General features: G+C 37.2%; 11 protein-coding genes and 1 long non-coding RNA gene across 24 annotated transcripts; 7 read left to right on the plus strand and 5 right to left on the minus strand.

Moving 5' to 3' along the window:
- The first annotated feature begins 20,844 nt into the window (after positions 1-20,844).
- On the plus strand, positions 20,845-31,492 carry LOC131935141 (splicing factor 1). Its single transcript, XM_059291490.1, has 13 exons — positions 20,845-20,962; positions 23,095-23,265; positions 23,791-23,866; positions 25,218-25,370; positions 25,669-25,789; positions 26,524-26,676; positions 26,760-26,878; positions 27,175-27,279; positions 27,627-27,693; positions 27,826-27,945; positions 28,125-28,503; positions 28,915-29,016; positions 30,713-31,492. Exons 1-13 carry the CDS (start codon positions 20,920-20,922, stop codon positions 31,054-31,056), a joined length of 1,953 nt encoding a protein of 650 aa, XP_059147473.1. The 5' UTR covers positions 20,845-20,919; the 3' UTR covers positions 31,057-31,492.
- Positions 31,493-31,698: 206 nt separating this feature from the next.
- On the minus strand, positions 31,699-41,126 carry LOC131935142 (autocrine proliferation repressor protein A). 3 transcript variants are annotated; one of them, XM_059291491.1, is made up of 12 exons: positions 41,044-41,126; positions 39,773-39,957; positions 39,015-39,129; positions 37,954-38,065; positions 37,632-37,745; positions 36,630-36,722; positions 34,955-35,044; positions 34,633-34,762; positions 33,730-33,847; positions 32,965-33,180; positions 32,150-32,306; positions 31,699-31,848 (listed from the first exon to the last, which is right to left on the minus strand). In XM_059291491.1, exons 1-12 carry the CDS (start codon positions 41,070-41,072, stop codon positions 31,729-31,731), a joined length of 1,479 nt encoding a protein of 492 aa, XP_059147474.1. In that variant the 5' UTR covers positions 41,073-41,126; the 3' UTR covers positions 31,699-31,728. The 3 variants fall into 3 exon arrangements, with proteins under 3 accessions (XP_059147474.1, XP_059147475.1, XP_059147477.1); XM_059291492.1 differs by lacking the exon at positions 41,044-41,126 and adding an exon at positions 40,531-40,637; XM_059291494.1 differs by lacking the exon at positions 41,044-41,126 and adding an exon at positions 40,511-40,537.
- A 1,335-nt stretch (positions 41,127-42,461) lies between these two features.
- Positions 42,462-51,449, plus strand: LOC131935143 (autocrine proliferation repressor protein A). 2 transcript variants are annotated; one of them, XM_059291495.1, is made up of 12 exons: positions 42,462-42,627; positions 43,076-43,271; positions 43,920-44,034; positions 44,322-44,433; positions 45,236-45,349; positions 46,135-46,227; positions 46,420-46,509; positions 46,869-46,998; positions 47,895-48,012; positions 48,588-48,803; positions 49,996-50,152; positions 51,036-51,449. In XM_059291495.1, the coding sequence occupies exons 2-12, from the start codon at positions 43,088-43,090 to the stop codon at positions 51,153-51,155; spliced, it is 1,449 nt and encodes a 482-aa protein (XP_059147478.1). In that variant the 5' UTR covers positions 42,462-42,627; positions 43,076-43,087; the 3' UTR covers positions 51,156-51,449. The 2 variants fall into 2 exon arrangements, with proteins under 2 accessions (XP_059147478.1, XP_059147479.1); XM_059291496.1 differs by lacking the exon at positions 42,462-42,627 and adding an exon at positions 42,668-42,791.
- A 1,429-nt stretch (positions 51,450-52,878) lies between these two features.
- Positions 52,879-60,030, plus strand: LOC131935149 (autocrine proliferation repressor protein A). Its single transcript, XM_059291501.1, has 13 exons — positions 52,879-52,961; positions 53,059-53,130; positions 53,876-54,073; positions 55,098-55,212; positions 55,573-55,684; positions 55,993-56,106; positions 57,210-57,302; positions 57,482-57,571; positions 57,876-58,005; positions 58,128-58,245; positions 58,321-58,536; positions 58,939-59,095; positions 59,476-60,030. The coding sequence occupies exons 3-13, from the start codon at positions 53,893-53,895 to the stop codon at positions 59,593-59,595; spliced, it is 1,446 nt and encodes a 481-aa protein (XP_059147484.1). The 5' UTR covers positions 52,879-52,961; positions 53,059-53,130; positions 53,876-53,892; the 3' UTR covers positions 59,596-60,030.
- On the minus strand, positions 59,672-71,150 carry LOC131935150 (uncharacterized). The gene is made up of 3 exons (XR_009385905.1): positions 71,071-71,150; positions 59,827-59,899; positions 59,672-59,753 (listed from the first exon to the last, which is right to left on the minus strand). It is a non-coding gene; the product is annotated as an uncharacterized LOC131935150 (long non-coding RNA).
- Positions 64,179-71,503, plus strand: LOC131935148 (autocrine proliferation repressor protein A-like). The gene is made up of 12 exons (XM_059291500.1): positions 64,179-64,350; positions 64,850-65,048; positions 65,199-65,313; positions 65,860-65,971; positions 66,480-66,593; positions 66,845-66,937; positions 67,129-67,218; positions 67,555-67,684; positions 67,968-68,085; positions 69,754-69,969; positions 70,706-70,862; positions 70,961-71,503. Exons 2-12 carry the CDS (start codon positions 64,859-64,861, stop codon positions 71,078-71,080), a joined length of 1,455 nt encoding a protein of 484 aa, XP_059147483.1. The 5' UTR covers positions 64,179-64,350; positions 64,850-64,858; the 3' UTR covers positions 71,081-71,503.
- A 2,227-nt stretch (positions 71,504-73,730) lies between these two features.
- LOC131935166 (autocrine proliferation repressor protein A-like) lies at positions 73,731-75,483 on the plus strand. Its single transcript, XM_059291534.1, has 3 exons — positions 73,731-73,920; positions 74,963-75,077; positions 75,222-75,483. The coding sequence occupies exons 1-3, from the start codon at positions 73,731-73,733 to the stop codon at positions 75,481-75,483; spliced, it is 567 nt and encodes a 188-aa protein (XP_059147517.1).
- Positions 75,484-75,959: 476 nt separating this feature from the next.
- Positions 75,960-82,426, plus strand: LOC131935167 (autocrine proliferation repressor protein A). Its single transcript, XM_059291535.1, has 8 exons — positions 75,960-76,091; positions 76,340-76,432; positions 76,815-76,904; positions 78,678-78,807; positions 79,161-79,278; positions 79,777-79,992; positions 80,554-80,710; positions 82,201-82,426. Exons 1-8 carry the CDS (start codon positions 75,960-75,962, stop codon positions 82,318-82,320), a joined length of 1,056 nt encoding a protein of 351 aa, XP_059147518.1. The 3' UTR covers positions 82,321-82,426.
- A 720-nt stretch (positions 82,427-83,146) lies between these two features.
- Positions 83,147-93,976, minus strand: LOC131935138 (autocrine proliferation repressor protein A). Of its 3 annotated transcripts, none has more exons than XM_059291485.1 (13): positions 93,790-93,976; positions 92,545-92,726; positions 91,928-92,042; positions 90,964-91,075; positions 89,329-89,442; positions 88,444-88,536; positions 87,919-88,008; positions 87,497-87,626; positions 86,780-86,897; positions 86,083-86,298; positions 84,600-84,729; positions 84,098-84,124; positions 83,147-83,357 (listed from the first exon to the last, which is right to left on the minus strand). In XM_059291485.1, exons 2-13 carry the CDS (start codon positions 92,720-92,722, stop codon positions 83,238-83,240), a joined length of 1,443 nt encoding a protein of 480 aa, XP_059147468.1. In that variant the 5' UTR covers positions 92,723-92,726; positions 93,790-93,976; the 3' UTR covers positions 83,147-83,237. The 3 variants fall into 3 exon arrangements, with proteins under 3 accessions (XP_059147468.1, XP_059147466.1, XP_059147465.1); XM_059291483.1 differs by lacking the exon at positions 84,098-84,124 and adding an exon at positions 84,258-84,284; XM_059291482.1 differs by lacking the exon at positions 84,098-84,124 and having other exon boundaries at positions 83,148-83,357; positions 84,573-84,729; positions 93,790-93,975.
- Positions 93,977-95,947: 1,971 nt separating this feature from the next.
- LOC131935188 (casein kinase I) lies at positions 95,948-108,425 on the minus strand. Of its 6 annotated transcripts, none has more exons than XM_059291560.1 (10): positions 108,234-108,425; positions 108,021-108,100; positions 106,661-106,771; positions 106,204-106,352; positions 105,865-106,093; positions 105,576-105,746; positions 105,266-105,414; positions 105,020-105,158; positions 97,658-97,878; positions 95,948-97,395 (listed from the first exon to the last, which is right to left on the minus strand). In XM_059291560.1, exons 2-10 carry the CDS (start codon positions 108,094-108,096, stop codon positions 97,375-97,377), a joined length of 1,266 nt encoding a protein of 421 aa, XP_059147543.1. In that variant the 5' UTR covers positions 108,097-108,100; positions 108,234-108,425; the 3' UTR covers positions 95,948-97,374. The 6 variants fall into 6 exon arrangements, with proteins under 6 accessions (XP_059147543.1, XP_059147541.1, XP_059147542.1 ...); XM_059291558.1 differs by lacking the exons at positions 95,948-97,395; positions 97,658-97,878 and adding exons at positions 101,589-102,141; positions 104,045-104,062; XM_059291563.1 differs by lacking the exons at positions 95,948-97,395; positions 97,658-97,878 and adding exons at positions 102,002-102,141; positions 104,682-104,728.
- A 1,626-nt stretch (positions 108,426-110,051) lies between these two features.
- On the minus strand, positions 110,052-116,294 carry LOC131935140 (DNA-directed RNA polymerase III subunit RPC4). 2 transcript variants are annotated; one of them, XM_059291489.1, is made up of 10 exons: positions 116,268-116,294; positions 114,205-114,331; positions 113,968-114,072; positions 112,510-112,700; positions 111,875-112,038; positions 111,522-111,627; positions 111,184-111,321; positions 110,856-110,971; positions 110,596-110,745; positions 110,052-110,275 (listed from the first exon to the last, which is right to left on the minus strand). In XM_059291489.1, the coding sequence occupies exons 2-10, from the start codon at positions 114,288-114,290 to the stop codon at positions 110,150-110,152; spliced, it is 1,182 nt and encodes a 393-aa protein (XP_059147472.1). In that variant the 5' UTR covers positions 114,291-114,331; positions 116,268-116,294; the 3' UTR covers positions 110,052-110,149. The 2 variants fall into 2 exon arrangements, with proteins under 2 accessions (XP_059147472.1, XP_059147471.1); XM_059291488.1 differs by lacking the exon at positions 116,268-116,294 and adding an exon at positions 114,521-114,618.
- Positions 116,295-117,515: 1,221 nt separating this feature from the next.
- Positions 117,516-121,350, plus strand: LOC131935185 (F-box/LRR-repeat protein 15). 2 transcript variants are annotated; one of them, XM_059291554.1, is made up of 4 exons: positions 117,516-117,567; positions 119,147-120,182; positions 120,437-120,568; positions 120,764-121,350. In XM_059291554.1, exons 2-4 carry the CDS (start codon positions 119,512-119,514, stop codon positions 120,957-120,959), a joined length of 999 nt encoding a protein of 332 aa, XP_059147537.1. In that variant the 5' UTR covers positions 117,516-117,567; positions 119,147-119,511; the 3' UTR covers positions 120,960-121,350. The 2 variants fall into 2 exon arrangements, with proteins under 2 accessions (XP_059147537.1, XP_059147536.1); XM_059291553.1 differs by lacking the exon at positions 117,516-117,567 and adding an exon at positions 117,700-117,727.
- Positions 121,351-129,979: the final 8,629 nt, after the last annotated feature.

Consider the following 129,979-nt stretch of genomic DNA (forward strand, 5'->3'; position numbering starts at 1 on the left):
GCTGTCTTCAGTAAACCACAGCTGGCCTGTTACTGATGTGTATCACGTGACAAGGATTCTACTGGAACTTTATTTCTATTTTACTTTCCCTCCGTTTAATTTATTATTATTTTATTTTATTTTATTTACAGCTGGTCTTTTATAGAGAGACTTTTGGACAAGAATCATTGACACACTTGCAGGTTATCTAGAATTATTATTTTCAAAAGCAATGAATTAGAGAGCAGGAGGACAAACATACATTGTAAAGAGTGAGAGGTCTTAGGAGTAAGTCATCTTAATTATGCTATTTCACAATGAAGACTGTTTTTTTTTTAATAATTGAATAGAACTACTGTAGAATAGTTGAAGTTTTATACATTAATCTTTGGTGAAATTAAAACAATTAATCTAAAATACGTCTGACGGTTTTGTCAGATAAGTTTTAGATCAGATTCAAGTTAAAGACAATATCATCGCAATAAACGTTTGATAATCGCCAACAACTATTATGATCTGGACTGTCTCTGTGTTTTAGGTGGTTGTTCCATTCTATTGTTTCATCGATCATTTGTTTTTTTTAAACAACGCAGAAGTTTAGTAGCAGTGGCGCTGAAGATAACTGTTGCTTGTAGTGTGATGATTTATAATATCTGTGGTGTGGTCAGTTATAATTTGTATAGTGTGGTCATTTGTAATATTTTAATGTGGTCATTTATAATACCTGTGGTGTGGTCAGTAATAACATTCGTGATGTGGTTATTTATAATTTGTATAGTGTGGTCAGTTATAGTTTATACGGTGTGGTGAATTATAATTTTAGTGGTTAGGGCCAATTAATGTAATATGTGGTGGTTTCAACTAATACGTGATGCTAAAGGTCAACTTTTAAAAAGTCCATGAGAGACTGACTATTGGAAATACAGGACAGATCAGTCTCGGCTACCAGTGTCATGTATTAGTCAGGACAGCTTGCGGTGAATGGTGTGGTGTGGTCGTTTGACTCCAGCTGAGGTGCGCACTTGATCGGAAATCCCCCATGCTGAGAAGATGATCAAAATGTCAACATACGGTTGTCGCAGAAACAAGCTCCGATACATAATTAATGATCAATCGGAATGGACAAAAACGAGAAGTCTTAAAAGGTCCATTAAATTTTTTTTTTTAAATCGAATGCGATGTCGTTTAAAACAATGTGGCTATATCATCTTTATTGTGAGGTTTTTGGGGACTTTACTAAAGATTTGATTATTTGATATTTTAGTATTTTAGGTAAATAACCAAAATTATTAAAAAGCATTAAAACGATTTGGTTTAGTATTTAATTTTTATAACTGAAACTATAAATAAGCATGACAACTAGGTCATAAAAGGTATAATTTTATCAAAACATTTTCTGGACAAATTGTTTTAGTACAAATGTCTACAAAATGGGCTTACAGAAGATCGAATACCGAGTTTCTCTACGGCCAATCAATGTTTGTCTAACTAAAGGGAAACTTCAGGTGAAAATTTAGGCTTGATGAAAACAAATACACATGTAGCATTAAATGAAAAACAAGTTAATTAAAAAGTCTAGTGACAATTTTAGCGCAATTTCCTTATATCGAACCTCAGCTTATTAATAGGGTACAAAAATAACGTTTGATTTAATAAGTAAATTAAATCGAGATAAATCATATATTGAGCAAATAAATAATGCAACACAAGTAGTTTTAATAATTCAAAACAAAATAGAAAAAATATTTATTAACGAGATTTTTTAAAAAATCCTTTCGAACCTCCGCTCATTCGCTATGGTAAAATCCTTTCGAACCTCAGCTTATTAATAGGGTACAAAAATAACGTTTGAATTAATAAGTAAATTAAATCGAGATAAATCATATATTCAGCAAATAAATAATGCAACACAAGTAGTTTTAATAATTCAAAACAAAATAGAAACTAGCCTCCCGTATCAGTCGAAAAAAAAGGGGAGAGTAGCCTCCCGTATCAGTCGAAAAAAAAGGGGAAAAATTTAAAAAATCCTTTCGAACCTCCGCTCATTAAAATCCTTTCGATCCTCAGCTTTTGCGCTAAAAACCTACAAGACGCTCAGTTTAAAAATTCTTAATTAATTTTTTGTGACCGAACGAAAGGATATTTTTGAAAACTTTCTTCGGCAATATTGGTTTAAATTATGGCAGGAATCGATTGGTAAATGTTTCAAGTCGCTAAGTGGTCTGGTTGCCTAGATATGTAGCAAAAACTGAATTTGTTCGAGGTTTTTTGGCTTTTACGGGAAATCCATGAAAGAAACCCGGAATTTTTATGACCTATGTTCATCCTCGTAACTGGCTTAACATAATTGCTTTTGGAACTAGTCATCGATATTGCTTCGTTGAGGAGGAAATACGACTTAAAGCTGCGGACACACATTCATCCATCCATCCATCCATCCATCCAGAAATGACGGGTTAATAAACGCAATTCTCCAGAATGGAAATTGCGCTAAAAAAATTAATATTTCAAGTTCTCTGCATTTGCAAGGTTTATAACAGTGATTCTTAAAATATTAGTACTCAATTTTTGTTCAGGCTTAGTTGTTTTTTTTATGTCCTCCTTGAATGCAAAATTGACAAAAACACGACTTTTCTCAATGTAAACAATAAAATGGAAAGTATTTTGTCAAACTCGCTCTTGTCAATTGAACAAACTACCTAATTATTCAACTGTTATATAGGCACTACTGCTTAAAATAGCAAAATCATGTACACATTTTTTTTTTAAAAAAAAAGGCCTACATTTAGAAAAAGAATCCTTTTATGTTTAAATTGTTTTCTTAAAAAAAAAAAAAAGCAGAACTGCGATGCAGGAACAAGCAACGTTTCAGCTAAAAAAAAACTGTCACAAGTTCAAAAGGACTAGATCAAGTAACACGGGCATTGTGAAACATGGCCTAGAGAATGTGTGTGTCCTCCATGTTGTTAGCTACAAAACTTGGACCATGGTAAATTAAACGAAACAAAGAAAACTCAAAATGTAGGCTAAACTCAGGACCAATATGATGCTTATGTGGATATATAACTATTTTTTTTTTTAAATTTAAAAAAAAAAAAATGCACGAGAGCAGGACATTTTATGCATTAAAAAATATTGAGTACCGGATTGCTTTAATTAGGATGTTAACAGTTGTAAAAAATGTTTTTTTTTTTATAACCATAAAAATAAAACCGAAACATTTTCAAACGTTGTGTGTGTGTTGTGTGTGTATATGTATGTGTGTATGTGTATTTGCGTCTAAAAAGGGTCAATATATGACGTTAAAAACAAGAGCTACTTCATAATGACGTGAACGCGTTAATCGTAGTAAATATTCTATAATATCTTCTCAAAACTTTACCAAGTCATATTTTACGTCCGTATATTTTATAGCTTGTTGCTTCACGGCAGTACACCTTTCTACCCACCACCTTACGGTCTGCGATCCTAGCACTACACTGTAAAGTTAAATAGTTTTCACTAGCTCTTTAAGCAAGATCAAGACGGTTTGACCTCGTTGAATCTGCATATGAACTATAAGTTACGGAGATAGACAAGCTCGAATGTAAACAAACCTCAGTCGTCGTATGAGTAAGTTTTTTGCCTGCGGGAATAAAAAAATCTGGGAGGAGTGTTTTAACAATCGGATGTCTGGTGCCCAGATCTGGCGCCTCGTTCCGAGTAGTTGGCCGTCGCTGTGACTTTTTCCGGTCCTCGCGCGATTAGAGCATAAAAAGGGGAATAATCTCTAGGTAGTCCGTTATGGGGGCGATTAAAACCATTTATGTGTCGGGAAGGGGCCATAATTCTGAGTGCCTTGAAGAGTACTCCGTGGTAATGTACTGGCTGGGTTATCTTTAGTTTATTACCTAAATCGTCATACCCGCTGGCTTAAAAAAATATTGAGTAAACAAATCCTCCATTGCAGTTTTATAAGATTATTTATAGTAAGCGTAAATAGATCAGCCATAATGCATGCTGGTGAGTGGTAAGGACACTCTGAAGTTGACGAGTGAGTAATCACAAACATGTTAAAATTAATTAAATATATTTTTTTTATTTCGTCACACAGGTAATTTTTAAGTTTTTGTTAACTAATAGGCGTTGGGCCGCCCTACACATACCATCGAATGTTAAGGCTACAAGTTATTAAAATCAGAAGCATACAAGAGCAATAAAATATATCGTCTCCATAACAACCATATGATACAGTCCAGATAAGTTCAGGTTTTGGTTGTTTATTTTCTTTAATGTGTTGCGAAACTTCGTAGAATTCATTATTTTATCTTGTTTTATTTGAGTTGAAAAAATATGTTAATTTATTACTTCTGCATAATCTTACTAATGAAATTATATTCGCGGTATTTTTCAATTTTACAATTTAGAACGAAAAAGCAGGGATTTGCAATTCAAACATATAGACCTCGGTTATCTACCCTTATCGCTGAAGATCAATCGCCATCTAAATCTCGCGTAAGGGCGACAAATGGAGATCGAGTTGACTCCCCTCGTACTAGCAGCTAGCCCACACTTGTTGACGGGGGATAATCTGCTGTAAGCCGGCAAACAATATATTTAGAGACGTGTGCTCCACAACCCCTAGACCTCTATGTACGACACAATAGCGTGTCACAAGACAATCGCCAGGTGTGTCAATGGTGTGTCACAATCAGGTGTGCTGATACCCAAAAAAATACATTCGAATCAGCAATATTTTTCAGAGGTTATATTCGTACCTTCTATAAAATGACGAATCGACTTAATAACCCAAAGCCTTAGTCCTACAGTCTTACAGTTACGTAAACTTCTTTTAAAAAGAAAAAAAAAACATTTCTTAAGAAAGACAGCATTCATTTATAAGTATCATCCTTATGATTTTATTATATATATATATATATATATATATATATATATATATATATATATATATATATATATATATATATATATATATATATATGCCTATTTTTGTGGACGTAAAGTGTGCGTAGGTCAAGGTGAAGATGAAGCAATAAGCCTGCTCACGTACACGATCTGTTTTCTTGGCCCCATCGACCTCCGTGTCTGCACAAATAAACACCTTGATCGTATACAGCCAGTTGAAGGTGCGCACATCACGTGACTGTTGCACAATCCTGCACCGGTGCGGGTCATCCCATCTATACCGACACGACCGTAGCCTATATACCGACACGACCGTAGCCTATATACCGACACGACCGTAGCCTATATACCGACACGACCATAGCCTATATACCGACACGACCGTAGCCTGTATACCGACACGACCATAGTCTATATACCGACACGACCATAGCCTATATACCGACACGACCGTAGCCTATATACCGACAGGACCGTAACCTATATACCGACACGACCGTAGCCTATATACCGACACGACCATAGCCTATATACCGACACGACAGTAGCCTATATACCGACACGACCATAGCCTATATACCGACACGACCGTAGCCTATATACCGACACGACCGTAGCCTATATACCGACACGACCGTAGCCTATATCATACCCAGCGTGGGAGGAAATGGACGTCATTGGGTTTACAACTTAACCCTCGGGGTACCAGGTATTATATATCTTCGACAAAAATCGATTATAATATTTTATTTCAATGTATTTTTTTTTTTGTAATAAAATCCGCGAATATCCGCGTACACTCCTTGCTAACTATACTAATCTTAAACATGACGACAATTTTAAATCGATAACTTTAATTAATTTACGTTTTTGACTCTATTTTTGGAAGCAAGCTTTGGAAGGCAAAAAAAAACCGTATGGATTTGAAACTAAACCGAGGCTTGACTTGGCGTAGCGAGATCACAGAGGCTTGTGTTAGTGAATGAATTTAGTTTTAGTCCAGAAGGGTACACCTGACTTACTTTACGTTTACACTTACTTTACCTTTGGCGCGGGCGGTGGGGGTCGGGGTCAGAGTTAGGAGGGGGTCATTAACGTTTGTTCCCGTGTTTGTGTTTGAAAGAACGCGGCGGGTTATTGGTGTAAATGTGTGTCTGGTTGTTGTTTTTTTTTACTTAACGTCTGCTGGTTTTACTTTGACTGCTCGACTGATGACAACCTCTTAACCTGGCACTTTGTGATTATTTGTGCTGGGTAAGTTGGGGGGCGTGCCGTCCTGACAGCCCGTACAGCCGTGTCTGCCGGACAGCCGTGTGTGCCGGACAGCCGTGTCTGCCGGACAGCCGTGTGTGATGTATAGTCGTGTGTGCCGGACAGAAGTGTGTGCCGGGCAGCCGTGTGTGATGTATAGTCGTGTGTGCCGGACAGCCGTGTCTGCCGGACAGCCGTGTGTGATGTATAGTCGTGTGTGCCGGACAGCCGTGTCTGCCGGACAGCCGTGTCTTCCGAACAGCCGTGTGTGATGTATAGTCGTGTGAGCCGGACAGAAGTGTCTGCCGTACAGCCGTGTGTGCCGGATGGCCGGGTCTGCCCAAGATCCGGTACATCCTTGACTGCCGGCCAGCCTGTAAATTGTGTACTCACGGAATGATGGTAGATCGGCGACTGAACTCACGGATCGTAGAGTTAGTGTCAAGGTAACTCTAGGTTTGGTAAGTACCACTGCGATAGACCCATTCCACAGTGATGGCCACAGTGATATATATATATATATATATATATATATATATATATATATATATATATATATATATATATATATATATATATATATATATATATATATATATATATATATATATATATATATATATATATATATATATATACATTTCGGTCCGAGTTCTACAACTGTTTTGGGGTAAAATAAATGACCACGAAAGAAACATACAACCAGGAAGCGCTCATGTAAACAATACCACGTGATACTAATTAGTGTGTGTACTCTTACATTCTGCGGGCTAATTGGGAACAGTTTAAAACAGGTCGACTGCCATAGCTTTGATCAATGTGATTTATTGTTGTGTAATTATTCGTACATCAAGTTGTATGGATGGAAGCAGACAAACATTAGTTTAGTGCATGATCAAAAGATCTTAGATTCTTAATTTTAAAATTCACAAGTAAACTTTATTTCCTATGGCTTGCCTAAATCAAAATATTTTGTATTCTTTCTTTAGAAAGTGAGAATTAGACTATCTGTGTTGTTGCTTAGCTTGATTACAATATCTTTGTAATTTTTTATTAAGAAATTCACAACTAAACTATTTGTTTAGCTCGCACTGAGCCAGAGATATTTGACTCCTTGTTAAGAAATTCACAAGTAAACTGTATCTTTTGCTCACCATGATCAAAATATATCTGAACCCTTGTAAAGCCAGTGACAACTAGCCTATTTGTTTGTTTGCTTATCTTGATAAAAAAAACACCTTGGATTATCATGTTTAAAAAGTGACAGATAAATTTTTATACAGCTTACCTTGATGAAAAGGTCTTTGATTTTCTTGTTTATAAATTGCTCCGTGCGGATTTGATATTCCTCGTGTGAGTTCTCTAGCGCGAGGATCCGGAGTTCCAGACTAGAGATGGCACTGTGGTAGGTGACCAGCGTCCACACCAACAACACCACCATCAGCGACACCAACGACAGAGCGAAGCAGGCGAAGACCCACATGACGATCTTTGAGCACGGTCTGGGTTTGAACCCGTTGTCGGAGACACATGACGTCCCCGTGGAACCCATGTTAGTTCTAGATTTGCTCCCGTCTTTCTTGCTAGATTTGGCCTTCCCTAGGGGGATGAGCGGCCGCGTGGGTGTGGTTTTACCCCCATGACCCCCGGGGTAGGTGCCACCAAATGTGGATCGCTTCTCCTCTGACTGCATGTCTGAATCCAGTGATCGATCACTGATCGAGGCCATCACAACTATCCTCACACACACACAGGTATATCCGAGGAAATAAAATTAATCCAACGAATGCCGCATTCACGAAATAATCAGAACTTTCAAATTTTAGAATCCACACAAATTTCGAATAAAAGTGTTCAAATAAATAACCTAAACGGCTTTTGATAAAACAGGTTATTTTCTTCCAGAAACCCACCTAGATCTAGGTCTACCTATTCAATATACACTATGTATTTATTAATTAAGATTCATTCTTGTTAAATAATCTTACTACATCTTATAAAATAGAACAACATGTAAGCAGCTTTGTTAAAACTTTATTTTTACAAGTAAATAACCGAATAAAATTCTAACACAGATTCACAGCCTATAGATCTACACAGGGAACATTTTCCTTTCTACACTAAGCGTCGTCCACACTTCGCTTCACAATTTCTCCTCCCGATACAGTGAAGCCATCGGCACGAAAATATCCCAGAGGTCTAAACCCGTAGTTCAGAGCAGGCGGAGATTTCTCACTGAGCTTGACGTTGCGTTCATCTTTCGGCCCGCTAGACTTATCGGAGCGTTCGCGTCTGCTCCCCACGCCGTCCGTCCCCAGCAGACGACGGAATGTTCTTAGCGCAGACGGAGTTCATTGATAGCAGACGATTGCTCCCAAACTGTATTGTCATCCAGTTTATTTATTTTTCCCGCCCTTTTCATACACGGCCGCTAATAATATTTGTGGTTTCTTTATTTGTCTGCTTTACAGTCTGTTCTTTATTTGCTTGCTTTTCATTAAGTTTTAAAGTCTGCTTTCTGTACTGTATGCTTTACACAAAGAGTACAAGTCTAATAAAATATGATTTTAAAAACGTAAGGAATGTTGTAGTGTCATTGATTAAATACGTCGTGATTTGCAATTTTCAACACTTTAAATTCTACCTGCAATCGATTATTGTATAGTTATGACATTTGCTGTATGCACATTATAAATCAAGACAAAACAAGTGAACACCAAAAAAATCTGTGAATAATAGTGTGGAATTTTATTAGTACTTTATAAATTCACATGCATTTTTGAGAAATCGAAAATAGCGTAAATTACTACTTCCGGTCAACGGAAATTACTCAAAATTTGATACAAGGCAGAGAATTAGATTTTTTTACTTACATGTGAAATTTCATTTATCTATCTGAAACAGTATTCAAGTTATAGGCTTTTGAAAAATTGAAAGTAGAATAAATGCCACTTCCGGTTACCAGAAATCGCTGAAACGTTGATACAGAACTACAAATTTCATATAATACTTATATATGAAATTTCATCACCCTAGCTGTAACGGTACTCAAGTTATCGTGTTCACATACACACACACACACACAGACATACGGACACGATTGTAAAACTATGTTTTTCCGACTCAGGGAGGTGTAAAACGTCGAGATTTGCAAAAATCTCGATTTTTTTTTTTGCACGATTACAATACTCTCTCTATACCCGGTAGGCCCTATACGAGAAAGTAAAAATAACAGACTAACTTCAGGACGCTGCACACTATACAAACAATACACCGGATATTAATACACACAATTCGTTTTACGAAGACTAAATCGAGTATTGTTTTCATTACGATATTAGAAAAAATATTTACTTATAGCAGATTTAAAAAATAAAGTTCCATAAAGCGTTTGTAATAATTAATTAACTAAGCTGAGGAAAAATTGTTCTTATTTTCTTTTTCTAGTGCACGTAAAAGCTTACCACAAAGCATTTGATTTTAATATGACATAGCAACAAGCGTTTTTGATGACATTACGGTATTAAAGGGGAAAATGAAGGAGAAGTGATTTCAGTGTTTGTAGTTCAGTGTGTGGGGTCTATCTTTGTGTTAATGTGTGGGGCCTTGTGCCAGCGTGAGGACCATCCTTATGGCAGGGTGCGGGGCCATCATTGTGTCAGTGGGGACCATCTTTGTGTCAGTGGGGACCATCTTTCTGTCAGTGGGGCCCATCTTTCTGTCAGTGGGGACCATCTTTCTGTCAGTGGGGCCCATCTTTCTGTCAGTGGGGACCATCATTGTGTCAGTGGGGACCATCTTTGTGTCAGTGGGGACCATCTTTCTGTCAGTGGGGCCCATCTTTCTGTCAGTGGGGACCATCATTGTGTCAGTGGGGACCATCTTTGTGTCAGTGGGGACCATCTTTGTGTCAGTGGGGATCATCTTTGTGTCAGTGGGGACCATCTTTCTGTCAGTGGGGCCCATCTTTCTGTCAGTGGGGACCATCATTGTGTCAGTGGGGAGCATCATTGTGTCAGTGGGGACCATCTTTCTGTCAGTGGGGACCATCTTTGTGTCAGTGGGGATCATCTTTGTGTCAGTGGGGACCATCTTTCTGTCAGTGGGGACCATCTTTGTGTCAGTGGGGATCATCTTTGTGTCAGTGGGGACCATCTTTCTGTCAGTGGGGCCCATCTTTCTGTCAGTGGGGACCATCATTGTGTCAGTGGGGACCATCTTTGTGTCAGTGGGGACCATCTTTCTGTCAGTTGGGATCATCTTCTGATCTGGGTGTAGGAACATCCTTGTAACTGGGTGTGGGTCCATGTTAAGGTCAGGGTCTGGGACCATGTTTATGTCTGAGTGCGGGACCTTGTGTCAGTGGGGACCATCTTTGTGTCAGTGGGGACCATCCTTGTGTCAGTGGTGACCAATTTTGTGTCAGTGGGGACCTCTTTGTGTCAGTGGGGACCATCTTTGTGTCAGTGGGGACCATCTTTGTGTCAGTGGGGACCATCTTTGTGTCAGTGGGGACAATCCTTCTGTCAGTGGGGACCATCTTTGTGTCAGTGGGGACCATCTTTGTGTCAGTGGGGACCATCTTTGTGTCAGTGGGGACCATCCTTGTGTCAGTGGGGACCATCTTTGTGTCAGTGGGGACCATCTTTGTGTCAGTGGGGACCATCCTTGTGCCAGTGGGGACCATACGTTTGTCAGTATGTGGGGACCATCTTTGTGCCAGTGGGGACCATCCTTGTGTCAGTGGGGACCATACGTTTGTCAGGATGTGGGGGCCATGCTTATGTCAGAGTGTGGGACCATCCTGTTTGTCAGGGTGTGAGGTCGACTTTTAGGTCAGGGTGTGGGGGACCATCCTTGTGCCAGTGGGGACCACACGTTAGTCAGGGTGTGGGGGACCATCCTTGTGCCAGTGGGGACCATATGTTTGTCAGGGTGTGGGGGACCATCCTTGTGCCAGTGGGGACCATACGTTTGTCAGGGTGTGGGGGACCATCCTTGTGCCAGTGGGGACCATATGTTTGTCAGGGTGTTGGGGACCATCCTGTGCCTGCAAACAGAGCCGGCAGTCACTCAATACATATTTAGAAAATATTTTGCCGGTGTTAGATGAATACATATTTGTGTTGATGGTTTAATAACCTGCATCATGCTGCGTAGTACTGGATTTGAACCATGAAAATATTGACGCGAGACGTAGACACGATTTTGTTATAGATTTAAACTGTCCCTATCTACGTCCATATTGTTTTACGACGTGTGGGCGACACGATCGTGCTGTGGGCGACAAAAGGGGGCTGGGTATTAACAGCCCATAACAACCACCTGGTGTGCGATGTAGGCTGTTACTTCCATCATAACAATTGTACAGGAGAGAGTTACGGCTATAGGAGAGAGTTACGGCTATAGGAGAGTGTTACGGCTATAGGAGAGTGTTACGGCTATAGGAGAGTGTTACGGCTATAGCGGAGAGTTACGGCTATAGGAGAGTGTTACGGCTATAGGAGAGAGTTACTGCTATAGGAGAGAGTTACGGCTATAGGAGAGAGTTACGGCTATAGGAGAGTGTTACTCTATAGGAGAGAGTTACTGCTATAGGAGAGAGTTACGGCTATAGGAGAGAGTTACGGCTATAGGAGAGAGTTACGGCTATAGGAGAGTGTTACTCTATAGGAGAGAGTTACTGCTATAGGAGAGAGTTACGGCTATAGGAGAGAGTTACGGCTATAGGAGAGAGTTACGGCTATAGGAGAGTGTTACTCTATAGGAGAGAGTTACTGCTATAGGAGAGAGTTACGGCTATAGGAGAGAGTTACGGCTATAGGAGAGAGTTACGGCTATAGGAGAGTGTAACGGCTATAGGAGAGAGTTACGGCTATAGGAGAGAGTTACGGCTATAGGAGAGAGTTACGGCTATAGGAGAGAGTTACGGCTATAGGAGAGAGTTACGGCTATAGGAGAGTGTAACGGCTATAGGAGAGTGTAACGGCTATAGGAGAGAGTTACGGCTATAGGAGAGAGTTACGGCTATAGGAGAGAGTTACGGCTATAGGAGAGTGTTACGGCTATAGGAGAGAGTTACGGCTATAGGAGAGAGTTACGGCTATAGGAGAGAGTTACGGCTATAGGAGAGAGTTACGGCTATAGGAGAGAGTTACGGCTATAGGAGAGAGTTACGGCTATAGGAGAGAGTTACGGCTATAGGAGAGTGTTCAGCATTACCTGCTTCCTGTATCACATTACACGTACATCGCTAATTGGTCTGCGTCTTCTATGTAGTAGGTAAAGATTTTGTATGCCGTGTTTTATGTGACATTACCTTTGCCAGAATATTCTTATACTCATATCACGTCTCCTGCCATCTCATTAGCCGCTCAGATCACATCTGATCCGCCTTCTTTGTCATTCTATAAAACACACTCGTACCCTTCACATACGTGCATGATCGTACATGTGTACTCACGTCGATAGTCGTACATGTGTACTCACATCGTAGTAAATGAATACATATATACCCAGAGATTCATAGTTTTACATGCGTATATATGGGGCGCTCGCATCTATAGTAGCGCATGTGTGTGTATTCACAAGCCTACAGTCGTACATGTGTGCTTATAAGTTGATAGTCGTACATGTGTGCTTATAAGTTGATAGTCGTACATGTGTACTTATGTGTTGATAGTTGTGTACTCGTCTTGATAGTCATTACACGTGTACAAAAATGTTGGTAGTCGTAAATGTGTACTCACATCGTAGTAGATGAATACATATCTACTCAGAGGTTCAATAGTTTTACATGTGTATATATGGGGCTCTCGCATCTATAGTAGCACATGTGTAAGTGTGTACTCACAAGCCTACAGTCGTACATGCGTACATGTGTGCGATACAAGAATGTAATTTCACGTAATGAAGCGAATTGTTTACATTTCTCTGCCTATGAAAAAAACAAACCCACACGTGTAAGGCTGAAAGAAATCAATTAAGTCATGCCATTATACAGCTGGTGGGATAATGATGCTAATAGATGTTATGTAACTACATGCTCCACGTTTGTGAGTAGCTTGATCTTGTGGCTAAGTATAGCCGGTTCTCGTAGTTAAGTGAAGCCAGTTCTTATAGTTAAGTGAAGCCAGTTCTCATAGTTAAGCAGAGTTTTTTCCAGGCATCTCTTCGGGGGGGCGAAGCCCCCCCGAAAAATTTTTACCGCCCCCCCGAACGAAATGAAATTTATATAATTTATATAGAAAATATATACTTTTAGCAGTGTCCGCCCCCCCCCCCCCCCGAAGAAAGTCTACCGCCCCCCCGAAAATTTCAAGTGCCCCCCCGGAGAAAAAAGTCTGGAAGAAACACTGTAGTTAAGTGAAGCCGGTACTGGTAGTTAAGTGAAGCCGGTTCTCATAGGTAAGTGAAGCCGGTTCTCATGGTTAAGTGAAGCCGGTTCTCATGGTCTGAAGCCGGTTCTCATAGTTAAGTGAAGCCTGTTCTGGTAGTTAATCAGGCCTTTATTCATAATTAAGTGAAGCCGGTTCACATTGTTAAGTGCAGCCGGTTTTGGTAGTTAAGTGAAGCCGGTTCTCATAATTTCTAACCAAGACCTTGGTCTAAATACCAGCGTACGGACGCTAGGCCTTGTAATTACCCCCCAAGCCCACACAGATCAGGTACTAGCGAAAGACGCGACCTAAGACAGACATCTATAAGGCTTAATACAGACCTGGCATAGACAGACGGAATTCTTATTATAATCCCTGGTGGTTGAATTGATTTATGAATCGACATGTCGGATTGGTGAACTTCCGCTCTGGTTGCGTCGGTGGAGAGGGGGCAGACAAAACAAGAGCACTTAACTCGGGCGTTGAGCACAAGGGGACATCACTCTCGTTATCTTGGGATTTTCTTGTCGTGCTCTAGTTTATCACGGCCGCCATAATCGTTTTCTAACATTGAAAATTAACATTCCGGTGTTAGAATTTTAAAGTTAACATTTTAGGGGGAACACTGTTTAAAGTAAACATCGTAACTTGAATACTATTTGTAAAGTTAACACTAAATTATGAAAACAATCTTAATTTAAGTAAAATTGTGCACATTTAAGGTTATCACTATAAAGATAATGTTTTAAACTTAACATTCAAACGGGAGGGAGGGTGTGGTGGTCGCCCCGGGCGCAGACCCAGGACCGGGGGTGGGGGCGCCAAACAGGGTAGAAAAAAAATGAAAAAATAAAATCCTCATTTTGAGCTGCATTTACTGAATTATACACAGCAAAACGAGTGACACACACAAAAAAAAAAAAACTGTTAAAGGACTTGTAAAAACTACCCGACTTTCAAATAGGGTTGGGGGGGGGGGAAGCAAAACTGACAATTGGCCAGGGCGCCGGAATGGGTCGCTACCCTTCATTTTTATGCTAGTATTTTAAAATCGATTTCTAAAGGGCAGGCTTCCCTGTTAATGTTATATTTTAAAGTTATCATATTAAAAAGTTTTAACGTTTTCTGAGTGGTACATTCATTTGATAATAAATGGTATGACTAGCAAGTATAAATCAAACCCTAATGTGAATATGGCTTAAGAGTTGTTCACACGATCGCAGACATCCTGTGTTGTCATAGTGTGGTCTACATTGATACAAAAGGACGAGACATTTATAGATCGTTGTTAGGTCTTTGGCTCACGGGAGAACATTTGTTAATAATAACTGCAGTTGCATTACCTGATCTCTCACTTGTATTTACGTCTCACCTACAGTTACCTCATGTCTCACCTTAAGTTACCTGATGTCTCACCTTTATTTACCATGTCTCACCTACAGTTACCTCATGTCTCACCTACAGTTACCTCATGTCTCATCTACAGTTACCTGATGTCTCACCTTTATTTACCATATGTCTCACCTAAAGTTACCTGATGTCTCACCTTTATTTACCATATGTCTCACCTACAGTTACGTGATGTGTCACCTACAGTTACCTGATGTCTCACCTTTAGTTACCTGATGTCTCACCTACAGTTACCTGATGTCTCACCTACAGTTACCTGACGTTTCACCTTTAGTTACCTGAAGTCTCACCTACAGTTACCTGATGTCTCACCTACAGTTACCTGACGTTTCACCTTTAGTTACCTGAAGTCTCACCTACAGTTACCTGATGTCTCACCTACAGTTACCTGACGTTTCACCTTTAGTTACCTGATGTCTCACCTACAGTTACCTGATGTCTCACCTACAGTTACCTCATGTCTCACCTACAGTTACCTGATGTCTCACCTACAGTTACCTGTTGTCTCACCTACAGTTACCTCATTTCTCACCTTTAGTAACCTGATGTCTCACCTACAGTTACCTGATGTTTCACCTACAGTTACCTGATGTCTCACCTTTAGTTACCTGATGTCTCACCTACAGTTACCTGATGTCTCACCCACAGTTTCCTGATGTCTCACCTACAGTTACCTCATGTCTCACCTTTTGTTACCTGATGTCTCACCTACAGTTACCTGAAGTCTCGCCTACAGTTACCTGATGTCTCACCCACAGTTACCTGATGTCTCACCTACAGTTACCTCATGTCTCACCTTTTGTTACCTGATGTCTCACCTACAGTTACCTGAAGTCTCGCCTACAGTTACCTGATGTCTCACCTACAGTTACCTGATGTCTCACCTACAGTTACCTGACGTTTCACCTTTAGTTACCTGATGTCTCACCTACAGTTACCTCATGTCTCACCTACAGTTACCTGACGTTTCACCTTTAGTTACCTGATGTCTCACCCACAGTTACCTGAAGTCTCACCTACAGTTACCTGATGTTTCACCTACAGTTACCTGATGTTTCACCTTTAGTTACCTGATGTCTCACCTACAGTTACCTGATGTCTCACCTACAGTTACCTGATGTCTCACCTTTAGTTACCTCATGTCTCACCTACAGTTACCTGATGTCTCACCTACAGTTACCTCATGTCTCACCTACAGTTACCTGATGTCTCACCTACAGTTACCTGATGTCTCACCTACAGTTACCTCATGTCTCACCTACAGTTACTTGGTGTCTCACCTACAGTTACCTGATGTCTCATATACAGTTACCTGATGTCTCACCAACAGTTACCTCATGGCTCACCTACAGTTACCTCATGTCTCATCTACAGTTACCTGATGTTTCTCCTGAAGTTACCTGATGTTTCACCTTTAGTTACCTGATGTCTCACCCACAGTTACCTGATGTCTCACCTACAGTTACCTCATGTCTCACCTTTAGTTACCTGATGTCTCACCTACAGTTACCTGATGTCTCACCTTTAGTTACCTGAAGTCTCCCCTACAGTTACCTGATGTCTCATCTACAGTTACCTCATGTCTCACCTACAGTTACCTGATGTCTCACCTACAGTTACCTGATGTCTCACATACAGTTACCTCATGTCTCACCTACAGTTACCTGAAGTCTCACCTACAGTTACCTGATGTCTCACCTACAGTTACCTGATGTCTCACCTTTAGTTACCTGATGTCTCACCTACAGTTACCTCATGTCTCACCTACAGTTACCTGAAGTCTCACCTACAGTTACCTGATGTCTCACCTACAGTTACCCGATGTCTCACCTTTATTTACCATATGTCTCACCTACAGTTACCTGATGTCTCACCTACAGTTACCTCATGTCTCACCTACAGTTACCTGATGTCTCACCTACAGTTACCTGATGTCTCACCTACAGTTACCTGATGTCTCACCTACAGTTACCTGATGTCTCACTTACAGTTACCTCATATCTCACCTACAGTTACCTCATGTCTCATCTAGAGTTACCTGATTTTTTCACCTTCACTTGATTTACCAGTTGTCCAAAATACAAGTCATGTTCTCTTGATTTCTCCAGTTATTTCTACATTATTTGAAACTGCAATAAAATTGGCAATAAGTAAAATGAACAATAAACATTAATATATTGTATAGATTAATTGCAACATTTCCGTTAGAAGAAAACACTTATTATAATTAACTATAAATCTTGTTTTATTTTTATAACAAAATAATACAAATGCTTAATTAGATTACCGGTATAAAAGTAGTAATAAAACCAACATCATTAATGATTAATTCGGTTCGGTAGTCGGGAAAAAGTGGCAATGAAATCTCATGAGGCATAATCACGAATTATTCTTTCTTGGTTCGTGACGTGAAAATACATATGGCGACCTTCGGGTCGAACACTGTATTTGAATGACGTTAAATCCTGTCGTGTGTTTCTTGTGGGGGTCGCTTTACACTAGACCAGTGGTTCCCAACCTTTTTCGAGTGGCGACCCCCTTTTATAAAAATTAAGTGACCCGCGACCCCCATAGAATTAAAAAGCCGAAATTAGTATGGAAAGTAATAAGCACTAAAATAAGATTTTCTAGTTGACTTTCAATATGAACTACTCTTGGTAACTGTTTTAATAGCATGAGTAAAATTGCATACTATTCACTAAATCTTCGTGGTTAAGTTTTTAATTTTTAAATTTTTTTGTTAACGCCAACCTATGTCATTATAATTATCTTAATTTTGTTTTTAATCGAAGAATAGTGTTGAAAATATATTCTCGAAAAGTCAATCAATTTTACGTTTGGGTATGAATGGTGAATACTACGCCAAAATTGTGTGTGCAGTTTTTCATCTTACTCGGAATCATTCTGCAAATCAAATAATTCATCTTGCAATTCATCGGGAATGCTGGCAACATCAAGGGAAGAAGAGAATGGGTAATGCGTAAATGCTTATTCTTCTTTTTTTCAGCTCAGAGAAATAGCGATGCAGTTCGTTTTCAAGAGATTCAAGATGCCCAGAAATCGCTTCTTTCAAATTTTTAATTATCTCACAATCAGATTCATCTACCACACCGCAGAGTTTCTCAAATTTACAATATTTCCAAGATTTATTTTCTTTACCGATTTTGCAGCTTTGATAAAAATGCCCCAAGATTATCATGAAAAGTTATAATATTCGTTCATTTTCCCTGAATCTTCAGTTTAAGCTTATCTTGATGTTCGAACACATCTGCTAGGTATGATACTCTCTCCAACCACTCTATGTCGTTTTAAGTATACCGAAAAGTCTTGATTCCTTTGCACTTCCAAGAACAATTTGATTTCAGATTTCAATTCAAAAACACAACAACAATTCGTTTGACAGCCAGCGTACTGTAGTGTAGAAGAGCAGAACCTCGTGATCTATATCTAATGTTTTTGCTCAGTTCTTTGAAGGCTCCAGATTTTATATAATTTACGACTTATACTAGCAATGGACTCTTGATGTCGATTGGTTAGGGCAGTGTTTAGGGAGCTAAATCTTTTCTGTTTTCTGAAAGCCCGATTTTGAGCTAAACATAGATGGCGCACCATCCGTACAAACCCCCACAGCCGTTCTAACCCATTTTAATCATCCCGTTTAAAAAAAAAACGTATTTATTTTCTCCATGCTATCTCCACAAAATAGCAACTCTTCTTTGTTATCATCTGCATGAATATAGACACAGACCAGCAACTGCCAACACGAACTCACGTCTGTTGATTTATCAACTTGAAAAGCAAACAATGGTGAAAGCTTAATTTCAAATAAAAATGTATTATTTAACATTTACGTACATGCAGCGTTTGATGAGATTTTCTCCTATTGTTTTTTTTTTTTTTGCTTGGCATTTTCTATCGCGACTTCATTTGATGCTTGCACTAATGCTGGTGAAAACTTACTGTTCGATCAAGTCTCTGGCGTTTGCAATTAGCTTCTTACCGACGAAAGAACTCCATATATTTTTTGTGTGTTCCGAATGACTCGTCTCAAATGATGTTTTAGTTTTGAAGATTTCATAGATGCTTGACTGAGAACAACTTTGTACAGTGCGCTTTGTTTCTTCTCTATTATGTTTCCAGTGATGTTAATGAAGCCGAATTTCAAAAATTCTTTAAAATATTTATGTTTTGTTTCAAATTACTAAGGTTTAGTATACCAGTTGGCGACCCCTCAGAAAGACCTTCGCGACCCCCATGGGGGTCGCGACCCCCAGGTTGGGAACCCGTGCACTAGACCGACCCCCCACATACTGTCCACTGAGTAATTAGTCGAGGGTCATGCTGCACTCAAACCAGGTCACTAAACCACTGTAGTTAGACCAAGAACCGTAATCTAATGTGTATGGGGATTAACTGAGATTGAGAGTTAATTCCCTTCTTATTTGCCGCGACTCTCTACTTAGACCAACCGGAACTGTTTGTTTCTGTACGTTAGACTACCAGTGCTTAACGCGTCTATTCCGTTGGTTTTTTTTTTTTTTACTTTAAAGAATTTAAAACCATTCAAAGCGATTCAAAAAAATAAAGTAGGCTACTAGATCTGGTTTATTAATATTTATTATATTAATTCTACTCACCAAACCCTTTTAACTTTTTTTATTCCTCGTTTTAGTAATCTCCCCAGTTTGTACTTTGGTTACCTCCCTTTAATTGTTTGTTAACTTTTCCAATATGAATGATTCTTAATTAGTCACATCAATAGTACAGCAATTAGGTACAGTAACCCATCATAACTAACGGCCCAAAATACTCACATTATTTTACATTACATCTCCAGGGGTCACTGACCCACCTCCATCCCCTAAAAAAAATTAATTAAAATATGTTTTAAAAATATGGAAATCACATCATTTAAGAAAAATAATACCGAACACATTTTTATAGCCTTAGTACAATAAAACGGAACACTGAATAAACAGAAACATTCACACACACACACACACACACACACACACACACACACACACACACACACACAAACTATACATTTTAATTTTGTCATATTTTGTGGAGAAATGTTTTATTATGCAACAATGTAGTAGGCCTACCTGTATTCATTCTTTGTAAATGTCTATAAACTTTCGATTTAGTGGTAAAAATTCACTAGCGCACATTTTTGTTTTCAATGGTGCATTTTCCTTTTGTGCATCTTTCTGGTCACCGTTTTGATTTTATACACACACACACACACACACACACACTCGCGCGCACGCATGCACGCACACACGTACGCACGCACGCACACACGTACGCACGAACGAGCACACACACACAGAGTGAGAAAGGGAGAGAGAGAAAGAAAGCAACAGAGACACACAGACATACCAAACAGTGCAGACATGTCACACAAAGACATAGGTAGACAATGGTGACATTAAGTAAAAGTTTATAATTTATTTTAGTAAACCCATCCAAATGACAAGAAACTGCATAAATATGTTTAAAGGGAAATAACAATTTAAATTTTACACTTCAAAACAAGTTTTACATTTTGACTTCCCCTGTCTGAATGCAGATAACTGTAGGCTAATTAGTAGGCCTACTAGTTAGAGAAAAAAATAGTCCTGCGTAATTCACTTAGATCAATATAGTTCCAGGATCCATTAACGATTTATTTTAAATTCCATACAGACTTATGTTCGTGCCTTGCACTTCAGTGTCTAGGCTACTTAATTAATTTAATTTGTTGAAGATCTGTTTCTTATACATTGTCTTTTCACTTTAAATTAATATTGCCTCATAAATGTTCAATAGTTGAAAATAATATTTTAGCATTGACTAATTTTATACGCTCGCAAATGCGTCTCTAATTATGTATTTTTATAACTAATCATTTGTTTTGTAAAATACTTTGCAGTTGTTAGGAAGATGTATTTTTAAAAACTGCATCCGGGTTCTTTGAAGCTTCTCCGGAATCATTTTGATTACTGACACGATGTTTCAAAGTGGAACGAAAAGAGGATTAGGCCTCAGTGATGGTACAGTAGAATAACAGTGTTTATGTTTTTGTTGCCTATACCTGTGTATTTTTATTTGGGATCATTAAGTGGCCGAAGTATAGATTTAAGACGGTAGCTTAAGACCTCCCAGGGGCTAGCGGCTAGTCGTCGTATGTTTGTGGTCAGGTTTTCAAGATGGCGGATGATTCATATTCGTGTCGTTGATTGTAAACCAGGAGTAAACCTGGAACTGAACCGAACTTCTCTCTTGAATAAACACATTTAACAGAGTCTAGATCTAGATCTAGGACTGCAATAAATCTCCATTTAAGTAGGATTGTCGTAAATAATAGTAAATATCTAGAGTCTAAACATATCTAGAGTGAAGTTCCACAACCGATCACACAGGGAACCCCCCCCCCCCCCCCCCCCGACTTTCATCAGGCGCTAGAGTCTAGATCTAGTCTATATTTTGTAACCGCTTAGCCGCTTAACACAGAACAAACCCAAAGTACTAGATCTATATTATTCCTCTGCCATTCTACTCTTAATATGTATCAATCATTTTATATTCCTATGCATAGAATTTGAGATATTCATGTTTTAATGACGTGCTACTTTCGATATTTTTTTCCCCTCTTTTTTTTTTCCTGCGGCCGCCTGAACCAGTTAGCGTAACGATCGTATTTTATACGTTTTAATCCAATTTTAATAACGAAGATAAATATTTTACACTTTTAATAAATTGCAAAACCAAATAGCCTAAAAAAAATGTTAGGGTTGTTTTTTTCCACAACCCTAATCAGTCTTAAAGTCTTAACTTAGACCTACTGATGTCAACTTTTAAAAAAAAAAAAAAAAAAAGCAAAATTAGAACTCTGAGCCAAAGGCAGAAAAAGTAATACCACTCACATCACAAAAACATGTTGCCTGATGCACAACCTTTTTAACCTCCAGATCAATTGAATCTACATTGAAAAGTTGAATGTAAAATGCAAGATGATAAAAAGAAATGTGCACACATGCACAGGATAAGGCCTATAAAGTTTTAAAAAATTCGAGTGTTCAGCGGAAAAAATAGCAAACTACGGAGTTTGAATAGTGAACTACAAATAAATTCTTTTGGAAAAGACATGCTTATTTAAAACTATCTCAATAACAAGATGGGAGATTCTAGCCGGAAGAAGATGTGTATAGCGCTACAATGACCTGGTTTTTCTTGTCATCTGAATGTTTGTTGTTTAGGCCTATGTGTTGTCTTGATGGGACAGTGATTATCGCAATAAATATTTAAAGAGTAGATTAAAATAGGCTATTAAATTAGCTTTAAAAAAAATTATAGGCCCCTACTCCTAGATAATAAGATATACTATAGGCCTAACAACTATACTAATACTATGAACCCTCATCCCCTGATAACCCGCCTTCAGCAAAACTGCTCTAACACACAGTACAGATAGTTTTTTCAGAAGAATAAGGCTAAAAGGATCATTTGAGCCCATTGCACATCTATTAATAGTATTTAATTTGAGTTTATTGCACATCTATTAAGCCAAGGTCATTGCGTTTTGCATCTTCTGCTGGCCAGACTAGCTCTAGGGGAAGAAGCCTCTCCTGAGTAGTCCCTTCTAAACAAGAATTCTGCCCCTCTACCCTTTCTGTCAATGTAAGAGCATCACTTTCCCACTCACTTCTTGCTTTACAATAGGAAAAGCAGTTTAGGGTTAGATCTATATATGTTAGTTTTACCAGTGTCTTATGTGACAAATCTTCTCAAAAGTTGTGTTAGATTTGATTACTGTGTAACACATTGCGTTAGTTATTCTCTAAATTTAAGTGGCTATTCACCATTTGGACCTAGGTCTGTTCTATTTAGAATTATCACAGTTTTGATTTAGGTTGTTTAGGGACTTCACTCCGATCAATGAAAAATCTGCTTGTCTTGTCAAATATCATTATAGTTTGACATTAAGACTATTAAAAGCTAAATGAACTATCTGCCTCTCATTGCTAGAAAAATTAGCACAGTTTTATTGTAGGCTAATTAATTAAATAAAATTTTAATTATTAAATATTAGTGTCACCTGAAGAGCATTTCAGTTAAATATTCAAACCATATAGTTTTTACTGTTAAAAGTAAAATTGTATAACTATTTCTTCAATATTATTAGGCCCAGATGCTTGGAATAGTGGTGAGGAGCAGAGTAATAGTGGAGATGCAAGTGATCGCAAAAAGAAGAGGAGAAGTCGTTGGAACACTGATGAAGACAAGATTATTATACCTGGCATGCCTACTGTTATCCCGGCTAACCTCTCTGAATTACAACAGCGACAATATGTTGGTATGTTGTCATGTTCTCAAATTGTTTTGCATTTTCTCATCTACTTTTTAATTCATTTTCATGCCTCATTTATTTTAATCTTATTTGATGTCTTACTTAGTTATAGTTAGACTATGTATAGTTTGATTCTATTATGTGAATAATTCTGACTTACTTAATCTGAATTCAATAATTATTTTTACTTACAGCAGAATCAAAATAATCTTTTATAATTTTGCAAAATGACATCGACAATGATGAAATTAATTATTTTTATATGGGTAGAAGTTGATTGTGGAGTAAAGCTAACATGATTTAATATTATTTTCTCATTGTTGATGATATGCTGCATTTCAATTTTTATGCTTATAATTTATATTGTATATTTATTATGACTAGTCTTTTAATCATTTATAAAAATATTAAACTGTCTTTTGTTTACTCATGTTATCACCAACATTTTAATGAAAGTTGCGCAGAGATGTTCTTGTAATGATTGCTATGCTATGGTATAATGTTGGCTTTTGTTAACCACTTTTATTGCAGTTCATCTTCAAATTGAGGAAATTACCCGTAAGCTGAGAACAGGAGATCTTGGAATTCCTGCTAATCCTGAGCAAAGGTTTGCTTGGTTTACACACACAAAAAAATATAGCACTGTTGGTTTTGTGACAAAAAATTCATGTCCGGCAAACTCACTCCAAAAATGAATTAACCCTAATCGCTGCTCAATTTATAGCACAGTCCTGATTAACTACCCTGTCAGCATCAGCTTGGATAACAATTGGTGAAGTCTCTTTATCCAGTAATCTTATCCTTTACTGAAGGATATCTGTGTTGCATTGCTTTTTATTTCCTACCAAAGTTATTCTTCAACTTTTTGCTCTAAAATACACTTTTGCACAATTTTGATAGGGTTTTAAAAAGCAAGCACTAAGATATTCTTATTTCAAGTACTCTTAAGGTAATATTGTGTATGTTGTGATTAAATAATTCACAAATGCCAGGAACAGGTCAAGTCAGGTGCATGGACCACCTTAATACAGTAATTACTGGGTTCTATTTCAGCTAGGTACTAATGACAATAGTCAGTAGCGTTGTCAGAAAATATTCATTCTGTGTAGTCATCACTCAGTTTTTCTTTGAAATGTTCTTTTTTAACCAGCCTTAATTACTTTGTTTGATCTGGAGCAATCATTTGGGGGGAGAATAAAAGCTATTTGGATGGTTTGACATAGGTTTTGTAGTGGACTCATGGTGTTTCTGTTTGCTCGGAAAAATCTTGTTTTAATCCCAATCTGTTAGTTATCTAAGTGATCTCTTATGCAGGTGTATTTCTGTAGAAAGTAAACTATTTTTTTTTTAAATGCTGAGATGATCCTTAGACACCTGATCCATAATTTAGGGTTGAGGTAATTTTTTTCACTGCTTTAAATCTAGACCTTTTTCATACCTTACAAGTGCAGCTGCTTTGCGGTTTGGCATTTTATTCCAATCTTCTGTTTTAGTTATTTTGCTGATTGATTTGTACAGGATGTTTTAATAACTTTAATTTTGATAATACAAATTGCAGTAAAAGGTGTTTGCAGGGAGTCACTGAATGCTTATAAGATGTTTAACTAATGAATTAAAATTTAACCAATGATCATGCTAATTGACTTTCTGCTAATTACCTTACAGGTTAGGTCTTATAATATAGCGGAAGGATACTACTGATCAGATTATCAAATGTTCCACAAATTAGTTTAAGAAAACATGCAAATTTAAGAAAAAAAATTTCCAAGTGTTTGAGAAAAGTTAAACAATTGTTAAAATCCTAATTGCACCAAAATTTTATAAGCAGTCAAAAAAATAAATATTAAAAAAACTGATTGTAAAATTAAAAAAAAAACTATTTTAACAAGTTAAAGTTCCTGTTAAATTTCTTTTTAAACTGCTAGTGAATAGAATATATGCTGTTTTAATTTTCATAGATCTCCATCTCCTGAACCCATTTACAACAACGAGGGCAAAAGGTTAAACACACGGGAATACAGGACCAGAAAGAAGCTGGAAGAAGAAAGGCACAAACTTATTCAAGAGGCAATCAAACTCAATCCAGAGTTTAAACCCCCTAGTGATTATAAGTGAGCTATTGTACAATTCTTTACAAATCTGGTCCTTATAAGTTGTACAATTCATATGAATTGATTTTACAAGGCAACATGTCACTAGGGCTTTCTGGAGAAAACCTTTGGCCTGGTTTTATTTTATAGATATACTATGAACCTTTCTACTTGTCTTTATTTTTAGAATCTTAAAAATACATTCTTCCTTTTTTTAAAAGAGTGATAATATACAACTACTAAAAATGTTCAGAATGAATTTAGTAAGCTGTGAATAAAATTTATTTTGTAAAAATCATCCTATCTTCCAACTGTGCAGACCTCCTGTTATACGTGTGAGTGATAAAGTAATGATACCTCAAGAAGAACATCCAGATATTAACTTTGTTGGACTATTGATAGGACCAAGAGGAAACACTTTAAAAACACTGGAAAAGGATGTAAGTTTACACATTTGCCAAAAAAAATATTTCCCTCTGAAATCCAATTTTCTGCTGTAGAATAAAATTAGAGATTTTCTGCCTTTTCTATTTCCCGACATTTAAAAAATGTAATTAAGCTGAGGTTAATTTTTTGCTGTTGATAAAATTGTTTCTTTGTTTCCTAATTAAATTCTGTTCTACGTGCCTAGGTATTTAAGCAATAGATATCTTACATAACTCAAACTACCCCTCACTTGCTTCTCCTTGTTGCTCTTACTGTGGGTCCCTGCCAACCAATAACTTGTTGCAGGCTGTCTCAATTCGAGTTCTATAGTTTAAATACAGGATTTTAACATAGATATTATTTTATTTTTAATCAAATTAATTCATGTTAGATTAGTCAACAAAGTCTGAGAGATTCATGGGAAAGAAGATTAATCAGAAACTAATGTAACTTGCTTAATAGAATCAATGAAAACTGAATTTAACCATAGTATATAATAAATTAACTTTTTTTTTTTCAATTTTTTTATGATTTATAATTTCCACCTGAAAAGTTCAAGGAAAGCATTAAATAGCTTAGGTTCATTAGGAACTTCAAAAGAAAAAGGTGCAAAAAAAATATGATTTTTTAAAAAGAAAAAAATATATTTTAGGTGCTTGCACTTAGTTTTTCATTTCAAGAAAGAATAACAAAATTTTGCATTAAATTAACTTATATGTTACTGACATATTTTTTTTTCAATATTCAGACAGGTGCAAAAATTATCATTAGAGGCAAAGGTTCAGTTAAAGATGGTAAAATTGGGCGTAAAGATGGGCAACCATTGCCAGGTGAAGATGAGCCTTTGCATGCCTATGTAACAGCTAATAATCCTGAAAACGTGAAGAAAGCTGTTGAAAAGGTAGGAGCAGTAAAAATATTGTTTTTAAATTACTTTGTTTAAGGCTGTGCTTACATTAACTATATAATAAATCTATTACCTAGATCAAAGATATAATCAAACAAGGAATTGAAGTTCCTGAAGGCCAAAATGATTTGCGTAGACAGCAGCTAAGAGAACTTGCACTTCTTAATGGAACTTTGCGCGAGAATGATGGGCTTGCGTAAGTTTTCAGAATTTGGGTGTAGCCTGTAATTTGATATTGTATCTTGCTCATTATAAATAATCACTTGAAATTATTTAAAAAATATTCTCTATATTGATAGTTTAAATCATGTTCACTTATTGATAATTTTTGTTTTTAAATAATCATTCTGCTTTAAAATGTAAAAAAATTTTAAGGTCAACTTGTACCTATTGTTTCGCATTTTCCATTACACAATAATCTGTCTTTTTGTATTGATGTTGAGCATGAAAATGTTAACTGCTGAATGTAATCTTGATTAAATTTATTTTCAGCAAATTACGTCAGCTGGCAGAATGTCAAACTATAGTTACAAACACCATTATCTGCACTGTGTGTGGTGGAACTGGTCACATAGCACAGGATTGTAAACAGAAAAGGTCATTTATTTACACAAATCAGTCTCTTGTCTTTTCCATATTCTATGGGTGAAAATAAATCTTTTACTTCTAAAAGTAAATTCATTTCACTTATCTTTGCTATCTAACAGTAAACTTATTCCACTTATCTTTGATATATAACAGTAAACTAATTTCACTTATCTTTGATATATAACAGTAAACTAATTCCACTTATCTTTGATATATAACAGTAAACTAATTTCACTTATCTTTGATATATAACAGTAATCTAATTTCACTTATCTTTGATATATAACAGTAATCTAATTTCACTTATCTTTGATATATAACAGTAATCTAATTTCACTTATCTTTGATCCCTACAGACCTGGTGACACATTCCGCATGCAACAAATGCAGAATCCTGCTGATAGAGCTAAAATGGATAGTGAGGTTAATATTTAATGCTGCTATTTTTTGTAATTAGCTATCATTTTAGTTTACTACTAATTAAGAAATTTAGTTTTGTTGTTAGAAACTAGTCATAGAAAATGTACGTTAATCGTAATGTTGATGTTTTGTTAGTACATGTCTCTGATGGCTGAGCTTGGAGAAGGACCACCACCACCAAAAGTTGAAACAACTAGTTCTAACCAGTCAAACTTTGGGAGGCCGTTGTTGGCCAATCCTCCCCCTAACCCAATGGTATGTTCTTTATTTTATTTGCCCTTAATTTATAATTGTACATCAAAAACATGTTTGTTTCTCAATATGCATCACCTAACTTATTCTTGTCTGGGTCAGTTTTGTTTGGTATCAATAAAAAATATTTTTACCTTTTATCTAATGCTGATACTTTCAATCTGACTTCTTTTTCTATTAAGGCTATGAACTCACCTTGGCAGATGAATCGACCACTCATGGGTCCGGCTAGTCAGGCGCCACCCCTATTAAGCCGACCACCTATGGGCATGCAGAACTCTCCACAAATCAACCCACTTGGTCGCCTGCCTGTGCCACTCATGTCCACACCCATGCAGCCCCCGCCTGGCATGCAGGCACCACCTAGCCTGTTGTCATCATCTAGCCAACAGCAGCAGCAACAGATGATGGGTGGCATGGGTAACATGTCCCAGATGCAACAACAGCAGGGTTCAAACATGATGAGGCCTTGGCAGCAACAGTCTCAGCAAATGGGGCCTCAAGTTAATCAACAGATGATGTCTATGAATAACCAGATGAATAGTAATTCTGGCTCTATGGGTGAGTTTTACCAGCTATCTTTTCTAACATTGATTAATGTGGTGTTCATGAGGCAGTTATGTAACTCAAGTATCTAAAATAAGCAATTAAAAATTTGAAAATTCTAAACAAAATGTATTAGCTATCAAAGTGTTTGTATTCCCACATCTGTATATTCTGTTGTAATCCTAGTTTTGATTTAACAGGAATCTTCCACACACACACACACACACCCCCCCCCCCCCCTTTTTTTTTTTTTTTTTTTAAAAAAAATTCTCCAATTACAAATCAGCTATTCATTTTTATAGGAGACCCTCTATTCATGAAATAAAGAACATTAGCACTTTCAGTTTAAAAAAAAAATAATTTAGGACTTAAATATTTCAATTATAAAACCTCTTTCTTTATAGCATTATGTCTATTTCTATTCAGCTATGCCACCTCCACCTCCATCGTTGCTTGCACCACCACCTCCACCACCTTCAAGCAATCAGAATCAAACAACACCTCCCTGGATGCAACAAGCTCATGCAGGTAAAGTACCTATACTGGGTCCACCACCACCTCCGCCACCACCACCCTCAAGCGGAGCTTATGAAAACTCATTTAATGCTTCAAATACCATGAATGCCCAGCAAAATACTCTAGGCATTTCTAACTATACTTTCCAACAGCAAAATATGGTAGGTCAGAATAATAGTATGAGTAACATGTCTAATGTTATGAACAGAGGAAACTCACACAATAGTTTAAATGGTCTTGGGGGCAATTCAAGCAGTATGGGCAACTCTAGAGGCTCCAGCTTGATGAACCAAGGAAGTGGCCAAAGCCTGTTTAACCAAGCCAGCAACAATATAAATTACCCTCTGATGAACAGGGGGAATAACATGAACCAGTCTGCTTCTAGTGCCCTTCACCATGGCAACCAGCAGCAGAGTGCTAACTCTAGCCTACAACTAAATTATGGGAATAATCAACACAACCAGCAGTGCATTCAGGGTCCAAATCAAGGGATGAATCAGAGCAGCAACTCTCTACTGATAATGAATCAAGGCAATAATTCTCAGCCTGGTCAAGGCGGCAGTGGCCAACAAGCTGTGGGACCAAATCAGCAAATGATGAATCAAAACGGTAATGGTCAGAACAGGATCAATCACCAGAGCTCTCAAGACCTTGGCCACAATTCACAAAGATCCAGAAACTCAAATCTATGGAATTAATTCATTTAACTACCTGTGAATTTTTCTGCTGCTTAATGTATGCTGTAATGTAATTGTCAAATGAGAAAATTATTTTTAAACTTTTTAAATTAGTGTACAGTATCAGTATCTCATGAATATTTTTAGTATCCTTTATAACCAGGCTAAAACTGTAAAAGAAAACTATTCAGTCATGTCTTGTACTTCATGAAATAGTATTAACATTTCTATTTAATTTTTTCTCATTTCTTAATATCTGTTTAAAAATAAAGACCTCACTTAAAAGTATTTTTCATGTATTATGTTTGATAGGCTAAGTGTTCTGTTAATCATTTTGTAAATTATTTTTTAACATTTAATTTTCTTAGTGAGGTATTTAATAGAATGTCTATGAATATCAGTATTGATGAAAACCATTATAACAATAAAAATAATTATCTTTTAACATGTTATTATTTTTCCTTGGTTTTAGTTTTTTTTTAATTAATGTTTTTTGTCTATTACCTCCAAATGTTTTAAGTTTGAATTTGTGGATCAATTATTATTATTATTATTATACATTTTGTGTGGTTAAAAAAATAGTGAGATGAAGAATGAAAAAAATGGCTGGAATAACATGCAGAAGGTAGGCCTTGAGCTTGTCGGGCTTTGAGATTTTCTCTTGTGTTATAAGTTAGGTTGACATGGTCATTTGTTTGTACATCATTTTTATTTATTCTTTTGCTCTGCTTTAGGGCATTACTTTTTTTTGTTGAAAGCATTTGAATGATGAGTTGTATTTTAATTTTCTGTTGTAATATTTTTACAAACTTAATTGCCAAGCCATTGGTAGTTATCACACTTAGAAAACATTTGTTAGTTTTGCTGGGACATACTTGTTAAAGCCAAGCTTTTATAGTTTCAGTTAAAATAATCACCAGATTATAGTACTTGATAAACCAGATATTTAAAATCCTGTTGATGTAGTTTGATTGGATGGTTAAATTTAAGCATGAAAGTTGAGTCTGCAACGTTTTGTTTTTCTTTTGTAGGTCTACAGGCCCAGCAGCCGCCACCCCCACCTGTGTCGTCACCCACAGCGCCCTGGCAGCAGCAGGCACCACAGATGACACCACCTCCACCTCCTGTGTCCCTGGCACCATGGCAGCAGCCCCCACCCCCACCAGCCATGTCTGCTCCTCCACCCCCCAGCCCTGTCCAGCCGCCATCACTGGCGGTCCCTCCACCTCCCCCACAGTCCAGCCCCAGCCAACAGATGCAGTACAACAGTTTTGCACCTCCTCCGCCACCACCCATGAGCTACAACAACCAGCGGATGGGTGGAATAACCCCCTTGATGATGGCAGGCCCACCACCACCTCCACCACCCAGCTAGTCGTAGTTGAATGTATGAGTCAGTCGGTAACGAGAAAGTTGTAATTATGTACATTGCTAGGCTGTTATCTCTGCATCAGCTCATGGGTGGGACTGATTTAGGAGAACACTTGAAATTGTACTTGTCTAACCAGGGCATTTTCCTAATCAGTCCCAACGTATGGTTTTAACTGAATGTCTGGGGACTTGTGTGCTTACTCAAGTTGCAGTGCTACTTTATTTTGGTTCATCTGCCTTCTAGATATGTATAAACATAACAGAACTATTAAGGGCTATGGTCCAGTAAAAGTTAATTAGCCAGTTTGAAACATTGCTGCTGTATTTTGTGGAAGAAATAATTTCTTTGATTGTAATGAAATTGTTGATGTAAATGAGTTATTCAGATAATATTGTCAGATGAATCACTGGTTCAAGCAGAAAATAAAACTGTAATCATTTCTTTGTTTTTTGTTTTTATTTCCTGACTTTGTCCATGTTGTGCTCAAGTACAAGACATTTGTCTCATGGTACTGCTTGATGTATTTAATTAGCAATAATAAATGATTGATGAAAATCTGATTGGGGGGGGGGGGGGGGAAGGAAGTTTCAAAAGTACAATTCTCTGTGTATATCTTGAGGTATTTGTAAAGTTCAACAAACTAACTACAGAAATTAAATTTTATTTCTTTATAATTTATACAAGTTTACCGTAGCAGGAAGACCCAGAGCAGTCTGGGAAAGGAAACGTATCTGGTACTATGTTTACTTCCGTTGTAAATTCTAGGGTGGAGTTTTTGATACTGTTGAATTGAACCTGTACAAAAATGTTATAGCATAGTTAATTCTGATAATGGTATGATAGATTTTTCACGTCATCTGTGTTTGAGTGTTACTAAATGCTGCACAATCCACTTACCAGGAGTGGATGCTGCCCACCCCAAATTAAAGATAAACGCCCCACCTCTGCCTAGATATGAGAAAAGCTAACCAATTCACCAAACCCTCGTCTTACCTGTATATAGCTATCAATATTACCTATTCTCTAATGTTCCCCACCCTCGCCTTACCTGAATGTAAAGCTATCAGTTCCCTAATGTTCCCCACCCTCGCCTTACCTGGATGTAAAAGGCTGCCCATCCTGACGCAGGTGCATCTATTACCGCCTCGTATTGTGTTTCATTTATTTTTATCGCACCAGTCGTCTGCCAAAGAACAGGGTGTTGCATGGGGGCTCCCGTGTTAGGGTTAAGGGCAGCCACTCTAAAATCACGCCTGAAACAAATGTCACGATATTTAGCACACACCGTATTGTCCACACTTAGTCGAGGTGACTCGATTTCCTACACATGTAAGCAGAAATAAAATGAACAAAGGACGTACAACTAATTAAGCAGTAAACATTAAAGAAACTATTGTTCTCTTTCTTAAGAAGAGAGCCATCACTGGGATAACATGAAGCATGTATTATTAGCATGTCCATGCATATTCGTTAATTCTACATGCTTTTTTAAAAATAAAGCGGGAGTGAGCTCCCCTGAAAAAAAAATCTCGTATATTTTTCTACAAGCTAACTAGCACTAGTCGTCTCCCCCATCTCTATTTCGCACCTCCCTTACCTCTACAAGATTCAAACTGTTAGGAGAAGGTTGATCCATATCCATAGCCACCTACACTCAGGATAACCTAGCAACTCTTGGTTTCCTAGTTTTTGTATACGAAATGTGAGTAACGATTGGTCACGACAAATTACCGGAGTAGGTTTGTCCACGTACCAACCGTATGTGAGGATTGTGACGACATAACGGACTAGGTCTGTCTACGTACCAGCCGTGTGTGACGATTTGTGACGACATAACAGACTAAGACTGTCTACGTACCAGCCGTGTGTGAGGATTTGTGACGATATAACAGACTAAGACTGTCTACGTACCTGCCATCGTCCAGGGTGTTGGTGTAGTACACTGTGACCTTGGCCGGCTCTTCTGACGTGGTCAGTTCAATCTTACCGCCCAGGTCGGTGGCTGTCTTGACCCACGTCATGACCGGAAATGACGCCCTCTCCACCACGTTGAGGTAGAAACTCTGCAGGGCCATCACGTTGCTGTCGGAATGTGCGGCCACACTATGGCCGGAGTTGGGGATGATCCTGTCATAGAAATGTTTTCTTTAGACGGTCAGATCAGTGTTTGACTTTAGGAATTTAGGCTTTAAACCATCAGTTAAGCATCTAAACACACAGACAGCACACATGCATGCATATATATATATATATATATATATATATATATATATATATATATATATATATATATATATATATATATATATATATATATATATGCATGTGTGCTGTCTCTGTGTGTGTTTCGGATATACTAAGCTGTAAAATAATGCAATCTGGTGTCAGTCCTATCAATCGATCTATAGATTGTAAATCTATATAACAATAAATAATAAGTTAGTGAATTAATTAACATTTGCAATTTATTATTTTGATGTAAGCCCATCATGTTGTAATCCCTCCCCCGACCCCTCTCTTTGACGCCCTAGACTGTATCTTCTCCAACTGAATCCCTATCCTAATATGTTAACTGAATTACTGTGTTAACAATGGCACACATTACCATATACAGAACGACATGTTATTTAATGCTTAGACGTGAAACACCTGGGCCAGCGGCTTGTGAAAACTCACCTGAGAAACGTGGGACCAGGTAGCAAATCAAAATAATAGTGTGAGTCGTCAGGTAAGAAAAACTCGTCCCCTGAAGACGACACGATCATTTTGGGGATCGTGTACCGACTGGCATAAGCTGACAGAGAGAGACAGGTGACACAATTAAAATCAACACATCGGTGATAGTTCATTTAGTAACACGGACATCTAACTATTGACTTTTCACAGTGTTTTAATTTTCTGATTTTTACTTCTGTACACCCAAATATTGAAAAATACTATCTAGTTCCTTTTGTTGTTTCCCTTGGAACAAATGTATCAGAACAAATTTATAAAATATTATTTAGTTACGTCCCCTAGATTAAAACAGTGAGTACTTTGTATTGAACATTAAAAATATACTCCAGTTCGTGCGTTTGACATATTTAAAAACTTAGAACATTAATCGTTTCAATAATATATTTGTTTTTAAGTAATTGGATATTTTGTGAAATTAAGGCGACGTCTATCTTATAGTTTAGCGTTATACTGTAAGACAAGGAAACCCGCATGTCGTAATTGTTAAATTGTGTACATGAGATAGCAGTTGTTGAATATGAAGTTGACCACTGGTGCATGAATCAGATTTTAGAAGTGCGACACTAAGCAACAGGGGTAGTGCCACTCTACCCTACTGGCACTCGTTGACGTAGGTTCGGGCACCGTTGTGTTCTGAGTTCATTTCGGAGCAGACGACTTAAAATCGTGAAGCTTAAAGGTGAATTTTAACACAGAAAACAGGCGACAAAGATAAACGGCCAGAGGGCAAAGATCAGAAGACTGAAAGCCAGACGGCAACCAGACGGAAACCAGATGGCAACCAGACGGCAACCAGACGGCAACCAGACGGCAACCAGACGGCAACCAGACGGCAGAACTCACTTAACGGGTCGACGACAGCGGCAAGTTTAGGCATGTTCTGGCCGTCCAAGTCGTCGGTGATGTTCTCCCTGTAGTAGTCGTCAAACGCGAACGTCCAGCCTCCAAGTGACCGGAAGTGGTGGTGAAGGTTCTAGACAAATATAATCCAGTAGGAATTAGGATTAGAATTCACTTCGTTTATTATCTTTTCGACATATATTTCAGCGAAATGGAAACGAAATAAAAAAAATTAGTGAGCAAGACTGTTAACATTTCTGCTAATGCTGCGGCATCAGAAAGTCTTAAGTCATAAAATCATGAAGTCATAAAGTCATAAAGTTACCTTCTGGACGTTGAGCAGATCCATGACAGTCGGCACCATGCCCACAACTCTTTTATCCACGGCTGCTGTTGTCCAGGTCGTCCAACCACGCTAGAAAAAATAGGAAGTGACGTCATACCAGAATACCTGCACTTTATTATTTATACACGCTCATTTTACACATTCATTTCTAGGTCATTCCCTACTACATCACTAAGTCATTCCACACTAGCCCTCAGTCATTCCGCACTATGTCTCTGCCTTTGCCACTACTTCTTTAAGTCATTACCCACTACTTCACCAATCATTCCTCAATACGCCATTCACCTCTTCGTCACCGAGTCACTTCCCTTTACCTCACTAAGACAGTTAAATTATATGAGTACGTAAGTGCGTATCTGCACGTGCATCACGTGCATGTCTATATGCAGGTACAGATGCACATGTCTTTGTGAAAGTATATGTACATGGCTCCCCGAATAACCTAGTCAAGCGACGCCACTGTGTAGATGTCTGACTGTCAGGAAGTAAAATATAATCCACCAACCCCAAACTTATCGATGTTTTAAAATGTATTTAGCTAAACGTTCCCTCAGTGCATGTTTAACTAGTAAACCTCAGCGCGGCAGCAGATTTATTTCATACGACTCAGTTTGAAGATTTGAAACATCTTCATAGAGTTATAATCGTGAGATTATTCCAACATTTGACGCCATTGAAGGCCCTGAAGGTAGGAATGTTTGCAAAGACTATTTCGTTAGTTGCTACATGTGTATCAAAAGTACTTGGCCCAGATATAACCAGATTACACATATGTACTGCCGTGCTTATTCTAACTAAAGTAGCGGGTCACTACACTTTTCTTTTTAGTCGGACGACTTTCTTTGTCAGTTCAGATAGATATTAAGGAAAGTAACACGAACACTAATTTAAATTAATAACATTACATACTGGAGATTGTGATTAACAGCTGTTTGGCTTTTAAATATTCATATTTTAAGAACTGGCATTTACATAGATAGATCTAGGGTGTACAACGTTATACGGGTCAAGTTTTACCAGTAGCGTAGCGAGGGGGTGTGCGGGGGGGGGGGGGCATATGTCCCCGGGTGCCGACCTTAGGGGGCGCCAAAATGGGTTGGAAAAATAAAATGAAAGGTTGAGGGGGGGGGGTGCAAATTGAAAGTTTGAGGAGGGTGCAAATCGAAATCTTGAGGGGGGGGGGTGCAAATCGAAAAGTTTGTCCCCGGGCGCCGGGAAGGGTCGCTACGCCTCTGAGTTTTACAACACCCGTATGACAGATGACCCGTGTAATAAACAACCCGTGTAATCTAGCACAACAAATCTCCATAGAATTTCTTTCTTGACACTGTTTATATTTGAAGTGAAGCGATAAGCACGTCATGAAATTAAAAACGTGACATGTGTTACTGAATGTTACTGAATGTTACTCCTGTTTAACGTATTGTCTGCCCGTTTTATTAACGTAACGTGCGCCATTCTGAACGCCACAACCGATCGTCACATGTCACCAAAAAAAAACCATCCCTCATAAACCCAACCTTTGTAGAATTGTTACAAAGACCAACCAACCCAGCTTTGAAAAGTTAAAATTAGAATTTTCATTGTTTTGTTTGTAAGAAATAAAAACTAGGCAAGTGTGGACCATCCAGATATGTACCCTATGTTGACTGACCTTTGACTCCCCGCCGATGACGAAGCGATGTATGAAGTCGCCTGTGATTGTCTTGGCGTACAGCGCCACAGTGTCCATACCTCGTACAACAGCCTGAGGAAAACCAGTCGTGTTAGTCGTTCTTTAAGGGGGGGGGTGCTGCTTAATGATGTGTGGGTACAAGTTGGATGTGTGGGACTTAATGGGCTGTGGGGGAACTGGACACTTTAGGTGTGGGGGAACTGGACACTTTAGGTGTGAGGGAACTGGACACTTTAGGTGGGGGAACTGGACAATTTAGGTGCGGGGGAACTGGACACGTTAGGTGTGGGGGAACTGGACACTTTAGGTGTGGGGGAACTGGACACTTTAGGTGTGGGGGAACTGGACAATTTAGGTGCGGGGGAACTGGACACTTTAGGTGTGGGGGAACTGGACACTTTAGGTGTGGGGGGAACTGGACACTTTAGGTGGGGGAACTGGACACTTTAGGTGTGGGGGAACTGGACACTTTAGGTGGGGGAACTGGACACTTTAGGTGTGGGGGAACTGGACACTTTAGGTGGGGGAACTGGACACTTTAGGTGTGGGGGAACTGGACACTAGGTGTGGGAACCAGACACGTTATTTTTGGGCGTTACTAGGGCTGAGGGCGTCATAAATACATCAGCTACTTGAGCCTGTTGAAATTGTTGCTAAACTTATTTGGTCACTAGGGGGTTAATGAGCTTTGATTACTTTGATCAGTGGCAGGTTAATTAAGACGCACGATTACATTGATTATTTAGAGTCTTAAAATCGTCGATAATCTTGTTAGTTGGTAGTTTCTAAACATTCGATTACCTTGATCACTGGATATTTTTAAAGATTCGATTACCTTGGTTACTAGTAACTATTTTAAAAAGAATCGACTACCTGGGTTATTGTACATTTTCAAAGGTTCGATTATCTAGGTCATTGGTTACTATTCTAAAAGATCCAATTACCTTGGTTATTGAAAACTATTCTAGAGGATTCGATTACCTTGGTCATTGGTAGACGTAAGAGGATCTCAGGGTTGGAGCCGTTGTCCAGAAACTGTCGCCAGGTCCAGGCGATGATGGCGTCTTCAGATCGCTGTAGTCTGGTTGGGTCGTCCTGTTGGGGGGCAAGGGGGGCAAAGGGGGGGGGGGGAATAGTATTAAATCATATTAACTGTATATGATTAAATGGTTAAAATTAGCAACTTTAAATATTCACATTAAATAGTTTCACATTTCAAAAGTTATGAACGAGTTTTGTAACTTAAGAAGCCAAATTAGTGAAGCTAATGAGTGTAATCAATGAAACCCAAGAACTCACTGACCAGAAAGACGGTGGGCTGGAAGGGCACCTGGTTGATGACGGCTGTGACGCTTTTGGTGCTGACCGCTAGTGACGCCATCTCGCGGATATGGCGGTCAGAGGTGTTGGGGAGGCTGGGGTATAGGTAGGGGTCGTTAGTGGTGGGGTCAGTAGTGGGGTCAGTAGTGGGGTCAGTGGTGATGAGGTCAGTAGTGGTGGGGTCAGTAGTCGGGTCAGTAGTGGTGGGGTCAGTGGTGGTGGGGTCAGTAGTGGTGGGTCAGTAGTGGTGGGGTCAGTAGTGGTGGGGTCAGTGGTGGTGGGGTCAGTGGTGGTGGGGTCAGTAGTGGTGGGGTCAGTAGTGGTGGGGTCAGTAGTCGGGTCAGTAGTGGTGGGGTCAGTGGTGGTGGGGTCAGTGGTGGTGGGGTCAGTGGTGGTGGGGTCAGTAGTGGTGGGGTCAGTAGTCGGGTCAGTAGTGGTGGGGTCAGTGGTGGTGGGGTCAGTAGTGGTGGGGTCAGTAGTGGTGGGGTCAGTAGTGGTGGGGTCAGTGGTGGTGGGGTCAGTGGTGGTGGGGTCAGTGGTGGTGGGGTCAGTGGTGGTGGGGTCAGTGGTGGTGGGGTCAGTGGTGGTGGGGTCAGTAGTGGTGGGGTCAGTAGTCGGGTCAGTAGTGGTGGGGTCAGTGGTGGTGGGGTCAGTAGTGGTGGGGTCAGTAGTGGTGGGGTCAGTGGTGGTGGGGTCAGTAGTGGTGGGGTCAGTGGTGGTGGGGTCAGTAGTGGTGGGGTCAGTAGTGATGGGATCAGTAGTGCTCGGGATGCTGGGTTAAAGATAGGGGTCAGCAGTGGTCGGGTCAAAAGTTATAGGGTCAATAGTGTTCAGCAATAATCCCAAACACACATGTTCAGAAACTCCACACATAACTAATCTACTGAAAAAAAACACCAGTATTCTTCGACCTCTCAACTCCGCTTATAACAAGTTTACATTCTGAGCCACCCAACTTCAACCAACACCCCAACACTACCAAGCAACCACCCAACACCCCCCCCCCCAACCCTGAGCAACGCCCCCTGGAGACGCCCACCTCACCTGTCGTCACTGTTGCCGGCACTGATCCACAAGATGGCTGAGTCTGTGTACACCCTCTCTGTGGGGACGATGATGCTCAGGTAGTGCCACCAGAGGGGGGTCGTGGTCACTTCCTCTGGTCAAACAAAACGTGCGTTCATTCAACCGTGGAGGTCTTAGCGTGTGGGCTTATTGTGTGGCTAATCTTGTGGCTAATCGTGTGGTTAAGCGTGTGGCCTAATCGTGTGGCTAATCGTGAGGCTAATCTGTCTAAAGACTACACTAGAATTTAAACAACATTGGAATACCGTCTATCCTCTTTCACATTATTGGAAAGCGTGGTACGGCATGGTTGGACGCTAGAGATCACTACTACTAATATTTGTCTCATGTTCAGATCCAGGAGGCCTATCCGTAATATGGCGAGTTCATAGAAGAAAAAAAACCAACTGAACTCTACTTCTGTCCTGTTGCTCGCTAGGTCCTTAAGAGAGACTATTTATTTTTCATCAAGGAAGCTGTTGTTGTAGTTGTTTTATAACTTTATCTTGTAGTCTTAAACGCGAAATCGCGATCTTATTTAATCTTTTTCCATCAAAACCATGTGGATCTTTCATAAGTCGACTTTTGTCTTTAGGTCGATTACATAAAGTAAACAGATCTTTTAAATAAAACTCAAGTACAAGAGCTGTGTCAATACCAATTAGTACGTCCTTTACATATGTGATGCAAGGGCGCTAGGTAAGCTGACGTTTATTTAACAGTGTCAATGAACAAACCTGTCAGCCATTTTTGTGACGTCATGTTGAGGATGTAGACTTTAAAGCCGGCGCCATTGATGGTGGAGAGGTAGGTGAAGTCATAGTTCAGGTCAGGGGTGTTGACATAGTCGTCCAGGGGCGTAGACGAGAGGAGTGGGAGGAGACAGAGAGCCCACACCACAGAGGGGCTCAGGGCCATCGTTCTGTGGAATACGTCACACATTTTATCTGCTATTTTGGTGGACATTGTGCGTCTGTGGTGTAGTTTGGTTTGTACTTCACACAATGAGTACCTACATTTTGACCACTTCTGATGAAACGCCCCGTCCAACAGGCAGACTTTCTATTATAACTTTTAAGACAGAAAATTGTCTACATATCTCTCATAGGTGTAAGTCTGTATCTGACCAATGTATTCTTAAATGTACCTTAATGGTTTGTTTACATCTAAATCCTAATCCTAATATAATCCTAACACGGGACTAAACAATGTATGAAGTCATAGCATGAAACGTTTTCCCTCTCTCTCTCTCCCTCACACACTCACACACACACACATACACACACACACACACACACACACACACACACACACACACCTTATACTAACCAAACACTAAACCGTAACACAAATCGCTATTTAATATTTAAAACAGCCCAGTCCTAACCATACCCAAACAAACAAAAAACCGTTTTTATTCTTTTAATGAATCATTGACAGTAATTATAACAGACCTCGTTAAAAAATAAACTTACCTTAATCAGGCTAAACTTACCTTAATCAGACAAAAAACGTTTGATTCATTAACTCAAAGATAAGGACGACACACTCCCATAGACCAGCACACGACACGTGCAGGTACCAAGGTATTCTCTCACCTGTCCGACTTTTGTTCTGACCGTGTAACCGATTAATTTACCTGGGATCATTAACCGTGACCTACTATTGTACATCCTTATCCTAGGCTTTTGTTCTAGACTTATTTTGTGTTGTATTTTATTAGTTTCGTTAAGTCAAAGATTTCACTAATTGTATTATTTTTTTAAATATGAATAAATAAATAAAAGCTATCGTGTGTTTTATAGATACAATCTAGTACTCGTATGATATTTTGGTGTCATCTACTGGATCGTTAGTTTAGTGCCATCAAATGCAACTCTAGCTCTGATGTCACCAAATGCCACACTAGACCTGGTGTCACCACCAAATGCCACTCTAGCTGTCACAAAATGCCACACTAGAACCGGTGTTTTCACGAAGCCAAAACTTAATACAAACCAGAACTTACATCAACAGCAGCCTAGCAAAGGTTTTCATATTTGTCGCCCAGAAATTGTCACCTTCAAAAGTAGGCCTATTTAAGTGGTTCGCCTCGCTCTCACGACTGTTGAGTGTATTAGCTATAATTATGGTGGTTAGAGGATCGTGGTCGCTTGTCTGGTCCCCCCATCACCCAACACGATATACACCATACATACCAACATACGACACATTGGACACGTAAGACACATACGATATAACATAATCGATACGTGCTCTAAGCTTTAACTGTAATGTAAACATACAATAGGACATACTTAAGACATACATAGGACACAGATATGTTATACAAAGATCAAACATTGGACACAGGATATATAGGAAATAGATTGTACAAACATAAGGTATACATAGCACATACATAGGAACACTCTACATGAAACGAACACAAAGGCAATTTTATCCAATCAATTAGCGGGCTTTTCCTGTATTTAAGTAAGTCATTTAACTGCGCATTGAATGTAAACTTCCCAAATCATATCCGGGTACTTTGGAAAGTGACGTCAACTACACACAGTTATTTTTCTTCACTGCAAGGGATCAACCATACACATATTAGACGTAAAAATAATAGGAAGCTGTGTTATAGGGGTGGTCTGTTTTCTTGATATACCGTGTAATAGGGGTTGTCTGTTCTTTTGTTATACAGTGTTAAATGTGTAGAACCGTGTTGTATAGCATTATTTTAACAATGTCATCGGTTTATTTTTTAAATGTGTCCTATATTTCAACAATTCGTGGTGGTGGAGGGTGGGGGTGTGACTTTAAAGTAGTTTTTAATTGTTAAAACAGTGACTTCTGCCAGTGAACACACAGAAGGATCCCATACCAGATACACTCGCCACCACACCTCTCTCTACCTGCTCAACACACGACGCCGGCGTTCATTTACACAAGTCTGGAGTTTGTATTTAGTAGCTTGTCTCCATTAAAATAAAGAACATACTTCAGGTTATTTAATAGTCGTATCTTGGACAGCGTAGATAAATTTCTGGATGTCCAGATTTTGCGGGGGGGAGGGGGGGGGGGGGGTTGGAATGAACCAACTGCCTATCCGAATTTTTATGTCCTCACCTGCCCCCCGCCCTCCTTGTTTTCTACACTCCCCAGATATGTGAAGCTATTCACCTCCGAAATAGTCGTTCCTTTTATCTCCAAAAGCGCATTACACCATTCTTTTGTCCGGACAATTACCACCCATCACAACTTTCACCCCCTGCCCCTCTTTCCTTTCTCTCTCATAGGCTAAAGCAAATCTACAGTTCAGAACTATTTCAAGACTTTTCTAACACGTTCAAGGTAACAGCACAAAAAAAGACGACATCCACCTATTTTCTCACCTGCCCTTTGCTATATCGAATCAGATGATGAGATTACATCTCCTATGATAACAAATCAAACGGCACATTTTGAGACACAATCAATCTTCTAGGTCATCCGCACTCAATTACTAACCGATTCTTCAACACAAGATGTGTAACGATACCTTGATTATGTGATCTGTTTACACAGGACGATACTGGAATAGAATTATCGATACCGTGTATCGAAGGTAGATATAGGTATCTGATATATTGTATTGCCTGATTTCGGTTTTGTCATGTTTGCTTGGAAAATATTTGTGTGTAATTATTCTTTAAGTTTGATAATTCTTGTTAGTGCAAAGAAAGCCTTAATGTTTTAATTAAATTTGTGTACGACGTATTGTTAAACAATGTACGTATTAAAACGTTTGGTTCTAGATCTTCAACTTTACAGCGATCCAAACAAATGGCCATCTTAGTCATAACATTTTTAGTATTTAATAAACAGCACTTCAAAACATTATTTTAAAATAAAACGAAGTAGATACAGTTTTTTTAAAAACTACGTTAACTTTATCGAACTCTGTTTATTTTGTACGTTACAACATTAAAAGTTATATTTGTTATGATTATTATAATTCTAAACATGTATTTCTTTTGTTTATTTAGCGTATTTTGTTTATTTTTGTTTTTCAGCAAGACCAGACGATGAGGAGCTGTGTGTTTCTGCTGGCCTTAGTGACGTCATGGACGGGCGTCACCCAGTGCACCCCACTCGACGATTACGTCAACAAGTTCGACCCCCACTACTCCTACACCCTCATCTCTAAGACGGAGGGACCGGACTTTTCCCTCCACGTCCTCAACATGACGTCACAGAAATGGCTGGACGGTAAGATGACGTAGACATTGGGCAGGAGCATCAGTGTTGTCGCTGTTTGATATAGCTGACGATGTCTCTATGTCTGAAACAGGCAACTGTTTATCCCTGATGATACTAGGTGGCCTCTATAACCACAGTGACAGTCACCAAAAAATTAATTATCTCAGACAAAATAGACCAGACAAATTATCTCAAGGACAAATGACCTCAAGACAAAAAAATATAAAATATATATTTTGTCCATGGTATTATTTTCCTGATATATTTTGTCTCTGGGAACTTTTGTTCGTGTGATCATTTGTCCTGAGATGTTATGTCAAGGAATCTTTTAACGACCATTTCTTATAACAAATATATATAACGACCGTCTCTTATGTCTAAAATTTTTATAACCAAGACATTTAACAACTGCCTCTTATGTCCAAGACATTTAACGGCCGCCTCTTATGTCCAAGATTTTTAACCACCGTTTCTTATAACCAAGTCATTTAACCACCGTCTCTTATAACCAAGTCATTTAACCACCGTCTCTTATAACCAAGTCATTTAACCACCGTTTATTATAACCAAGTCATTTAACCACCGTCTTATAACCAAGTCATTTAACCACCGTCTCTTATAACCAAGTCATTTAACCATCACCACTTGTAACCATAGAGACGGTGACCAAGAAGCCGATCTGGTGGCACTACCTGAGCGTCATCATCCCAAAAAATCTGGACTACACTGACACTGGATTCCTGTGGATTGACCAGGGTCACAACACGGACAAGTAGGTCAAGGACATGGTCTCATCTCCGCTTTAAGCCAAATTTAAAATATTTTTAAAAAAATAACCTACACGTTGTTTAGACGTACCCAGCACTATCTTTATAAGTATCATCTCATATATAATACTTTTCTACTAGAATTCGATTCTTGTATCTTACTTCAAAAAAGCTCTATCCAAGACTTTATCTTAACCTTAGAAGTCTGTCTAATTAAAACGTTAACTTTGGATAGAGACCAAACAAAAGTAGATGACTTCACGTGTTTAATTCCCCCCCCCCCTCCCACCAGACCGCCCACCATAGCAGACGACTTTGTGGCTGGCATCACCATCCTGGCAGTTAACATTCGCGCCGTGTGTGCCACCATCAAACAGATCCCCAACCAGCCGACGGTTTTCTGGGTGAGTAGTTCTAGACAGGGGTAGGTCATGTCAGGGATAGGTCATGTCAGGGGTAGGTCATGTCGTGTGCCACCATCAAACAGATCCCCAACCAGCCAACGGTTTTCTGTGTGAGTAGTTCTAGACAGGGTTAGGTCATGTCAGGGGTAGGTCATGTCAGGTTGAGGTCATGTCAGGGATAGGTCATGTCAGGGGTAGGTCATGTCGTGTGCCACCATCAAACAGATCCCCAACCAGCCAACGGTTTTCTGGGTGAGTAGTTCTAGACAGAGGGAGTCATGTCAGGGGTAGGTCATGTCAGGGGTAGGTCTAGTCAGGGGTAGGTCATGTAAGGGGTAGGTCATGTCAGGGATAGGTCATGTCAGGGGTAGGTCTAGTCAGGGGTAGGTCATGTAAGGGGTAGGTCATGTCAGGGATAGGTCATGTCAGGGGTAGGTCTATTCAGGGGTAGCTCATGTCAGGGGTAACTAAAATGTCAGTTGTAGTTAATGTATGTGGTAGATCGTGTCAGGGGTAGCTTATGTCAGTAGCATCACATATTCACAGAAATACAGAGGACAGTCATCTTTGCTCTACTGACACATGACACTACTGACACATGACACTACTGACACATGGCACTACTGAGACATGACACAACTGACACATGACAAAACTGACATATGACCTTACTGACACGACTGACATTTTGTCAAACATCTTCCTAGTCTGACATGACACAACGGACGCATGACATAACTGTCATATATGACCTTACTGTCACATACTGACACGACTGACATTTTGTCACACATCTCCCTAGGCTGACCCCACCCTGATGAACAGGACCGAGGACGCCGTCATAGCCTGGACGTGGCGGGAATTTCTCTCCAACGGTTCCAACCCAGAGATTCTGTTACGTCTGCCAATGACCAAGGTACGCGACACACGTGTGTGCTGTTTAGAAACATACACATGTGTGCTGTTTAGAAACATACACACGCGTGTGCTGTTTACAAACATACACTCGTGTGTGCTGTTTACAAACATACACGTGTGTGTTGTTTACAAACATACACATGTGTGTGATTTTTACAAACATACACACTTGTGTGCTGTTTACAAATATACACTCGTGTGTGCTGTTTACAAACATAGACACGTGTGTGCTGTTCACAAACATACACTCGTGTGTGCTGTTTACAAACATAGACACGTGTGTGCTGTTCACAAACATAGACACGTGTGTGCTGTTTGCAAACATAGACACGTGTGTGCTGTTCACAAACATAGACACGTGTGTGCTGCTTACAAACATAATCAAGTGTGTGATGTTTACAAACATACGCATTACTGAAGACCATAGCACAGACGATTAATGTTGATTTCTGGAAAATCGAACATTGATAAGTAGCTTACAAACGGTTGAAATAAGTACGCTATTTGATCCGACTAGCTGTGTGGCAGATGAAGCGGATTCCATTTATTTCTGGAACACTGTGTGATCATATCAATGTCCAGCCGCCTGATCTTGAGCTAGATAAATATCCATACGGGATGACCTCAGGCTCTTCTTACGGACTTGAACTTGAGTCTTTCGTCGTGCTGGCAAATGTACGCACTGGTCGCTCGACCACTCCATTCCTACATTTTATCTGATGAGTTTGAGTTGATACTTTCTGATGGTAAGCTGGTACTAGGGATATGTTCTGTGAATTTCAGGCCGTCGTTCGAGGATTTGATACAGTTTCGGCCTACATGAAGATCATTGCAGGAATCGACATCCAGAAGTTTGTGGTGGCTGGGGCGTCTAAGGTATGGGTTCAAATCTTGTCGCATTGATTCTCGGTTGGCACATATGATAATAATTACCCCTATCATATGTAATGAATTAATAAAAGAGATCAACACTGACTGGTAACTCCGCTGTAGCACCGTAGTTAGGTGGAGTAGAGTTACGGTTAAACAGCTGGTGCTACATTTGACTTATCCTCTCCATGTCTACAGCGTGGCTGGACCACATGGACCACAGCAGCCGTGGACAAGCGGGTTATCGGCATGGTTCCGTGTGTCATGGACTTGCTCAACTTCCAGAAGGTAAGTGGCTCAATGTTACAGGTACAGTGGTGGGGTTTACAGGTAAATTGGTGGGGTTTATAGGTACAGTGGTGGGGTTTACAGGTACAGTGGTGGGGTTTACAGGTATAGTGGTGGGGTTTACAGGTATAGTGGTGGGGTTTACAAGTATAGTGGTGGGGTTTACAGGTACGGTGGTGGGGTTTACAGGAAAAATTCGTGAGTGCTATGGGGAAATTGATGAAAGATAACAGACAATAACCATACTCCTGGACCGTAAAACTTTGTATTGACCAACTCTGATACTGTTATTATTTGTATTGACCAACCCTGGCGTTATGTTATTATTTGTAATGACCAACCCTGACCGTATGTTCTAGAACCTCCACCACCACTACCGGTCACTGGGAGGTTGGACCTTCGCCTTTGACTCCTACTACAGCCTCAACATCACCAAAGATCTGGACAGCCCCAACATACCAAAGATGCAGGCAGTCATTGATCCCATTTGTAAGTTTTCGTCAGTCGGTGACCCCATTTGTAAGTTGTCATCAGTCGTGGACCCGTTATTCAGTTAACGCCACTAAAACTACATGTAAAGATATTAGACTGAAAAGTTGTGTACACTTTTGAATCGCTGCGTGAAAGGTTTCAAATTTCAAACGTGTACGTATATTTGGCTTGTTACACAATACTGCGAACAAATGCCTTCAGCGTCTCGCCTGTTAAATAACCGGGGTATTACATTCCCAGGGGAAAAGGCTAAAGGGGGGAATTTCGCTAAAATCCAAAGGAAAGTCCCTACAATTACCCCATCTCAAGCAATGTCTGGCACCATCGAATGGGGTGACATCACAAGAAAAAAGAAATCTAATTTAAAGAGCAATGCTACTTTCCCAAGTGACACCACATTAGCGATAGTTTTAGAACATTCTGTGTTTAGTTATTTAGTGGAATGGAATAATAGCCTGGTTTATATACAAAGTGTTACATAACGATAGATAGATCTAATCAACAATCATGTAATTCTGTATCTAAAATACATATGATTGACCAACTAACAATCATATGATCGTGTATATAACAAACCTATGATTGTATGGCTAACAATCATGTGATTGTGTATCTAGCAAACCTAAGATTGTATAACTAACAAACAATCATATGAATTTGCATTTAAAAGACCTATGATTGTACAACTAACAATCATATGATCGTGTATCTAAGATACCTAATATTGTATAAGTAACAATCATATGATTGTACATTTAAAAGACCAATGATTCTACAACTAACAATCCTATGATTGTGTCTCTAACAGAATATAACGTGAGGTACACAATGATTGTACAAATAACAATCCTATCATTGTGTCTCTAACAATCCTATGATTGTCTCTCTAACAGCCTACAACGAGAGATACACCATGCCCAAGATGGTGGTGACTACAGGTGGTGACGAGTTCTTTATACCTGACGACTCCCATTACTACTGGGACCAGCTTCAGGGACCAAAGTTCCTCAGGTATTTCACAGTATACACCTGTCAAAGTTCCTCAGGTATTTCACAGTATACACCTGTCCAAAGTTCCTCAGGTATTTCACAGTATACACCTGTCCAAAGTTCCTCAGGTATTTCACATTAAACAGTGGCCAATTTTTTTCAGACATTTTACATTAAACACCTGTCCAAAGTTTCTCAGGTATTTCACATTAAACACATATCCACATTTGGAGTGTTTTCTTATTTAGTACTTGTCCAAAATGTCTGACCCATTTTCACATTAATAATTGGCCAAATATTCTCAGATATTTTTACACTAAACATTAGGCCAACATGGTAAATATTTTCACCCTAAATATTTAATCTGTACAAAATACCCAAATCAAATTCAAACAGTTTTAGTGATAGTTTAGAAGCCCAGTTTGAAAAGAAAATTCTCTGTTCATCTATTTACAAAGTTTATTAAAAGTTTAATTCGATAACTAAGGTAATATGTTTGTTTTGATGATATTGATAATGACGTTTTGGTTCCTCTATCTCGTGAGAAATATACAAGTTTTATATGCTAAGTAAAACCAAAGTTGTTTACCGCTCAGGATAACACCAAACGCTGAACACTCAATCGTGGGACATTTGATGAGCACCATACTAGCCATACAAGGGTTCTTCTTCCACGTCGTAGAGAAGGCTACCTTTCCCACGCTCACCTGGACTCGATCCCAGAACAACACTTCTGGCACCATCGTCGTGACGACATCGGTCCCTCCCAGGGAGGTGACGGTGTACTACGCCCAAACACTGGACAACAAAAGGTAATTTTAACACTGGACAACAAAAGGTAATTTTAACATTGGACAACAAAAGGTAGTCTAAACATTAGGTAACAAAGGGGAATTTTAACATTGGACAACAAAAGGTAATTTTAAAATTGGACAACAAGGTAATCTTAACACATCAGACAACAAAAGGTAATTTTAAAATTGGACAACAAAAGGTAATCTTAGCATTGGACAACAAAAGGTAATGTTAACATTGGACATCAAAAGGTAATTTTGAACATTGGATAACAAAAGGTAATCTTAACGCATTGGACAACAAAAGGTAATTTTAACATTGGACAACAAAAGGTAATTTTAACATTGGACAACAAAAGGTAATCTTAACATTGGACAACAAAAGGTAATTTTAAAATTGGACAACAAGGTAATCTTAACACATTGGACAACAAAAGGTAATTTTAAAATTGGACAACAAAAGGTAATCTTAGCATTGGACAACAAAAGGTAATGTTAACATTGGACATCAAAAGGTAATTTTAACATTGGATAACAAAAGGTAATCTTAACGCATTGGACAACAAAAGGTAATTTTAACATTGGACAACAAAAGGTAATTTTAAAATTGGACAACAAAAGGTAATCTTAACATTGGACAACAAAAGGTAATTTTAAAATTGGACAACAAAAGGTAATCTTAACACATTGGACAACAAAAGGTAGTTTTAGCATTGGACAACAAAAGGTAATCTTAACACATTGACAACAAAAGGTAATCTTAGCATTGGACAACAAAAGGTAATCTTAACATCGGACAACAAAAGGTAATCTTTACATTATGTAACTTAATGTAATCTTAACAATGGATGACAAAAGGTAATCTTAACGTCAGGTTATAAAATCTACTCTAAGCATTAGGTATGTGTAGGCGTGGTCGGATGTAGGGTGAAAGAATTTTAACCCAAAAGTCTCGAGTTCGATTACTGGAATTGAGTCTGTATGAAGTATCTGAGCCTACTCAGTTATGATAGGTATAGGGTTAATTATGAAAAGTAAAACCGACTAGGTGTAGAACAGCTTCAAATGCCGAAGTCACAGAAATTGAAGTCGGTTCCGACAGGGTAACTAGGCCTATCATACAGAGAACATTTTGGGCACTAATAAAAACGATGTGGTAAAATATCTAAGTATCCTCTTGTATTCAGCATTTTGCCCGTATGTATTTCAGGCGGGACTTCCGGTTATTCACCGCAGACCCCCAGACTGGCAAAGCTTTATTCCATCCGGTCATTTGGTTCAGCAAACAAGCAACACGACTCAGCCTAAATCAGTACCAGGCAACAGTTGAACGACCGTCTTATGGCTGGGCAGCTTTCTTTATTCAGGTAATCACAGCTAAATCATGTGTCAAGTTACTTTAATTGCTGGGACGAGGTAAGAAATATTAATTTAGCAGTTATTTACAAAGATAAAAATTAATGAAAATCACGTTGTTGCTGTTGTTATTTTATGTTAATTTGAACAGCTTTGTCATAATTTAATTAAAAATATAACGACAACAATAAAATTGACATAAACCTAATTCAGTGAAATGTAGAGGCTAGTTTGTCGTAAATTCCTATACTTGCTGTAAATAATGCAAATTGTTAAAAAGAACTCTGGAATAGACTAAAATAAATTGTTAACAGAAAGGCCTGATTAGACTGAAATACATTGTTAACAGTTACTTGGTTAGAGTAATATAAACTGTTAACAAAGATGCTTGATTAGACTGAAATAAATTGTTAAGAAAGATGCTTGATTAGACTGAAATAATTTGTTAACAAAGATGCTTGATTAGACTGGAATAAATTGTTAACAATGATGCTTGATTAGACTGAAATAAATTGTTAAGAAAGATGCTTGATTAGACTGAAATAATTTGTTAACAAAGATGCTTGATTAGACTGAAATAATTTGTTAACAATGATGCTTGATTAGACTGAAATAAATTGTTAAGAAAGATGCTTGATTAGACTGAAATAATTTGTTAACAAAGATGCTTGATTAGACTGAAATAATTTGTTAACAAAGATGCTTGATTAGACTGGAATAAATTGTTAACAAAGATGCTTGATTAGACTGAAATAATTTGTTAACAAAGATGCTTGATTAGACTGGAATAAATTGTTAACAAAGATGCTTGATTAGACTGAAATAAATTGTTAACAAAGATCCTTGATTAGACTGAATACATTGTTAACAAACAATATGATTTGACCCCCACAGTTGAAGTTTGACGGACTGAAAGGATCGACCTTGGAGTTCACGACGGAAGCCAACATCGTGCCTGACGAGTTTCCGTTTCCGGATTGTTCTGGCCAATCGTGTCGCGGGACACTGGTCTGATAGTCGCAGGCACTGTCAGGTGTCACTGCCTGATGTCAATGTCAGATGACAACTGTCACCTATCTGTCAGTTTGATGAAAGGCTTACACCTAAATAAAACAGTATTATTATTCACTAAGATATGCACCTTTATCAATATATATAGTTTACCTAAACTTTATTATTTCTATCATTACATGTTATGAAATACGTTAGCCAGGTTTTGATGTCAAGGCCTGGCAACTCAAGTTGTTTACACGAATGTTGTCTTCATAATTTCTTGTTGTTGGCTCAGGCTTATTAATAAAACTAAATAAAATCAAACAAGTTTACTTTGTTTTGTTTCCTCGATCAAAGTTTTGTAATTGTTCCTTTATCAAATTTTAAAAAATAAAGTTGTATGAAGTTGATTTAAATATATCTCACAACTTTTAATGGTGCTGGTGGGGGGGGGGGGGAGAAATCAATTTACACGTACAATTAGGTGCGAAGCTTGCACGTGAAAGAAATCATAGAGGCCCAACTTTCTTTGTTTAAAACTACATGCTTTTGGGTTTCATGAACTATTTACGACGCTCTTGTAATCCTGAGATGGCCGAGTTGAAACTAATAAAATCATTTCTCACTTTTATATTCTTTCTTGATTAAAAAAACTCAAATTTGGGTCCTATACAAAGTATTCAAATCACCATCTAAAAACTGATCGCAATTAATTACTCTACATTAAAATCCTTGATAGTCAAGATAGGGATAATTTATTTCACACTTTCATAACTGCACTTAGTAAAACAAGTCTATTTATATCTATACTGATAAGATGAAATGATGTCAGTGTAAAATTTCTCTGCAACCTTGTGACAAAGATTAAGAAACAAACCTTAGATAAGAAAATATAGTGACAGTTAAAAACCTGAGGGTGTGGTGAGTATCTAACGTGGTTTGATAATAAATGTATCTTGTCACTGGCTATCATAATTTATCTCGAGCAAGTTTTCAGTGGCGTGCCAGCAAGTCTACTTTCAGCGAACGCAGGCATATAGGGAGATTATTGTCCGTTTCATAAGTCCGTTTTAATGCTCATTATATAATTTAGGGCGTCTAGAACACAGCTAAACTTCCTCCACCCCACCCCCTCCCCCCTTACTTAAACTTCCAGCCCATCATACCCCAACCCACCACCTTTCAAACTTCAACTCACTACACCTCCACACTGCCAACATATCCATTAATCGCAAAATACCTACCCATTCCAACCCTCCGTTTATATCGCATCACGACAACAAACAACAACGAACTACCAAACAGATTATAAAGCTGCTGTACTAAGACGTTGATCTAAAAGTAGCGTGTTCACCCCTAAGAGTAGTGTGTCACCACTTCTAAAAGTAGTGTGTCACCCCCTCTAAAAGCAGCGTAACACCGCTTCTAAAATTAGCGTGTCACAACTCCTAAAAGTAGCGTGTCGCCACTTCTAAAAATAGCGTATTAGCACATCTAAAAGTAGCGTGTCACCTCTCCTAAAAGTATCGTGTCACCACCTCTAAAAGTAGCTTGTCGCCACTCCTAAAGTAGCGTGTCACTACTTCTAAAAGTAGCGAGTCACCACTTCTAAAAATAGCTTGTCACCACATCTAAAACTAGCGTGTCACCACCTATTTGATAACAATACAAAAAATGATACGATTTTCTTCCAACCAAATCTGTCCATCTTGACACCACTACCCAATGCCCACCCCCTCTCTCTCTCTGTTACTTCTCGGTATGTTGATAACAATGTAATAAGGCACAACAAATCGATCATTACACAGAACTCCATACATCGGATAGGTAGGTGTGTTTGTATGTGCATGTGCGTGTATATAAGTGTGTATGTATGCGTGTTTTGTTTTGAATTAATATTTGACCTTGATCGTTTTATTTGAAGCAGATAGACTGAAGATCAAGTTAACACACTCTAATCTAGTGCCCACTAAATTATAACCGTACAGTTAGAAAGGTAAAAATTGTGATTTTAACATATTATTTCTATAGTATGTCGTAATATAATTTTATAATATGATCTAGGTTAGTTCGATAGGAAACATTAATTTCTTCTTTTTCTTCTTCATTCTTAATTCTAGTGTTGGATTGTATCCCTCCAACACACGTATTAAGTGTCAACTTGTTATGCGCTTTGCGCTTGACTCAGATTTCAGCCTGCTTTTTTTTTCTGGATTTTGCTTCCATAGCCTTTGTTCAACCAAGAACAAAAACCAGCAGTTGTTTGATTTTAGAGTTGTCTCTCCTATCCTCATCAGCCCGGGGGTTCGAACTCGGGACTGTTCGGCTAACAGACCCGACCAGGCCGTCTTCCAAATATCAATTTAAAATTAGATGTTAAAGAAGATAAACTTATTTACAGCGATTAACTTTATAAATCATAGAAATCATATTGACCGAACCGTGGCTTTACAACCTGGCGAAACAACTAAAGAGGAAGTAAGGTCAGATTTACGGTAAGACAGCGTTAATGGGGATCGGCGAAGCAGGTTTGATTCGCTTGAAAAGTGACATTATAATTAACTTGTAGTCACTTATCGGAAGTCCCGTTATGGAAGCGTCATGCAGTTTGAGTATGTTGACATAAAAATATATAAAGGGAGAGTGGGAGTGCTGTTTTGAAAAAATACATTTCTAATCTATGTTTGTATCATGCGCAATTTATGTTCACCTTCATGTGATAAACACGATATTTATTTCAGCTGTAGGATACGTAAACATGGGGCTGTTTATTTTGCTTGTTGCTATAGCAACCACGCTTTGCGTGTCACGTGGCACGCCGCTTGACGATTACGTCAATGCACCGGATTCTAATTATAGATACACGTATTTGACCTCCATCAAGGGACCTAACTACGCTGTGTACATGTTGAATATGACGTCACAAAAATGGCTTACAGGTTAGAAAAAAACTAATATTTAGAAATCCATAAAACTTGGAAGAGGACAAATACAGTTTTTTTTAAATCATACAGCATGATGTAATTGTGAAGTTTGACAAGATTTCCAAAGGCCACAAGGTCCGTAATTTTATCGGCAAATTTTGGTGACCAATTTTTACCCATTTCTGAAAACTCTTTGGTTTTGAAACTTAAGTTAAAAGATTATTTCAGTTAATACCACACATATACACATATGTCTAAATTGGAACAAAATCTGACACGAAAATTTAGTAAATGAAAATATTTGTGACAAAACTATGTAAAAGTCTTGGTCTCTCCCGCTTAATTTGTCATAACCTTGACATTTGAACACGCGCAAGATCACTACACATTACCAACATGGTTTGTACCCCCCCCCCCCAGAAAGTTTTTTTAAACCCCCCCCCCCCCCACCAAAAAAAATCATCTATGCCACCCACTGATCAGTAGAGGTGAGCTGATGATAACGAATCGTGCGTCAAGTTACTATTTCCTATGTCTTCACAAGGAGCAGATGTTGATCGTTTGGGGACTGTGTGGTTGAGTTTATAGAACGTCCCAAAGTCCACCCAGCTCTGATGGGTACCTGACTAACGTTAGGGGGAAATAGGTGGCTGTGCATAGATCTGATCACACCATACCCTTGTCTTGGGAATACGAACAGGAAAAAAAGATGATGGTTTATCGTTTAGAGAAAATAGAACTCGATGAAGCTACTGATCGTGTTTTAAAGCAAATTTTTTTTTATAGAAAAGTTGGGAGGCGATTTCAGAACGAGATGAATGGAAAGAATAAAGTAATCGACTTACTATATTAGTTTTCAATTACTAAAAAAGTAATCAAAATAAAGAGTAAACATATTTTAAATAACCTCTTTTTAAAAAAATATTATAGTGAAACATTGGTCCCTGTTTAGAATATTAAAAACATAATTTAATGCAGTTCTAGCATAAAGTATATCTGTCTATAATAGTCTATAGTTATATCTGTATACTTATTCCAGAGCAAGAGACGACAACTCCAATATGGTGGCACTACATGGCAGTTATCGTTCCTACAGAAGTTGTGTACAGGGATACAGGGTTCTTGTGGATAGGTGGCCATAGTTGGACAGGCGGGTAAGTCAGTGGGGGGCACGTCGTGAGGGACATATGCTGACAGGGGCATACACTGACAGGGGCATATGCTGATTTAGGTATATATTGATAGGGGCATATGTTAATATGGCAATAATTTAACAGGTGCATATGCTGATAGGGGCATATGATGACAAGGGCATAAGTTGATATGGGCAAACGCTTATAGATGGGTACTGGTAGATTTAGATGGTATTTGGTCATTGGTCTTGTATATAGGGGGACTGGTTGAGTTAGACGAAGCAGCTGTGAGTTTATGAAGGTTTCAAACACATTCATGAAAACACGATATGAACTAACATTGCTAGCTAATGGCCTCCATCCCCCATCCCACGTGACCAGGATGCCGACGATGCAAGAAGATTTCATCAAGTCCTACACGGCCTTGGCCGTCAGCACTGGAACTGTGTGCAGCGTCATCTACCAGGTGCCATTCCAACCAATCGTCTTCAAGGTAACATTTTCCACATCATACTAAACACAGCATCTTACCTTTCCCCACTGTCTTCCAGGAAAATTTTTTTTTAACATCTCCCACCCGATTTTTCATGACATAAGCATACAACTGGTGAAACGATTATCAAAAGAAACTCTCACTGTTTTAACCAATCACCTGGTTTCCATGACGTGACATACATCTTTTGTGTTGACCAATCAAATTGTTTCTATGACGTGACCTACATTTATTGTGTTGACCAATAAACTTGTTTATATGACGTGACCTACATATATTGTGTTGACCAATCAAAATGTTTTCTCTAGGCTGACCCCACGGGTCAGAAACGTGTGGAGGACGCCATCATTGCCTGGACCTGGAGAAAGTTCTTGGACAACGGAACCAATCCAGAAATTCTGCTCCGTCTTCCCATGACAAAGGTAGGTCTTGTCCATGTGGTAGTTTAATGGCTGGTCATTGGTAGGTCTTGTACATCTGGTAGTTTGATGACTGGACATTGGTAGGTCTTGTCCATGTGGTAGTTTGATGGCTGGCCATTGGTAGGTCTTGTCCATGTGGTAGTTTGATGGCTGGCCATTGGTAGGTCTTGTCTATCTGGTAGTTTGATGACTGGACATTGGTAGGTCTTGTCCATGTGGTTGTTTGACTTGATGGCTGGCCAGTGGTAGGTCTTGTCCATGTGGTAGTTTGATGACTGGACATTGGTAGGTCTTGTCCATCTGGTAGTTTGACTTAATGACTGGACATTGGTAGGTCTTATCCATGTGGTAGTTTGACTTGATGGCTGGACATTGGTAGGTCTTATCCATGTGGTAGTTTGACTTGATGGCTGGACGAAGGTAGTCTTGTCCATGTGGTAGTTTGATGGCCGGACATTAGTAGGTCTTGTCCATGTGGTAGTTTGATGACTGGACATTGGTAGGTCTTGTCCATCTGGTAGTTTGATGACTGGACATTGGTAGGTCTTATCCATGTGGTAGTTTGACTTGATGGCTGGACGAAGGTAGTCTTGTCCATGTGGTAGTTTGATGACTGGACATTGGTAGGTCTTGTCTATCTGGTAGTTTGATGACTGGCCATTGGTAGGTCTTGTCAATGTGGTCGTTTGATGACTGACCATTGGTAGGTCTTGTCCATGTGGTAGTTTGACTTGATGACTGGCCATTGGTAGGTCTTGTCCATCTGGTAGTTTGATGGCTGGCCATTGGTAGGTCTTGTCCATCTGGTAGTTTGATGGCTGGACATTGGTAGGTCTTGTCCATCTGGTAGTTTGATGGCTGGACATTGGTAGGTCTTGTCCATCTGGTAGTTTGATGACTGGACATTGGTAGGTCTTGTCCATCTGGTAGTTTGATGACTGGACATTGGTAGGTCTTGTCCATGTGGTAGTTTGATGGCTGGTAGGTCTTTTCCCTGGTTTCTTTACTCGGTGACAACATGTATGTTGTATAGAGGGCTATGATTAGGCCTTTTGTTTTAACCTTGATGCCATGTTATTGTTCACAACTATGTACATCCACAGGCCGTTGTCCGAGGGATGGACACAGTATCCACCTTCGCCAGGACAATCACTGGTCAAGTTATTTCAAAGTTCGTCATCGGAGGAGAATCCAAAGTAACTTTCAATTTCTATGTAACATCGGGATTTATTATCTCTTAGTCGTGATGCCAAAATTAATATGCTGATTAATCTAAATAATTAATCGTAAACTGAGATGTTAAAATCGAATCATCCTCACGTATTTATATCTAGCTATAACGGATCTATTTTCTTACTCCCCCCCCTCCCCCTAGCGTGGCTGGACGACCTGGACTACGGCTGCTGTAGACAAACGTGTTGTCGGCATGATCCCAACGGTCATGGACCTGCTCAACCTACAGGAGGTCAGTCAACTTTACCCGCTATGTCCATTTTAACTTTTTCATTTTGCTTGTGATTTCTTTGATTAACTTTAAATGTGCCATAACTTGGAAGATTTTAGCATTTAAAAAAATTGAAAATTTTGATTCACTTGCCGGCAAAAGATCTTTATAATATTTACAAAACAAATAAAAAATTAATCATACATCAGCAATCGGGCCTAAGCTCAATCTCGTAGAACATTTTTTTTTTCGACTTTTAATTTCAAATCCTCTTTGTTAATTAAAACAAGACTACGTCCTTACAATATTGTCTAATTATGTCTAGAATCTCCACCATCACTTCCGGTCACTCGGCGGATGGACTTTCGCCTTTGAAGACTACTACAACCTCAGCATCACATACGACCTAGACAGCCCCAACATCCCTCTAATGCGGGCGGTCATTGACCCCCTTTGTAAGTTGCAAAGCTATTTCAACCTCCAAAACTCAGATATTTTTTAAAGCCCTAACTGTCTATTAAAAGATTAATTAATTGCGGGACCTTGACGTATTTTTGTTTCACCCTTCCGTGTACAGCCTACGCCAGCAGGTACACAATGCCAAAGATGATTGTCACTACTTCCGGTGATGAGTTTTTCCTACCTGACGACTCCTACTACTACTTCGACCAACTACCAGAACCAAAATTCTTAAGGTAATCTAATTAAAAAATTACACCCTAATGAATACGATGTGACCAAGGTTTCAACAAATGACCCAACTTTTCCAGGGTAGTTCCGAACGCTGAGCACTCTATGACTGGCCACAGAATGAGTGACGTGCTGGCTATACAGAGTTTCTACCTGAACATTCTAGAAAACGCCACCTACCCGACCATCAAGTGGGTCAAGTCTAGTACGGCCTTGAGCGGTTCAATCACCGTGACCACGTCGAGACCACCAAGCAAGGTCACGGTCTATTACGCCCATACTCTCGATGACAAAAGGTTAACTTTCTCAACAAGATTATTTCAGTTTTCATATTGAATTAAGAGTTATATTAGAAAGACATAGTGTTTAAAAAATGTATTTACATTTCGATCTTTCTGTAAAGAAGCTAGATCAAACCTTGTGTTTAGCTTGAAATATGTGTAGACTATTTTAAATAATGAAAAAAATTTCAAAAGTTTTATAATTTTTATTTTAAAGAATTCATGCATAGACTCTACGATTATCTTTAATTAAGGCAAAAGTTTTAAAATTTCTATTTAGAAGAATGCATGAACAGACTGTACGATTATCTTTAATTCAGACAAAAGTTTTAAAATTTCTATTTAGAAGAATGCACAAACACACTATGATTATCTTTAATTCAGACGAAAGTTTAAGGAACCATTGTTTTTTTCCAGGCGTGATTTCCGGTTGGCTGTGAAAAGTCCAAATTCTATGGATCCATTGGTCCACCCAGTTCTGTGGCTAAATAAATCAGCCAATCAAATTAGCTCAACCCAATATCAGGCTAGCATAGACAAGCCTCTATTTGGATGGGCTGGGTTCTTCATCCAGGTCTGTCCCTGATTTACAAAGTATATCTAGCTTTCTCGACATTTATTATTTTTACTTATTGGTTGAAACGTCTTTATGTTGTTTTTATCTGTTATATATTATATGTCTTTTAAATATATGTGTTGTACCTATCTGTTGTAAATATATGTTTTAACTGTGTGTTGTATTTGTTGTAAGTATATTTTGAAACTATATGTTGTTACTATCGGATGTATCTATCTGTTGAATCTATATGTTGTAACTATCGGGTGTATCTATATGTTGTAATTATCTGTTGTAACTATCGGATGTATCTATCTGTTGAATCTATCTTTAGTAACTATCGAATGTATCTATCTGTTGTGACTATCTATTGTAACTATCTGTTTCCTACTGGACAGGTCCAGTTTGCTGGGGTCAAGGGTTCCACGCTAGAATTTACCACAGAGGTCAACATTGTACCAGACACGTTTCCGTTTCCAGACTGCTCAGGGGCTTCGTGTTATGGGACCTTAGTGTGATCTTATGGGACCTTAGTGTGATCTTATGGGACCTTAGTGTGATCTTATGGGACCTTAGTGTGATCTTATGGGACTTTAGTGGCATCTTATGGGACCTTAGTGTGATCTTATGGGACCTTAGTGTGATCTTATGGGACCTTAGTGTGATCTTATGGGACCTTAGTTTGATCAAATATCATGGGACCTTAATGTGATCTTATGGGACCTTAGTGTGATCAAATGTTATGGGACCTTAGTGTGATCTTATGGGACCTTAGTGTGATCAAATGTTATGGGACCTTAGTGTGATCAAATGTTATGGGACCTAAGTGTAACAAAATTTGCTATTGTTCAATATCTTCTAATAGTTAATCACTAATTTTCCTTCTTGTTGACTTTGTTACTTTTACAAAATGAATTCTAAATAAAATGTACCAGACCCATGGTGTTACAAACTTTAACGTGTGTTGATTTGATCCGGTTAAACTCGACCAGTGTTTCTTCCAGACTTTTTTCCAGGGGGGGGGGGGGGGGGCACTTGAAATTTTCGGGGGGAGGGGGCGGTAGACTTTCTTCGGGGGGGGGGGGGGGGCGGACACTGTCACTGTTAATAGTATATATTTTGTATATAAATTATATACATTTCATTTCCTTGGGGGGGGGGGGGGGCGGTAGACTTTTTCCGGGGTAGCTCAGCCCCCTCGAAGAGATGCCTGGAAGAAACTCTGAACTCGACACAAGTGATCTCTGTAAGTCTTTACAAGTGTCTGTCTGCTATTGATTAAATGCCCATTTATTCTCGCTTGGGCTTTAAGCCATAGACATCAGGTAAAAACTTATTTGAATTTATGTCCAATTTGTTTTATACCGAATTTAAACAAATAAGTAATTTAGCCTTATTTCGATTGGCCCTATTTTTTTTTTCATTTCTTAATATAGAATGGAGTAATTTGCTTTAAAAATTGCATTTAAAATACAATGTTTAAAAGTACGTTATCCTAACAAATTTCATTACATTAGGATTAATGGTGTTTTATTTTTACTAACAGTACTCAATTTTGTTTTAGTACCCATTTAAAAATATTTTTTTTTTAAAAAGCAACAGCGAATAGATCATTCATACAAAAGATAACTCAATGTCTAACTTCAAACCTGAAGAGCTAGAATTTACAGACTAAATATGCTGTAACTTCAAACCTGAAGAGCTAGAATTTACAGACGGAATATGCTGTAACTTCAAACTGCTGCTGACAGGAGACCAGAATTTTTGTAAGAGGTTCTATGATGGCCTGGATTACCGATGGCCTGACAACACGGTATTGGCCGCAACTTTCAGGCGTCTATCGGGGGAGGGGGCGGGGGTGTCATCGCGGATTTTGTGGCCAAGTGCGCTAAGTTTGTCTGATTTTATGAATCTCGACATTGATAAACTATGGATGTAGATCAAAGGGTTTTCAATGGAAGAATTCAAACATGGTACTCAGTTTAAATGAAGTATTAGAACCTTGTGACATTCCATATTGTTTCCATAAAATTGTATCCGTAGAATCTGTGCAGGACAAATGATGATCTAAACATTTAATTTTTAAAGCAGTATTTCATATAATACAACGTCATTCGCTGCGAAAAATAATAATGTCCAACTTCAACCAACCCAACGAAGCTATTAATCACTGAAATATACATCTCTTAAGATTTGGTATTTAATTGTGTTAAAGTTATTTTGCATGTATTTACGAGTCAAACGATAAATATAAAACTCCAAACGAATAAAAGCTAGAAAAAATGTTATAATACTTTTTACTAACACGTTTTTAAATACTGTAATTTACATATCTGTTTTAATACTATTAAATTCCACTGCGATTTAACAACTTTTTGTAATATACTTTTCTTACCTCCCTTGGTAATTATAGCTTTCTAAACGGGAAATAACTAGTGAAAAATTGATATTTATTTTAAATTTCGTTTAAATTGATCAATTTAATTTAACGAGATTTACTCAAATTTGTATCTATGTAAATTGGTAGTTGTTTTGTTTTACCTTAAAATTGCATCTGTGTAATTAGGCATTTTATGTTTTCAGATGAAGCTTTTAAACATAATAATTTGAACTCATTATTTTTGTCATTAGAAGTTGTTTTATTATTTATATATATATATATATATATATATATATATATATATATATATATATATATATATATATATATATATATATATATATATATATATATATATATATATATATATATATATATATATATATATATAAAATTCTCTTTTTGGAGACAATAGAAAACACCAAGCTGTAAGCGCGCTCCCTACCACCCCCACCCCTACATGGTCTGGTGAGCTGTGTTTCACGCTAAATGTTTCGTGACGGCTATAGGGGCAGATAATTTAGTTTGAAACGTTTTTAAACTTAGGGGAGGTAACTAAGAGGAGTTTATTTTCACGGGGGGGAGGGGGGGTTGGGCAAAAGAGGGGGGGGGGGGGGTTATCGTCCTTAACGAGCTACTGATAGTGTTTTAAAGCAAATATTTTCAGTGGCAGCATTGGTACTGTCGAATTCACAAATTATGAATTACTGAAAAGTAGAAAATAAAACAACTAAATAGCGGTGTGTGATACGCCGCGCGTCGGCTCGTATAAAATAAAAAGTTATCAAATTCTGAAGGTTTTTGAGAAACTGGAATATAGGATTTGAATTGTTTTTTGAAAATAAGCTGGTCGTTAGCTGTACAATGTTCGTGTTTGTTTAGAACTGGCAAACAAAGCTTTCTAAGTAACTGCAGGCTAAACTAACAGACTTATCTTAAGTATCAAGTTCGTTTTGCATGCATTGTTTGAGCTGTAAAACAATACTATTTAAATCAGTTAGTAATTATGTAAACAGCAAGCGAACACAAAAAGATTTAAATAAATGTCTTTTAAATCTAGAAATTAGAACATCAATTTTTTAGCGCAATTTCCATTCTGGAGAATTGCGTTTATTAACCCGTCATTTCTGGATGTATGAATGTATGAATGAATGGATGGATGTGTGTCCGCAGCTTTAACTCGTATCTCCTCCTCAACGAAGCAATATCGAGGACTAGTTCCAAAAGCAATTATGTTAAGCAAGTTACGAGGATGAACATAGGCCATAAAAATTACGGGTTTCTTTCATGGATTTCCCGTAAAAGCCAAAAAACCTCGGAAAAAAGCAGTTTTTGGCCCATATCTCGGCAACCAGACCACTTAGCGACTTGAAACATGTACCAATCGATTCCTGCCATAATTTAGAACAATATTGCCGAAGAAAGTTTTCAAAAATATCCTTTCGTTCGGTCACAAAATTTTTTTTGAATTAATTAAAATTTGGACCGAATTAGTAGGCATTTTTTCCAACCACACCACACGCGTCATCACGTTCAATAGCTGCGCCATCGCGTTCCATGGCTGCGCCATCACGTTCAGTAGGCGCGCAATGGTTTTTAGTCATGTAACTCTATTGTAAATAAAACGTAAAATACTGAAATTTTTTAAAATAAAAAACGTTTTAATAACTAACCAATGGTTTTACTAACCCTGCTCTTGATTTACGCTACGACAGAGCTATTTTTAGATAACATAAGGAAATTGCGCTAAAATTTTTAATTAACTTGTTTAACTCTTATTTTTACAGTCGCCGTCCGCAAGTTTCTTTCCTGGTTTTTAGCGCAATTTCCATTCTGGAGAATTGCGTTTATTAATCCGTCATTTCTGGATGTATGAATGTATGAATGTATGAATGGATGGATGGATGGATGGATGTGTGTCCGCAGCTTTAAGTCGTATCTCCTCCTCAACGAAGCAATATCGAGGACTAGTTCCAAAAGCAATTATGTTAAGCAAGTTACGAGGATGAACATTTCTTTCATGGATTTCCCGGAAAAGCCAAAAAAAAAAACTCGAAAAAAATGCAGTTTTTGGCCTATATCTCGGCAACCAGACCACTTAGCGACTTGAAACATGTATCAATCGATTCCTGCCATAATTTAGAACAATATTGCCGAAGAAAGTTTTCAAAAATATCCTTTCGTTCGGTCACAACATTTTTTTTTTAATTAATTAAAATTTGGACCGAATTAGTAGGCATTTTTATCCAACCACACCACACGCGTCATCACGTTCAATAGCTGCGCCATCACGTTCAATGGCTGCGACATCACGTTCGGTAGCTAGGCGCGCAATGGTTTTTAGTCATATAACTCTATTGTAAATAAAACATGTAAAATACTGAAAAAAAATTAATAAAAAACGTTTTAATAACTAACCAATGGTTTTACTAACCATGCTCTTGATTTACGCTACGACAGATCTATTTTTAGATAACATAAGGAAATTGCGCTTAAATGTCACTAGACTTTTTAATTAACTTGTTTATTTTAATTGTTTGACAAAACTAGATTACAAGGGTTGAAAGATGCCCGATCTAAATTTAGGCATTTGTTGATCTGATACACAACTTACGACACTCGGTAACCATCAGTTACTTACAACTATCTCTCACGTGACTCCCGACTTGAGTAACCATCAGTTACTTACAATTATCTCTTTGATAACACATCCCGTCCTTAGGATCGGTTTTACCATATTGTTATCAAAGGACGAAAACCTAAACCCCGTATAGGACTATCCTTGTGTGTGTTGACGGGACTTGGTGGTCAGGTGGTACAGCGCCTGTGTCAGACTGTGTGTTAGACAACTTGAATATTTTTTTTTTTGTTGCGGTTCGCGGGATATAGCAGTGTGAGGTTATTTTTTTCTCAAGGCCAATATAATTTAGAGCTAATGAATTACGATATCGAGTTAGGTTAGCCCTATATATCGCTTTTCAATTATCTAGCTGTTAAAGTGTTGAATGTAACGCTTTTTGCGTGCGTGACAAATGAAGTAGAGTTCAGTTGTTTCCATAAAGTCCTGGATCCGAACTCGAGACTTTCGGGGTTTCAGTCGAGGGCTCTACCGCCCAACCGTACAAAAATAAAAGAATGTGATCTTTTGATTATTTAAATTTCCAGAACCTTCGCATTAAATAAGTTTATTTTTTATATTTACGAACTTTAATAACACAAAAAACATGTAGCGTTTGTTAGTTATAGTGTAGTTCTAGTTTTCTGCAATGTATTGAATCAGAATCTTAGCTTTGAGTGCAGCTTATAGAGTATTCGATTTTTTATTCTTTACCAGAAGACTGAGATTATTTTAACCAAACTCTTTGTTTTATTTTTTCTCTCTTTGAATATAGAAACTAGTCATGGAGACCAGTGTCTGCGTTTTTCTGTTCGTCCTTATGACGTCAGCGGTGTCCGTGTCACGTGGGACGCCACTAGACGATTACGTCAACGCACCGGATGCTAATTATAGATACACGTATTTAAACTCCTTCAAGGGACCTAACTACGCCGTGTACTTGTTGAATATGACGTCACAGAAATGGCTCACTGGTGAGTTAGTTAGAAAGATATGAACTTCCAAAATATAGCGTTGGAGTTGAGGATATGGCAAAAAACAAAAAGCGGCACTTCCTAACAAGTATTTATCTTAAGATTTTAATTGGATAAACACGTATGATGCTGACTTCATTTTTCTTCCAGAGGAAATAACGACAACTCCTGTATGGTGGCACTACGTGGCAGTTATCGTTCCTACACAAGTTGTGTACAGGGATACGGGGTTCTTCTGGATAGGTGGAGGTAGCTGGACTAATAGGTGAGACATGGGTGAGACTTGGGTGAGACATGGGTGAGACATTGGTGAGACATTGGTGAGAAATGGGTGAGACATGGCTGAGACATTGGTGAGACATTGGTGAGAAATGGGTGAGACATTGGTGAGGCATTGGTGAGTCATTGATGAGACATTGGTGAGACATTGGTGAGACATTGGTGAGACATTGGTGAGAAATGGGTGAGACATTGGTGAGACATGGGTGAGACATTGGTGAGGCATTGGTGAGTCATTGGTGAGACATTGGTGAGACATTGGTGAGACATGGGTGAGACATGGGTAACAAATGGGTGAGACTAAATTGGTGAGACATGGGTGAGACATGTGTGAGGCATGGGTGAGACATGAGTGAGACTTGGGTGAGTTATGTGTGAAACAAATGGGTGACACTCATAGATGAGACGAATTGGTGAATTTTTTAAAAGACAAAATGGAAGAGTAGTGAGGTACTAAGGGTACAGAGTTACGTCACTTCCGTCAGATATTTTTGTTTGACCTAACGTGACCTTTGTTTTATTCTACTCCCAGACCGCCAGACGCAGACGACAAGTTCATCAAAACCTTCACCTCTCTAGCCGTTAGCACAGGTACCGTGTGTGGCGTCATCTACCAGATTCCTTTTCAGCCGACTGTTTTTCAGGTAGCTTTAAGATTTTCCATATTCCCAGGTAGCTTTAAGATTTTTCCATATTTCCAGGTAGCTTTAAGATAGTTTTTCCATTTTCCCAGGTAACTTTATAGACTTTTTCATATTCCCAAGTAGATTTGTAGATTTGTCATATTCCCACGTAGATTTGTAGATTTGTCATATTCCCACGTAGATTTGTAGATTTGTCATGTTCTCAAATAAATGTGTAGTTACAGTCGACCATCTTGCAGCCTATGTAAATCTTTGTTGCTACAGTACAGTGGATTAGCCCATTACACTTTGAAATGCAATCTAAGTTTCTGGAGAAAACAGATGCCTGTACTATAAAATGTTTACTTAGGTTCCGTTGCCCTTCCGTTTACCCTATCCTTGCCCTACTGTTGCCCAGCTGTTGCCGTCTCGTTGACCATCTGTTAACCTACTGTTGTCCTACTGTTGTCCTACTGTTGTCCTACCGTTGTCCTAACATTGTCCTAAAGCATCATGTCCTTGTCCTCAGAAAGACCCAGCAGCCACCCAGAGATACGAGGACGCCATCATCGCCTGGACTTGGAGACAGTTTCTGGACAACGGCTCCAACCCGGAAATACTTCTACGTCTTCCCATGACGAAGGTAGGCAAGTGTTTTTAATTAAGTAATGACTCTATAGATAATTAGATGATTAGCTAATTAGATGATTGCGGCTTTGAAATCCATGGTGCTAGTGGAGAAGAACCAGATGTTGCCCGTGTATCAGACGACACCGCTCTCTCTTCACACATCTCATTGACCCAACGGACTGTGGACAGCTTATAGAGGAAACCCAAATTTTAATGGGCCTCAAACCAATTTTAACTTGTTTTTTTTTTTTTTTTTACTTTTAGGCTGTAGTCCGAGGGATGGACACTCTCTCTAGCTTTGCTAAAACCATCACCGGAAGTACCGTCAATAAATTTGTCATTGGCGGCGAGTCAAAGGTCAGTATGTGACCATGTGGTTTCACTTTGTATTGCTAGGCTCTATTGTTGTCTCACTTTACTTTTGTTAGTCTCACCTTGGTAGTCTCACTTTTGTTTGTTCACTTCACTATTGTCTCACAGTATCTCTATAACCACGTCAGCCTTTGTTCACCTTTGCTAATGATGCTAATTAGAAACATGGTCCCCAGCGTGGCTGGACCACATGGACCACAGCAGCTGTGGACAAGCGTGTGGTGGGCATGGTGCCCACTGTGATGGATCTACTCAACATACAGAAGGTGAGTTGTGTTTGAACTAGCTAGTATCTCAAATTGCGATCACCTGAACATTACATCCCTTCTTTAGATGATACGTAGAGGTAAAAAAAATGAAGATTTATGGCACATAACATACACTTATTGAGAAATACAAAAAGAACTTAATTAGTTCTGTGTTAATCGTTTGTTCAAATAAGGCTACCTAGGTTTTATTTTTACATACATCAACTTTAAGTAAACATTTAGTTGTTTTTTCTTCATTCTTCATTTTTTTTAAAATTTATTTTTGTTACCTTAAAAACATATTTTTAAAACAGATTTAATTTAATAAGTGTTGATATTTTTGTTGTTGACAAGAACATGCATCATCACTTCCGGTCACTCGGAGGATGGACCTTTGAATTCTGGGACTACTACAACCTCAGCATCACATACGACCTAGACAGCCCCAACATCCCTCTAATGCAGGAAGTCATTGACCCCTTGAGTGAGACTCATTTAATAGAATTCTGCATATTTTACACACTATTCCACTTTCATACACGCCTATTTAATCAAATTTCTTTTTTAAAATTTCACAATATACATTCTAAATATAGAACACTCTATTGAAATTTAAACATAACTTCTTTTCAAGTCAAATAATTTGGAGGAACTTTGTTATAATGTACCCATTATTTTCTGTAATTAAAGCTTAATTGTGATCTAGCTTAATTTTTATCTTACAATAAACGTTTTAACCCCCCCCCCCCCCTTTCAAACGTGTACAGCCTACGCCAGCAGATACACAATGCCAAAGATGATTGTCACTACTTCCGGTGATGAGTTTTTCCTACCTGACGACTCCTACTATTACTTCGACCAACTACCAGAGCCAAAATTCCTGAGGTGAGACAAAATATGGCAAAACACAATTACGTCAATAAATCAATGTTATCGAAATTTGAATTTAATTAATTTTTCCTCCAATAAAGTTAGGTTTTGTAAATTATAACACTCTTCAAATTTATTGATCTTAGCTGAAAGTCAAAATCTGAAATTGAAACAAGAATAGTAAAGTATTATTGAAGTGTTCTGTTCTAACCCTATGTCTGTCCTTACCTAGTGTTGCTAGATGTTCTATCAAAACAAAAGTTCTGTTCTAACCCTATGATGTTTGTCATTACCTAGTGTGTTGCTGAATGTTCTATCAAAACAAAAGTTCTGTTCTAACCCTATGATGTTTGTCATTACCTAGTGTGTTGCTGAATGTTCTATCAAAACAAAAGTTCTGTTCTAATCCTATGATGTTTGTCATTACCTAGTGTGTTGCTGAATGTTCTATCAAAACAAAAGTCCAGTTCTAACCCTATGATGTCTGTCCTTACCTAGTGTTGCTAGATGTTCTATCAAAACAAAAGTTCTGTTCTAACCCTATGTCTGTCCTTACCTAGTGTGTTGCTGAATGTTCTATCTAAACAAAAGTCCAGTTCTAACCCTATGATGTCTGTTCTTACCTAGTGTGTTGCTAGATGTTCTATCTAAACAAAAGTCCAGTTCTAACCCTATGATGTCTGTCCTTACCTAGTGTTGCTAGATGTTCTATCAAAACAAAAGTTCTGTTCTAACCCTATGATGTTTGTCATTACCTAGTGTGTTGCTGAATGTTCTATCTAAACAAAAGTTCTGTTCTAACCCTATGATGTCTGTTCTTACCTAGTGTGTTGCTAGATGTTCTATCAAAACAAAAGTTCTGTTCTAACCCTATGATGTTTGTCATTACCTAGTGTGTTGCTGAATGTTCTATCTAAACAAAAGTTCTGTTCTAACCCTATGATGTCTGTTCTTACCTAGTGTGTTGCTAGATGTTCTATCAAAACAAAAGTTCTGTTCTAACCCTATGATGTTTGTCATTACCTAGTGTGTTTCTGAATGTTCTATCTAAACAAAAGTTCTGTTCTAACCCTATGATGTCTGTTCTTACCTAGTGTGTTGCTAGATGTTCTATCAAAACAAAAGTCCAGTTCTAACCCTATGATGTCTGTCCTTACCTAGTGTTGCTAGATGTTCTATCAAAACAAAAGTTCTGTTCTAACCCTATGATGTTTGTCATTACCTAGTGTGTTGCTGAATGTTCTATCAAAACAAAAGTTCTGTTCTAACCCTATGATGTTTGTCATTACCTAGTGTGTTGCTGAATGTTCTATCAAAACAAAAGTTCTGTTCTAACCCTATGATGTTTGTCATTACCTAGTGTGTTGCTGAATGTTCTATCTAAACAAAAGTTCTGTTCTAACCCTATGATGTCTGTTCTTACCTAGTGTGTTGCTGAATGTTCTATCTAAACAAAAGTTCTGTTCTAACCCTATGATGTCTGTTCTTACCTAGTGTGTTGCTGAATGTTCTATCTAAACAAAAGTTCTGTTCTAACCCTATGATGTCTGACCTTACCTAGTGTGAATGTTCTCTCTAAACAAAAGTTCTGTTCTAACCCTATGATGTCTGTTCTTACCTAGTGTGAATGTTCTCTCTAAACAAAAGTCCTGTTCTAACCCTATGATATCTAACCTTACCTAGGGTAGTGCCCAACGCCGAGCACTCGATGAAGGGCCACTACATGGCCAACGAACTGGCAATCCAGAGCTTCTTCCTCACCATCCTGGAGAACGCCACCTACCCGTCTATGTCCTGGGTCAAGACCAACACGGCTCTAGGTGGCTCCATCACCGTCACCATGTCCAGAGAACCGAAAAATGTCACGGTCTACTACGCTCACACGCTGGACGACAAGAGGTAACTAATGGGCAACAATAGGTAAATAATGGGCAACAATAGGTAAATAGTGGGCAACAATAGGTAAATAGGGAGCAACAAAAGGTAAATAGTGGGCAACAGAAGGTAAATAGTGGGCGACAATAGGTAAATAGGGAGCAACAATAGGTAAATAGTCGGCAACAATAGGTAAATAGGGGGCAACGATAGGTAAATAGTGGGCAACAAGAGGTAAATAGTGGGCAACAGAAGGTAAATAGTGGGCGACAATAGGTAAATAGGGAGCAACAATAGGTAAATAGTCGGCAACAATAGGTAAATAGGGGGCAACGATAGGTAAATAGTGGGCAACAATAGGTAAATAGTGGGCAACAAGAGGTAAATAGTGGGCAACAAGAGGTAAATAGTGGGCAACAATAGGTAAATAGTCGGCAACAATAGGTAAATAGTGGGCAACAGAAGGTAAATAGTGGGCAACAAGAGGTAAATAGTGGGAAACAATAGGTAAATAGTCGGCAACAATAGGTAAATAGTGGGAAACAATAGGTAAATAGTGGGCAACAAAATGTAAATACTGGGCAACAAAAGGTAAATACTGTAGGCACTTCTAACCTTTAAGATAATTCTTGAGACACACTTCTGGACAAATGTTTATGATAGGTTTTTTATAAAGTGCGTGCAATATAAACTTGTATTCGTCATTTTTTCAAATGATAATTTTTTTTTAAATGTACCCATCTATTATTACCTGTCGCAGACGAGATTTCAGATTGTTTGTAAAAAGCCCAACATCCATGGATCCTGTACCACATCCGGTTGTCTGGCTTTCAAAATCAGCCAATAGAATTAGCCCCACACAATTCGAGGCTAGCGTAGACAAGCCTCTATTTGGATGGGCGGGGTTCTTCATACAGGTTGGTTGTTTATTGACATTTATATTACAAGTTTATGTATACTAGTCAAGCATAACAAACTTCAATTGTATTATATTAATCTGTTTCCTACTGGACAGGTCCAGTTTGCTGGGGTCAAGGGGTCGACGCTAGAATTTACCACAGAGGTCAACATTGTGCCAGACACGTTTCCGTTTCCAGACTGCTCAGGGGCGTCGTGTTATGGGACCTTAGTGTGATCTTATGGGACCTTAGTGTGATCTTATGGGACCTTAGTGTGATCTTATGGGACCTTAGTGTGATCTTATGAGACCTTAGTGTGATCTTATGGGACCTTAGTGTGATCTTATGGGACCTTAGTGTGATCAAATGTTATGGGACCTTAGTGTGATCTTATGGGAACTTAGTGTGATCTTATGGGACCTTAGTGTGATCTTATGGGACATTAGGGTGACCTTATGGGACCTTAGTGTGATCAAATGTTATGGGACCTTAGTGTGATCTTATGGGACCTTAGTGTGATCTTATGGGACCTTAATGTGATCTTATGGGACCTTAGTGTGATCAAATGTTATGGGACCTTAGTGTGAAAACTTTTTGTAATGTCCTTTTTATCATATGTCAATACCTTATTTTGAATAAAATTGTCAGTTGAATCATTCTATACTTGTTAGAATTTCCGTTTATCGGAAACTACAAATATATGAAATTTCGTCAATCAAAATAAAACGTGTTTACTCTCACACACACACATACACACACACACACACACATACATACTTATCACACAAACAACTGCTGCCTTGTAGTTTGTTCTTGATTGGACAAAAGCTATGGAAGCTAATTCAAAAGAAAAACATGCTGAAATCAGAGTCAACGATCTATATGGTGCATGACTAGTTGACATTGGTTAATACTTTAATTGTGTTGGAGGGAATCCTCTCCAACATTTAAACTTTGGGAGTGTAGTTGTTTCCTCTATACTCCGTATACGAGGAAGTAAAAAATAGGCTGGTAAGTTTTAAATTTAATTTTTAAATTTGAATTTTTCTTTATTGCAATGCTGAGCGGGATTTCCGCCAACACAATTAAATATCACGTGACGAAACGGTCCGTTAAACACGTTTCCTTTATTATAAAGTGTTTTAAACAATCAATTTTAAAGACATTTAAAGTGGGCCATGTATTCATACTAGTGTTTTCTTTTAGCTGGGTACCTTTGTCTTGGATACTGTTGTCTTAATCAAAAAGACGGTAAGAAGTAGGTGTTACGTAAAACACAAAAAAACTCAACATATATGCTTTAGTTTTGTGAAAATGGAATAGTAGGTTCAGTGAAAAAAAAAACAGCTTATTCGTGTATGTGCATATAAATTAGTTTATACGTTATAATAGTAATTAACCAGGATCTCACCTAAACTTTCTCGAATATTCTTATATAAAAGAACAGGGGATGTGAACTCGGAGATAGACATGATTTTTAATCCATTTTAAATACTTAAAGTTTTAAAAATAGAATAAAATCTCGTGGAAAAAGAATTGCACACCAAGTGAACGCCAAATAAAATGTGCATAATAGTGCGGAATATTATTAGTACTTTATAAATTTACATTAGTTTTTTGAGAAATCGGAAATAAAGTAAATTACTACTTACGGTCAACGGAAATTACTCAAAATTTGACAGAAGGTAGAGAATTAGATCTTTTACTTACATTAGAAATTTCAATTATTTATCTGAAATAGTATTTAAGTTATAGGCTTTTGAAAAATTCAAAGCAGAAAAAGTACCACTTTCGGTTATCGGAAATCGCTCAAAAGTTGATAAGGATCTATGTATTTGATAAAATACTTATATATATGAAATTTCATCAACCTAGCTGTGACAGTACTCAAGTTATCGTGTTTACACACACACACAGACACACATACACACACACAGACATACGGACAAGATTGCAACAATATGTTTTTCCGACTCAGGGAGGTGTAAAACGTCGAGATTTACAAAAATCTCGATTTTTTTTTTCACGATTACAACTTTCTCTAAACTTTGTATATACGAGAATGCCTATGAACACACGTAACCTAAAGAGCATTTTTTTCTAATTTATTGTTTTCAAACATTAGCAAATGTGCAGTTTCTTAACATTATCTGGGCAGATATCATGTGATTAAATCACGTGCAACAACCAGTTCAGTATCTTTAAAGACATCCGATATATTTGTTATCACAATTGACTATGTCAAGTACTGGCTGTCGCTATCTCTTAGATATTTTAAACACGTGTGTACAACGGTCTCATAAAGTACACACATATGTGTACATCTGTCTCATAAGTACACACTAACTATTTATTTCTTACACACATCATGGCATTGTTTACTTTATAAGTTATACAAATATATTTTTAATTTGATTTATTGAAGGATATACATGACGTAGGTAGGTAACAAGAGTTATGTAGGCGTATATATTTAACTCTTAAGAAACTAGATCTAGAACGGAATTGTGTTTTTACTTTGAATTAAGTAACAAAATCGCTTGTATTTTATTCTTGTTTAATTTGTCTGTATGCACACGCATGCAGACTTTATTTGTCTGCCTGTATTTCTGGTGCATAAGTCAGAGTAGAAGTAGATAGTTTTGTCTTACTTTCTATTGCATTTTAAACCGGATAAGTTTGGGTAAAATCCACGTTTTCCAGTCAAACTTTTAAAAGTTTTTATTATTCATAGACTGATCTAGATAAAAGTCGACTTTAGTCTTGTATACGCCAGAATTAACAAGCATCAAAAGTCTAACAGATTCCATATGAAATTTCTACCTAAGTTTTGTAGTGAAAAGTAAACAATAACTATCATACGTCTCGTGTTTACAGAGTATAAAGATGTCCACTGAACTGGTTCTCCCAGCATTACTATTGGCTGCAGCTATACTTGTTAGCGTGACACCCACGCCACTGGACGACTATGTCAGACAGCCAGACAGCCACTATAGCTACTCTTTCATCTCGTCCATCCAGGGTCCGAACTTCGAGGTCTACATCCTCAACATGACGTCACAAAAATGGCTGACTGGTACTGGCTCTCCTGCTTTCTTAAACAACATTTAGGTCGCTTTTTATGCAACAGCTTAAACTTTCATTTTAACCACATCTGTGAATACTTCTTAAGCTGCAGCTAGATTTTTTTTCACCAAAGTTTATATGACAAGATTTCATTAAGGAAATATGAAAGCGTTACATTTTTCAAAAGACAATCATACAAAAATATGTTATATGATTTAACATTTTTCAAAAGACAATCATACAATAATATGTAATATGATTTAATATTTTTAAAAAGACAGTCGCACAAATTAGTACAAAAGTTTGTTATCTGTCTTAACATTTTTAAGCAGACAATCGTATGTTGTCTGTTTAAATTAAGTCTGTCACGACAGTTGTATGTTGTATGGTTTACTTGAGGCCGTCACGACAGTTGTATGTTGTATGGTTTACTTGAGGGCGCGACAGTTGTATGGTTTACTTGAGGGCGCGACAGTTGTATGTTGTATGGTTTACTTGAGGCCGTCACGACAGTTGTATGTTATATGATTTACCTACAGAGGTCGTCACGACAGTTGTATGTTGTATGGTTTACTTGAGGGCAAGACAGTTGTATGTTATATGATTTACCTACAGAGGTCGTCACGACAGTTGTATGTTGTATGGTTTACTTGAGGGCACGACAGTTGTATGGTTTACTTAAGGCCGTCACGACAGTTGTATGTTGTATGGTTTACTTGAGGCCGTCACGACAGTTGTATGTTGTATGGTTTACTTGAGATCATCACGACAGTTGTATGTTGTATGGTTTACTTTTAAGGTCACGACAGTTGTATGTTGTATGGTTTACTTGAGGCCGTCACGACAGTTGTATGGTTTACTTAAGGCCGTCACGACAGTTGTATGTTGTATGGTTTACTTGGGACCATCACGATAGTTGTATGTTGTATGGTTTACTTAAGGTCACGACAGTTGTATGTTGTATGGTTTACTTGAGATCATCACGACAGTTGTAAGTTGTATGGTTTACTTTTAAGGTCACGACAGTTGTATGTTGTATGGTTTACTTACAGAGGCCGTCACGACGAAGCCAATATGGTGGCACTACGTCAGTGTGATCGTGCCGTTGTCGCTGAAGTTCAAGGACACAGCGTTTCTATTTATAGATGGTGGGGATAATACCGACAAGTGAGTAATGATTACTTACCATTAATTAGTTACAACAGTTGTAGAGCAATACAAATAGAAAAGCTCAAGTATATTAAGTGAGTGTGTTTGTGGTTCAGTGTGTCAATGCATATTTATATAATTGGTTTTATTATCCGTCGTTAGACTTCCAAGCATGGAAGACCAGAGTTTGTCTGGCTTTACTGCCATGTCAGTCAGCACTGGAGCTGTTTGTGCCGTCATCGGGCAAATACCCAACCAACCAACAGTTTTCCTGGCAAGTTGTCGCCCTTTTTCTTTGTTAGTTCCCTTGTTATTTCATGGAGAGAAAATGAACAACACTGAAATAGTACCATTCGACACAGAACCATACGAGATAGAACCATACGCCACATATAATCTTATTATCTCCATCGCACACATATGAAATCCCCACATCATTAGCATAACGTTTTAATTTAATTATTCTATTCACAAATATTCACAAAACAACGTAACAAACATAAACACAAATTCAAAACTCCACCCCCACCATATTCAAACAACATCCATACCACATCCCTAAATCACCCCCCACCAAATACTCACCACATTCCCACCACATACCCCACATCATCCCCACCACATCCCTATAACATCCCCACCACATACCCCACAATATCCCCACCGCATCCCTTACAATTACCACATCACTACCACATCCCATAAAATATCCAAACCACATCCCTACCACATCCCTACAATATCCATACAATATCCCCACCACATACCCTACTACATCTCCACCACATACCCTACTACATCCCTCCACATCCGTACGATACCCCCACCACATCCCTACCACATCCCTACCACATCCCCATACAAGATCCCCAACACACCCTTATACAACATCCCTACATCATGATTCCTATCCTACAGGCTGACCCTAAGCGAGAAGACCGTTACGAGGACAGCATCATAGCTTGGACCTGGCGAACGTTTCTAGAGAACGGTTCCAATCCTGAAATTATTCTACGTCTGCCCATGACAAAAGTAAGCGCTTATCGATATTTCGTCTGTGCTTCCTTAACCTCTTGAACTTATTTATACATAATTTTTCAGAGTGATTTTCTCTTTTTTTTCATTGAATCAAAGGCGTGTTACCGAACATAAACCTATGTTTTTTTCATAATAGTTCTTTCTATGAATGGGGTCGGTGGGGAGGGGTGGGAGAGAGACGGTTTACTTTAAGAAGTTGTGTGCAATTTGCCTCCATGTGTTTTGATGATGTGATGTTTCAGGCTGTAGTCAGAGGGATGGACACTGTTTCAACTTTTGCCAAAAGTTTGACTGGATTTGAAATTAACAAATTTGTAATTGGCGGCGAATCAAAGGTAAGAATTTAATTAAAGCTGTTTGCTAATTTAATATATATTAATGTAAAACATGTATTTCTCAATAGAAGCTCTTTAAAAAAAGGAAAAATTATTTACTCATAATAATATTTCATTGCTGATTTTATTCAAACCTATATTTTCTTCTGCACATAATACAAAAAGTTTTGATACAAATGAGTTGAGAAACTAATTAATTATGTAATTATCTATAGCGTGGTTGGTCAACATGTACTGACCATATGCAAAAGTTTTGATACAAAATTCATAATTTCACTATGTAATTACGTAATTAACTCCAGCGTTGCTGGACGACCTGTACTAATCATAGACAAAAGTTTTGATAATTTAACAAACTAATTAATTATGTAATTCACTGTAGCGTGGTTGGACGACCTGGACAACAGCAGCCGTTGATGCGAGAGTTGTTGGAATGGTGCCAACTGTCATGGATCTGCTCAACATACAAGAAGTAAAGTAACTTTACTTTTCTAATTTCACAAGAAGTAAAGTAACTTTACTTTTCTAATTTCACAAGAAGTAAAGTAACTTTACTTTCTATCATCACAAGACATACAGTAGCTTTATTTTTCCTAACATTCCAAGAAGTAAAGTAACTTTACTTTTTTAGCGCAATTTCTTTACAGGAATTGCGATTATTAACTCGTCACTTCTGGATGGATGGATGGATGTGCGCAGCTTTAAGTCGTATCTCCTCCTCAACGAAGCAATATCGAGGACTAGTTCCAAAAGCAAATATGTTAAGCAAGTTCCGAGGATGATTGTGGGCCTAAAAAACTCCCGGAATTCCTTCCTGGATTTCCCGGAAAAGCCAAAAAACCTAAAAAAAAAATGCAGTTTTTGGCCCATATCTCGGCAACCAGACCACTTAGCGACTTGAAACATTTACCAATCGATTCCTGCCATAATTTAGAACAATATTGCCGAAGAAAGTTTTCAAAAATATCCTTTCGTTCGGTCACAAAAAATTAATTAAGAACATTTAAACTGAGCATCGTGTAGGCCTAGGATGATATTTACTTTTTAAACTGAGCATCGTGTAGGCCTACTCGTTAAAATAAAACTATTTCCTTTGATATAGGTTAATGTAATTGTCTTTTTTTTAGCGCAAAATTGTTTACTTATTAATTCAAACGTTATTTTTGTACCCTATTAATTTATTTATAATTTATATGAGAGTGATAGGGAGTTACAATTACAAGGTTTTGTTTCGCTAGGCCTAATCATTTTTCACATTCTTACTTTCTCGATTTTACGAAGTAGAGAGAAAGTCTTGTAATCGTGCAAAAAAAATCGAGATTTTTACAAATCTCGACGTTTTACATCTCACTGATACGGAAAAACATAATTTTGCAATCTTGTCCGTATGTCTGTGTGTCTGTCTGTGTGTGTGTGTGTGTGTGTGTGTGTGTGTGTGTAAACACGATAACTTGAGTACCGTTACAGCTAGGTTGATGAAATTTCATATATAACTATTTTATCAAAATCGTAGATCCGTATCAACTTTTGTGCAATTTCCGATAACCGGAAGTGGTACTTTTTCTACTTTGAATTTTTCAAAAGCCTATAAATTGAGTACTATTTCAGATAGATAAATGAAATTTTACATGTAAGTAAAAGATCTAATTCTCTACCTTCTGTCAAATTTTGAGTAATTTCCGTTGACCGGAAGTACTAAGTTACGCTATTTCCGATTTCTCAAAAAACGCATGTAAATTTATAAAGTACTAATAATATTGCGCACTATTACGCACTTTTTTATTTGGCGTTTACTTGGTGTGCAATTCTTTTGTCTACGAGATTTTAAGACTAAGTATTTAAAATGGATTAAAAATCATGTCTATAGCCCGAGTTCCCATCCCCTGTTGTTTTATATAAGAATATTCGAGAAAGTTTAGGGGAGATCACTCCCGGTTTATTTTACGAGATTCTATTCTATTATAAAAAGTTTAAGTAATTAAAAATGGGTAACAAATATTGTCTATGTCCTGAGTTGCCATCCCTTTAATTTTATATTAGAATATTCGAGAAAGTTTAGGGGAGATCACTCCCGGTTTATTTACATAAAAAATGTAAAGTAAATTTACTTTTCTAACATTACAAGAACACAATTTTTACTACGGCTTCACCAGCTATACCCTTAGGTAAACGTAGTTCAACTATTTTGTTCTGCTATACACTTTGATAAAAAAATATTTTTTAAGTTATTATTTTCTTTGTCTAGAACCTACACCATCATTATCAGTCACTTGGAGGCTGGACGTTCGCCTTTGAAGATTATTATAACCTCAACGTGACCCTGTATTTGGACAGTCCGAATATGCCCTGGTTAAGGGCGGTCATTGACCCTTTAAGTAAGTCTGAATTGGCTGAACCTTAGGGTTAGGGTTAGATCTTTAAGTTTTTAAATTCTAACAAAATAGATAATGATAATACTTTTACGGTAATTTTTTTAAAAGTCTGAAGAAATCAAAAGAATAAACTGCCATTTTGATATGCACTTATATTTTTGTCTATCTATTTATATCACTATTTATTGTAGGATTATTTGTCATATATTTGCATATATTTATCTCACCAAGTTGTCCGTTTATGTCACAATTAAGTATACTTGCTTTAACCTTTTCATCTTACTGACTTATTATTTTAATTCTCTATCTCATCTATTTACCTCACCACCTCATTATTTTATCTCCCCACCTCACAGCTTACCTCATGAGGTACACCATGCCAAAGCTGATTGTGACAACTTCCGGTGACGAGTTCTTCCTACCCGACGACTCCTACTACTACTTCAACAAGATCCCTGACCCGAAATACTTGAGGTAACTCTTCCTCCTTCCCCTACTACTTCTGCTACTGCTACTACTACTTCAACAAGATTCCAGACCCAAAATACTTGAGGTAACTCCTCCTCCTCCTACACTACTACTACTATTACTACTGCTGCTGCTACTACTACTACTACTATTACTATTGCTACTACTACCACCACCACCACCACCACCACCACTACTACTACTACTACTACTACTACTACTACTACCACTACAAATGCTACTACTCTCTACTACTACGACAACTACTACTACTAATATTACAACTACTACTACTTCTACTACTACTACTACTACTGCCATTACTACTACAAGTTCCCTGATCCCAAATACTTGAGACGACATTACATTCAAACTCTTCTGTCATGCTCCAATGATCTCGGCATTCTTAAGCTATTTTTTAAATCTTAGGCTATTTTTACACCCCCAAAACGTAATAATATTTGAATTAAACGAATTATTTAAAATTATGTACGTAATTTTCAGGGTAATCCCCAACGCTGAGCACTCACTCAGTGGCCACTACCTCAGCTATCTGATGACCGTGCGGGGATTCTTCCTGAACATTCTGGAAAACGCCCAGTTCCCGAACGTGACCTGGGTTCGAACCAGCTCCTCCGTCAGCGGCAAGACGGTGGTGCAGACGTCTCGACCACCCAAAAACGTCACGGTGTATCACGCTACGACTCTGAGCGACGGCCGGTGGGTTAATGATTAATTAGTCAATTAGAGAGCCGGTTGCTCAAAGGTCAATTAGTCCAATAGACCGACGGTGGGTCAGAGGTGAATTTGTCCATCAGAGCAGTACATTTAACCTGACTGGATGCGTGGCTAGGTGCAGGGTTTCTTTCATACATTTCTCGGGGGGGGGGGGGTGATTTTAAAATATTTTTTGCTTTATTAATTTAATAATTTTTCTATATAGTCGAAGGGGGTGGGGTGGGGTGGGGTGGTGTGATGGGGACGTGCTCCTGGTGCCTGAAATAAATACCGGCCTGGCGGAGAGAAGGCACCGTTTTTATTAACGTATCTTTACACTGGGGGTGTAACGGATATATATATATATATATATATATATATATATATATATATACACACACAAGGAGTAGACACGCCTCTGGCTACTAGTGGGTAGTGATACACTACTTGTTTATTTAAATTGTGTCTTGTCTGTAATTTTGTATCCTACTTTTTCAGTTTTTGAAAAATCCCCCTATGAATCTATAAGCAATTAATAGATTTTTATTTACCATCTATTTTTAGCCGCGACTTTCGATTGGTTGTGAGAGATGCGAAGACTGGTGGGAAACTCCCCCATCCGGTGTTGTGGTACAGCACGACGGCCAAACAAAACTCCCCGACCGAATACGAGGCCGAGTTCATGAGACCCGTCAACGGCTGGACTGCCTTTTTTATTCAGGTCAGTGGGGCAACCAATGTGTTGATCCGCTTGAGTGAATATGGGTCACCAGACTGTCGTTTTAATACAGATTAGCAGAAAGAGTGTGTACTGAAAAAGTTCTGACCCCAAAACACGAACATTTTAGGCCTTGAGACCAGAATATACCATACTAAAATAGATTCCTATTTAGATATAGCGATCCATTGGGCAGATGAAGTAGAGTTTATATGTTTTTTTAACTTCGACATATGAAGGAATGGTCCTACAGTCGCAAATCCGAACCGAGATCCGAACTCGAAACCTTCGGGATGGCAGCCAACCGCTCTATAATTTGACCATTCCGTCCCATATACCATGCTTGGGTCCAAGAACCGAACTCAAGCTATTCAGGCTAATAGTAGTGGACTCTAACACACGACCACGTCTTTAACTAATGCATTAAGCACTTGTTTAACAGAAAGACTAAAATAATGTCGGTCACTAATACATGAAAAAAGTAAACACCGAAACGAAACCATTAGGCATTGACGCGTACAGATACCATCATTATTTTTTTACATTTAGTCCATTAGGAACACAGGGCCCGTGTCCAAGCTGTCCATTCCCCACGCTCTCCTGACAATCTGTACAGTTTTTCCCAAATCCTCCCCTACCATTTCAGCCTCCCCCCCTTCCCCCCCCCCCAGTGTTTCTTCCAGACTTTTTTCTCCGGGGGGGGGGGGGGCACTTGAAATCTTCGGGGGGGGGGGGGGCGGTAAACTTTCTTCGGGGGGCGGACACTGTTAAAAGTATATATTTTCTATATAAATTATATAAATTTCATTTCGTTCGGGGGGGGGGGGGGGAGGGGGGGGAGATGCCTGGAAGAAACTCTGCCCCCCCCCCCCCCCAGCACTTTACGTCGTCAGGTTTTCTTGTATGAAGACATGTAAAGATTTACAGCGGAAACATTCATAATTCAGCAAAAATATTTTAATATTTTGGTTCAGCGTGGTTTAAATGAGCTTCCTCGTTATTCGTGTCAGCTAATGAATTCTAATATATCCACAGCTACAGTTTGACGGTCTGTATGACTCAGACGTGTCAGCTAATGAATTCTAATGTATCCACAGCTACAGTTTGACGTGTCAGCTAATGAATTCTAATGTATCCACAGCTACAGTTTGACGTGTCAGCTAATGAATTCTAATGTATCCACAGCTACAGTTTGACGTGTCAGCTAATGAATTCTAATGTATCCACAGCTACAGTTTGACGTGTCAGCTAATGAATTCTAATATATCCACAGCTACAGTTTGACGTGTCAGCTAATGAATTCTAATATATCCACAGCTACAGTTTGACGTATCAGCTAATGAATTCTAATGTATCCACAGCTACAGTTTGACGAGTCAGCTAATGAATTCTAATGTATCCACAGCTACAGTTTGACGTGTCAGCTAATGAATTCTAATATATCGACAGCTACAGTTTGACGTGTCAGCTAATGAATTCTAATATATCCACAGCTACAGTTTGACGGTCTGTATGACTCGACATTGGACTTTACGACGGAAGTTAACGTTGTTCCCGACACTCTGCCGTTCCCGGATTGTTCCGGGGTTTCCTGCTTTGGCAAGTTGGTGTAGTTCCCCCCTCCCCTCACCCCAACTCTGGTGCTTTCCCCCTTGTTCTGCTGTCAGAGTTATCTGTGCATGAATCTGTTGTTGGTATTAAAATACAGTATTTAACAAAGGACATGGTGTTTGTGTTTTTGTTTTTGAAATAAGTCGACTCGGTGAGTGAATGGACATAGTGCATGGAAAAGTTTTGGCAATAATACATCTCATTCAACTTTTGTCACACATTATTTGTTACACAACACGTCACTTAAGATTTGCAATACAACAATGTCACAATACGTGTCACACATTACGTGTAACACAAAACGTGTCACAACACATTACGTGTCGCATTTCACTTTTCCCACACAAAAATCCCTGTATCAAAACCCCAGTCTACACCCTCGTCCCACTTTACTCACGTGAACAAGCACGCTCGGCTGAATCTAATTCATAACTGTTCCAGTCTATACAACAATCTAAGCAGAGGCGTAGCGACCCTTCCCGGCGCCCCGGAAAGAACTTTTCGATTTGCACCCCCCCCCCCTCGAGATTTCGATTTGCACCCCGCCCCCTGTAGATTGTAACTCAGTTGGGGCTTTAGTCTACCCAACAATCTCAACACAGATAGACTAAACGTCTCTAGACACTAACTCAGAGCTTAAATTCACAAAGAAGATACTCGTCAAAAAATTCCTAACCACCTGTTCTGAATAAAGGAAGAATTCAACAGTGAACTAATAGAGATGTTTACTCAAGCTTTTTCCGGGTTTATTACAACGAAATCAAAACAACACAAAAGTTTAGTAAAACAATATTTATGAAATCATGAAAGACTTTGGTGGATGGGGTGGGTGTTGTGGGGTGGGTAGTGAGGTAGTGGGGGTGGGGCAATGAGGGTGGGGCAATGGGGTGGAGTAATGAAAGACAGAAGTGATGCCTGTTTACACTAAAGACCCGTGGCACGCCTCGCCGGAGCAGTCAGAGTAGGGGAAGATGTCTGGCACTATGTTCATCTCTGTGGTGAACTCGAGGGTGGAACCTTTGACCCCTTCAAAGTGGAGCTGTGGGAGAGAAGGTCAGTGTCGGTGGTTAGTTGGGGGTGGGTACAGTTGGCAGCATGATTGTTTAGTGTGTGTATGTGTGTGTGGGTGTTTGTTTGTGCATCTGTGGTAGAGCTGGCTATATGATTGTTTAGTGTGTGTGTGTGTATATATGTGTGTGTGTGTGTATATGTGTGGATTTATGTGTCTATGGTAGAGCTGGCAATATGATTGTTAGTACTGGGGTACTGCAGTTGGAGGTTAGTGTGTGTGTTTTTTGTGTGCCTGCGTGTGTGTCTTTGCGTTTGTGTGAATATATGTATGCATGTGTGTTTGTGTGTCTGTGGTAGAGCTGGCAATACTAGAGTTAGTTGTGGGGTACTGCAATTAGCATGTGTGTGTGTGAGTTTTTCTGTGTGTGTGTTTATTTGTGTGTGTTTAGTATATTTAACTTAAAGTATTTGAATGTAAAAATTCATCCAAGGTTCACATATTATACACGCATTTCTTATGATGATATATGGATGACAATGAAAATATGACAGGATGTTTAGTTGCGACTGGTGCGATTACTCTAATGATGCAGTACACGTCCTGTTGACTCACCTGTATGAAGAAGGCTGCCCAGCCCACCTGAGGCTTGGTGCCATTACTCTAACGATGCAGTACATGTCGACTCACCTGTATGAAGAAGGCTGCTCAGCCCATCTGAGGCTTGGTGCCATTACTCTAACGATGCAGTACACGTCCTGACGACTCACCTGTATGAAGAAGGCAGCCCAGCCCACCTGAGGCTTGGTGCCATTACTCTAATGATGCAGTACACGTCCAGTCGACTCACCTGTATGAAGAAGGCTGCCCAGCCCACCTGAGGCTTGGTGCCATTACTCTAAAGATGCAGTACACGTCCAGTCGACTCACCTGTATGAAGAAGGCAGCCCAGCCCACCTGAGGCCTGGTGCCATTACTCTAAAGATGCAGTACACGTCCAGTCGACTCACCTGTATGAAGAAGGCAGCCCAGCCCACCTGAGGCCTGGTGCCATTACTCTAATGATGCAGTACACGTCCAGTTGACTCACCTGTATGAAGAAGGCAGCCCAGCCCACCTGAGGCTTGGTGCCATTACTCTAATGATGCAGTACACGTCGACTCACCTGTATGAAGAAGGCTGCCCAGCCCACCTGAGGCCTGGTGCCATTACTCTAATGATGCAGTACACGTCCAGTTGACTCACCTGTATGAAGAAGGCTGCCCAGCCCACCTGTGGCTTGAGGACCTCGCCGATGTAGTGGGTGGGGGAGACTTGGGTGGCCGAGCGGCTGAACCACAGGACAGGGTGGACCAGGGCCTTGCCTGTGTTCGGGTCGGCGATGACCAGGCGGAAGTCACGTCTGAAACATGGACACGGGTCAGATAGACACGGGTCAGATAGACACGGGTCAGATAGACACGGGTCAGATGGACACGGGTCAGGTAGACACGGGTCAGATAGACACGGGTCAGATGGACACGGGTCAGGTAGACACGGGTCAGATAGACACGGGTCAGATAGACACGGGTCAGATAGACACGGGTCAGATAGACACGGGTCAGATAGACACGGGTCAGGTAGACACGGGTCAGATGGACACGGGTCAGATAGACACGGGTCAGATAGACACGGGTCAGATAGACACGGGTCAGATAGACACGGGTCAGATAGACACGGGTCAGGTAGACACGGGTCAGATAGACACGGGTCAGATAGACACGGGTCAGATAGACACGGGTCAGATATACACGGGTCAGATAGACACGGGTCAGATAGACACGGGTCAGATAGACACGGGTCAGGTAGACACGGGTCAGATAGACACGGGTCAGATAGACACGGGTCAGATAGACACGGGTCAGATAGACACGTGTCAGATGGACACGGGTCAGATGGACACGGGTCAGATTAGACACGGGTGGATAGACACGGGTCAGATAGACACGGGTCAGATGGACACGGGTCAGATAGACACGGGTCAGATAGACACGGGTCAGATAGACACGGGTCAGATAGACACGGGTCAGATAGACACGGGTCAGATAGACACGGGTCAGATAGACACGGGTCAGATAGAAACAGATAATATGGACATGGGGCAAGATAAACGCGGGCCACGTATACACGGGTCCAACAAACACGGACCACATAGACCAGATAGACACAGATCACATGGACAAAGACCACACAGAGTCAAGAACACAGATCATTTGGACACGGCCAGGTATACAAAGACCACATAGACACAGATCACATAAACTCAGACCACACGCTAATGTTAAACAGAGATATAGAGCATATGGACAAAATCACATAGAAATAAATAGCATAGGGCCGAGTATATCATATTTTACTTTCAAAGCTACCAACATGCTTTCCACTCTTTCAGTTCCGTGTAACTATAATCGTTAATACACACTGTTGTACCCATGAGCTATAGGGGAACTGACCTTTTGCTATAGGGGAACTGACCTTTTGCTATAGGGGAACTGACCTTTTGCTATAGGGGAACTGACCTTTTGCTATGAGGGAACTGACCTTTTGCCATGGGCTATAGGGGAACTGACCTTTTGCTATAGGGGAACTGACCTTTTGCCATGGGCTATAGGGGAACTGACCTTTTGCCATGGGCTATAGGGGAACTGACCTTTTGCTATAGGGGAACTGACCTTTTGCTATAGGGGACTTGACCTTTTGCTATAGGGACACTGACCTTTTGCCATCCAAGGTCTTGGCGTGAAAGACGGTGACCTGCGTGGGAGGGACGGAGGTGTGGACCTCGATGGAGCCAGCCGTAGAGTTCTGGCTGAGGGTCCAGTTGACCGCTGGGTAGGGCACGTTCTCCACGATGTTCAGGAAAAACGCCTGCATGGCCAGGACTGTGCTCAGGAAGTGACCAATCAGGGAGTGTTCGGCGTTTGGTGTAATCCTGGGGGCACAGTAGACAAGTTCACACTTTAAAAACTATCGTTCATTCTTCTAATTCTCATCCAAATATCGAATTATCATGGTATCGAATTATCATCTAATACCAAATTATATACCAACTCTGATGGGTACCTAACTCACGTTAGGGAAAGTAAAGGCGGCTGGGCATAGTGCTGACCACACTATCTGTTCATATGCCGAGGTCACAGAAACAAGTGAACTCTACTTCACTTACCCCATAGACCGTCAGGTTTGAAAGGGAAACTTTAACTTTTAACCGAATTATCCTCCTAGTATCTAAATATCAAATAGAGAATGTTTGCCAAAACGTCATTTGCCTCAAATTGGTTAGGAAAAAAATTGTTTTTCTTCTCTATTTTTTTAATAATAAAAATAATAGATAGTTTTTTATTTAACTATTTAATTTTTTAAAAGTTTGGGAATGGTTAATTGACAGGTAGGAGGGAGGAAGATGTTTTTACCTGAGGTACTTGGGTCCAATAAGTTGATCAAAGTAATAGTGTGAGTCGTCAGGTAGGAAAAACTCGTCACCTGAGGTACTGACGATCATCTTAGGGAAGGTGTACCTGTCTTTGTAGGCTGTGGACAGGTGGGGGAGATTTATAGCTGGCAGTTAGTGCACTCTCACCTGGTGGGTTTCATAAGTCTAGACAACGGCAAGGTCTTTGATTAGTGTTGAGTTACTGAAATGGCCAATAACTGCGGGTGCTACGCTGATACATGACCATGTCAAACTAAACTTTGTTGTAAGCAAGGCGCTTCATTGGTTCAGGCTATGCGTATAACGTTATAGCCGTTGGGTATGGCGTGGTAGGATGGTTGAGCACACGACTGCTAACCTGAAAGTCTCGAGTTCGGATCCCGGACGTGAGTCCAAGCAGCTCTGATGGGAACTATCCCCCTCTATGCTGATGGGTACTTGACTCATGTAAGGGTAATTAAGGCGACCGGGGTTAGTGATGAGTAGGCCTACACTATTTCCCTGTAAGCTGAGGTCATTGAAACAGATGAGCTCTACTTCATCTGCCTCATGTCTCTCAAGCAAGAAAAGAGGATGAGCTACAGATGATGTTGCTATAGAATCTCGTACCAACTGTGTTGAGATGGGAACCTTTGTACCAGTTAGATGGTCTTTAGAATCTCGTACCAACTGTGTTGGGATGTGAACGTTTACTCACTGAGTGGATCGATGACTGCCAGCATCTTGGGCATGTTGGGTGAGTCCAGGTCACGTGTCACGTTCAGGGTGTAGTAGTCACCAAAAGCAAACGTCCACCCTCCCAGGGAGCGGTAGTGGTGGTGGAGGTTCTAGGGAATTCAAAGATTGGAGGATGACACCACAGCAATCAATTTATACTTGACAATTAACAACCTTTTCGACTATTGCTACAAGTTAGTGAACACCGAAGGAACATAAATAAAAAATAAATAAATATGAATAAACACTGAGGAAATGTGAATGAACGCTAAATAAATGTGAATACAATTTGTAAAAGCATTTAGGTGGCACCATATTGCTGTTGGTGATCTAGCAATCAAAAGTCTAATCTAAAGGAAGGCAACTTTTGTAGGGAATGCTGTCATTGGTTATCGTCCCTACCTTCTGTGTGTTGAGCAAGTCCATGACGACTGGCACCATGCCGACAACTCTCTTGTCCACGGCAGCGGTCGTCCATGTGGTCCAGCCTCGCTATAATAAAATTAATTTGAAATTAATGTCAACCCCTCGACAACCAGACGTCCCTTTGGTGAAATGTGTAACCAATACCATTAAAGTATCTTTCAGGCGTCTCTTCCTGAACAAAATATAATTTAATCACCACTCCCAGCGAAGCTTTCGAAACACCACAATTATTTTAAAAATCACTGCCTTTTGATTGCACTAATGAAAGTAAAATTGCTCAATACATTTATTAACAACGATTTTACTATTTTCAATTAATTAACTCTTAAGTAGCTCGATCAAAACGAAATGACCTGACACATATTACTGCCTTACTTAACGCCCAGTATCCCATTCACCCAAAGCTTACCTTAGAGGCCCCGCCCCGGCCAAAACGAAATGACCTTACTTAAGAAATTACCTGACATATTATGCCCAGTATCCCATTCACCCAAAACTTACCTTAGAGGCCCCGCCCACTACGTACTTGGTAAGGTCCACTCCAGCTTCGATCTTGGAGTAACTGGCCATGGTATCAAACCCTCGGACGACAGCCTGTGGGTAGGGGTGGTAGTTTAGATTGGGTATTCACACATCATACTGTGTGCGTTAATGATACACTTATCTAGTTAGGGTTAGGGTTAATGTTCATAAATGTGACTTGTCTAGGCCACTTGATATGTGCTGTAGACTTTGACCGTCTACTTGAAATGAACCCAGTATTCTTAAAGTCATCTCATTAGATTTGTACTGTGGGCTTTAAAGTCATATCACGTGACTTGTGCTGTAGACTGTAGACTTTACGCGCCAACTTCCATTACGTCGTATCACTACCTGGTCGGCCCGTCATGTTTGCTGTAGTCTACTTGATAACAATAATGTCCAATGAAATACAAAGCAATGGGTTGCCTCCCTGTTCAGGGGACACAACTCAAACTTCCTTGTTTATCGCCCTTTATTTGGACACGAAAACACAAAATCACGTGATCCAGTGAATATACATTGACATTTAGTCACCCAGAAAAACATACGTATTGACTTGAAATTTACGGTCGACAGACGTGGTAAATTGCGACGGAGAAATAAATCCGAAGGAAATGCACGCTGTAGATTCTTGAATAAGGTTAGAAATATATATTTTTAAGGAAATGGAATTAGTTATGAACAGGAACTAATATGTCCTGTAATGATGTGAACTGCAGATGCACATAAGGTGATGTTTAAATAATTTTACCAACAAATGGGACAAGGTCTGATTGAGTGGCCATCTTAGTCGTAGGTGTTATGAGTACTTAGCCGTAGGTGTCAATGGTGCTTACTTTAGACGTAGGTGTAATGGGTGCTTACCTTAGTCATAGGTAAACGAAGGAGTACTTCCGGGTTAGATCCGTTGGCCAGAAAAGTTTTCCACGTCCAAGCGATGACCGCATCCTCGGATCTACTTTTTTTAGTGGGGTCAGCCTGGGAGAGAGGATAGGTGGACACATTGTAAGATGTTTTAGTAGATACATCATGGGATGATTGGTGAACAAATCATGGGATGTTTGGTGGACATATCATGTGATATTTTGGTGGACACATCATGTGATATTTTGGTGGATACATCATGGGATGTTTGGCGGACACATCACGGGATGTTTTGGTAGATACATCATGGGATGTTTGGTGGACACATCATGTGATATTTTGGTGAACACATCATGTGATATTTTGGTGGATACATCATGGGATGTTTGGTGGACACATCATGGGAGGTTTTGGTAGATACATCATGGGATGTTTGGTGGACACATCATGGGAGGTTTTGGTAGATACATCATGGGATGTTTGGTGGACACATCATGTGATGTTTTGGTAGATACATGTGATGTTTGGTGGACACATCATGGGATATTTTGGTGGACACATCATGTGATGTTTTGGTAGATACATCATGAGATGTTTGTTGGACACATTATGTGATGTTTTGGTAGATACATGTGATGTTTGGTGGACACATCATGGGATGTTTTGGTAGATACATCATGGGATGTTTGTTGGACACATTATGTGATGTTTTGGTAGATACATGTGATGTTTGGTGGACACATCATGGGATGTTTTGGTGGATACATCATGGGATATTTGGTGGACACATCATGTGATGTTTGGTGGACACATCATGGGATGTTTTGGTAGATACATCATGGGATATTTGGTGGACACATCATGTGATGTTTGGTGGATACATCATGTGATGTTTTGGTGGATACATGTGATGTTTGGTGGACACATCATGGGATGTTTTGGTGGACACATCATGTGATGTTTTGGTAGATACATCATGAGATGTTTTGGTGGACACATGTGATGTTTTGGTGGACACATCATGTGATGTTTTGGTAGATACATCATGTGATGTTTTGGTGGATACATGTGATGCTTGGTGGACACATCATGGGATGTTTTGGTGGACACATCATGTGATGTTTGGTGGACACATCATGTGATGTTTGGTGGACACATGTGATGTTTGGTGGACACATGTGATGTTTGGTGGACACATCATGGGATGTTTTGGTAGATACATCATGGGATGTTTGGTGGACATATCATGTGATGTTTTGGTGGACACATGTGATGTTTGGTGGACACAGCATGGGATGTTTTGGTAGATACATCATGGGATGTTTGGTGGACACATCATGGGATGTTTTGGTGGACACATCATGGGATGTTCTACATATTTCATCGTTTAAGATCTTGTGATGTGTAAACATATCGAAACATCAAAAAGTTGTATTAATCGGGTGATGGATTAGCTTATTATACAGTTAAACAACTTGTGTGCTCTACTAAATTAATATAAGTGGCGGATTTTCTCAGTAGTTGCTCTGAGATTAATAGTAGTAAATTAAGGTCTAACTGTAGGTTTACAACAATGATGTTTACAATCTTGATATGTTTATAGTATTGATAGTTTTACAGCATAGGTGTACTCACAAAGAAGGTGATTGGCTGGTTGGGTATTTGTTTGATGGTGGCAGCAATGGCGCCGGTAGCCACAGAGAAGGCTGTGATTCCAGCCACAAACTCGTCTTTCTCTGTTGGTATACTGGAGGGGGATAGAAACAAGTCATTTTATGGTAGGGGTGGGTATGACGTCTTTCTCTGTTGGTATACTGGAGGGAGGGGGGGGAATAGACAAGTCATTTTATGGTAGGGGTGGGTGTGACGTCTTTCTCTGTTGGTATACTGGAGGGGGATAGAAATGGTGACATGTTATGGTGGGGGTGGGTGTTACGGGTCATTTGGAGGTTATGTCGTTAGAACAGGGTAGAGTGGTGTAGATAGTGCGTATGTGAGATGGGTTAACACAATGCATTTATGTATTGTTGTCCCAATGTTGAATGCAGGTGTAAAAGGTGTATGAACGATTGTGATGGGGTTGTATCTGTTTAGGTGGTTGAGGTTGTGGCCAGCTTATGTAGCCGGACATGAGAATAAAAGGAGTAAAGACACTGTGATGCACGGTGTTGACGTTATTCAACTCGACTTTAAAAAAACGCTGGCCAGTGTAAACAAGAGAGTGAAAGACAACTGAAACATCTGGATCTCGGACAGTCACCCAGAATGTTGAAGTCGTCTTTCATTCTCTTGTTCTACCATATTCTACCATATTCTAGCTAAGCTCCTAATGACCCTTAACAGTGGGTTAGAGGAGGGATATTTTTCTTGCAAGTGGCATGTCAAAAATCAACTTTCGGTTTGAGAGGCCAGTTGTTGGAAAACTTAATTGAGAAGATGAATAATTATTAAGGTAAAATGTCTTAGTAAACAGTGTGACTTCAAAGGGACATAACCACACAACTTACCCATCATTGTTACCTCCCCCATCAATCCATAAGAACGCCGTGTCCCTGTAGACTGTAGACTGACTTCAAAGGGACATAACCACACAACTTACCCATCATTGTTACCTCCCCCGTCAATCCATAAGAACGCCGTGTCCCTGTACACGATGTCCTTGGGGATGATGACACTCAGGTAGTGCCACCATATCGGCCTTGTGAGTACCTGCTCTGATAGGTGGAAGGTGGGCGTGAGTAGACAGAAAGAGAATAAATTGGGCCTAATAAATAAACAAATGTATTTCAAATCAGGTATTTTTTTTTAATTTGGTGAAGTGGCTGCAATACGCCATGTTATGCAGGTTATGCGTTTTTTGTTGTTGTTGTTTTTTTTTAAATATAATTTGTAACGTCGTCCTATATATAACGACAGAGCGAGTGGGTTTTTTTTAAATAATCAGGAACAACGTCAAAAAAAAAAAAATTAGGAGCCAGCATAAGCTAACACAAAAGTGAGAGGCTACCGGGCTAGTGATGGACTACTAGCCAATGGACAGTTTACCATTCGTTAAGGTTGATAATATGTTGGTTTAATTGTAATTTAAGCTTATTGCTTTAAAATGGAGCGTGCTTTAGAAAAAAAGTTCAATTCTTTTGATAGTTTAAAAGATTCTTTTAGTCAACAATTGACGTACACACCAAACGTGTAATATTTTATTCTTTGCTATCTTACCTGTCAGCCATTTCTGTGACGTCATGTTGAGAATGTGGAGCGAGTAGTTAGGCCCGTCAATTTTCTTGAGAAAACGGTACGTGTAGTGGGGGTCAAATGTGTTGACATAATCATCCAGAGGCGTGGCTGATGTGGCCAGCACAATGGCCGCCACTACAAGAAGAGATGCCAGCTTCATCTCTCTGTGGGAGAAAGTAAAGTTTATGTAGGGAGAAAGTAAAGTTTTGAAATGTGGGGAGAAAATAAAGTCTTGAAACGTGGGCCGCAAGTAAAGTTTTGAAATGTGGGGAGAAAGTGAAGTTTTAAAAGTAAGGACAAAGTGAAGTTTTTATGTAAAGATTCCATCCAATTACTTTCTACCTTTATCGAGATGAGTAAATTAATTGTGGAGCAGGAAAGTAGAGAAGGTAAGTGGAGATGCATAGGGCACACTATAAGAAAGACAATTGTGTGCGGCACCCGATTTAAGTGTGTTGGGTGTCAGATGTCGAATTTCAGTTTTGACCTAATTATTAAAGTATATCCATTTCTGAATACAAAACCACATAACATATTGTTGGAAAATGCTTATTTTTATTTTTATTTTATTTTGAAAGACTAGTGTTACCCTACATAGTAGAGAGTCTGCAATCATTTTCACTCTAGCCACCTCTATGTAAGAGTTCAATAGTGGCCTTCATTGCGCTTGTGTAAAGAGTGTTTAGCACAACCACAAATGATTCGTCAAGTTGTTGCTATACGTCAAGTTATGCATGTTGATAAAATAGGCTATCATTTTAAAAAATAAATAAAATTTGGAGTTTGATATAAAGAAAAGGTGGGACGGCGTGACCTAGCGGTAGAGAACTAGACTGCTAACCCGAAAATCTCGAATCCGGGTTCAAGTCAGTAGAACGTCCCTGAGGCCACCCAGCCATGATGGGTACCTAACTCACGCTAGGGAAAACTAAGGCGGCTGGGTATAGTTCTGACCACACTATCCCTTCATATGACGAGGTTTCTGAAACAGATGAACTCTACTTCACCAGCCCCATGTGTCTTGGTCACGAACGGCAAAAGATGAGGAAATTGAGAAAAGACAAGAAATCTATTAGACCACTAGGATATTTTCAGGCTTATTGGCTTCAATAATTATGTAAATTAATAAATTTGAATTCCTAAACCTTTTAAGTGTTTGTCAAGAAACAAATATTTGCTTCTCTTCTTATGTAGATAAATAAACCGACAATTTAAAAAAACACATACCTGCTGAAGATACTGATCACAATGTATAGACGTATCTGAAGATAATGGACACGCCTCCTTTAAGCTTCAAAGGCAGCTGACAAACGATATGACTTTTTTTTTACTGCGAACCTTGACTTATAACGTGACGATTAGATCTCAGATAACAATACAACGAGCAACCACTTCAAGTAAAAACTTTAATCTGTCCCCTCCTGCCTACAATATATAGCACAAACTGTTTACACTTAATATCCTTCCTCTTGAGTGGGGCCAAGTTGGGGAAATAAATAAAGTATTTCATATTTGTCCACGACCTCTCAACCATTTCCTCATAGAAAGCCTGCATACAAGAGAGCGCTTTAGAAATACTAAATGATAAAGTCCTATTTCAGGGTTGAATGGAGAATATTTAATGTAAATACAGTTCCAACCGTTGGAGAGTGTTTTACAAAACAAAACACGTTATTGGTAATTTTTCTACTCTTAATTATAGTGAACATTGCCATAGATTTATTAAGCGAACATCACACATATTTTTAAAAAAAATCTGAACAGAAGATAAACTTTAATTTGCAAGCAACAAAACATCTCACTCTAAAGGGGTGATGCGTATGCTAGATCGGGTGACGGTGACTCATGGTGTCATCCTCAACAAGTGGATTTTGTTTCGGTGTACCCCCTCCCCCCATCCATTTTTATCTCACCGCGTGGCACTACTACTACGAGGCATATTTTAATTTTTTTTTATGTTATGCCTTTTGGCGAACCTTATGTTTGTGTGCATGTATGTCTCCCTTCTTGAAAGATCTTTCAGCGTTCTGTGACGGGGGACATAAGAATGTAGCAAAAGTTCTGGTACTCATGTAGTCCCCAAGTGCATATACTTCCCTATGCAATGTTAGATTGTTACCTCACTGGTTTTAATATGTAACCTACTTCAGTTTGTAATCATGGGATTGAACCTTGTTTTTGTTCGTTTTTTTTTTTAAATTATTATTGACAATTTGACACTGTAAAAAAAGTTGGTTGTAAATTAATACATTTTAAAGGTAGTATTATGCTTCATATTTGTAAAGGTAGTATTAAGCTCCATATTTGTAAAGCTAGTATTAACTTCTTTTGTGGGTAAGAAAGACGTCTCACAAATCTAGACAGCAACATAATTTTCTTTCTTTTATATTTACGTCTGCTTAGGAAAGCTTGATATTTATTGATAGGTCTGCACTTGAGAATTTCCACCAATGGATTATATGGATAGCCAGTTTTTTATACAACTATTCAGATCAACAACCCGGATGTACATTATCCAGGACCTGTTCTGCAGTAGACGGAAGAGATAAATAATAAAAAAAAACATGCCAAGGGAGATAACTACTGATTTACTATTATAAACCTAAGTATGTTATATGCTACCTCCCCTGAAAATATCGAGCAGGAATTACCAAGACATAAGAACCAAAGTGTCAGTATTGAAAAACAAAGCACACTAGTTATTGTTGAAGGGGTAAAAAACGCGTCTCCACACCTATTCTCTTCTATCCCTCCATATATATTACTACACATTTATATAATGATTTCATGAAATTCAAGATCTGGAAATCAAGGAAACTTTTACTTTTAACCTGTTTAGTCTGAACAAATGACATTAAAATTAAGCTAGCCAGTGAGTATACTGTAACAAGCATAAGTATGAATGATGGCAGTTGTTCATCTGAGCCTTCGTTCAGTGGCAGATATTTCTGTTTGCTTACACGTACTAAAAAACTATACTGCCAAAATGCTGAGTAAAATGTTTTCCCACAAATTTCAAAATGAAGGTTTATATTTCAGAACATAACCAGAGTTGAGGAAATTGAGGCTGTTTGAGAATTTCAAAAGCTTTTCTGAAAGGCACATATATTTAAAAGTATATTTTATTCCTTTTTTTTAGCTAATCTTATTTTTACTGTCATTCAAAAATGTTAACAATAGAAACACTTCTAGTACCACAAGAAAAAGACTAACTACCTTGAATTTTTGTGTGCATCACATATTGTTCTTGAAATATCAAGTACTCAGACCTGCGAGTACTAATTCCATACATAAATGTGTTCCCAATAATTTTTAAACGAGTATTTGTTTTTAAAATATTTAACAGCAGTATGCCAATTTGAACCAAATGACAAGACAGTTGTAGTAAGTAATCAAGAATTTATTGTTCCCCAAAAACATCTATGTTATCCATAATGTGACAAAAATAGCTGCATGCACCAGACAAGTTATATACAATTAGGAAGCTGATCACAGCTCTCTCTGCTATCTAAGTAGTGATGTAGCTATTTTAGAAACGGATAGTTTTCATTAGGCCTGACACACAAGAAAAACCACATCTATCATAGTCCGTTTTGAGATAAACATACAAGTATTACATACAATTTGTTGATTAGTCATATATTTGATTCAAGCAATAATTGGTCCCAAACAATCATATCAACTAGACTTGTTCAGCTTTTTAAAGCTTAGTATTTGTTACATTATATCAGAATTGTTCAGTCACATATACTGCATGTTGAAATCAAGGTAAACAATGAAATTATATATATAAACATATCAATGTAATTCTTATTTCCATGGACAATATTTGTGAAAAGGTTGTAATAAAGTATGCCAATGATAACTGCTTCTTTCATTCCCATATCTACTGTTGTAAAGCTACAGAGAGCATGCACCAAGAACTAGCAAACCTGTGACAACAGAAAGACAATAAAAATATATTTTTTTAAACTACATAGAAACATTCATTACTGTAGCATAGAAGCAAGCATCAATAGAACAAATAAAAAAAATATAGATTCATCCACTCTGGTATACAGATCACTCCAAAAAATATTTACAAGTAGGGAAAAATGTTGATAAGCTTTCACTCTTATGTTACAGTTTGTACACTAGCTCTTGATGAGGAAAAGAATTGAATGATGAGGTTTGCAAACAGTTGAAGAGACCAGAACAATTAGTGCAAGCTGAGCATATTGGGACAGCAGCCTAGGGAGGGGGGAGATGATGGGCACACATACACACAGCCACCATAGTAAAGCCAGCTAAGATATCTAACATGGCAAAGAAAATTAAGTGTGCAGAAATTAATCACAAGAAAAAAAATCACTTTTTAGCAAAATACTGTAAACCCTTTAGAGTACAAGTCAAAGGAAACACTTCAAACAGCAATTCTTATCCTTCACTTATCCCATGTTATAAAAAAAATGTATCTGATATTCCTTTAATCTCAACTAGGTATTATGCTAGATTATTAAATATATTAGTTGAAAAGTTTACATTTGCTTGGTGGTATATTGCTGACATTAAAAATGGTGTAACACAAAGTTGTTGGAGCAGTAAGTGAATACACCATGAACTAAATGACCCCACTACATAACCATCTTGGTATCTTTTGCTTTCAATTATGCTTTTTAAAAAAGAGTCCTAAAGAAATACTGAAAAAAGTGTATGGCGTCCCTCCACTTCAGCACCAAACATAGCTGCTACAACCAGGAAATTCTTCCATCCTTAAGGTCTGTAGTCTAAGTTGTTCCTTCATGCACAAAAGGGCGGATGTGGATTAGGCTTTCATTTTTTATCATAACCTACCTATAATCAAAAAGCAATAAAAGAATAATTAAAACATCACATTTTTTTTAAACAGCATTAAGTTGATTTATTACTAATTTTTATAAATACTTTCAGAATATTTGTGAAAATTACAAAAGAAATAAAAATAATAGTGGAGAAAAAACAGAACAAAATTATTATAAGAATTTGAACTAATTAAAAAAAATTTAGTTAATATTACTGGAAGAAATTTTAAATAACTAAGTGATTGCAAGAGTCAATAAAAAAAAGATGTGCCCACGTGTTTAGATGATCCAGAGCGCTGAACATCCTCTCTAGATCCACTCTCTCGTCTACCAACTATACCTGGAGCAAGACCTGATATTATGCTGCCTTGCTGAGCTTGACCCATGGTCATGCGTGAAGCTTCTCTCTGCATCTCTGTACTTGTAGGAATACCTCGATGAAGTCTGGTGCTGGTGCGGCGTTCTCTTTCTCTGGATATTGGTCTGGGTGAAGCATCTGTAAATTTTTTCAGCAAACAATAAATATTCATGCATTGAGAACATAATTGCGAGCACTGACTGCTTTTATTCCTAACCCTGACAATAACAAAGTTGAAAGAATAAGAATGTACCACAGACAGGAAGTCCTGAATTAGACTGGTACAAGAAAAGAAACGAGATGAAAGATTTCTGCTCAAGAAATAGAAAGAAAGAAATAGTTTGCAAACATACTGATAGAAGATACCAATACAGGGCAAGTTTGTTTGTTGATTTTATTGTTGTTGACCAATATCACAACATTAGACATGTACATCTCTAAGCACACATCAAACATATGCCAAATGTAACTGTATATACAAATGTGCAACAGCAATAATAGTGATTTACTAAAAGTAGCTCTACTATACCATTCTCTTGGAAATAATAGAATCTATAGTATATATGATAATACACACTTTAAAAATGAGCTTTCAACAAAGAAAAAAAATATATTGTACTGTATTTTAGTGATTAATAAAACCATGTTTGAAGCTTAGTAGGCACACCTAGAAGTTGTATTTAAAATTTACAAAAAATAATAAACTTGAAATATAACAACCATGCAAAATGGATATTTTCAAAAAGTTAATGTACAAATAGAAAAAGTAACAGAAAACAATTGACTGTTCTGCATCAATAGATGTGGTGTGGGTTGTGTAACTGATCCAAGAGGGTGACATTCTCAAGTTAAATGATTTCATCCTATGATAAATAAATCCACTACATACACCTTGTTGCACACGACTCCAAATTTTAATTTATCAAATTAGGCTGGTTTATGAATTCAGAAAATTGTGGATATCCCTCATTATGTGATTACAGCTCACAAATACATCATTTAAAAAAACTATGAACATGTTTCTGTGATCAAGGTGAAAGATGTGTGAATGCCACGAACTCAATGAATAAAGCCTAGAGAGTACAATAAGCCCACAAAGCAGGGAAATTAACAGGTTGTGCTGCAGGATCAACAGTAAGGGGAATAAAATGGCTGAATAACCTGAAAAAGATGGCCCAAAGAAGTTTACTGAATTGACAATTGTCAGCGGATATTACAATATAACATACCAGACAAGCCATCCTTGCTATTTTTACTTTCCATACAAACTTTTAGGGAAATTACTTCAATATTAATTCTAAATAACTCCCTTGCCACTTACTTATAAAATAATAGGGTAAGAGGTTAACAATGATCAAGCTTCTAGTCTAGTAACTAAATCCATAGTTGGCACCACATTGGGATCATTCATTAAATGTCAGATACCATTTTATTTCACTTCTACAGGCTTGCTTGTACAACAATAATTGATAAGATTGGTAACTATTACACATCAGCTAAGTATAAGCATTAAATATACAGCTATAATATTATCAATCAACTTAAAACTTATGTCTGGAATAATTGAAACAATGAAAGCACTTGTATAATTATGCTTTCTGTTAATGAGTAAAACATCTTTAACTATAACATAAGAAACTGGCTCTCCTAAACTAAGTTTGAATGTTCAAAACGCAGCGCTAACTGTAAAATACATTTTAAAATTTTTATTTCTTCTTTGAACACGTACTTTATTTTAAATAAACTGATGAAGCTCAATACTTTTTTGTTTATTAAGAAACAATGAAATAAGTTTTCAGAGAAATGTTTTAGCATCATGGTGAATCTAACAACTATTTTTTCAGGTATATCTTATCTAGTAAATTAGAATTAAAGACATCTGCAGAACAACATAAATGTAAACAACAGCACATTTAAGTTTTCACAATCCATAGTATTAGTCCCTTAAAATAGATTAGGCAGTGCTCGATTGACAAATTTTGCAATTGTAAAAACTACTTCTGTTAATTCATTTTTACTTTCTCGTATATACGAAGTATAGAGAAAGTCTTGTAATCGTGCAAAAAAAAAAAATCGAGATTTTTTGCAAATCTCGACGTTTTGCATCTCACTGATACGGAAAAACATAATTTTGCAATCTTGTCCGTATGTCTGTGTGTGTGTCAGTGTGTAAACACAATAACTTGAGTACCGTTACAGCTAGGTTGATGAAATTTCATATACAAGTATTTAATCAAAATCGTAGATCCGTATCAACTTTTGAGCGATTTCCGATAACCGGAAGTGGCACTTTTCCTACTTTGAATTTTTCAAAAGCCTATAACTTGAGTACTATTTCAGATAGATAAATGAAATTTCATACGTAAGTAAAAGATCTAATTCTCTACCTTCTATTAAATTTTGAGTCATTTCCGTTGACTGGAAGTAGTACTTTACGCTACTTCCGATTTCTCAAAAAACTAATGTAAATTTTAAAAGTAATAATAATATTGCGCACTAGTATGCGCTTTTTTATTTCGCGTTCACTTGGTGTGCAATTAATTTGTCTACGAGATTTTATTCTATTTTTAAAACTTTAGTATTTAACATGGATTAAAAATCATGTCTATAGCCCGAGTTCCCATCCCCTGTTATTTTATATAAGAATATTCGAGAAAGTTTAGGGGAGATCACTCCCGGTTTATTTATTAAGAAAATTCAAATGTATGATGAAAGGTCTAGACAATATGTAAAAATTTTAATGTATTACCTATATAATTAAATATTTCCAAATATAACATTTGAGCAAAATATGGACATAGAAACTGAGCTGATAAATGAAATACATTATGAGAAAAGTTTGATAAAAAAGTCTTTTATGGCTAAATATTTGTTTTAAAACTATTTATGCGTAAGATTAAGGTGACATTAAAAAACTACACTAACTCTAACAATGTTCATGTGTTAAATTTTACGATTACTAAGCACAGTATGGAAACAAAGTCTTACGGTTAAAATAACTGGGTTAAAATAACTGGATTTGCGCTGAACACTATTTACAGAACGGAAAGTCAGTAAGCTTGTAGTACTTGAACCTTGAACTTCAATTTGAAATCATAGTAAGCCATAAGAAAATACTCAAGATTGGCAATATTTGCCCCTATGAAGTGATATCACAGCTGAACTAAATGGGGAAAAGTTTCACTTACTAGAACTTATTAAATATTTGGTATAAATTTCAGAGAAACATTCAAGTAGTTTTAACATGCAAAAACAAATATTAAATCAATATTTGTAATAAAAAAACTGTCAGTTAAAATATAACATAATCAACTTATTTACAATGAATATAATCAATATTTACAACCAAAAGCAACTCACCATGATATAATATATATATACATAATCTGTTTTTAAAATAAAAAAGTAACAATGGCTGTGAATGATTCAAGTAACTTAAGTAGCAATGACTTGGGGTGGACTATTTGGCTGTGAGATGGTACAGTGGTAAATTAAAACCTTGTCAAATTAGTCTAACCACCCTTGTCAGGACTCAAGATAGTGAGACTGGTGCACTAGAGAATCTCAGAAGTTCTAGCCTAACCTCCCCAGACTAAGCTTTTTCTCTATTTGAATATTCCTGCATAAAAGAAGAGACTGCTAAAACTAAAGGCAGAGAATGTTAATGCAACAGAAAAAAAAAAACCCCCACACCAAACATTGGACTTTATTACCCGGACAAAAAAGGATCATTTTGAGGACCATTTTCAACAAGTTTTGATGGAAACAGCAGCTTTTATCTTACTGGTTAATTATGTTGAAGAGAACTGTTATGCAACTTTTCTTTTTACTACAGCAGACTATATATCTTGCAAGGTTATTGTGTTTTATCATTTTAATTTAAAAAATAAACATTCAATGAAACCATAAAATCCTAAAATAAAATGCAAAAATACAAATGATTAACAATTTGATGAAAAACTAAGATTTTGCAAAGAAAAAATATATTGCTTGAAAAAGTTTGAACTAAAAAGCATTCTTTTGTCTCCACTTCAGTTTAATAACATGACATACTATTGCTGGAAATTGTGTACAAGTTTTACTGAATAATCACAAGAAATGTAACCTTCCATCACAATCAAGTCTTTCAAATTAAATCATGACTGCGTTAACTTTTTCAGCGCTTTCCTTTGCCTTGCCCATCTGTAGTCATTCGTCTGAACTTAGAACCATCTGTTGTTGCAACTGGCACAGGCAGTCCTGATCCTTTAAAACTGATTCGGCCCCCTGAAGATGGTGTGGCTAGCCGATCACTTACTCTACTGTCACCTGGTACAGCTTCTTGAGATTCTGAACCTTTAGTAGCCAATGACAAACGTACAGGTAGACGCTCTTTGCCCCTCCCAGAATGACCTCTAACATCTAAATGAGAGGTGGTGAAAGAAAAATATTGTGACTAGTTGATCACCCCTTTCCAACAAATTATTTTCAACAAAATACTACTGCCACAATTACTGTTATTTATTATATCTTTTAAAAATCAACCTTTCCATGTAAGTTTTTTTTTTTTTACAGAACAGAACTATATAGTAGTTCATTAAATCTTAAAATCTTTTGGAAATAAGTAAAAATATTTCTAAAATTTTACTTCTTTAAAACAAAACATTTAAATATACACTAATAAAAATTACTTAGTTACAATTTACACAATTGCATTAGTTTTTCTAAAATGGATACTAATAGCAGTAACTTTAAGTCTAAAATCACTAACGCTAAAATGCATACATGCCTTAGAAATAGCGAACAAAAGCAGTAGAAGCAAATGAATAATATAAATTCTTATTCCTTAGTGAAAATTTTTTAACAAATGTAAGTTCTTCAAACTAAAGCATAATTAAGTTTTCCTTAAACAGATGTAATTATGAGGTTAAATTAGAAAATTGTATACACCAACAATGAGCAGCCTTTTCCAGTATTACTGAGGCCATAAAGTTGCATGTAGTTTTCTATATTTAAATATATTACAACTGATGAGTAAGCAACAATAATTTACTTCTTGTTAAATATTAATATAAGTGGTAAGGTAAGCTAACCTCTTCATGTGCAACAGAATAAGTGTGTATAAAGAAAACTGTCAAAGAACTCAACTTCAACTTTAATCACTTTTACTCATCTTCAAAAAATATTTTCTTATTTTGTCTACTTAAAAATAGTACAGAGAAATTACAAAATAAAAGGGTAAAATGTCAGCTTACTATTAGGATGAGTAAAATTACACGCCATACCCTCAAAATTATGAAGTTTAGGGTAAAAGGGTATTTAAAAGTACCAATATATTTGCATGCAAAAAAAAGCAATGAAGTGGGGATAATGAAAACTGAACTACAAATACAATACACCACCACAATATTTTTCTTTTACAAATAAAGCTCTTTTAATTTTTGAGTTATTTTATAAACATGCATGCATGTGCACAAGGATCAAAATGTAAGAAATATTCTGAAAGTATGACAAGTGGGTGGAGAGAAAGATGCAGTTTTTAAGTTCATTCATTGCGAACAGCTTCTAATAACTGAAAGAAAAGCTGCCATATATAAGGTGTAATTGATTTTAAGATTAAATACTCAAATCTGCTTTTGGTTAGCTAGTATGGAGTTATGAGTGTACTAATCCATAAATAATTTTCATAACAGTGAAATGTCATTTTGTGCAAAATGAATTTTCCTGAAGGTGCAAAATAAAGGTGATAAAAATTATCAATAAAAAAATATCCAACCAGAATCCCCCATAAGGGTGAGGATTCTTAAAAGCTCAATAAAACTCATTGTTTCTTTTAGAAGTTGAGACAAAGGAATAATTTGAATTTTTTTCAAACAAGACTTGTAAAGAATACATTATATTTTTTTTTTAAATAAACGCATTAAGAGGACTTTAAATACTACATTACAAAAACATTTTTAAAAAAAGTTTGTTTTTGTGATAAATGTAACATCCTCAATAGTTGCACCTCAACAAAAAAAAAAAAACCAAGCGTTTTCAAAAGTGTTACAAAATGCATCTGAGCAGTCTTGATATTACAGAAAAGGACTTCTACTATAACCTTTAGTCCTTGCAATGAAATGCAGGCAAATCTTGCTATATGGTAGCTATTCTTAAAGAGTTGAAAACAATACAACCTCAAAGCACTATGGAAATATATTGAAAATGGTATGTTACAATAGTCACAATAACACGAAGCAGTCTAAACTTCACAGAAAAAAACTAAACAGTCACTTTCTTCACCATTCTAATTCAAAAACGTGCTATAGAAATAAATAATAAGTACCAATATGACCCTCTAAACCTAAAATGAAAAAAGTACACAATTTAATTTTAGAAATTGTAAACACACTTTAGTAATAAAAAAACTTTACATTTATATCAAGCTTTAGTAACCTCTTATCAACAGACCGATAAATCTTAACATGCTGAATATACATAAGTTTTTTATACAATTAATCTCTCAAACAATTCAAAATGCAAGGTATTAAATTTCACATACATAGATTCTTGGCTATAAAATTCAAACACCATGCTCATTAGAGATGAGCCCAAGAAATAAGCTGCACTATAACAATTATTTTAACAATAATATTAAAATATTTACAATCTGATGCAAAGTTTCCTTGAAACCTTAGCTAAAAAATAAGATCAGTAGCTTTCTATTTTTTTCTTTGAAATAATCTTCAGATGTGTGCAGTTTGTTAAGCAATAACCATGTGAGCTAATAAGATGATAAAAAGCTCTGAAAAGGAAGGCTTAAATGGTAAAAAAGAAAGAAAGCAAATTGGATTGCCCCAATAATCTTGCTACAAAAGCCCTTATGATGCCAAAGCTGCTATATTAGAAGCATTATGGTATGCAATGAGACAACTTCCGAGGCTATTTGTATATTGGAAGTTAAATGACAAGTGTTTACATACAATTCATGTGCAAACTGTTTTTATTCTTTTACTTTACAGGACGTTGGCTATGACAGAAAGAAGGAAACAGATTGACTGTCTTTTGGATAGACAAAAACATATAACAGTATAGAAATTTCCCTTCCAACTTCTTTTTCTTTAAAAAAAAAAAAGGAATAAGGGAAAGAATGAGAACATGATGCATCATAATATTGTAAAACCTGATTACATTTTTACATATTAATACCCTACTGCAGCACCCACCAAGCTATTGCAAAGTAAATAAAATATAGCTGCAATTAATGCTAAAAATCAGGTTTTACTAGTTCAATGCTTGCTAAGTCCATAATTTAACTTACTGTTGAAGTCCCCTGAGTTTGGTCCTGGCTGAACTGCCATTTGGTCTGTGCGTCTAGGCAATGCAGTGACAGGCAGTGCCCTAGCTGTGGAGCTATGCATCTTGCGATCTCTCTCTAATTCTTCTGTGCCCCTACCACCCTAAAAACATAACCACTCCATTAAGTTTCATACAAAAAAAGACAAGTGATCAAATAAGATTATGACACATAATGTAATTTATCAAAGTATGAATGCTTATTACTCACAAATTTGAGCATATTCCAGTCAAAAACATAATCATATGTAAAGCCTTGCCGGTGGAATAAATTTCTGAATAGCTGTCTTAGGTAGGAATAATCAGGTTTGTCATCAAATCGCAATGAACGACAAAAATTTAGATAAGTGGCGAACTCAGCTGTGAATATAAAAAAGTACATTGCATCAACACATGTGCTAAACTGTAAAACACATCGATGTGAATTTTTTATAAGATTATTTCAACAGTTTACAAAATCTCTTATAAGAACTATTAAGTTTTCACAGGCAAGTAAATATTAACAATAAAAAATATCATACATGGAAAAGTTTTACACAATTCCTCAATTGGGGTTGACATTTTCTTTTCACTGATACGTTCATATTTCTGACGTTTAGTTGCTGCCTTAAGACCTTGCCATGGTAAACTTCCACGCAAGAAGTACATGAAGACATAGCCCAAAGACTCCATATCATCTCTTCGACTTTGTTCTGTAATATAAATATATACAACACCCGATTTTATAAGCAAAGACTAACCTTCTAAATCATCTTAATGTTAAACTTGAAGTGAGTGAGCTATCTAATCTATAACTGTCAGTGCACTCACCAATGCCTAAGTGAGTGTTGATACTGGCATATCGAGCAGTTCCGGTGAGATTTTTATTCTCTCTGTATGGTATATGTTGATGTGTTCTTGCATCACGATATTTTTTTGCTAGACCAAAGTCAATAATGTACACTAGGTTTCCTTTTTTACCAAGGCCCATTAGGAAATTGTCAGGTTTAACATCCCGATGTATGAAATTTTTCGAATGTATGTATTCTATTCTGCTGATCTGGAACATAAAATTAAAATATCTGTAGCTGTTATTGAAAAACAGGAACAATATAATCATGTAATCACCTTCAAAGTTAAGAAATTAATAGGAAGGATAAATAAAAATACCAGCTGATCTGCCAGTAACAGGACTGTTTTAAGGCTAAATTTTCGTGAGCAGAAGTTGAATAGGTCCTCAAGGCTAGGGCCAAGAAGCTCCATGACCATAACATTGTAGTCACCCTCTGCTCCGCACCATTTGATTGTTGGAATTCCCACTGAAAAACGATTAATAATAATTTAAAGCCATGTCCTCAATGCTACATATTTAAATATCTCTATATAATTTATACAAGTAAAGCTTTAATTTTATCCTAGAAATTATTTTACATAGTTCTACATGAGATGATAACGGTTCGTAAAAATAGTTTAAAAACAGATGTGAACAGCAGTATAAAAGACCTGTGATCCTTATCACAAAAACATTTTTTTTTTTTAAAATTAGATGTACTACTATTCAATATAATAGAAAAATGGTGAATTTTATCACAGACAAGCCACAAGAAATTAAAACAAACATGCTTACCACCTCCCTGCATCATTCGATAAATTTTACTTTCAATGTGTAGCTGCGGGTGCTTAGTTTTAACACATTCTAGCTTTATGGCCACTTCCTCTCCATTTGATATATCCGTTCCTGAATTAAAATACATGTTATTACTATACACCATATTTAAATGTAAATTATTTGAAGAAAGCTGTAAAATTTCTCAAATGGACAAAGCTGTTATGATGATAATACTAACAACCCAACACCCCTTTTTTAAAGAAGATTCCATTATCGGACACTGGTATCTATAATCATCCTTATGTTGTATAACAGGCAAAGATAAAGGGGAATGTAGATATTGATATTGGGAAAATGTGAGTAAACTCGCCCTATTCTGGAAAAACCATAACATTATACCTTGTTTTAGCAGCCATGGAAGCCAAAGATTCCAGAGCTTATGTTTTTATAAATATTCCACAGATAAGATTTGTAAGAAATGTGAGTACTCTAGTTAACAATAAGACTGTATCTTAGTATCTTGGGTATGGTGATTAGTCTACTATCTGTAGGTCTAAACATGATTATTATTTTTTTATTGCTAAGGAAGATCAAAGATTAAAATTTAACATTCCAGTATGGACTATCATTCTACTGGTTGGCATCATTGGGCCTATAATCTGTGAAACGAAAAATAGTTCCTGCTGTTGTACACTGTGTACAGCTTCAGTTAGGATACAGATAGAATCAAGAAAAATATTTTAGAACATTTTTATTTGAATGCTAGCCGGAATAAGACGCATGCGCAATGGAGAGAAACTATGACTTGCCTTCGGGGCGATGTTTTCGATGGTACTAATCCTATCCCTAACCCTAATCCTATCACTTACCCTATCCCTAACCCTAATTCTAAGCCTAGCCATAGGTCACTGCGCATGCGCAGAGCTATCTTTAGCCGACTAAGTGGAGACATTGGGGAGAAAAATCTTCCGAGTAGTCACTTCGTTAAGTATTAGCACATCCTAAACTTAAATTAATAATTAGCCTGCCTACACAACTTTTATTTAATATTTTTTATGTAGGCCTACAAGTAAGTAGGCCTTGATCTAGAAATCTAGTCTAAGTCTGGAGTCTAGGCCCTAGCTGCTAGCTAGTCTTAGAGCTACAAAGGTAAAATTTATTAGAAATTGTGAACTATATTATTAAGTATGCCTAGATTTATAAGATCTAGATCTAGAGATAGTGAGTGCCACTGGAGTGAGTGAGTGAATGACAAAAATTGCTCAACTCACAAGGCACAATCCAGTCATTGCGATGATCAACTCAGAAAACAAAAACTGGAATAGTCCAAATAAAAGTATAAAAATTATATTGAAGTAATAATAATATGCCTACATACCCAGGTATATATCTCCAAAAGACCCACTACCAATCTTCCTGCCAAGCCTGTATTTATTTCCAACTCTTAACTCCATCTTCCTGATGAGAGAAACAAGTTAAAACATCTGTATTTCCTGATTCTTTGTATGCGACTTCGTTCACATCAACCAAATAAAAATATAAACAAATCTTTTGGATTATTGTAGTATCCAACAGATCACCAACACATTACCTCTAATGATAAGGCCTTCCCAATAACCCCCTCCTTGGGTCGGAAGATGAACAGTATCACTTAAAATATCATTAATTGTGTATATGGACAATAGAGAAGGACGGATGTTGATGATTTTATCAGCTATATTTTCCTACTCCGGACGCCATTATTTACTTTGGTTGCTCGAGACGATATCTACGCAGGCGCTAAATTGACTTCCGGTTCTTAAAGATTGGCCTTCTACCCCCATAGCAATGTTATAAACTCGTCGAATGTGTCCAATGGGTTGGGTTCATTGTTGTAGTGTAGGCAGCTGGTGAAGCTGTACAGTAATGAAATGAGTTACCCGTGTACTGGGTGATTAATCGTCCTATTACGCATATAGGATTTTCCGATTAATCTAATGTTATAATAAATAAAATAACTTCTTAATATTGAAATAGAATAAAACATTTTATTAAAGCAATAGTGCTTACGTGTTTTCCCACTATTAGTGTATACGTTTTTCACCAATTCTCATTACATTGTTATGCGTAAAGGACCTGAGACTTTGGGGAACAAGATATGTAGGCTAAATGGGTGTTTATAAGAAAATGTGTTGGATAATATAATTATTACCCTTCCTCAATATCGGTTAATGTTGATGTGACTATATATTGTAATAGTTTGTTACTTGAACTACATAAAGGGGTTATTACAAAATGACTTTGCATGCATTTAGAAATTAGTGGGCACATTTTAAAACAAAAAATGACAAAATGTATGTTATGTTTAAAAATATTTTTTCGATTGTATTGTTTTTTGAAGGAGGGGTTTCCTATCTGTCATTACAATGTATTGATTGGAGGGGGGGGGGGGGGGGGGGATAGCGAGACATCATAGCATGACCCTATTTCTGCTTGTACAGAGGCCAATGACATAAGTTCTTTTTAAAACCATCATTGTAACTTAGGCAATGTGAACAGCTGTTATTACAAACTTTAAACAGCTACGTCCCATGCTGTTCTTAACATAGGCCTACCTGACACTACCTGTGAGTGCGAATGACCTAACCCACATCTCTCTAGACAGTTACATACATTGTGTATTGTATGGTCTCTTGTGTGATGTCAGATATTGATTTAAAAAAAAAACGAATTAATTAAATTATAGTAAGTCTAAAGCTTTTACACGCACAAAGCACAGAGACTTAATACACAATGAAATAACACATTAACAAAGTGCAGCATACGGAAATAAACGCAGGATACTGTTATCCCAATACATTTATATATGTGTGTAGCCCATATACACATACATTCAGAACAAGTTTAAGAATGTAAAAATAGCAGTTTTATAACATTCTGAATTTAAGCATATCAAAAGGGGGTGTAGCTTTAGCTCTTACTAATCGTAAGCAGTTAATGTTTTTTTTGGTGGGGGGCTTTAACTCTGTGTTGACACCCGCTTGCCTGATCAAGACCAGTTCAAACTTTGAAACCTAATTTTTCCCCCCAAGATTTGGTTATTTCTATGAAACATCAGATTTCCTATCGATCCCCCCACCCCCCCCCTGAATTAACTAATCACCATAGCACAGCACGCATGTAAATCAATTTTGTGACAATTTTTATCAATAAAAGCTTTAAATCCTTGTCGTAGCATGAGCTTTTCACCAGTTGCACTATTTAAAAAAGTAATTAGGAATCAGATTTATCCAAATGGACCATGCTGTTATATTTCTATGTATAAAACTAGAATGTGTGGCAATTGAAATACCAGTCCTAACATTTGTGCTATTTTAACAATCACAGTGACAGTTAGTAAGAAAAACAAAGACTTTAACAAAATCATGTTAAATAGTTTTAATTTACCAACCATACAACACCTTGGTGTATTACAATAATTAAAGTTTTTACATTAAAAACGTAACACTTATATACAGCAAAACATCATCATAAAAATCTATTCACATGTGAAAGTAAATCATTGTAGTCAGGTGTCACTACTAGTTTATGTCTGACTGGACCCAGCACCACCATCTGACCTGGGTTTTGGTCTGTCCTAATTGAGACAAGTTCCTGAAAAACAGACAATGGTTATATAAATATCTACGTATCAGGGTTATAGATCAAGGGTCATATATACATCAGGGTTAGGAATCAAAGGTCAAATAGATTGTATAAAAGACAAATATGCAATGTGTTGTTTTTTTGTGAAATCAAAGCTAAAATTAAGTGTTTTTTGTTTTTTTTTTTTAAAAATGTAACAGAATAAAACAAAATGTGTCTTCATCTTGAATGGAAACATTAAAATTTTTTTTTACCATTAACATTTTTTTGGACTGAGATTGATAATGGAAGATTATCAGAAAAAGAAAGAAAGTTGAAATATTTATTACCTGATGAAAATTAATTGGAATACCAGGCAACACCTCCATGACATTTTCTCCCAGAATGAGCTCAGCTTTCCCAGACTTCCTAATTCGAAGTTTACCCATATAGCCCTCTGTACAATCTTTCAGCTGACAAGAGTTCAACCTTTTAGCTAACTAGAGGTAGAAAAACAACAGAAATCATGTAAATCCTCTAATGAATCCAGTAAATGATTACAATCATGAGATTTGTATGTAAATAGATGCAGGACTCTAAAGATGTTCACCTCATCTTCCATGCTGGTTGTGCTTGTGGAGGTTTTGGCCCTGTCAGCCTCTAGGATAGTATCTGGTAAACCTGGCAGGGTATCTGGAAACTGTATAAACAAGAGCTCACCCTTCTCTGTAACAAATAATTTCAGACATGAACTAAACATCTACAAGTGTTACTCATATACTCTACAAGGAACACCCTTACAGTCTATACAATACATCTTTTGGAAGCCATAATCAGATTGTCAAATCAAAATTTTTAACTATGTTAAATAGTGTATGTAATACAACATATTATTTTATCAAATTTAGGGTTATATTAGGGTGAAAGATGTGACTTACCTGCTTTGACAGAAACTTTCAGTATGTCCATCACACTTGAAGGTGCACTCATGGACTGATTATTGGAGAACCTAATGCCATGAATATTTGGTTTAACATCTTCAACTGTATCTGTTTCATCAGTATCCATATGCTCTTCTGAATACATTCATCAGATAGCATTATTATAAAAAGCAAAACAAAATATACATTTTCAAGAATTAAAATAATTTTTTTTTAGGTCAAGTTCAACAATAAACATACAGTAATAAAAGAATTATAATATTAGCAGCCTTACAATGTTTTGAGACACAAAATAATAGATTTTTATATCAATTCGTTAAACTAATTTTCTTTACCTTTGACTTCAGATTTGATTGCATCTTTACCCCATCCACTGTTCATATTTAATGGTAGTCGTATGGGAGCCATATTTGGATCCCCTATGGCTAGATCAGAGATAAACTGAAACAAATAGACAGGTAAAGCTTCTATATAAAAGTAGGACTAGAAGTAACATTTTTACAACTAGGGATTATTTAAAAGTAAGACTAGAAGTAACATTTTACAACTAGTCATTATTTAAAAATAGGACTAGAAGTAACATTTTTACAACTTGGGATTTTTAAAAAGTAAGATTAGAATTAACATTTTTACAATAGGGATTATTTAAAAGTAGAACTAGTAATAAAACTAAAACAAATGAACGTACATCATCTTTCATTAAAGTATCAAACAATTTTTTGTCTTCTTCTGATCCTTTAGTGCGTCTAATGGCTGTTTTAATAGCTGTGGAGTCAGCCTCAGCTCTGCCGCCACCTCCTGATCCACCACCTCCACCTCCTCCTCCCCCTCCATCCCTGCCTCGACTCCAACCTAAAATTTGTGGAAATTGTCATGGGTCAGTTGTAAGTTAGATTAGAACAGGCTAGAATAGTCTATAAAGTAGGAAAGAGGCATGTGTGAGTTAAGTTAACCCTGGGGTGTTTATGTATTGTTATCCCAAGGTCGAGTGCTGGTGTAAAAGCTGGGAGTGAACAATTGTGAGGGGCTTTTGTATGTAGCGGCTAGGGATGAGGGCTTGTGGTGTAATGATAAAGATGACAAGTTAAATAAAGGTTTAAACAGTGCCTTGAATCATGTTTGGAGTTGAACAAAAGGTTGATTGTAACATAAATTTTAAAAGATTATAATTATGCTAAGCAAATAATAAATCCAACATTCATGTGTTATCATATTAATAAATAGGAATATTTTTACAAACAGGTTCAATTAAACATCCATATAATTTCTATTTCAATGTGTCAAAAAAAAAACAACAAACCAACCCCTATGAAATTCATTTACCAGAAGAAGAAGAAGATCCTCCCATGGGGCCATATGAAAACTCTGACTGCAACTGTATGGTCCTGTCCTCTCCCTGACCTCTGCCTCTTCCACGACCTCTCCCTCTGTCTCCACGGCCACGACCTTTCCCTCTACCGCTCTCTTGTTTTTCTTGAGGTGTTAGTAGAGAGCCAATATTAGGCTTTGGACCACTATAAGTTATAAGATTGAACCAGATGATTTTTAACATAATAAATTATATTTAAAACCAACAATTTTTTAAAGCACATCAGTCCAATATTAGGCTTTGGATCACAAGTTATACCATTGAACTAAATGTTTTTAACTTAATAAATTACACTTAAAGCACATCAGTTCAAGGTTTCCTTAACTATATTATATCAAAATCATAATGGTAAATGAAAAATTAAAGCCCAAGTAAATTATATAGTGACTCTTTTTCTTTGAGACAATTTCAATTATTTGAATCATACTAAGATTTAGACATTAAATTTATAGACATGATGAAAAATAACTATGAGATACTTATGTTATAAAATTCATTGACACTATTCTTGAGCATGATTCACTCATACCTGTACTATCATGTCTTAACAATCTATGTACTTGAAAGTTAATACAACTTAGAAAGTAAAAAGGAGCAACTGAATTCAAATTTTGAACACACATTTAACAGTAGTAGCGTGTAGCCTAAGATTTTAAATTTCATTATTGTTTAAGATGACTTAAACAATTAAAATCTACATTTATTCACCTTTAATTTGATACCAATTTTATTTATCAAATTTAATCGGTAGCCTAGAAAATGATTTGTGAAAAAACAAGTTTGTTTTTAAATGGCTACGATGATATGACTGCTTTTCAGTAATACAGTGGGTTAGTTTTTTAAGGAGTGTTATTGTGACGTGATTTACTTTTCACTGCCGTTCAGCAGGAATGTGTCGTCTGCTAGATTTCTCCCCATCCAAAAACACAGTGGGCAAGATGTGCGGGCTTAGTTAGCTTTTGTCTCGATCAAGTTATTTTCTATAAGTTTTGTTTTTACTCTGCATGATTTTTAAAACATTAATGACATTAGTTTTGTAGAAAGCAAGTTATAATTTTCTATAGTTTAGAATATATTTTCAGTATGTTTAGAACAATATCAAATAAATTAAATAACGTTTTGCTTACTTTTATTATGTTCTGCTCGATATTCTCAGTGATTAGACAAAATAATGTACAAATGGCAAGTTTGCATCAAGCACTAGTCGTCCATTGTTAAAACTAGAGCGGTATTGTTGAATAATCACAAAAATAATGGTTTTAGGTATATATTTCTGAAATGACCATGAAACATTGTTAAAAAACGGAATCACTGTATTATTGTTTTTGGCAGCCATCATTACCATGACGATGGTAAAAAAAAGTAGGTCGAGCGACAGGCTAACAGTAGTAGTAGTCTTTAAAACAACTTACTCTTCCTTGCTAATTGATTTTTTTACAGCAGCTAAATTTGGAGCAAAAACTTTTCTTTGAACACCACCCAGAGTTAGGTCACGGTGGCCCCTGACAGATGGTAACCTGAAAAACATATAATTTTTTAATGAACAACTTTTAACATAAATCTAAACAGCATTGCAGTAGTAACAGAAAATATAAATAAATGACAATTAGTCTCCTAAATGACTATTAGTCATGAATATTAGTCTATACCTGGATCCTCGTCCAATTGGAGTTCCAGTTCTGTTTATGAGACCTCTAGGAATATCACTGCTATTGGGTATATTGTCATCAGCCATGATTACAAGTACTAAATCAAAAATCACTAAAGATAGGATACCTAAAAAAAAAAAAATTAGCAATAAAATTCATTTAGATCTAGAATCAAAAGTTTGAAGTTGAAGAATGGTTTAGTATGATGACAATCCATTGTGATTTTAAAGTATTTAAAGCTAATTAGCAGCTTTTTTTTTAAAAAGTTAAAAATAAAACTTAGTAATAAACAAAGTTTTTAATTTAAAAGGCCTACAGTTAGTAATAGTTGTATGTCACTTGGCTGGCCACAAAGCAGCTCTGACCCAAAGAAAAGACAGTGACTAGGCATTTTACTTTTGGTTCTGTCTATGGAGATAGGAGCCCGCACTAGAATGAATAAAAATACAACTTGCATTTTTAATCCTCATTATGTTAATGTGAAGCTATTACCTAATACGGCTATCCCATACATTATCACAGGTGTGAAGCTAGACAGTGGCCAAATGGTGGCATTTGTGCTACTATTTATTGTATTAAATTTAAACAAAACCTAAGGCAAGAGATCTGGAGTGACCCCTCTACTGCTTGTATTGTGTAGGTGTATACGAAAGATGACAACCAACAACTTGAACAATCCAAAAAAGCTATAAGAATAAATAAATTTTTATAAAGGCTAGGCCTATATCTATTCTACATATATCTAGTATAGTCTCACAGTGACCCCCTGGACCATGTGGTGATTTTGCTGCCCCTGGCAAGAAAACATAAGCCAGTGATTAGTAATAGTTTTACATGCTATTTAATTTAATTAAAACAGTAGGCCTAACGCCACAGCAACGCTTGTTTTGGGCCTCAGGCACCTACACTACAATTTTTAAAAATTTGCCTTTTTATCTTAACATAGATTCTACAAATTGTTTTTTCTAATTTATTTTACACTGTTCTAATTAACACACAATTTCATTAAAAAATCTAGAACTAGATCTAAATCTAGAAATCTAGTAAAGTCCTTGTTTTTGTTACTAGATCTTAGGGTCTAGACTAGACTCTAGACCTAGATCTAGTAGTAGACTAGTAAGTTAGTAGCATTGATCTCTAGTAGATCTAGATCTAGATTCTAGTGACAGAGTAGATCTAGATCTAGTGTAGGCCTAAGTAAGCCGGTCTAGATTCTAGTGATGGTATGGTACTGATAGTGAAAGTGTTGCTTGTGTGTGTCGGTTGTGCTTGTTGAATCCGCTCTCACCCTCATTGACTCAACTCTTGACTGGAGGTAAACGTGAAGCGGCAAATAAAATACGCTAAAAATGGAGTTTTACGATGTAGATCTAGATTTAGGTAATCCCTTAGTTTAGCGTCGGTTATTATTCCGGAATCGTATAGCAGTAAAAAACAGTAAAACAATGGCAAAGTCTGTCACACACTTCCGGAATTCACCGGAAGTACCGTAAACCATACTTTATTTGGCGTCTTCTTTTATTTTTATACAGAATGTTTAAAATTTGGATAGATTTATTTTTGTAATCATTTTTACATTTTGTAATCATTTTTACTATTTTCGTAATCTAGATTTTTTTACTTGGCCTAGCAGCTAGATATCTAGCTAGATCTAATTAATTAATGGTCGCAAATCCGCTGCAAGCCAAAAACATTAAATTATTACATTTGATACATTATTTATATTTATATTAATATATGTTTTTATTTTTAGATCTACTAATTTAAATCTACTATTATATTTATTCTTGTTTCCTTTTGTCGATTAAACTTTAAAAAATAAAACATTAATTTACTACAATCGACTTTCAATTTATTATTATTTCAATGGTCAAATAAACCATGGTTTACCGTAACTCTAATTACCGAAACTCAACAAACATTACCCGATAATTTCCGACGCTAAACTAAGGGATTACCTAGATTTATATTTAATATATAGATCTAGATCTAGAGCCTAGGCTCTTATAAATATTTAATATAGATCTACAATTTCAAAGAATAAAGAACAAATAACTCCGTACCAGGACCAGTCAACTAGACTACTAGATTCTAGATCTACATACGACAGCACACATGTTTTGTTGATCAAAGCAAACAAGATTTCTGATTTCTAATTGCCGAATGATTTGATTAACATTGAAAACTATTGTATGTATTTTTGGAAACAGGCCTCCAAAGTTCAATGTTTCTGATAGATATGATTTTATGCGTATTAAATTTTTTTTAGTAAGATAGCTTAAGTGTCTATATTGTTTCTGTGGAATTTGTGTCACAAGTTTCAATTGTGTCAGTCTGATTAGCAAAGTTACTAAATTAATCAGATGAATAGGCCTACAATACATACTAAATTGGGGACTTCCCTAAATGCCCTCACGCATTTTTAACGATTTTAATTTTTTACTCCTCCTCCCTTCTCACGGCCACATAGCGTCACAAAAATGCAACCCCCCCCTGCTAAAATGACGTCAAACTTCAGCTTACGACCCACCCCCTCCCCCTTTCAAATTTGCAATTTAATTTTTTTTAAACATCGACTTCTTTTTCAATTATTGATTTAGCTAGATCCGCATAAACTATTTTTATAAGTTTATATTACAATTTACAAAGATTGTTATTTATCCATGATTCCCCCATCGTAGGTAATTATACAGGTAATGTTACTCTTGCTTCTATCATCAATTCTACACAATCCCTTTGAGTGCAACGGCATTGTCCGTATAGAGCAGCACCCAATAGTCTACATAATTACTAGGTAGGCCTATATAATATATTATTAAAAACGTTTTAATATCAAGCTTTTACGTATGCACTAAAATAATTAAATAGAATTCCTTTCTTTAAAAATATAACAATGCACCGCTATTAGTGTGTCGCTTATTCAATTTTAGTTAGGGTAACATTAAATATTATTAAATATAACGGTGACCCTTTTTTCTTTACAGTAATTAAAATAGACATAATGGTGCAATATATATATATATATATATATATATATATATATATATATATATATATATATATATATATATATATATATATATATATATATATATATATATATATATTCCTCTCTGAAAGAAATAGTTGTTTACAAGACTTATATAGGCCCCCAGATCTATATTAATTTCTGTAGTTAGATTCTGTATGTTCATAACATAATGTTCTAAATTCTAAAGATATAAAGATATTTTTTTGAAAAGCTTTCCGTTTTTTTTCCCACGTAGAATCTAGATCTCGTAAAATACACTAACTTTTTAAAACCTTCAGCCTTCAAGTTTAATTAATTTAATAATTTATCTTGATTTCTTTTAATTTTTAATGGTGATTACTCCAAGAATCATTGATTTAACGATTTTGGATGATTATTTTTTAGATTACAAATCAGATCATATTAACTTATGTTATTTGGACCCGCTTTAGGAGTAGAATCTAGATCTAGAATAGATCTAGATCTAGATTCTAAGTCTGGAAAAATTCTAAGGTTTTTTTTAAGTTTTTATTTTTATTTTATGGATCTTGCTCTTGAATGTGACTCTTGAATCAATCTTGAATCTTAAAAATTAAAAATTCTTAGGCCCTATTCTTATTAATCTAGATCTAGATTCATTAGCCTGATAATAATAAATCTTGATCTCTAGATTGAACTAGATTGATTATATTATAAATCTTAAATTCTTATGTACTATGTACTGTGATGTAGGGCGTAGGGCATGTAGGGTATAAGTATAAACTACTATATTATTTACGAAGTGACTACTCGGAAGAAGATTTTCCTCCCCAACGTCTCCACTTAGTCGGCAAAAGATAGCTCTGCGCATGCGCAGTGTCCTATGGCTAGGGTTAGGGCTAGAATGAGGGTTAAAGATAGGATTAGGGCTAGGGTTAGTGTTAGGGATAGGATTATGGCTAGGGTTAGGATTAGGGGTAGGATTAGGCCATCATTTGGGTTGGTGTTAGGGTTCTGCGGTTGTAAACACACGCATGCGCAGTACCATCGAAAACATCGCCGCGATGGCATGTCGTAGTTTCTCTCCATTGCGCATGCGTATCTTATTCCGGCTACCATCTGCCTATTTTTTAAGAGTGCCATGTAATATTGTAATAGTAATAGTAATAGTATTACCAGTAATACGGATGAGGTGGGCTACTAATACTCTATGATTACTATGATATAGGCCTATTAATATAGATCTATATGATAGTTGACTAAATAACAGGCCACCTAGGCTGCCCATGAGCACTCCTATGGCACCTAATTTCGTTTTAAATACCACCCCACTTGACATTCAGTGATTAAACCAATCTAAACAAGGGGCCATACCCAGAGTCCCTGCAGTATTGTAACTGATGGTTACTAAGGGCGCCCCGAAACGCCCCATGACACCTTAGCGGTCACCAATGTGTGTTTTAACTTACTTATAGGGAGAGTGATTAGCGTACACTCAAGGCTGTCATGCAGCAGGGTGGTAGCGTGGACAATCCTGGGCCATAACAACTGAGACCCAAGAAATATAGCAACAGCGTTTTTACTTTTAAATAACTGGATTCTAGAAATCAAGGCCACATGTCTAGAAATATGGTAACGCATAGATGAAATCCTCTTAAAATATTGCATCAGCTCGTAGCAACCTGTCTGACGGGTACACTCATTATAGTATAAATATAGAGCTTAGAGCCATCGGTATTTGCTGGCTCATTCTCTTAAAATTACTTAAATTAGCTTGGCCTATATGCCTAGGCTAATTTTAATTATTATTAGAGCTTCAGTAAATTTGAAAGTGGTAATATCTTTAAAATTTAATATAAAAATACTTTAGTAGTAATAAATATAACCAATAGTAGTCTTATGATTAGCTGCAAAAATTATAAATTATTAAAATTACTTTTTTAAATATTACAGATGGGAGATCCTATACTGGCAGTGTTGAAACTGTATTCTGCTATGTTGAAGTTCATCAGCTACCCAGTCATCATAATACATGATGATCATGGTATTGGTGTATGGATACAAAAAGAAAAACTACTTTAGATTGATTATGGAAGATGCTTCAGTACAGAAATCTTAAGTTTTATTTAACTCAAGAAAACTGGTTGCAGTTTGCCTAAATAATAGATGTATACATTTTAAAATCTTCCTTATGAAGTCACATCTGATGCTCTTTACACCATTAACAGTTAACAGTTGTTCATCTTAAGGTGGAGCAATTCAAATTTGTTTTAAAACTAATTATGCACTTTCTCAAGAAAATTTAATAAAAAACAAATATGTTTACCTCAAACAACTCTGGCACTAGAAGTGAATCTGAAATGAAAGTCTTTGAACAGAAACTCCAGGAGCAGTTAGTGTTTGGTGATGACAGTGTAGATTCTGAAATTTCTGAAAGCAACACAGAATCTTATGAAAGTATAAATCTGTTAGATCTACCTTGGGAACAAGTCCTCAGTAGTTTTTTGCTTCCATATTTAAGCATTCGTGATTTATTTAAACTTCGTGCAGTTAGCAGTGGCTGTCGTGATTTAGTGCAGACTCACTTTCGTCTCCAGTTCCACATAAACACAAGCATGCTGGGGGACCATTTTTCTACGCTGGGTTTTAACATTATGACAAAGGATTGTACTAGTTTGAAGTCCATTTGTGTTCGTGGTGCCAAATCATGGCTCACAAGTGATGCAATGCTACCCATAATCTCAAGAAACCCTCGTCTTGAAAAAGTTGATCTCACTGGGTGCACAGCTTTGTCTGGTTCAACTGTTTACTCTATAGGTGTCAACTGCACTCACATCAAACACATCTGCTTGAAAGATTGTATATGGCTTAGTGGAGACAACTTTTTATCCTTCTGGAGTAAAAAACACCATATAGAATATCTGGACTTGTCAGGGTGCTGGAATGTTGATGATAATTTAGTTGTTCAGCTCGTACAGTTTACTCCTAAGTAAGTAGACGTAAATCAGTCGACATGTAGACCCACATCAACTTAAATCATTTAATAGTTTCTAAAATAAATAAGAATCTTAGCTGTAAATGCAACCTATTCTGGTTAGTCAGATGCTACCTAATATTTTGTTTTGCTAATATAACCAACAGTTATGTTTTTCTTGTTATTGGGATTAATCATTTTAATATGGTTAAAATTTGTTTCAAGAGCTACATAGTTTCAAATTGCATTTATCTTTCATTTGTGTTTAGGATAAAGCATTTGCTGCTGGCTAACTTGTATGGATTAACAGACAGGGCAGTGGGAGCTATTGCTCACGGCTGTCCAAGCTTAGTCCATCTGAGTCTTAGGGGCTGCTGGAGAGTCACAGATAACTCAGTTAGGTATGTGGTTGAACAGTTGCTAGTTGCTTAAGATATGTGCTAGAACAGTTGCTAGTTGCTTGAGGTATGTGCTAGAACAGTTGCTAGTTGCTTAAAAACAACCATTTTAATTATCTACATATACGTTTATGTAATTAAACCGACACATTTAGAAATTATAATCTGTTTAAATAAACGAAATTGCATATTTTCCAGACTGCTGGCACAGTACTGCTCCAAGCTGAAGGGTATACAGGTACGCGAGTGCAGAGATATTACAGAAGAGAGCCTAGGTTATTTACGCAGTCGCAAGGTACTAGTGGACAGACCACCACCCCCTGGTCCTCATATCTTTAGACTAGAACGGCCAAACAATAATCCACACACACCCAGGATTAACTTAGTGCTCTAATTCAGTCTTTTTATGTATAATCTGATTTACTTCCCTTTAGTCTTCAAATTATAAGATGTGAAATTTACTAGTTGCTTCCCTTGAATCCTAAAACTTCAACACATAAAAATCAAAGGAAACAATTCTACTTAAAAAAATAAACTGCAGTAAAAACTCTACTTCTTCATGCGTTTTAATAAAAATAATTCCTTTTAATTTTTAAATTTTCATTTGTGTTTTTAAAAACTGTGATTTTATTATTAAAGTGATTATGTTTTTCTAGTTACTTCCTTTCTGTTTTACATTTTATATTTTTGCTGCAATTGAAGTAGCTAACACAATTAGTTTCATATTAATATCATTGAGATCTACCTAAAATAATCCTGATGTGCTGTGTTGTTTTTGTATTGGATGTATTGAACTGATACAATGCATTCCTTATGTTATGTCTTTCTTTAAACAATCTATATCAATACTCAGAAAGTTATTACATACACATCTGAGGTGATTACTGGGTGTACCAGTGGTTATGTTTATGTGTGTGTTGGAAGTATGGGTGGATGAGACTAGCTTAAAAAAATGGTGATAGTAAATCTTAAATGTGCTATATATGGAATGATGGGGATTTCTACACTTGTGGAGGAAAAAAAAGAAACATCTAACTTTCACATCAAATAAATATGCAGTGGTACCTTGATACCTTACTTGTATATCAAACTGCTTGTATTTCAAAGTAATTTTCTCCATTGAAACTGATTGAAAAGCCATTAATCCATTCCTTACCCCAAAATGCATCCCCATTTGTTTTTAATGTTTTTTAATTAGAAAAAAATTTATACATGACAAATATTGTCTTATAACCTTGTTTGCCGAGGTGCAACTGTACTAGTATTTCTAGTTAAACCACTTTGCATAGTTAACTTGTAATGTGTTTTATTATATTTTTACTGTTGTGTTTGTATCACAACACTATTCTACTTACTCTATGGCAGGGGTCTCCAAACTTTTCAGTCCGAGGGCCGCATTAACTATCAAATTTCAGTTCGGGGGCCAGTTTCTTCCAGGCATGTCTTTGATTTTTCTAGGCAAAGTTCCTCAGCCTTCACCAACAAACGTTTTTTCTGTGGACAAAAAGATCTCTGTGGGCCGGATGAGAGGACCTCGCGGGCCGCATTTGGCCCGCGGGCCGTAGTTTGGAGACCCCTGCTCTATGATGTTGTGCTGTGAGTGTTTTATCTGCTCAGTAATATTAGTCATCCTATATTCTAATGGAAGACTTATTTAGAATTGCACTCTTGCTGTTTCTTATTGTTCAATCTTGTAGTAAATATTGTATATTACTTAAAGAAAAACAGATGTCTTTCATGATTATAATATACCAAATTGTTACATGTATTAGTACAATTTACCATTGCATTATAATTTTATAATTGATTTTTTAAAATTTGCAATTTACATTTAGTTATAAAAATTAAAATGTAATGTTATTTGTATGCTTCCAATATCAAACCAATACATTAACATTGATTGTAAATGAATGCTTAAGAAGTCATTTTTTAAAAGTGAAGGTTGTGAATTGTAATTTTTTTATTTTGATGATATAGCGAAAGCTACATGCATTATTTTAAGTATAACAATTTCGTTACATATTATATCTTTATTGAGATTGTTGAAGTTTGAATGTCTTATTAACATTGAAACTACATATTATTTTATAATAATTTTTTTATAATACACTTAACAATAATTGTAGCAATATAGGAAACTTGCCAAATTAAAGAGTAGAAGCTGCTCCTGGCTCATGTAATTTAAAGTAAAGCTAGCTTTTTGGTGAATTATTGGTGTGATCTAAATTCTTTTTATGGGTCCTGTTTTAAAAACTGGTTTTACTGTTTAAACATTTTTTGCTAAGTCTGATGTCAAAGCAATGAAGTATTTTTTAATTTACTAATGATTGGGTAAAAAGAATAATCAAAAGATAATTTTTATGCTAAGACTGAGCCACCCGTAAGCTTTTGACACATCTTCACCTATTTGAAGCAAGTGCTGACTTAAAATATAGAAACACACCAGCGTATTTGATTTGAACAATTGAAAAATGCTGCTGTCCTGCTGGGCGAACCAGGCTAAACCTTGTTGTTCCTGATCCCTTACCAATAATTAGTATTAAAATAAGTTAAAATAAAATTGTTTAGGCTATACCTAAATTATTTAAATATTTTTTTTTGTTTTAGTTTTTAATTCTAAAAACTAAATAAAAACTATGTTTTTTTGTAATTTTGATTCTTTGTTATAAAACTGACCAATGTTTGTGTTTTATTGACCCTCTAATCTTGAGTATTTGGTTGCCAAGTTGTCAGTTTGTATGAAAACCATTAATCTAATTTTTTCAACATTATTTAGTAATGTTGAGTTAAACAGACTTTGATGATAGTTCAACAATACTGTATACAAAGGTTAAATAGGCCTGTTTTCTCAATGTGTAGTATAATTTGTCTCCCTATAACTCATGAAGTTTTGAAATAACACGATATTTATTGTTTAAATAATTATTTATTTTGTTAAATAGAATAATATGATGATAGTTTAGAAATATAATTATTCGTCATATTCTGTTTTACCGAATGTGTTAACTTTGCTGTCTTTCAATAAAATAAAAGTGATGTTTTAGTTATTAGTCAATTAACACATTCTTTATTTCAATTATTTCTGTAAAATGTTTAACTTGAGCACACACAACATACTAACTAGCAGTCAGATCTTGTTGGGGGTGTATACACTAAGTTGTTGTCAAAGGTTAAACAATGAACAGGGGAGTTAATTCAGTTGTTGAATATTACATAGACAAAGGGAAGTAGTAAATTAAAGGTTAATAAAACAATTATTTAAAACTAAACTGTAATAATAAACTTTAAAATGCACTGTTAATAAGAAAACAATGAAGTAGGCTAATATGCTTGCTCTGATAAAAACATTGTTCGCTCATGAAATTAAGTTAATTTAAAGCTTATTATTATAACGTCAGGGGAGACAACTCGTAGTATATTTGTTTTCCAGAGTATAAAAAAAAATAAGATTGCAAAACACAATTGTCGGAGTCAAGGAGGTATTTTAAAAAAGCTCGATTTCAATTTGTTTGTACAATTAAAATATTTTCTCTATACTCGTTATACAAGAAAGAAAAAAGTTAACCTGTTCAATAAAGCATAACCATGCTATTGAATGTTTCTTAACATATATTTACAACAACAAAAAATATTTAAACAAAATGGGGTGAAATAAAACAACGTACATCTGTAACAATTGACATTACCTTGATGAACTAGGGACAGATCTAATATCTCTACCTGATGGGGATCTAGGGGATCGATGAGACCTCACGTCTCTCAAATCTTGCTTGGAGATGATACTCTCTACAATGGAGGAGACGTCCTCTTTCTTGGATTTAATGGAAGGACCTGGACGCAATTTTCTTAAATTTCGTATGCAGCATATTTAGCACTTCTGTTAGGTGCAAGTTGTAATCCATTGGCAGGGTGTGGGGGTGAACAGGGAGTGGGGGGGGGGGGGGGGCTGTTACTGGAAAAAAAGTCTGATGTGCTTGATGAAAGCCACTTTACTCAAGCTATTTTCATTTTATTATTACCGTCCTCCACACGTAACCGTTCCATACATTAGCGACTTTCTTGTCCCATCGACACAACCATTAGCGCCGCTACTTATACTTTATTTGTGGCCCGTTTGGCTAAAAAGCAAACATCGCCCATTACCCCAGCCCCAGTCAAAGACGATAAACTTCCAGCTGCTCGCATAAATCCTGGCTCACTTTTACCTTCGCTTTGATCCCGCTTCGATCAATCAGACATGTTAAGGCCATTTAGCTCAAATATTCCCATAAATCAATCACACTTTGACGGAGCAGGCACCGGCACAGTGGTAAGTCTTATAGATCTGTATCGCCAGCATGCAGTTTTTCCTAGATTTGAGCTCTGTTAGATAAAAGCTAATTTACTTTAAAATAAACTGCATAAAGTAACCCAGTACATGCCAGTATTAAAACAGTATTTAAGTGTGAAACAGCGAGATATGTGATACCATGTAGGCTACACTAATGAAGAAGTCTTTGATTTCAAACTGTTATACGTACACCATTTATCAGGTTTCTATGGAGCATTATTAACAGAAACTGTGACCATGGATTATATGTTTTGCTGGATGGTGATGGATAAAATGTGACTTGCAATTAAAAGGTAATTAATTTAAAAATTTAAATGGAAAAATATGTTATCTCATGAACAACAACAGAGAATCTTGTTTTGTGAAGAGCAATAATATAACTTTTTAAATGAAAAAGTCGCTCATATGGCGTCATGGAATTTCAGGTAATTTTTATCCCCCCCCCCCCCCCGTTTCCTGCTTTTGCCACACGTCATCACAAAAACTAGATTCTCCCCTTAAAAGTGACGTCACATTACAGAGATCCACACCCCTAAAGCAATCATATAAAAAAAAATAAAAACGTTTTGAACAATTTTGTTTCTACAGAAATACAAAATATGTAATACGTAATTTCTACGTCATTCCCACCTCCCCCACCAACACATCGTCATAAACAGAGTTTCTTCCAGGCATCTTTTCGGGGGGGGCAAAGCCCCCCCCGAAAAATTTTTACCGCCTCCCCGAACGAAATGAAATTTATATAATTTATATAGAAAATATATACTTTTAACAGTGTCCGCCCCCCCGAAGAAAGTTTACCGCCCCCCCCCCCCCGAAGATTTCAAGTGCACCCCCGGAGAAAAAAGTCTGGAAGAAACACTGGTCATAAATTCAACCCATCCTCCCCTGCCCCTAGACATGTGACGTCATTAATGCAGAGCACCTAAAGTCACATTAAGTCGTAATAACACAGAGATGTGTAAAACCTAACAACAACTAATCTTAGGTGTAGGTAGGCCTACATATCTTAACCAGTATTTGCTTTTGGAATGACTAATTTCTTACATACAGAAAATGAAGAATTTGTTCGATTAATTCGATACTTAACTCGAGGAATACTCATGCTCTGAATTCATCGCCATATAGACTGCTTTATGTTAACATTTAATATCCTCAACCATTATACTAATAGTTGATTTGAATGTAGCCCTATGGACCAGTTTATTTCCTGCCCAATCCCACAAGAACTGGTAGCTACATGTTCTTGTTTCAACAGTTTTGACCTCTGGCTTGTTCCAGAAAATGTGTGCCTCGTCCCTCGAGATCTTGGACAGTCACCCTCGGTGGCTGACCGCCATCTTGAACGTGCTGACCCAGCGTCTAAAGGACAGGTTGGACAAAGGCAGCCTTGACCTGACGTTGTTTGACCTTCAGGTAACTTCTAATTTTTGTGTTCGGGTGTTTTAAAAATGTTTTGTGATGTTTTATAAAATTGATTCAAATGAAATTTATAAGTATAGGCCAGTTAATTTTTTTTTCAAATAATCATCCCTAGTAAAATCTCTAAATATAACTTGCTGTAGAAGTAACAACCATTTCAAACTATTTTTTTTTACCAGAACTCTATTCTTAAAACTTTAAGGAGGAAAAGTTTTTCAGATGTTGGAAAAATTAAAAAGTAAGTAGGGCCTATTTGTATTCAATTTCAACACTTTCTACTTTGAACTGAGTTGTCAAAATAATTTCATTGTTGTGTCTCTTGAAATAAGTTCATAACAAGCCAATTGTATAAAACAGCAACAACAACAAGGACAACAACAACAACAATAACAACAACAATAATAATAATAATAATAATAATAATAATAATAATAATAATAATAGTGATAATAGTGATAATAATAATAATAATAATAATAATAACAATAATAATTATAATAATAATAATAATAAAGATAATAATAATGGTAATAACATTTTTTTAAATTGTCTCAATTATTATTATCAGTATTTTGATTACCATTATCATATTAATTATTTTTGTACAATTTTTTCTAATTTATGTTAAGTGCCTTAATATATCTCATTCTTATTAAAGAGCAACAATACCTTGTTTGAACACTAAACTCAAACCTTCACATCATAAACAAACTCTCCAAACCTTTTTCAAAATATTGACTTACTAAAAATAGCCCACACGTCACCAAGTGTGTCAGTGAGGGTGACACGAATGGTGACACCACGGTGACATAAATGTTAATTTGCTCCTGCGCCCCGATCAATAGCCCCACCCCCTGTCGTGGTCACCCTGTGCCACTTTTACACCCCCCCCCCCCACTCCAACTACACAAATATTTACCTGGGGCTGATTAGGATTCCATAATTAATTCTTAGCATTCTCCCCCACCTTACCCCTCCCTCTTAACGTGACGCGTCCATTAATTAGACCAGTCATGACTAGACACACAAAAAATGTGAAAGAAAATAAGTCTGAGTCACACAATTTTTGTTCTTTTAGTCAGTGAATGTAGAATACAGAGCAACACAATTACATTATATCAACATCGAAAGAAGCTCCACAATTACGTTTTTAATACCTAAAAAAACCCACCAAATATAAAACCTTATATAATACTCATGGCTGATGCATTCCATATATTTGGTAATATATTGCTAAATCTGGTCTTCATCAATTACATATTTGACTCATTAATCTGCAAGATTATTAAAACAATATCTTTAAAAATAAGCCATAACCTTTCAAGAAGTCAGCCTCATAAATCTTAGCTTCACACTGAATAATCTTTTAGTATTTTATCAATACTAACGTATTTTCATTATCATTAACTGCATAGTTTTTTTAAGCTTTTGTAATTTTTAAATACATTTCTTGTATTTAAAAAAAAAAGAAAATTACATTCTGAACAGACTATTTTAGTAACCTACATATTGTGTTTACGCTTATATATGAAGTAGTAGGCCACACATTGAAAGCTTTGTATTCAGATTAAATTAATCAGAACAGAAGACAAATGCTAAAGGGATTAGAAAATATCAATAGTATTTAAACTGTATTTATCAGACTGACAGAGGGAATTCCCAATTTCTGCCCTAGCCAAGACCCGGGAGAATGTAGGGATAAGCCCCTCTCCATCATGCTCAGTGACAAACTTGTGTGGTCATATTTTTGGTGTCAATACAATCAATACATTTTTGGTGTGAATATATTTTTGGTGTCAATAGAATCAATACATTTTTGGTGTGAATTCAGTGAAAATATTTTTGGTGTCAATACAATCAATACATTTTTGGTGTGAATTCAGTGAATATATTTTTGGTGTCAATACAATCAATACATTTTTGGTGTGAATTCAGTGAATATATTTTTGGTGTGAATTCAATCAATACATTTTTGGTGAGAATTAAATGAATATATTTTGGTGTGAATTCAATCAATATAATTTTGGTGTGAATTCAGTCAATACATTTTACTCCTTGTCAATGTATTTGATTTAGATGGCAATGCCATTAGACAATTTATTAATTTAGTAATTTTGATTGTAAGGTTTTTTTTTTAAAAAAAAAAAGATAGTCTACATCTAAGTGGTAGAAATCGATTTCTTCCTGATCGACCGTGTACCTGATTTGGTAGACGGAGGCGGCGGGAGTCTCGTTAATGTTTAAATGACGCATCAAGTGTCGGGGGAGTTGCGGGACTTTGTACCTAGTTGCGTGTTTTAGTCTGAGATTGTCTAATCAGGATTTTCAGAAACGTTTCCGAAACCAGTTTAGCCAGGCTAGGCGAAAAAGCAAAATTATCTGTTTCACATCTAAAATTAGTTTTTTTCCGTGCACTGATTAGCACTAAGTAAAAAATGAGTGTGATGCCGTGTCGAGTCACGTGTGTACTTACATCTCACACATCGAGCATTGTAATATAATTAGGTCTGATATTATTGTTCGATATGACACCAGTAAAATGTAATCAGTAACGTACACACAACTTTATCCTATATAGCCTGTGTAATATTATTACCTATCTCATATTAGGGAAACTGGGCATAGTGCTGACCACATTACCCCTTTGTATGCCGAGGTAATTTAAACAGATGAACTCTACTTTATCCGCCCCATGTGTTTAGACACAAATGGAAAAAGATGATGATGATGATCTGAAGTCTTATAATTATTGTGCGGCACACACATATAACTACAAAAAAAAAAACAGCAACAAAGAACTAGAATTTGATAAGAAACTCGAACAAGTGACTGAACACATCTAACAGCGTATATACTGTTCTCTCTCCCTTTCTGCACACTTCTGAATCCTGGCACTATCCCCATCTCTTTAAAGACACAACCATCTATCACCTACCTTACCTTCAGTGGCCGTCATGTTTTTGTACTTGATTTTCAGCCTCTTGTTTTTGATTTCCATTTAATTTTCTTAGTTTTCTACCTGATGGTTTTACATTTTGACGATTTCCCCTTCGTCCAGCAAGTTGATGTCCATCTGCAGGACCAAATGCTGATCGCCTATGTGAAAACTGTCTGTTCTTACCTTGTTACCTGCCCATATCTAGGCAGACCTGCTTTAAAGATACGTGAACGATTCGTTAACGAGTCGTTGACCATGATATATCGATCAGACAGCTTATCACAATATCCACACACGCATTTGGCTAACTCAGGCTCACAAGGCTTTCTTTAATAAACAAACACCCCTCACCCCTCCACCTCCCCCACTCCCCATCGTACACACCGTTTTTCCCCGACTCCCCCAAACTGTTGACCCAAACATGCGAGTGAACCAAACCTTGCGCCAGACAAAACACACCAGGAAAACAACTTTTTTAAACTCAGACAATGTAAGGATATTTCTTTCAATTAATGTAAGGATTATTTCCTTCAGTCAATGTAAGGATTATTTCCTTCAATCAATGTAAGGATTATTTCCTTCAGTCAATGTAAGGAGTATTTCCTTCAGTCAATGTAAGGATTATTTCTTTAAGTCAATGTAAAGATTATTTCCTTCAATCAATGTAAGGATTATTTAAGTCAATGTAAGGATTATTTCCTTCAGTCAATGTAAGGATTATTTC

This window comes from Physella acuta, unplaced genomic scaffold, assembly GCF_028476545.2.
Source record: "Physella acuta isolate Inbredline_101_S28 unplaced genomic scaffold, ASM2847654v3 ptg000133l, whole genome shotgun sequence".
NCBI classification, from domain to species: domain Eukaryota; kingdom Metazoa; phylum Mollusca; class Gastropoda; family Physidae; genus Physella; species Physella acuta.

Bases quoted from the DNA above. Each gene is read 5' to 3' on its own strand.
- LOC131935166 (XM_059291534.1), top strand. From the start codon at position 73,731: ATGTCCACTGAACTGGTTCTCCCAGCATTACTATTGGCTGCAGCTATA. The intron at 73,921-74,962 runs GTACTGGCTCTC...GTTTACTTACAG, and splicing joins GTCACAAAAATGGCTGACTG to AGGCCGTCACGACGAAGCCA. The intron at 75,078-75,221 runs GTGAGTAATGAT...ATCCGTCGTTAG, and splicing joins GGTGGGGATAATACCGACAA to ACTTCCAAGCATGGAAGACC.
- LOC131935185 (XM_059291554.1), top strand. From the start codon at position 119,512: ATGTTTACCTCAAACAACTCTGGCACTAGAAGTGAATCTGAAATGAAA. The intron at 120,183-120,436 runs GTAAGTAGACGT...ATTTGTGTTTAG, and splicing joins CTCGTACAGTTTACTCCTAA to GATAAAGCATTTGCTGCTGG. The intron at 120,569-120,763 runs GTATGTGGTTGA...CATATTTTCCAG, and splicing joins GTCACAGATAACTCAGTTAG to ACTGCTGGCACAGTACTGCT.
- LOC131935142 (XM_059291491.1), bottom strand. From the start codon at position 41,072: ATGAAAACCTTTGCTAGGCTGCTGTTGAT. The intron at 35,045-36,629 runs GTCAGTCAACAT...TATTTTTTCTAG, and splicing joins TCATCGGCGGGGAGTCAAAG to CGTGGTTGGACGACCTGGAC. The intron at 33,848-34,632 runs GTGAGTTCTGCC...TCTCTCTGTCAG, and splicing joins CGCTGTCGTCGACCCGTTAA to CTTATGCCAGTCGGTACACG.
- LOC131935140 (XM_059291489.1), bottom strand. From the start codon at position 114,290: ATGGCTGATGACAATATACCCAATAGCAGTGATATTCCTAGAGGTCTC. The intron at 110,972-111,183 runs GTAAGTCACATC...TATTTGTTACAG, and splicing joins GAAAGTTTCTGTCAAAGCAG to AGAAGGGTGAGCTCTTGTTT. The intron at 110,746-110,855 runs GTGAACATCTTT...TTCTACCTCTAG, and splicing joins CAACCAGCATGGAAGATGAG to TTAGCTAAAAGGTTGAACTC.
- LOC131935148 (XM_059291500.1), top strand. From the start codon at position 64,859: ATGGAGACCAGTGTCTGCGTTTTTCTGTTCGTCCTTATGACGTCAGCG. The intron at 65,972-66,479 runs GTAGCTTTAAGA...CCTTGTCCTCAG, and splicing joins TTCAGCCGACTGTTTTTCAG to AAAGACCCAGCAGCCACCCA. The intron at 68,086-69,753 runs GTGAGACAAAAT...AACCTTACCTAG, and splicing joins CCAGAGCCAAAATTCCTGAG to GGTAGTGCCCAACGCCGAGC.
- LOC131935143 (XM_059291495.1), top strand. From the start codon at position 43,088: ATGAGGAGCTGTGTGTTTCTGCTGGCCTTAGTGACGTCATGGACGGGC. The intron at 44,035-44,321 runs GTAGGTCAAGGA...CCCTCCCACCAG, and splicing joins CAGGGTCACAACACGGACAA to ACCGCCCACCATAGCAGACG. The intron at 46,999-47,894 runs GTAAGTTTTCGT...TCTCTCTAACAG, and splicing joins GGCAGTCATTGATCCCATTT to CCTACAACGAGAGATACACC.
- LOC131935167 (XM_059291535.1), top strand. From the start codon at position 75,960: ATGATTCCTATCCTACAGGCTGACCCTAAGCGAGAAGACCGTTACGAG. The intron at 78,808-79,160 runs GTAAGTCTGAAT...CCCACCTCACAG, and splicing joins GGCGGTCATTGACCCTTTAA to CTTACCTCATGAGGTACACC. The intron at 80,711-82,200 runs GTCAGTGGGGCA...ATATATCCACAG, and splicing joins GGACTGCCTTTTTTATTCAG to CTACAGTTTGACGGTCTGTA.
- LOC131935188 (XM_059291558.1), bottom strand. From the start codon at position 108,096: ATGGAGTTAAGAGTTGGAAATAAATACAGGCTTGGCAGGAAGATTGGT. The intron at 105,415-105,575 runs GTATGATATTTT...TTATATTCACAG, and splicing joins ATTGTGTAAAACTTTTCCAT to CTGAGTTCGCCACTTATCTA. The intron at 105,159-105,265 runs GTGAGTAATAAG...TTATGTTTTTAG, and splicing joins ACTGGAATATGCTCAAATTT to GGTGGTAGGGGCACAGAAGA.
- LOC131935141 (XM_059291490.1), top strand. From the start codon at position 20,920: ATGTTTCAAAGTGGAACGAAAAGAGGATTAGGCCTCAGTGATG. The intron at 20,963-23,094 runs GTACAGTAGAAT...CAATATTATTAG, and splicing joins AGGATTAGGCCTCAGTGATG to GCCCAGATGCTTGGAATAGT. The intron at 26,879-27,174 runs GTAAGTTTTCAG...ATTTATTTTCAG, and splicing joins CGCGAGAATGATGGGCTTGC to CAAATTACGTCAGCTGGCAG.
- LOC131935138 (XM_059291485.1), bottom strand. From the start codon at position 92,722: ATGAAGCTGGCATCTCTTCTTGTAGTGGCGGCCATTGTGCTGGCCACA. The intron at 89,443-90,963 runs GTGAGTACACCT...CCTCTCTCCCAG, and splicing joins ACCAGCCAATCACCTTCTTT to GCTGACCCCACTAAAAAAAG. The intron at 88,009-88,443 runs GTAAGTTTTGGG...ATTTTATTATAG, and splicing joins TAGTGGGCGGGGCCTCTAAG to CGAGGCTGGACCACATGGAC.
- LOC131935149 (XM_059291501.1), top strand. From the start codon at position 53,893: ATGGGGCTGTTTATTTTGCTTGTTGCTATAGCAACCACGCTTTGCGTG. The intron at 56,107-57,209 runs GTAGGTCTTGTC...GTACATCCACAG, and splicing joins TCCGTCTTCCCATGACAAAG to GCCGTTGTCCGAGGGATGGA. The intron at 58,537-58,938 runs GTTAACTTTCTC...GTTTTTTTCCAG, and splicing joins CATACTCTCGATGACAAAAG to GCGTGATTTCCGGTTGGCTG.